This window comes from Rhipicephalus microplus, chromosome 5, assembly GCF_043290135.1.
Source record: "Rhipicephalus microplus isolate Deutch F79 chromosome 5, USDA_Rmic, whole genome shotgun sequence".
NCBI lineage: Eukaryota > Metazoa > Arthropoda > Arachnida > Ixodida > Ixodidae > Rhipicephalus > Rhipicephalus microplus.
Window position 1 is genome coordinate 54,623,899 of NC_134704.1, and position 144,179 is coordinate 54,768,077.

Consider the following 144,179-nt stretch of genomic DNA (forward strand, 5'->3'; position numbering starts at 1 on the left):
ACAATTGATGCTTGACATATTGTCGCACGAAGGCCACCAGTTATAGCCAATAGCAAAGTGCACGTACGAAATAGGTTTGCGAATTCAGCTCCAGAACCTCAACACCCGCTTTGTGTGAACGAAACATTTTCTTTCGCTATCATATATCCGTACTAGGAGCGCGCGAATATAGGAAAATTTCGAATAACGAATATATTTGATTCGCTACTTATATCAAATAGCACGTATTCAACCATACCGAATATTTTTTGAATACTTTCCGAAAATCTCCACCGATGAAAAAAATACCGATAGAAAAAGACGTTGGACATTCCCAGGATTTAAGGTCATTTGTACGTGGCGTCATCTTTTGGTGGCAGCAACGGCGTCCTGCCATAACTGAATAAGAAATAGTCTAAAAAAAAAACGTGTCCCACGAAAAAAGCTAGTTACAGAAAACGAGTTCCGGTTATATGCAGCAGACACCCACACGAACATTTTGGTAAAAATAACAGCGTCGCACTACAATGCGTGTGGCTTCCCAGTCATTTTAATGGCGGCAGTTACAAACAGGCACCTACACTAATCCCGTAATTATGAAATACATTCACCCCGACTTGTATATGACCAATTCGTGCAAGTATTGTAGTAATAGGGCCACACTAGCGCATATTCTCTGGGAGTGTCCAGCACTAATTGGCAAAACGAGAGACGCGGCCTCCAATGAGGACCTTCGGGAGCGTTGGCGACCGCGCTGCTCAGCTCAGGACTAGATTATCAACTCTGGGCGATCCAGCAGGCCAAAGAAGCTGCTGAGAGACATGGTCTCTCAACCAGCTCCTAGGTGGAAACCCAGCCCGGTAACCTGCAGGAAGTGAATAAAGTTGTTCACTCACTCACTCCCAGTAGACCTGAACACTATATACCCATTGGAAATACATGAGATCCCATTGTAAAATGTCAAGCACTGTGGGAAGCTACGTGGTTTGCCATGCGACATTGTAATTGTACCTGAATGATCCAGTGTGGCTGTGCTGGACATAATCTGGAGTCATTTTCGGTAAGTTGCTCTTTTCGCCAGATATATATTTTCGCTTATTTCCCACTCAGTTATGGCAGGCCACGGCTGTCGGCGTCGATAGATGGCGCCACGTTCACACGTCCCCTAATCCTGGTCCTGAAAACGAGAGACCATTTTCGTAGCTTTAATTAGTGAATTACCAAGATGCACGCAGGTCAAGCTTTTAAAGGGATATCGAATATCTGTATACTGATCTCCGTATGAAGGAATTTTTGCGTTAACTCCAGTGTCAGCGAATTCAGTATGTCCTCAACCCCCTATCATTATTATGAAATTCATGATTTTTCATAAAATGCTACACGATTATTGGGTCTTAGTGTTATTTAAAAGCTGGTGACAAATTACCACCTGGAGTACTGAAGCAATGGCTACATTCACCCTACACTTGAAAAAACACCCCGAAGGCTTTATTTAATGAGAACTAGCAGAGAGTTTTCATTAATATTGTGTTTAAAAAAACGAACCCCTAAATACACACGAGCTCGCCTCAGCTTACATAATTGTGGCATTTTGTTCATTAAATTTAGCAGTAATGTCCGATTGTATAGTGTGTGGATAGTTGTTTGAAAGAAAAAGTGATATAATTGTATACGCCTGTCTTGAAAATGGTTTTCGAATAGTATTAAACGCACATTCACATTAGAATCGCATACGATTCAAATTTTCGCTATTCGTGCACCCCTATTATGTAGAAAAGCGAAGACGCGGCACTTCGATATAAGATCGCTGGGAAGCTATGGGGCTGGTCTTCACTGGAATTCTCCGTCGATCATCATTTTTTCCCTTCGCACTTTATATAATATTGCCAAATTTAAATGAACCAGCTATACGGCTCGGCAACGAATCTGTGTTCAGGTAGTAATTTGGACGAAGTTGTAATACGAATTGATGATTTGGGCTTATTCTACGATACTATGTGATTATCAAGCACGACACATTTCGTCCCTTCTTTTTTATCGTTGTTGGATATGTTGTGCAGATTGTTGGGTATGTGTGTAATCAATAGCAACACTCCTCTAGCATATTGACGCACGCGTGGGGAAACGCACATGGTGACAGCGCTATATAATCACCGGCGTTTTATATTGAATCGAAGATGCGCGAGCCAACGGGGCGCGGAAGAAGAAGAAGAGTAGTGGAGCGGCGCCTGGACTGTGTGGTTGGGTGGAAGAGTTCTAGGCCTGTCTCAGAAGTACGCTGCTATTTCACAACGCCATTTCACCTCATCTGTAAATAAACACAGTCACTCGTAACAGTTTGGTGGAGGTGCTGGGTAACGCTGCGGTCGGAGCAAGGCGAGTCAGCACGTGCTGCGTGTTGCTGTTGCAAAGAGCCCTGAAGTGGTCGAGACTCGCCAGCAGGTACATAGGGCGTGTACACGTTGAATCGTGAAGCTCGCTGCTGGCGACGGTAGCAGTACCTAGCGATGTGTCCAGGTAGCCCGCAGTTGTAGCAAGTACGGGTGTCGCGTCTAGTCGTCCCCGGCTAAGTAAACCTCGTTGGTTGATAAAAGCCGGGCGATGGTGGTCGAGGAGTGAATCGCTGTGACGCAGCTTGCCTGCGTTCCTGGTTTTCGAGTGGTCGTTCACTCCTCCGTTCGAACCGATCGGTGTAATTCGGGCGAGGCTCAAAGTAGCTCTGTCGCATCCGAGGTACCAGTGGTCCGCGGGGCCGTTGGTCGAATGCACACTGATGGCAGACACCGGCGGTGTCCACAGCTTGCAGTTGAGCAAGTTCTTCCTTAACCACTCGTCTTATAAGAGAATAGATCTCGTCCTGCGATAGAAGGTTGGCACTTGCAATCGTGGGCACATTCTCAAGACGTCCAAATTTCGGTAGAACTCTCCTCCTTTTTAGCGCTTCAAACGCTCGGCAGTGTCTCTTTAGGTCGGAAGGTGTGTGTAAATCTTCCTTAGTGATAAGGAAATTGTACACGTCTTCCGCGATTCCCTTGAGGAGATGACCTACCTTATCTTCGTCACACATGGTCGCACTCACGATTCCGCAAAGCTTCAAGGCGGCCTCGATGTAGGCGGTGCATGTTTCGCCAGGTAACTGAGCTCTGCGTGAAAGCGTTTGCTCCGCCTGCTTGACCTTAGCTGTTGAGTCACCAAAACACCTCTTCAGCTCGTCCACGAAAATGCCCCATGTGGTCAATGCACTCTCATGGTTGTCGAACCAAAGAGACGCGGTGCCGACGAGAAAAAACAGCACGTTCTCGAGCTGCTTAGCAGTGCTATAGTATACAGCGGTTGCTGCGGCTAACTCTTTGGTAATGCATGCTTGAGCCAGTCGTCACTATCGTCGTCCAGCTGCCCCGAAAAGGTCCTCGGCTGACGTTTCGGCATGCCGCAGTGATCTTGTTCTGGCGGATGAGCGTGTTGCTCATCAGCAACGAGGTTGTTATGGCCTGCTCCCGCGTCCTCCATGTCTCGTAGCTGTGGTGGCAAGCCTGCCAAGCGTCTGCTCCGTCGCAAAATCGGTAGAGCTGGGTCGTCCAGATCGATGTACCCGGCACCTTCCACCAAACTGTTACGAGTGACTGTGTTTATTTACAGATGAGGTGAAATGGCGTTGTGAAATAGCAGCGTACTTCTGAGACAGGCCTAGAACGCTTCCACCCAACCACACAGTCCAGGCGCCGCTCCACTACTCTTCTTCTTATTCCGCGCCCCGTTGGCTCGCGCATCTTCGTTTCATTTCCCCCGGCGGCAGACGAAGCTCGCCGAGCGACTCAAATAGGCCTATGATGGTACTGTTTGAGGCGGGCTACGTGAACAATTTGCGTAGTGCGCAAACGCCGGTTATTGGCTGTGACTCGGGAGACAACGTAATTCATGTCACTGAGACGATTGGCTATCACGAATGGGCCGGAATAGTTTGCTAGAAACTTCCGGTACAATCCTTTTCTGCGAACAGGAGTCCACAGCCACACGTAGTCACAAGGAGAAAACTCTACGGGGATATGCTTGGCATCGTAGCGACTCTTGCTGTGTTCTTGCGAAGACAATGTTTGAAGGCGCGCTAGTTGACGTGCTTCTTTAGCGCGACACAACGTCTGAGCGATGGACAGATCTTCCTGATGCGAGAAAGGTAATAGAGTGTTCAGAAAACTCTGTGGAGTTCGTGCGTAACTGAGCAGAAAGAAGGGCGAATGTCCAGTCACTTCATGCTTGGCGGTGTTATACGCGTAAGTAACAAACGGTAAGACGGCGTCCCAGTTCCTGTGATCAGCATCAACGTACATCGATAGCATATTCGTGAGAGTTCAATTTGTTCTCTCAGTGAGACCGTTAGTTTGCGGATGGTAAGGGGTGGAGTGGCGATAAGAGGAATCTTCAACCACATCGGCCATAAATTGTCGTCCACGGTCACTGATGACAACCCGTGGAGCACCGTGACGCAGTATGACCCGTTGTAACAGAAAAGAAGAAACAGCGGCTGCTGTGGCCGATGTCAGTGCATCCGTTTCCGTATAACGCGTTAAATAATCCACGCACACTATAACATATCGGTGGCCCGATGGGGTCTTAGGAAGGGGTCCGAGCAAGTCGATGCCGACTTTTTCAAAAAGGGATGTCGGTGGAGGGATGGGCAATATAATCGTCTACGTAAACGGTACACGTGTAAATAAAAGCCGTAAGGCCATTGGAGACGTATGTGACACATTACTGAGTCCGTGCATCTTTCGACCGGAGTTCGTTACAGCGCTGAAGGAGTTACTCATTTCTTCCGTTTCTCCAAGGATGAGGTGGGGGACACGAAAGACCAGAGACGAGAGACCGTGTGGCCGAGGTTTCTTTTTTCGGTGCACCACAGATCATTTTCATAACTGGAAAACTGGCTTTCCTGCTATGCAGTTTTTCCTTCTAATGGCGGCTAGTCAATTACTGGAAACCGCTTGCCACGCAGTTTTTTCGCGTTTTACGTGAAAAACGAATGCTCAGCACTCTTGTTGCAAACACGCTTAACATACGAACCCCGATACCTCGTGTTCACTTGAAGGTCGAAAAGTGCCGCCACTGGTTGGGCAAATACGCCGTGCAGAGAAGCGCACTTGCGCATTAAGGAAAGGGGTCTATTGGGGATGGCGATATTAACAGCGTCGCTGAAATCACATACTACGAATGCCTCAACGCACATCCTAAAATTGAGGCCCACGTCATTATATTCCCCTGCCACTCAACCGCGTCACGGATCCTAACTTCAAAACGAAGGACCCCCGCTCTATAGCTGCCCCAGAAACAACAGCAGACGCTTCAAAACTTCGAATCACCCAGCTATATAGCTACAATACGGTTTTCACCACGACGTTGCTGCAGCAACTGCCGGCTCAATTTAACTAACCTCCCCTTAAGCCGGGGAAAACTAGGTGCGCTACGCATCTCCAGCGCTCCTCAGCAGTTTACCGCCACCTACGTACGCATATACATAAATGCGCCGCGTTTCTTCGCTCGCACTCGTGCTTACAATCGCCAGGAGCTCCGGAGAAAACAGCCCGTCTGAGAGAGCCGCGCGGAGGCTTTGTGCGCACGCCAACCTCAAGCGTCTCAACTCTCTCTCTCTCACGCTCTCCGCATGCAGAATCGTTGAGAAGGCCTAGAGGAAGATGCCGGAGGGAGTTTAGCTTCGAATCGCGGCTCAGGAATAGTATAAGAGAAGGGGGGGGGGGTATGAAACGGGGGGAGTGTTTTAGCCTCCCACGCCGTCGCTGGGGAGTACTCCTTATCTCTGCAGCCAGACGGCCGCCGACGCCACAAAGGAAGCGGTGCGGGCCCCCGCCGCCAGCGCGTGCCTCTGCTCGTCGCGTGCGCTCGCTTCGGTTTGCCCGCGCCGCTATGACTGCATTGTACGTCGCGAGTGTTTACCCCCTCCCCCCCCCCCGTGAGCTGAGAGAGAGAGAGATACATGATGCAGGCCGCTGTTTATACACTCGGTTCGGCCTCGAATGTAGGAAAAGTTCTCGCCACTGGCTTGTGTTTACTTGTTGTATTTGTCAGTGTCGTTCGGGTTTTAGCTCAGTACGGTTGAATCGGAACCAGCGGCGATGTTCGGTGCGACATATATGATATGTCGAAAGTAATTTACAACAACCTCGGAAAAGAGCAGCGCTTCGAGATAGGTAATAGTGCACTTCAAGTTGTAAAATACTATGTCTACTTAGGGCAGGTAATAAATGCGGAGCCGAACCACGAGGTTGAAGTAACTAGAAGAATAAAAATGGGGATGGAGCACATTTGGCAAGCACTCTCAAATTATGACAGGTAGATTGCCACTATCCCTCAAGAGGAAGGTATATAACAGCTGTATCTTGCCGGTACTTAGCTACGGAGCAGAAACCTGGAGACATACAGAGAGGGTTCAGCTTAAATTGAGGACGACGCAGCGAGCAATGGAAAGAAAAATGGTAGGTGTAACCTTAAGAGACAAGAAGAGAGCAGAGTGGATTAGGGGACAAACGGGGGTTAAGGATATTATAGTTGAAATAAAGAAGAGGAAATGGACATAGGCCGGGCATGTAGCGCGTGGACAGGATAACCGCTGGTCATTAAGGGTAACTAACTGGATTCCCTGAGAAGGCAAGCTGGTTAGGGGGAGACAGAAGGTTAGGTGGGCAGATGAGATTAAGAAGTTTGCGGGTATAAATTGGCAGCAGCAAGCACAGGACCGGGTTAACTGGCGGAACATGGGAGAGGCCTTTGTCCTGCAGTGGACGTAGTCAGGCTGATGATGATGATGATGATGATGATGATGATGATATTATATGTATGCGCGGAATGTTTTTATTCTTTCTTTTTGAGGGGGGGGGTGGGTGGGAGGGAGGTACCTGAGAAAACACGGGAGCTCGAAATGGTTGTATAGAAGCGGTGCGAGGTTGGTATTCATTCGTCGCGCTGAGGAAGCTGGTGTCTCTGGTGGGAAATGGCAATTTGCTCTTAAAGGACAGAGCACAAGGTGAGAAAGCAACGTGGGCTAGTAGCTATCTTAAGGCCGAACAGAATGTCTAACTTTCTTGAAATATTTGCGCAAGCACACGAATACACAGAAGAGATACAAACTGGCGCAATCTAACAACTGGTTTATTTTTTATTTTATTTTTTAGAACGAAGATTCCAGGAGTTTGTCCGGCTCATCTGTGTCCCCGCGAGCCTGCGCAAATAATTCAAGATGAATATGTTCCAACTTGGCCGAATCGCAGTATTGATTCAGAATATTTAAGTTGTGTAGACAACGATAAGTATATGCTCACATAACGTCTCACCTAAGTGGCAAAGTGTCCCACTGTTTCCGAGCTCGTGAAAAGGATGGTTTAGAGCAGGACTTTAGGTCTCAAACACGCAGACCTCTATAGCTAGTGGCCCACTTTGCACATGACTGTATTCGTCCCACATATATTTCTTTCTTTATTTCCTCAATAAATGTGTTGGCGAGTAACTCATTCGTGACTGTTCTCAGTCATTTTCTTTCTCGTGGCACCCCATGCTGTGAAAGTTTCGATTGATTCATATGTGGGGTTTAACATCCCAAAACCACCATATGATTATGAGAGACGCCGTAGTGGAGGGCTCCGGAAATTTCGACCACCTGGGGTTCTTTAACGTGCACCCAAATCTGAGCGCACGGGCCTACAACATTTCCGCCTCCATCGGAAATGCTGCCGCCGCAGCCGGGATTTGAACCCGTGACCTGCGGGTCAGCAGCCGAGTACCTTAGCCACTAGACCACCGCGGAGGGGTATGCTGTGACAGTGTTAAAACGTGACCTTGGAAGAAAACTTTATATTAGAATCGGCGTCCAGATTTCATTCATTCTAAATATTGGTATATAGATGTGTGTCTCGAAATGTAAAGTGAAATCCACATCAGGAACCTGCTTTATACGAAACATAGGAAATTCTTTCAAAGGGCAAAGTCAGATGAAATTTTGTTGAATCTCCATCTTAAACCTTCTTAATTGTCCTGGCCCATGCGCGGAACTAAGTTGGGTGACTGCGGCCCGCTAAAGGAGGCGAGTTGGAGACCATTAAATAATAGGGATAAGACTATGTGAACCCCTCAGCTTTTTTTTTATACTTTTCTTGGTGACATATTCAGTTCGAAGGGTTGTGTGTTCAGCATTCTTCGGCGTGGTAAAGAATGCTGCTCGAACGGATTTAAGCCTGTTCAGAACTTGTGGAACCTGTCACAACTTGTTGGGACCTACGGCAGTATGGGAGCCTGTCGGTGCATGCACACCAGTACACACCTATCGCAACACGCGTCGAAACCTGATAGTATTATCGGAATACGCTGTATGGAGCCTTCCTACCAGTACAGGTCTGTAATATGCTGTTGTTGGTGGGACCGAAGCTGCATTGATGGCGAATCGTGCGGCATTTGTATGTGTTCGTGCTAGTGCCCGATACGCAACTGGTCAGACCCATTGATGACCTGTTTATAGTTTATGTTTCTATTGTTATTTCCTGAATTTCCTTTTTGTCCACTACTTATTTATCTGCACATCCCTCACTCAATGCTTCTTCGGAAGCAGTGGTATATATTTGTCGTAAATAATTAAACGAATGACTTTTATGTCTTCCGCTTCGTCTCTGTTATCACGCAGCGAAGCATGCCGAATTACTGCCAGTGCTGTAGCAAAGCAGAAATTTTCGTCGAGCTCGAATGAACGACTGCTTTATTTACCGCCTGCTGCCGTTCGACAGAGACAGTTCACCCAATTAAGACGTGACCAAAACGACATGTCATCACCAGGCTGAATTTACTGTTTACATTAAAGTCAAGACTTAGTTGACGTTGTTCAGAGGCACCATCACCACATAGTTAATTGTGGTTGTATACGTTCTCTGCTGTCGTTTTGTAGTGGTGCATTACCTCGTCCACTATGCGGCCAGTCGCTGCATTCCATGCACGTGCTCGCTGCATCTTTAGCTCACGCCAGAGTTGTACACATTAACAAAGCAAATAACGAGTTGCGATAAAAATTACCTTCTTTGAAATGTAATTGATACAGAGATAAATTACATCTGCAAAAAAAAAAATGCTCGAGAAAAGATGGTCTAGCTCACACAGGATCCTGTATGCACACTCTTTACGTGGATCAAGGCACAGGTTGCATGGTGCTTCTTATGGCTTAACACAAAACAATGTCAATAATAATAGCAATGAAATGAAACATTGCTTTCTTATTGGTGGTGAAACCATTTCCCATTATCTAAGCGCTTGATAAGCGTGAATTTAAGTGATTCTTGCGACAAAAATACGTTCACGGCTACCCAGAGGCCTCTGAGAGTGTTCATGCCTTGGAAAATATTCTGTCTAGCACTAACCACACATGACGTCACACCGGACAACTTCGCGAACTCTCGTGATGCTAAGGGAGGGAGAGAGAGAGAAGAAAGAGAAAGACAGATCCCATATCGTTTCCCAATGGTGCCGGCGCGTGCCAATTAACATCGGAGTAAGATCGGGTCGTTCCCGCAATGTTATGTTTGTTTCGTTCCCGCGAATTCAAAACCGGCTCGACTAGTTAGGACCTTCGGTGCAACGATCGGGCCCTACAAAACACTATAGCTCTTGGCATGCACCGACTGTTCCATCGTCGAAGTCCATCGTTCCCTGCATTATGCACAGCCACACTGGGCGCGCGCCTCTGTCAACGCCTGTCGAACGGGGTTACACAGGCGCGACCGGCCGCTTCGAGGCGGAATTAACGATCCCTGCCCGAAGCAGTTCCCAATGGCCGACATTATAAATTCAACGCGTTTGAGGAAGCGAGACGACCCGCAAAAGCCGCCCGCCGCACATGCAACGCCCGCAGCGCCCCGCGCGGTCGTGACTAGCATCCATTGGCGGCTCGTTTGGACGCGATCGACGTATATAACGACTCGCGGGGCTTCGGCTGCGTCTGTGCGAAGAATCGTTTGTTGCTGCTGCTGATGCACGCCGCACTGCCATCGGCACTGGCGATCGGAGCGGCTCAGCGGTCCGCAATCCGGCCTGCGATCTCTCATAGGTTATGCGACGAGCGCGGTCGCTCTGCTAGTTGCCAGACTATAACCTCGCCGCTGCTCAACTGTGCCGGTGCTAGCGATCCAGCGCGCTGCTTTGTGTACATATAAAAACGGTTCGACGCCCCTTCCCCCCATCCTCCCCCCCCCTCCTTGGGGAATCGAAAGAGGAGCGCTCGAGCAAGTTGAAGTCGGTGAAGTCACCAAAGCAGGCATATATATGCGCTGGTGGTGTAACGAGCGTCGCGGCCTGCAACGGAGAGAAAACCGCGTGGCATTCCGATCGGGCGCTACGATCGTCTTCAAGGGGGCAGTTTGATTGTTTTACCTCTTTTTTTTTTTTTTGCAGCGCGCTGCGAACGGTGCCTCTTAAGTAATGGCTTCTTTCAGATCGCCATCAAAGAGCGCGGTTGGTTCTTGAAGCACTCGCGAATGGCCCTGTTTTGCATCAATGTCAACGGCCACTTTGAGACGCGCTAATTTCATCTTCTTCGTTTTCCCCATCTTGCGTTTGGTGGAAGGTACGTCCTGTCCTTCTGACAAGCGCCTTATAGTTAAGAGAAAGCATACGCATTTTGTAGTAGAGTGGAGTGGTGCCTAAGGCTGAACCATAAGTGCAATCTATTGTCTCTGTAATGCTTGATTACGCCCGAAGCGTGGTAGTTAACAGCGTAACTAAGTATTGGGTGACGTCAGCCGGGCGTCAGAAAGCAAATTCCGTCTTCCTATTGGTTGCGATTGTCATCCCAGTAAGAGTGTGAATAGTGAGTGTAGATGACCAGTGCAGAGTTAGCCAGTACTGGCCATCCACCCAGTACCAAGGTTAGCCATTACTGTACTGAGTTAGCCACTAGAGTGAGTCAGCCCGTACAAGCCATCATTCCTTTTTTTCACGAGGCAGCTAGGGACTGGAACGGTCTTCCCTTTAGTGTCACCCATCATTTCGCTGCAGATAAATTTAGAAATGTCATAGATTCATTGTCTTATTAACTGTATATCGTTTGTCCATACACTCATGTAACTACCTCTGTAGTGGGCCTTTAAGGTAAATAAATAAATAAATAAATAAATAAATAAATAAATAAATAAATAAATAATCCAAAGCCAAGTTGGCTTGTGCTGGCCAACCACCCCAGTACAGAGTATTGTACTGAGCTGGTCACAAGGGTGAGTGAGCCCGTACGACCAGTAATGAGTTGGCCAGTAGTGGTCAACCGCTCAGTACTGGGGTAGTCAGTGCTGAGGGCGGTTGGCAGCCTATACATGTATCGGGAAAAGAAAAGGAAATCATTACAAACATGGCCACCCCTGTGTATGAAAAAGGACGTTAATTTATAGGCTCTAGTCTAATCCAGCCCCAAACTATAGTTTGATCATTGTAAGTTAACCTAAAGATCGAACAAGATGAAGGCAGGTTGAGCGACGTGGACAATGAGAGCGAAATTTTCATTTCCTCCAAGTTCTCCGTTACGCCAGTTATAACGTGGTGACATATGACACGTATAAAGGAACGGCGTTAAACGCCTCTCATTTTGACGCAGATCGAGCGAGGCTTTCCGATCGGCGCAGGCATCAAGTGGAGAGACGAGCCTCAAAAGGCGGCCGCCGCTGTTACCACGACAACAGAATCGATTCCGCGCTCCTCAAGATGGCTTGCCGCGGCGCCGCCCATTCTGCTGCGTCGCGCTCTGTTCCTTGTCTTCGCCCGACATTTCGCCTTTTGTCCGCACAAGTACCTACATGCCTTATCTTTACCGTTCTTCTCCAAATCGGGTATCGACGCAGAATGTATAGTTTAATGTGGACCCAAATTGCGGGGCGGAGAATGTGACTTTCTAAGCTTACGATTTCGTTCCGAAATAAAAAACAAGCAACGGGTTGATTGATCAATTGATAAGTGGGGTTTAACGTCCCGAAACAACTATGTGAATATGAGAGACGCCTTAGTAGAGGGTTCTGCAAATTTTGACCGCCTGGAGTTCTTTAACGCGCACGCACCCAAATATGAACACACGGGCCTACAGCGTTTTCACCTCCATCGAAAATGCAGTCGAACGAGCAGCGGGCGATAGATACATGTTTTGTAATTATAAGTAAACGTGTGTGCACGCGTGCGTGCGTGTTTGCAGGTGTGCGTGCGTGTGCGCTTCGCAGTTCATTTCATTTATGGCTTTCTTCTCAGGGCCACGACACGGTTACCAAACAATTTGTGACGTTCAGTGAAAAATGGAAGTAGTCTACTATATATGCGTATGCATATATAAAAATGCATTGTACAAGATTATTTCAATTTAAAGTTAAGCCTTTAAAGTCACCAGCTATAAATTTACCCCACCCACCACTGGCGACCGCCATATTGCCATGGCATGCGTGACATTATGTGCCATACGTGAAGCGCAGCAGTTCTCTTCAAGTTACCAAAGTTTAAGCCACCGCGAATCGTTCAGTTTCTATGCCACGTTGAAGATAGCTGAAATCACTCGACTGCACGCTCAGCTAACCGGGGAACAGAATCGTTCCCTGGAATGCAAACGCTCTCACAGCGGACAGCTTGCCATGTGACGGCTTGCAAGTGCGTCAGTGCTGCCCGGCACTCAAGGCCCTCGCATATATACTCATAAAAGATATTCAGTTGTAGATTTGGTGCGCAACCAAATGTACGGAAATTTCCTCAGCTTGCTTAGCAACGCACAGGGATTTATTGGACTAGGCGGTACAGTTATTATTAGTTATGCGAATTCCGTACACACACGTGTGTACACATTTTAAGTGCTCATTTAATCAGTTGTATTGACCCGCACAATCAGTGTACTGCTTAAGAGAGGTAGAAATAGTCCGTGCATGGTCTATTTTTTCTTCTATATGGTTTGCATTTGTGCGACCCTTTTTTGGAGACTTGTTTTCGCGCAACTTTAGACAACGCCAACTATATATGCTAAATATATTAAAAAAAAGAGAGAGAAAGAGAGAGAGAACGCTGCAAGATACCCCTCATCGTCGGTTTTTCCTTTTTCGTCTTCTTTAAAGTACAAGTTTCGTTAACGCAGGCAGTGTTTTGTACCTCATAAACTGTTCATCGAGAAGCTGTTTATGCCATAACACACTGTTGACATTATAAATGCACACAAAAATAATAGAAAAAGAATAAAAGAAGCTTCGTGCCAACTATAAGCCTTGGAATGTGCTTCACAGAAATGACAGCTTTACAGTCATGAAAAAAAAGTAAACACAAAAGACGCCAGATATTTTAATTGGTGAGATTTTTCACACGCAAATACACTGCAGTGAAAGTACGAGTCATGAAATGTCATTTTCAATATGTTGCTCTGTAGGAGTGATGCTGTGTACACGTATATAGTTCGCAGATACCACTGTGATGCCTCACAAGAAACATTACTGATGGTAACAAAGCTTACATAAGTGTTTTTGTTTTTGAAAAACACTCAATTTCGTTAACCAGAGTTCTACTCTGAGTCAATTACTGGATGTTAAGAACAGATGAAAATTCTACTTATCAGTGAGCGGGTTATCAAAAAAGCGATATAATGCGCGACGACCGTTCGCAAGAGGCATGTAAAATAACGCGCACTGAAAAACTAAAAAAAAAACAGACCTGCTGATGGAAACATGCTAATTACGGTGCTTAGCATTATTAAACTTTCTGTGATGCCATGGTCCGCGATAATAAGTAAGTGACGCGAAGTAGGTGGTATTCCCTAAGAAGACACACAAAATAGTCAATCGTCTCGTATGGGGTTTCCGAAGTCACTTTTCCTTGCACTTTATATTTTCCCGGCCCCTAGGGTGGGGGGGGTAGCAAACCAATCTCGCTTTACTGATTGATATCGGTACCTGAGAAGAACAGGGCGTTAATCGAGTTCGTATTGAAGTGTGAATGGCTTATGTGCGAGAAACGGGAGCAGGAGCACGCGTTTCTTGCGCAAATGTAACGCTAACGTTCCAGTATGGATGCTCCCTCGGTAACGGGAAGGCTTTTTGCTCTCCCATAGTTGAGTACCAAGTACTCTAAATCGTTAAACACTTTTTCGAAACACACAAATATAATTCACAATATCTCTACTTTTAGTCTTCACGCTCACTCGCTCGCTCGATCACTCACTCACTCACTCACTCACTCACTCACTCACTCACTCACTCACTCACTCACTCACTCACTCACTCACTTTCAGTATTTTACTAAACGTCTGTACTTTCATAATTGCGACTGCTTTCAACTTTCTTGACGTAGCGCACGCTGTGGCACAGCTTCTCAGCGAAATACATTTGTCACTTTCTCGAAGTACCACGTGCCCTTTGCATTCCCATCATGTTGATATATCTTTTTTGTTTTTGTCAGCCTCGCTATTCACAGATCCACGAAACCGAGTGCGAGTTCGTCCCCATGGTAACAGCGACGCCGCCCTTTCGCCCTGCCAGGAAAACGGTGCTCCGTTGCTGACGCAACCACCGCCAGCCGCGGCCAATGGGGGGCCGCGATCGACCGCTCCGAGCCATGACGTCAGCAAAAACTCCACAGCCAATCGCGAGACTCACTGTCATTCTTCTTCGCTTTCCTTTCCTCAAAGATCCCCTCCTGCCTCGCTCTCTCCCACCCTCTTTTTCCTCTTTTTATCCCGTTTAGACGTTACCACCGGCTTTTCGAACTCGAAGAGCTTTTTGAGCCGACGACTATGTTGCCTACAGCGCTACTTTTTTCTTTTTTTGCCCACTTTTTCAGCGTCGCTCTCTTGGACGATTGATCGAGAGTCATGGCAGAATGAAAGAAAAAAGGAAAGGGGAGAGGGTGAGTTTGCGTTGGGATGGATACAAGAAAGTTAAATAACGGATGGAGAGAAACAGGCAGATTGACTCTCTCGTCTCTTTTTTATAGCAACGACCGTCTTCTGGAAGCGTAGACCCTAGCCCACGATGCGATGCGTCTGTGTTTCCTTCTCCCCGTCATCACTTGGGCCATCTTCTTCGAGACTCTTCTTTCTTCTTCACTTTTCTCGTAGTGTTGCAACTAGCGACGACGTTGGAAACCCGAACAGAGTTACACGTATATACGCACATACAGGGAAGACGAGCAACAGACGTCTTTGCCTCGAGTTCTCGAAGGAAACGACGAGCTTGCGCAAGGAATCACGTTTGAGAGAGAGGGAGAGTGGGAAGAGGCCTTCCCCAGAAGAAAAAGAAAAGGAAGAAGAGAGGAGACGAAAATTGCGCTAGAAGTTTGGAGAAATTGCCTTCTGAGAGGCGAGGGAAAAATAAAGATAAATGAATGACTGGGGACAAGCAAACCAAAGATTGCTTTAAGGAAGGGCGTAACAAAAAAAAAGGAAAGCATGGAGAAAAAGGAGAAGAGGAAAAAATGACGAGAAGCCTTTGGGGAGAAAACAAGGAAAATGGGGAAAAAGAACAACCTTGTTCCGAGAGAGGTTAGAGGTGTAAGAAGAATTCGAGGAAACCGAGGCAACGTCGTATAAAAGCCGCCCTCTAGCGTTGCTCGCACCCAATGGGAACAGCATACAAAGAGAGAGCTAATAATCATCTCAACTCGAGGCTTCTCGCCTCTTTTTCGAAAAAAGAAAAGTAAAAGAAGGGCGATGCGCTGGTAGCATTTGTTTGGGCTCATTTTTCTCATCTCCCTTCTCGTGCTTTCTCGCTTCTTTAACATCTCCCTATAATGTTCTAGAACGAAGAACTCGCTGATAAGAAGAGCGCTCGCGTTTCACACTCGCGCGTACGCACTTAAAGTATAGTAGCCTGCCCCCCGTGCATCGCAGTTTTTTTTTTATTTCAGCCTTTTACAGCGACTCCTTCGAACGCTACGCAGTGAACTGCTTCTCCGGCTAAACGCGCGTTACTGCGGGAATGCTGCCTTAACGTAAGTCTTTCTTTCGTAGCTTGTTCATTTTCTTTTCGAACGCCTGTTTCGCAAAAACCTCCACAGATGTTGAGTCAATGAAGTTGAAATGTTTTTATTTTCTCTCGAGATAAGTATATGTTTACGAGAAGGCCAAGCAAAGTATTCGTGATCTAGGGTAGCAACCGACGTTGCTGCTTTGATCGCTTTTGGAAACCCGAAGGGAAAGTCAAGCGAGCGTGAAGCAGAAAGATGCCACCCTGGCCTCCTTTGAACGTTGCTTCTACGCTTCGACCCCTCTCTCACCGTTATGCACCGTCTCAGTTCAGTGTTACATTTCTTCCCACCTCAAGATACTTAAGGCGTTCAGAGCTTCGACACTCTTTGCTCCAGCGTCATTATCCTTCCTGCTTATTTTTTCTGCGCACTGTTTACGCCCCACTTCTGAAATGTGAGAGACAATGAAGAAACTAAATAACCATACCCCCAAAAAAGAAAAAAAAGGAATATCTCTCGCCTCAGCCGTTAAGTGTTTGAAGAAGAAACTTCTCGCCAACGATGCCTTCACGCTCATTACCATGGCGATGAGAGAGTGAGTAAACAGTGCCCATATCTGGGCCCTGTTTACCCACCCTTTCGTCGCCATGGTAATGTGCATCAGTAAAAGAAACTTGAGTGAAGAGCAACCTTGCGCAATGGTTGTGTCTATGGTGTGATGGAACTTTTAATGGGAAACTAAGGAAGATGGCAATTTTTCGCATACAGATTCTCTGGAATTGGGGACACATGTACGTGACGCCATCTTTCGGCGGCAGGAACGGCAGCCTACCATAGCTTAATGGGAAATAGATTAGAAAAATTGTATCTCTCGGAAAAAGGATAGTTATCGAAAACGACTCCGGGTTATATGCAGCAGAGACCCACCATTACATATTGGCAAAACTGCAGCATCGCACTACAAGGCGTGTGGCTTCCCGTGGCAATCGAACGCCGTCCATAGAAACACCTGGGGGTATGTTGTTAAATATTAAACACCCTGGGAACCCACTCGGTCTTCAGTGTGACGTTGTAACTTTGCCAGACTATTCAAATAAGTCTCTGCTGTACAGAACCGGGGGTCGTTTTTAATAACTAGCTTTTTTCTTCATATATGTTTTTCCCCCGCCTTTTTCCTACTCAGCTGGGGCAGGCCACCGCTGTGACCGTCGAGAGACGGCGCTACGTGCAGATTTATCGCAAATCGTGGTAATGCAGTGAATGACTTTAACAGTTGCAAAATCACCTCGCTTGCAGTGATAAGACACTCGGTAAGCAGGAAAAGAAAAGGAAATGCGGGTGGTGACGTCACCTTGAAATTCCCGCGCCGAGTGCCACGGTGTCCATATTTTAATGGCATCCAATATGTTCCACGACGTTACGAACCATTAAAGGTGAAATACATCGTGATCTGGTGTGACTCCAGTTTTAACTTACCAAGTTTCAACAAGCTTAGTCGAGGCGATTTTGCCAAAAATGCGAAAAGCACCCCTTTGATATTTGACGTCAAGTGCGGCAATTTCGGCACAACATTTTAAGGATGAAACTGATTTTTTTGAGTTATTGGCAAATATGATGGCGAAAATAGCTATTTCAGAGTCCTTAGAGTGTAATTTATCAATCTAAATCGATTTATTATTTCACCTAAGTGTCTGTCCCATTAAAGAGACACTAATGAAAGAAAATGATTTAGAATTACAAATTGCACCCCGAGAACTCTAAAGCCACAAGTTTTACAATGTTAAGCTCATTATTCGTGGAGAAAATCAGGGTAACGTTTCATTCATTACTTTCGCGCCGAAATATCCGTGCGTGCCGCCAAAGTTTTCAAAATGTATTTTTCGTACTTTCGTGACATCGGCATGATAAAACTTTCTGAAACTTCCTATGCGGTCTGAGGCACCCACAGATGACAATGTATTTCGTTTTTATCTATTAGAAGCTACGTTGGACACAGTAGACGCCTTTAAAAAATATGACGTCATGGTGTTCGGTGCGGTAATCTCAATGTAGCGTTTTCACTGGCATGTTCTTATCACGTATTTCTCGCTTACAAAGTGTTGTGCCGGGGTAAGAGTGGCTTTTTCGGAATTGTCAAATTGTACTTTACTAATACGCGAAAACAATGTTTTGCTGTTTCGTTTCCCAATAAAAACAAGTTCTGTGCGCCTGTAAAGCTATACTTTTTGCAGAAACGTGAGGCCGTGTAACAAAGCAATGTTGACTGGAATAGACCGAGGTGATGGCGCATCATGTGGGGGTTTCTAAAAGTTGTGCTGGTAATTGAATGGAGTCCGATCAAAGTATGGTTTGCTGACCACTTCAAACAATCTAACAGAGAAATGGCTCTGGAAATTTTGACCACCTGGTGTTCTGAGCACACTGGCCTACCGCACTTTCGCCTCCATAGAAAACGAAACCGCTGCAGACAGTATTTGATCCCGTGACCTGCGGGTCAACGGCCAAATACCTTAGCCACTAGACCACCGAGGCGGGGCAGTCTTAACAGAGAAAGGCATATGAAAAAAAAAAAAACGGTCGCACGTTTTTGCTTCTCGTAATTTTTTTACGAGAAGCAAGAACGTGCGATCGTTTTTTTTTTCTCTACGCTTGAAGACACCAAATACACTCAATACAAAATTACTCACTAAACTCAGGTTCCCTTATGCATCAGCCCAATAAGACTCGAAGGCGAAAACCATGTTTTTCTGTAGCGTAAGCTACAGTGACCGAGAATGAGCAGTTTCGCGTGGCTTACGGTGAGCAGTACTGCGCAAGCGTGAGGAGCAGTGACGTCACACGGGGCCCAGCTGACGCACCGGAGAAGGCCTGGAGCTCATGGAGCGACCTGCCCCTAGTGGGCCGGCACTTGACTCGCGTGAGCTTGCTCGCTAATCTTCCCGTCCGTCCGTCCATCTGTCCGTCCGCAGCCAATGCTACGTATATCCTGGCATAGCCGAGCTAAGCCACCGCTAATTTAAGATGCGAAGCAGCTTATGGCGGAGTTCAGTCCGGTGTGCGGCGTGACTACTCCTACTGCGCATGCGCGTACCCCCCCCCCCCTCTTCTGCTATACTCCCTTTCCCGAGTCACCGGCGATGGCAATGAAACACCCCCCCCCCCCCCCCCCAGTGTGACGTCCACACCTCTACTGCACATCCCTCTTCCCCGCGCTCTCTCTCCTCTCCTACACTGGCCCCTCCTACGCTTCCTGAGGAAATGCGTTCCGCTTTTCCGTGCGACAGAGCGCCTCTGCTTTGTTCGTAGCCGTTTATCGTCGGTCTTGCGGCGTTCCACATTTTCGCGAGACAGAGCGCGTCTGCTTTGGTTAGCACGTGATCCCGTTCTATGTCTGGCGAGTGCGTTGAGGAACTGTCTGGTTAGCGGCACTGTAGTCATAGTGTACCAGCAGAGCTGGCCACCAACAGCGTTAGTCAAGCAGAGGTTCTGAATTGTGGGGAACCTGCTTAAAGCGACGTAAACGAGTTTCTGTGGGTGCTGGTCACCATTTCCTCGCTGCTTCGCATTCATACATGGTTCACTTTAGTGGGAGATGCTGTGTTTTTTTTTTCTCTTCTCAGTCAACGTTATTTTTCCCCGCCCCTCTTACGAAAGCTCTTTACACCCAAGGGGGTTTCGACTGTTTCGGGATCATAAAGGAGAAGGATAGAACTTCAAAAAAATCGAAGTAAGCGTGTTTGGGCCCCTAGACGTCCGGGAGCCTTCTGGCCGACATCTCTAGGCAGGGATCATAAAGAAGCAATCTTTATGCATTACACGTGGTTTTGTGCTGCCTTCATGATCGGCCCACCTTAGACCAAGCGACGATGCCATGTGTAGACGTTCTCACTGAGGTCACGTTAAATGACGTCTCTGTGATGTAACGATTGTTGCCGATTCACCGCGTTACGATCACTTGACATGTTAAAGTCATCACGTGATGAATATTGCATTTTTCGTGTTGACGGTTAATGTTAGACGAGGCGCTTTACGCGTTCACCTTAAAATGTGCAAAAAGAACACATGTGCCCCGTTTACAGGTCATGCTGCATGTAGCCTCGACGAGGTAGACGCGGACGACAGGTGCTACAGGGCCTTCTTTTAATGAAAATAAAATGAACAGAAAGAACCACCTCTGTATATATAAAGAATGTCAGTCTCAACGATCAATAGATTTACGTCTGTTTAAGGGAGAGAAAAAAAAGCGGGGACGTTAACAACACTCATACTCGGCTTGTTACCTTGCACTGAAGGTGTGGGTTTAAAAGATGGCACATAATAAGGTGTGTGTGAATTCATTTGTAAGGTTCGTGTTACCATACTTTCTGGTTAGATAGGCCTTCGGGACGGCTTTATGTTCTCCCATAGTAGAGTATCCAGTACTCTAAATCGTAGCCCACTTTTTGTAAACACACAGTGTAAATTAATTTTTCTAAACAACTTTCTTATTCAGGAGCAGCTGAGGGCTACTTTGGCTCGGGCTTAGTTCTGTTCAACGTGGCCTCATCAAGTGTACGGCCAAAAGGACGGCTTCCAGCTCTCCCATAGCAGAGTACCGACTACACTAAATCGTTAACCACTTTTTTCTTAACACAATCACTTTTCATGCTCTGTACATGGCGTAAATAAATTTCTTCTAAACAACTCTCTTATGTTCGTGATTCAGCTCTCGCATAGTTGAGTACGTAGTACTCTAAATCGTTTACCACTTTTTTACTAAACACGGCCTAAGCAGTAGGTATCCGCAATGTAATGTGTCTCTTGAGGCCCACGGGACGGCTTTATGCTCTGCCAAAGTAGAGTACCCAGTACTCTGAATCGTTAACCACGTTTTCTAAACACACGTCGGAGTAATCGGGACGGCTCACTGCTCTCCCATAGTTGAGTGCGAACTACTCGAAGTCGTGAAACACGTCTTTCTAAACATCCGCGTTAATTTTGATGGTCATTGGGCAAGGGGAGCTTACGCTCTTCATGTTGTTGGGACTCCGGGTCCTGCCGGTCTCGTTTTCGGTAGCTGGCCCCGTCGCAGGATCCATCGTCCAACAATTCAGCGAGAAAGAAGCGCCCGAACGAACGACAGAGATTTATTTACATGTGGAGAAGTGATCAACTGATCCAAAGAGAGAAGAGTGAGAGATACAAAACGTCTTCGGCATTTTATAGCGCCGCGTGGCCGACACTGGGCGCGTTGTCCGCATCGTCAGCCAATACGGTGTCCCCGGCACCTCGGCCACGAGGGAGGGGGAAACACACCTCACAACACATGGAGTGGCACAACCTAACACGATGTCCATATATGGTCACGGCGCCCTAAAAAATGCCCAAACATGGTCACGAACGCACAGCAGATTCCGGAATTCTCCCGGCGAGAGGAGGAGCCTGAATGGGGAGGTGGGGGTCGACGACACATTCGGTCAAGAACCGGTTCTCCCCGCAACTCCTCTTGCTTGGTTCCCTAGGGCCGGTCGTAACAGTCTCTCGCGCGGGGGGGTAAAGATCTCGATGGGCTGAGGTTTGCAGCCACTGTCCGGAGAGATCAGCGCCGGCAGTCGGTTTGGTGACGACCGTCTTTGATGAAGTAGAGTGCACCACCTGCTTCATTATGGGCTCAACAGACATCACATACGCACATGAAAACACAACTACTCAGCCGGTGAGCGCCGGACAATTCCGCCAAACTCCACCAGGCAATTTTCCCCTTTAACTGATATTAAAGGAAATACACAATTTATTCAAAATGTTACTCATACGTTAAGGTGACACAAAACAACAACACTGGAAGCACACCGAACCCGAAACCCTGGATAGCCGTGTCTTCAACGTTTTCAAACAAGTACACCTAAAAGAGTAAAAAAAAAAAACAATCACTAGCCCTTGTCTAGGTCAGGAAAAAAAATGCCAGAGTTCTCTAGACATCCTCTCGCGTCAGGGGCATCGACTTAAGCCATCAGCGTCGCCATGGAGTACACCCTTTTTGTAGCGTATTTCAAACGTATATTGTTGCAAAACGAGGCTCCAACGCAGCAGGCGGCCGTTCTTAGAGGACATGGCCTGTAGCCAGGTGAGAGGACAATGGTCCACTTCCACAATGTTATATTGCTTCCGGCAATATAACAAGCCAGTTTCTGGACTGCCCAAACCAAGCACGCACATTCCTTTTCGCTAGCGCTGTAAACCTGCTCGCGAAGGGTGAGTTTTCGGCTAATATAGAGGACGGGATGCTCTTCCTCCCCCTCATACCTTTGACTAAGAACTGCCCCCATGCCTCTATCACTAGCGTCGCATTGGACTATGAAAGGCCTCGAGTAGTTCGGTGAACTAAGCAAAGGTTGGCTCGACAAGGCCGCTTTCAAAACACGGAAAGCCTTTTCTTTCTCCTCATCCCAGTCGACCACTTGGGGCTCGGTCTTGCGCAACGCGTCAGTAAGAGTGCTGGCAATGTCGGAATATCTAGGGATGTGCTTACGATAGTAACCAGCTATTCCAAGAAAAGCCCGAATATCGGTTTTCGTTCGGGGCTGGGGAAAGTCTCGGATAGCTGCCACTTTCATTTCAGAGGGACGGCGATGCCCTCGACCGATAACATGCCCGAGATAGAGTACCTCTGCTTGTGCTAGCTGACACTTGGGCGCCTTTACCGTTAAACCTGCTTCGCGTAGGCGTGTCAGTACTGCTCTCAAATGCGCCAAGTGTTCTGGCCAGGACGAGGAAAACACGGCGACGTCGTCCAAGTAAGGCAATGCGTAGTCCTCTTGACCCCGCAAAACCTTATCCATTAAGTTTGAAAAACAGTAAGGCGAGTTCTTTAGGCCGAAACTCAACACTATAGGGCGGAATGTCCCCAATGGTGAAATAAATGCAGCATACCGGCTCGCCCTCTCGGTGAGTGGCACCTGCCAGTAACCTCTCACTAGGTCTAGCGTTGAGATAAATTCCGCGCTGCTTACGCTCTCGACGCGTTCCTCAATGTGGGGAATTGGGTATGTCTGATCCTTGGTGATGAGGTTTAACTTACGATAGTCTACGCAAAGACGCGGATCTTTGCCGGGTACCTCCACAAGAATTAACGGGGAAGTGTAATCACTTTCACACGGCTCAATCACGCCAAATTCCAGCATCCTGTTAACCTCTGCTTTTATTAGCTCAAGCCGGCGAGGTGACACCCGATACGTCTTAGATCTTACCGGTTACGACGAGGTAAGCTCTATGTCATGAGTGAGGACGGATGTCCGGCCTGGCTCGCTTACAAATCTGTCCTGAAACTCGGTCAAAAGACCACGCAATTCCTGCTTCTGCTTCATTGTCAGTTGTAACTTTGATACTAAATCCTCAACTGTTTTCTCGATCGCGATTTCGTCCGATTCGGGAGCTAATTCAGGAATTTCTGCCGGAACCTCTTCCGGAACATTTAAAGTCACGTTCACGATGGCTTCCCTCTCTTTATAGGGTTTGAGTAAGTTGCTATGATACACCTGGTGTACCTTACGACTTCCTGGTAATTTAACCACATAGTTGGTGTCAGACAATCTTCGAGTAATCTCGGCCGGGCCGACCCATTGCACTTCAAGCTTATTCTTTTGGGAGGGCCTCAACAACATGACCCTGTCTCCTACAGCAAAGTGTCGCGCTTTAGCTGTCCGATCGTAGTAAAGCTTAGCCTTCTGCTGTGCTTTGGTCATCGCACTCTCGGTCAGTTCTTGGGCTTTTGTTAGACGATCCAATAAGGTGAGGACATATTCCACTACTACAGGATCATCACCCTGACCTTCCCACGACTCTCTCAGCATACGAAGAGGAGACAGCAGTCTGGGGCCGTAAACAAGTTCCGCTGGCGTAAACCCTGTTGTCTCATGTGGTGCGGTTCTTAGTGCAAACATCGTTGCAGGTAAGCACATTTCCCAGTCAGTTTTTCGTTCAAAACATAAGGCTCTTAACACTCGCTTCATCACGGAGTGAAGCTTTTCTATCGAGTTCGACTGCGGATGGTAGACTGAACTATGCAATAATTTCACGCCACACCGCTCTAAAAAGGTTGTCGTTAAGGCACTCATGAAAATGGCGCCCTGGTCTGATTGTATCTCGGCAGGAAAGCCCACCCGGGCAAACACGGACAGAAGTGCGTTCACTACTTCCACGGAACTTAGCTCTTTTAGCGGGACAGCCTCTGGAAATTTAGTGCCTGGGCAGATTAAGGTCAGGATGTGACGGTAGCCTGAAGTTGTCTTGGGCAAAGGACCTACTGTGTCAATTACCAACCGACGAAAGGGCTCCGTGATTACGGGTACCACCTTCATTGGAAATTTCGCCTTATCTCCCGGCTTACCCACTCGCTGACACACATCGCAAGATTTTACAAACCTCTCTACATCTTTAAAACATCCAGGCCAGTAGTATTCCTGTAAAGACGATTTTTCGTCTTCTTTACGCCTAAGTGGCCTGACCATGATCCTCCATGCACCAAACTAAGTAAATCCTGACGATACGCCTGAGGTACGACTACCTGGTCAAACTCTACTCCTTGCCTATCTAGATATTTTCGATAGAGTATGCCGCTCCTCTCTTGGAATCTCACATTTAGTTTGGCGATTCCCTCTTTCGAACTGTCCTGGAATTGCTTAAGCGTCGGGTCCCCCTTTTGTTCGGTTATTAATGAAGCGGGGCTCACCTGCAGCAGCCGACTGAAATTATCCGAAGTTCGCATGACACACAACTCTTTTGTATTTCCTAGTACCTGGAATGTGTCACCCTCTGTGCTATCCTCTGTACTACCAGGAATCGGCTTGGGAGCAACGACATTTTCTATTTGCTTGGTCAACGAGGCGTAATGGACCCCTTCCAATTCGGGAGGAGGTTCATCGTCGCCTTTAGGAATGGTTGCCTCCGCGACTACGGCTTCTGCAGCCTGTTCTCACACAAGTCGATTTGTTACCGTGGTGTCCAACTCGCAACCAGGCCCGTTGTCGATTTGAGGCTTGTTTGCCTCAGTAAATGTTGCTCTCGCAGCCAGCGCACGTGCCTTTGATCTAGTCAGTGCCTGCACTATGCCTTCTCCCAACGTTAGACCTTTCTCCTTCAGCATTTGATCTGACTTATTTGAAAATAAGTAAGGATACTAAGGGGGTAGATATGGCGATACCGCGGCTTCCGTTTCCAACGTACCAAATGCGCCTTTAAGGACAACTTCAGCTACGGGAAGGCACTGACTGTTCGCTTCTACGGCTTGTCTAATCCAGGCACAGTCTCCTGAATACTGTCCGGACTGAACAAAGGACGGATGAACTACGTCCATAGTGGCTGCGGAGTCTCTAAGAACCCGACACTGCTTGCCGTTCACGGTAAGGTCGTACATATAGGGCTCTAACAACTTCATGTTCTCGTCGGCTTCATTTATAGATAAAAAGGCCACCTTTTCTTTCGGGCAATGTTTCGCGAAGTGCCCTGTTTCGTGGCAATTGAAACAAGCCGCCGGTTTTTTCGCCTCAAATTTCCTTTTGCTTGCCTCTGCCGACGCCCCATGGTTAGATGCCTTGTTTTCCTCAACCTTTTGTGCGAGACTTGTCGGTTGTTTTCTAAACGGCGCCTTATTCGGTAGTAGGAATTTTTCCCTTTTTGGCTCGCTGTTTGTCCCGAGGGCGCGGCGCGTAACGAATTCTTCAGCGAGCTCTGCGGCTTTCGTTACGGTGTTCACGTCCGGTCTATCCTGCACCCAGAACCTCACCTTTTCTTGTAACCTTTGATAGAGTTGTTCCAGACCGATAACTCGAGCACCTTGTAATGATTCCCATACCCCTTTGCCTCTTTGAGCCACTCCCCCATGTTGGCCATTAACTTGTAAGCAAACTCCGGGTATGAATCATTGTTCTCTTTTACGGCATTGCGAAATTTTTGTCTGAAACCTTCCGCTGACAACCTGTATTTCTTGAGAAGGCTCGACTTTACCTCACTGTACTCGTCCGCCTCCTGTTTCGTGAGGCGCGCGATTACTTCTGAGGCCTCCCCCGGAAGTAGGGACAACAAGCGTTGAGGCCATGTATCCTGGCTGAAACCTTGCCTTTCACAAGTTCTCTCAAAGTTGACGAGGAACAGCCCAATGTCCTCCCCTAGCTTGTACGATCTCATTAGGTCCGTCATTTTGAACCTGACCCGCTCTGCGGTACCGGATGCCTCGCTGCCTCTTGCTCTACTATTATGGCTAATCTCTAGCTCGAGGCGCTTCATTTCAAGCTCGTGCTTTCGCATCTTATCTGCCTCGGCTTCTGCCGCTTTCCTTTCGGCCTCCGCCGCCTTTCCTTCGGCCGCGGCCGCCTTTCTTTCGGCCTTTGCCGCTTGCCTCTCCTGAATCTCCTCGACACATTCTGACAGCTCGTCATCCTCCGCCCCCAATGCGAGAATCGCCTCTATCAGCTCTGACTTTCTTTGAGAGTCCGACACCTCCAGATTCAACTCCCTTGCAAGTAGCAACAACATGGACTTTCGCAGGGATTTCAGATTCATGGCTGCCTCCAGTACCGCTGTCTCTGTTCCACAAAGATTCCTGTCCTGCAACTAATTAACCTTGACGGCAACGACAGCTCTAGATACCTGCCTTGCCTCAAGTTTTCCGTTAACTTAGTCTACAAATAAAGCTTCAAAAGCTCTTACACGGAATCCTGCCCTGTCACTGTTAACCTTGACGCCACTGACAGAAAGAGCTTAACCAAGCTATCACACAATTTCTGCCTGATGCAAGTTACCTGTTAACCCAATGACCAAGACAGCCCCTCTCTACCAGCTTTTACTTAACACATAGAGTAAATGCCTGGTAAAATTTAACAGAGAAAGCCGGCACTCACCCAGTTCGCAGTCATGTCTCCAGCGTCGTGCCTCTCAGAAGAGCCGTTCGATTCCCTCTTGAAGTCGATGAGCTCGTGTCATCCTTCTCCTGTCGTCCCGTTGTTGGACTTCGGGCTCACTCCGTCCAGTGGTCGCTTTCGGGGTTATCGGCATCCCACCGCTGCCACCAGTTGTTGGGACTCCGGGTCCTGCCGGTCTCGTTTTCGGTAGCTGGCCCCGTCGCAGGATCCATCGTCCAACAATTCAGCGAGAAAGAAGCGCCCGAACGAACGACAGAGATTTATTTACATGTGGAGAAGTGATCAACTGATCCAAAGAGAGAAGAGTGAGAGATACAAAACGTCTTCGGCATTTTATAGCGCCGAGTGGCCGACACTGGGCGCGTTGTCCGCATCGTCAGCCAATACGGTGTCCCCGGCACCTCGGCCACGAGGGAGGGGGAAACACACCTCACAACACATGGAGTGGCACAACCTAACACGATGTCCATATATGGTCACGGCGCCCTAAAAAATGCCCAAACATGGTCACGAACGCACAGCAGATTCCGGAATTCTCCCGGCGAGAGGAGGAGCCTGAATGGGGAGGTGGGGGTCGACGACACATTCGGTCAAGAACCGGTTCTCCCCGCAACTCCTCTTGCTTGGTTCTCTAGGGCCGGTCGTAACAGTCATCCCACCGCTTGCACCAGTTGTTGGGACTCCGGGTCCGGCCGGTCTCGTTTTCAGCAGCTGGCCCCGTCGCAGGATCCATCGTCCAACAATTCAGCGAGAAAGAAGCGCCCGAACGAACGACAGAGATTCATTTACATGTGGAGAAGTGATCAACTGATCCAAAGAGAGAAGAGTGAGAGATACAAAACGTCTTCGGCATTTTATAGCGCCGCGTGGCCGACACTGGGCGCGTTGTCCGCATCGTCAGCCAATACGGTGTCCCCGGCACCTCGGCCACGAGGGAGGGGGAAACACACCTCACAACACATGGAGTGGCACAACCTAACACGATGTCCATATATGGTCACGGCGCCCTAAAAAATGCCCAAACATGGTCACGAACGCACAGCAGATTCCGGAATTCTCCTGGCGAGAGGAGGAGCCTGAATGGGGAGGTGGGGGTCGACGACACATTCGGTCAAGAACCGGTTCTCCCCGCAACTCCTCTTGCTTGGTTCTCTAGGGCCGGTCGTAACAATGTATACATGTTACTCTAAATTGCCAAACGCTTTGTCTAAACAACCCTGGACATCACAGGCTGGGCTTATTTTCTTCATCTTGCTTACAGATATATGGATGACTCACTGCTCTCCCATAGTATGAAGTGCTCAAAATCGTTATACACTTTTTCTAACCACACCTGGCCTGGCTCTTGTAGCCAGTTCATGATACAGTTGTCACACGTATATGATGTGTATGTATTTCCTTTTGTTGGTGAAGCACCATGAAACCCACAATGACCCTCCGTCCGCAACTATATATATAAGGCCCGTGGTCTAGGGCAGTGGTTCTCAGTTATGGATGCGTCGGGGACCCCTTGTGGACTGGTGGAAGTGATGGGGGACCCCTTGAAGCAGGGGGAGGGGAGATACGTAGGTAAATTAACAAAACTGGAGGGTGAAACAGGTGGCTTTTGTTGCTACCGAAAGCATCAAACAAACGTGCCCCTTCATTTCGGACAGTTCATCAATACGTGGCACAGTCGCAATTAAACAGAGTTGCATAGGTAAAAAAATTTAAACTGTAAAAAAAAAGCGGCTGAGGATTTCGCGGATCTTAGAAATGACTTCGCGGACCCCCCCCCCCCCCCCCATAGGGTGCGCGTACCCCCATTTGAGAACCATTGGTCTAGAGCATAAGTTCCTGTGAAGCTTCTGAGGCCGTAGTCTTGTCGGCGTCCATCTGTCCATCAATGCATCTGTCCCTATTTTAGTGAGCAACTTATGCGTAGACATTACGAACCTTATGATCTAGCTTCGCCCACTCGTCATCATTCACTTCGTGGACTGCGTGTTTTTTTTTATTTTTATGCGTATGTTTCCGTATCCATAAGATTACTTATATACAATCATTTCATTCCATTACTGTGCAATGATGCAAATATCTTGCGCCATAACATCTGATGTGGGAATCTAGCACTTGTATGTTCTTCCTTAAGTATTGCCCATAGGGTGTATACATCATCTTGTAAATTGCGTATATCGCTATAAATGTGTGTGTTAGTCCCAATAGTAGCACGTGTTACGCACATCGCGTGGACTTTGACGTTTTTGTAAATACCGTTTCTCGCATATTGTGCTTAGTCATCTTTATGTGCTCACTACTGTCGTTATTGTAGGGACACTATTGCCAATTGTTTGCTATACGTACTACGATGGATTAATTTTTTTTCTAAATATATACCTGCTAATGCTACCCCAAGCCAACCAATTCACTCACCCCTCCACCATCCCGCTCCTGCCTCATCTTGGTACTGCTTGACTCACTAGAATTGAGTCATGTCAAGTTTGACATTCTTACAGAACACTGAGAACCTTCCCATACGTTCGTGGGGTGCACTCATAGGGTCGGAGGGTTTACCATGAGAGAGGAGGGGAGAAAAAATGTTCTCGCAGTGTTTCCCCCCCCCTCCTTTTTTTTGTACCCGTTACACTGAAACCCTTTGCAGTAAGAACGCAGTGCAAAGGAGGAGGAGGAAAGTTTTAGCGGAAAGACAGGGAGGTTAGCCAGTTCTTAGACCAGCTGGCTACCCTGTGCTGGGGAAAGGGGTGAGGGGAATGAAAGATGTTAAAAAGAAATGTTGCGAAGAGAAAGAGAAATTACAAAAAAAAATTGCGACAGAGGAAAAGCAACATCAAAGAGTATAAGACACTAAAGTCTGTCTCTGAGGCCAGTTGTCCGCAAAAAGCGCAGCAAAGCTTTCAAAGCCTTCTGGGCTGAGAATGGGCAAAGACGTGGTATTAGGGGTTCGGGGAGTCCCTACCTCACGCCCTGCAACTGCCGTGTGCCCGCGGTTATAGGTTAGCATGCAATGGTCCCTTGCCACAACCAGTCCCAATCACGCACTCGAGTTTAAATGACATATGATCACGTGAAGCTGATGGTGCGCATCTAAAACCCACTAATCTTCTGGAATATTGCCCAGTCCCCAAGCTTTTACTAGAGAAAATCACATTTACTATCTTCGTACGAATTTGAGTTCACATTCCTACTTGACTGAATGGAATTACGTAAAAAGAACCCAGCCATGCCACCGGCACTTGAAGAATGCCGGTGCGTGTTTGGATATTGTACGGCATACCATTAATGGAAAGCGGCATCAGTTGGCAGTGAAAAATGCATTGGAGCAATACAGTTTTCACTGCTTTTGAAGGCAAATGGGAGCGAATATATTATTTTATCGCATAAAAGGGGCGAAGAAAAGGATGGTGTAACTTTTCTGTCTTTACATTTTTTATGCGGCAGCTTTAGATGCCTCATCAAACGCGAAAAGTGACTGGTGGCGTAAACACTGGAGATGTAAGTAATAATAATAATAATAATAATAATAATAATAATAATAATAATAATAATAATAATAATAATAATAATAATAATAATAATAATAATAATAATAATAATAATAATAATAATAATAATAATAATAATAATAATAACCGTGCGATGACGTTATCGCATAACGTCTTCGCGTAGCAGCGATTGCAGGGATTTAACGTGTCAGTACGCATCATGAATACACGCCGTAATGGTGAGACTCCAGATTAATTTCGACCAGCTGGGGTTCTTCAACGTGCACATAAATCTAAGCACACGTACATTACTTTCGATTTCGAACAACGTCGCTTGGAAAAAAGTGCCCTTCTCACGGGGGCCATGTGAAACCAGGTGACGTGCAGAAAGCCTGCAATGCCTCCGATCCAGGAGGTTGTGCAGGATCGAAAGATCAATACATTGACTGAGAAGACAAGAATATGGCCCTCGCCATCGAGTCGTCTTATAGGAGGTTACAGAAGGGCCCTGCGACTTCTTTTTTGTTTACTTCGAACAACCCTATATTTAGCCTAGCCCTGTATAGGTATTGTGAGTCAATGGAGCTAAGGTTTTGTATCTTACATTTGTATAACGGTCGGGGCACGCAAGGAGGCTTAGTCGCGCTAAATGTAAGCCATATTAGGGACGAGGCTCCTTTTAGCCTACCCTTGTCCTGCGTCAGGTGTAACCGGCAGTACCTCCCGAACAGTATAATAAATGGCGCTGTCTCATCAACATTTCTATTCTCCTTTCCTAGATGGCGTTCGTCCAATAGAAGTGTGTGCAATAGGATGGACGGATGCATGGACGGACGATCGAACGCACGAACGGATGGATGGACGCTTCATCCCACTCATCATTATTCGCTCCATGGGTATGCTGTGATATTTTTCTTCCGTCATGCATGCTTAATTATTCAGTGCGCATATTCGTTTTGTATAATATGTGAAGCACCCGGTATTAAGTGCGTCATGATGTGACCTCATGAATAAGGGGTGGTGAAAGAAAAATAGCGCTTGCTACATACACACTGTAATATACCCACTATAATTTGTCTTTGACGTCAAGCTCCTCCAACTAGTCTGATAGACGAAGAAGGCGTTTACACTGTGTCAGCGTTATAAAAGCGTAAGTGCGCGTAGAGTCCTTTATTCAGTCACGTACAATCTCAAAACCTCAGCTTCTTTTCCCAGAGAAGCTTACTCCTAGTAGTCAGTAGCCATCCCTCGATGCATGTAATGATTTGTCTAGAAAGAATGCGATGCTCTAAATTCCCGACACCACATTGAAAAAAAGTTTGAGTAACATTGAAAAAAAAAACGATAAAGAAACGCCGTTGCAGTAACTACTGCTGGGCGTGCTGGTACGTCAGAATGAAAAGGCACGAAAAAGTGAAAATGAATGAGAGAACGGTGACAACACGCCATCCTCTCAGTCTGTAAATGTGTGCGAGTGAAAGGGGGGGGGGGTGCAACCTGACAAGAAATCTGCTTCCCGGGAAGGGTCTCACGAACACCAGTTTACTTAACGGCATCACTCGAGCTTGGATATCCCACCGAGTGACGTCAACCTTAGCCGCACACCAAGCGACTCCCTAAACGCGTTCTTAGGCTCACGTAGCATAGCAGGAAAACCCAAATGAGGAAAAAAAGGGGGGAGAGGAATCGTGGGAAAGGGAGACAGTGCAAGGAATCATTGTAGAGGAGGAGAGAATTCTAGGGCGACGAAAGCGCAGGCAGGAGGGTGAGGAGGATTCGGGAAAAGAATAGGGGAGTAAAGGGAATGAATCGAAGACGAGCGAATCGCCGTGGCTGTCTGTCGGAACCCGATAAGCGGAGACGGCGGTGGGTTGCCGACTGCACCGGCACGTGCCGCCCTGGGACCGGTCGGGAGACGGCGGCAGGCGTTGTTCACGCTACGTGGCCGCGGCAGAGGACGCCTCCCTTCTAAATGGGCGCACGTGACCCGCTGACGCTGAGCGCGTGGCTATAGCTCCAAGCGGGCGCCACCCAACGCTGTGCGAGGCTTCGGGAAAGAGAAAAGCAACGACATATACGCCGTTTCCCCGAGGCGATCCACCGCTGTTTGAACTACCTAGCCAAGCCAAGCCAAAGGCCGAGCCTCAAAAACATACACGCGCAAAGGCGAGGAAGGCAACGTTACCCAAGAGCTGTCCCCTGTGCCTGCCGTGGCTTGGCGCCCGCGCAGTCAAACTTCGCAACGATATGGTCGCAAAACCGGGTGGAGGGGGGAGGGGGGTTGTACGCGTAGCAACTATTCTACCATGCAGAGTTTGGAGAAGGGGCGATGGAGGGGTAAGAGGGAGGCGATCGCTCGCGGTTCATTTCCACCGAGTCACAATGGAGACGCGGCGACCCACGGCCACAACGTCACCCCACCGTTTGAGCCGGCGTTCCCTGGGGGGAGCTAGGAAAGGGGGATCAGGGGGGGGGGGGACCAGAAAAGGCTGGGCTGTAACGAAGCGGGCGCCAAAGTGTCGATTTACGCGCCAACAGCGGCCAATTTCTGCTCGGGCGGGCGTGCGGGAATAACTCGACGTGTGCCTGAGTGACTGTGATTCCTGGTTGATGGTTTGCATTGTTCCCTTATTCTTCGTGTATTAGTTTTTGCTTTCCAGTAACTGCGTGTACTCTATAGAGCTCGTAGCAACGCCCCGCGATGCTTTTACAACCCCAAGTCTACACGTGAGGCAAGTTCACCGCTGTGTCCATCGTTAAGGGAACGGCGACGTCCTAATAGTTACATACGCGTGTTCTCTGTGAACGTTTTCGCAACGACCACTGCATAGCGCTAAACCATTTTTACAATCGTGCAAGATTCACCTATATTGAGTATGTGAAATAGTTACGAACTAGCTGAATGAGTACACTACTGTAACAAAAGCACAAAGATAGAAGCTTTTTTTTTTACTTTCCTAATTCTAGGCGCTCACACGAGAACAGGCCCGCCAACGTAACGTCACTGTTGGATTTCTCGGCCCATGTGATCAAGTTGGAAGGGAGTTTTGAAAGTGAGTTTTAATGTTTGTATGTACAGCAGCAGTAATAAAGCGATTGCTATAAATATTTGGAAAGTATTTTAAAAGTAGACGGAGATTGCGTGAGAAACTAGTTTTTAAATTGCATTTATTGTTATTTTTGTAATTCTTTTTTTTATACAGATGTAATTATTTTGATAAAATCTACTACTATCTGCGGAGCATTGTGATTTTGTAAGATGCCAGAAGGCACAAATGCTTTGAAGAAATGCAAGTGAAAATGTGACCCTAAAGGAAGAACTAGATTTGTTATGCCATTATACGTTTGTTAATTCCACAAATTGCCACTTATGAACGAATTTTCATACCAGAAATACAAATGCATCTAAGTTATTGGCTGTAGTGCCAGTTATCTAAATGACAATAATCAACACACGCGAAAAAGTTTGTTTGCTTACGCCCACTAGTTTCCGAGGAAAGTTTATACAAATTCAAAAAAATCTTGCCGTCAGAAAAACGCAGAAATAATGTAGGGGTATGCACGAACTTCGTGCCAACGTGTCAAAGAAAAAAGACCAATTTTTTTTTTTTTTTAGAAATCAAGACTGCCCAGGTGTGATATATTTTCTAAAATATAAAGAAATTCTCTATCAGGCCATTGCGAAATCCTAAAACTGTTTAGGACCAAAGTAAGCCTCACCGAACTTAAATTGGGCAATTCACTTCCTATGCCCTCCCCTCCCCCGCACTATAGTACTTCCTTGCGGAAAATGTCATTGTGTGCTTTTAAGCATCTTTTTTTTAGGGGTGCAGCTCCTTACGCAGTAGGTTGTACGTCCCGTGTTTGAAGTAGTAGCCACTTCTCGTTTACTCCTTGGAATGCCCGCTGGATGGCGGTACTTGTATATGATGAATATATGATCAAAAGATGCAAGATGGCGGTACTTGGAGCGTTCACTAGATGGACGAACGGACGGACTGGCGGACGGATGAACAGACATACAGAAAGACAGACTGACTGACTGACAGACAGACAGACAAACAAACAAACAAACAAACAAACAAACAAACAGACAGACAGACAGACAGACAGACAGACAGACAGACAGACAGACAGACAGACAGACAGACGCATGGACGCTTCACCCCACTCATCATCATTCACTCTGTGGATATGCTGTGATTTTTTTGTGGTCGTGCAAGAAGGTAACTGTCCGAAGTGAGGAAAGAAAAATAATTGTATGGGGTCCACCGCAGAGATCGATGCTGTAATGAAATAGTTAAATGGTCTGAAGAACGATGGAAATCCGCCAATCTTTGTTTACTTTTTAAGACTCGTCCTGCGTTATCGCAGGACGCAGGTCTTTCAGTTTCATTGCCAACCTCAAAGAAGCTAAAATATCGGTTTCACGCGCAGCTGACTGCGACACAACATCGTTAGCTGGATTGCAGACGTTTGCACAGAAAGCCGCTTGCTACGTCACGGATCGCGAGTGTGTCAGCGTTGCCCGACTCTCGGCGTGTTCACATGTTTTAAAGAGGTTCAATAATGCATCAAATGCTCGACCGAATGCGCTAAAAAATTGTCCAGCTTATCTGTGAAGGTGCAAAGACTATAGAACACACAACACCGATTATGACCGAAAATTGCATGATTAAAAATATTTGAACGTAGGGTCTCTCTGGAATCAACATTTTAACTATAGTACATTGCCCTGAGCGAGACAAAACTGCATGTGTTCGTCTTTTGTTTTTCTTTATTTGTGTAACGCCAAAATAAAGATGTCGCCCCGTGTTAAAAGGCATTCCATCTCTTCAAGCTTTCTTGATGATAATAAGTGTTGAGGTGTAAGGTCCCAGAACCACGATATGATTATGAGAAAGACCGCAGTAGAGGGCTCTGAAAATTTCGAGTACCTGTTTTTTTTTAACGTACATCTGCATTTAAGTAAACGGGTCTCAAGCTTTTCCGCCTCCACCGAAAATGTGGCCCCCGTCGCCGGGATTTGATCCCGTGACCTCTTGATTAGCAGCCGAGCGCCATAACCGCTATAGACGTCCGGCGGGCATGATCAAGCCAACATCTTCCCGTGTACTTCTGAAGCTGTTGTTAGCGCTAGGTTACACTCACAACTAGTATACTAATTACTTGCCCATGATTGGTGTGTTGGGTATAGTGTCTTCAGTATTTGCCTTCATCAAGCGGCAAAATGAAACATCACTTTAAATTTTTTTTAAATTTTATTAAATTCTTGTACAGAGACCACCACCCAGTTATATTCGCTGCACGTGCCTTAACGTTCCTTCCCCACAGAATAGACCACTTCACTACATCGCACATGTAACCGAGACAGCGTCCCAACAAATGTAGCCCTTCGTACATTTCACAACCGAACATCTCACGGGTTTACACGGTCCTATTAACATTAACCAGGCTGGCACACAAACTCTTGCCCAGCTTCGTAACGGCCTCGCAACGCGGGAGCACCACTGTATATAGTATACGTTATAAGCCCAAGGAGAAACTCGAAATTCACCCGACCTTTCATCGCACATCCCTTCTTCACACGCAAGTTTGCGAACGTATAGAATATTTTACATGTTTGATGCGAGAACACACGCTCGCACCACGCTCTCTGTATACAGAGTAAAGCGATTTTGATCCGGTACACGCGGCAGTGTTTGATTTTGGCACTCCACCGCGAGCCACTTCGCCGCTCTTCCTGTGCACTGGTCTGGTGCAGGAGTTAAGCTGCCCCCCCCCCCCCCCAGGTTTCTCTTAAAGCTGAAAAAGGGGGGGGGGGAGGGGTTTGAACACGTAGTGGTGACTGGTAAAATCAAGCGTGAGTGTGAGGCTGAACGTGGTGTGTGCGTGTGTGTTAGGGAAACGGGGAGGGAGAAGGAGGATGGAGTTCTGTACACCTAGACTGACGAGAATCGGGCGTTGTCCGAAGCCGAAAAAGGGGGAAGGGTAGCGAGGAGAGGGATAGTTGATGGAACGAACGAGAGCGCGTACATCAGCAGAGCCGGGGGTTCGCTAATCGGAATGCGCACCGCTTTTCGGCGCGTTTAACAACGAGCGGGATTAGGAGAAAGCCGGCCGGTCGTTGTGCCCTTAATCCGCGCCGCACGGCCTGTGTGAACGCCTCCACTCGAATGTCCCACAGCGGGGAGGCTTGCAACCCCGGTGGGGCACCCAGCGCGCGCAGCGGCGTATTCGAGTGATCATGTGGGGAGCATCCCTGTGTGTTGAGAGAACACCGTGCATAAGCCGGTGTCACCCTTCTTCTTCTTTTTTTTTTCTCTGAGGATGCTTCGGGAGTTGTCTTCTCCTGTGAAACTAAGTGCGCATGCTCCGAAAGAGCCGCATAGATGGTACGCGGTGAATATTTTTACGCGCAGCATCCTTGGGAACTCGCACCCGTTTTTGTCACACGATCAGAAACGTTTCAGAGGCACGACATATTTGCATGTCTGTGTCAAATGTATAAAGGTGCGAATACTCGTTTTTATTATATTTTCAGACTGCTACAAACGCCATAGTCGAGCTAGAAGGATGTCGTCCAACTTATCGCTGACACGTTCCGCTGCCTAACCAAACCGATGCGTGTGTATACCACCATTTTTTTTTTCGCTGGTGTAACTTACAATTCTGTTGCAAAGAAAAGTCTTAACATAAGGAAAGCACATAAAAGCATTGTACGCTGTCATCAGGCATGCATATGTCTGATCGCAAATTAATTTGATATTTTGCTGCAGTGAAAGTCTTGGGGTACATCTAAAAAATGCGCTACGTGACTTCTATACCAGCAGGCATAAAAGTCGCAACACTTTGAAAAGCTTAGAGTTTTGTTGGGAATATTCCCAACAGCATGGCGTCATTGTCATAAAATGCCAGTAACCATTGAGTTCGTGCATGTCATCATTACGCGGTTGTCATAGCAACCATGTCACTATGCCGATTATCAGAGTTGTTGATACCCTGTCGTTAACTTAGTTGTCGATACCTATTTTAACTTTTCATTTACCTCACTGAGACATGCGCTTAAGCGGCAGTGCGCAGAATTAATATGACAGGTGTGAGCTCACCCTTGAAAAGAGGCTTGGCGTATGGAAGATACAGGATATTGAGAATTTTCTAAAGGGACCCTTCATTACGATAGCTCGTTCACATGAAGTACAGGTCGAGCCTTTGAAGCGCAGGTTCACCAGCTCCTTGTACAAAAAAGACCTTTCGGAACAACATGATACAAACATAATGCACTCGCGCTCATATGGATATAAAACATTCTTTATTATACTTCCTACGATACAACTAAGAAAAACATCAGTTATTACGCGATTGCATGGCTTTTTATCACAGGTTTTTGATTGTTTGATACGTGGGGTGTAACGTCTCAAAATCACCATATGATTACGAGAGACGCCGTAGTGGAGGGCTCTGGAAATTTCGACCCCCTGGGGTTCTTTGACGTGCACCCAAGTCTGAGCACACGGGCCTACAACCTTTCCGCCTCCGTCGGAAATGCAGCCACCTCAGCCGGGATATGAACACGCGACCTGCGGGTCCACAGCCGAGTACCTTACCCACTAGACCACCGCTGCGGGGCCACTGGTTTTTGAGTCGAGGTAGATCGGTTCATGTCCACATATCTATTACAAAGGCGGGCACGATCGCCCCTAAACAAATATTTAGAAGCGAGCTTTGACCTGCCCATGTCATTCTGTGCCTCCGTGAATGAAGTTCACGACAGCATTATATGTGATTGGACTTGACGTGTAGCGTTATGGACCAGAATATGAGATGCCCTTATGATTGCAGTTTCAGTAAACCTATAGTGGTCTTTCGACTGGACTTCACTTTGCGTTATATTTAATGCCGGTGCGTGAGCGAACTTCGTCCTTATTTGATTTTTTTGATGGGTTAACTGATATATATTTCTAAAAAATCGATCTCACATTTGAACTATGTCCATGATCTTTACTAATCCTATATTCTACGATGACGAGTAGCTGGCGCTATACAAGCGCGCGGACTCCTCCAACACAACACGTAGTAATAAAAAGAATAAAACATTCACCAGCTCGGTTCGCAACCAAGGGAACCACAGCAGAAGACGCGTTACGATAGAGAACTTATCTGTAAATCTTGTTATATCGCGAAGGCATCTCGATCACAAGCTGATCAATTTCAGGCGCTCATGCAGGTTAGTATGGCCAGCTCACCACGCAAGTCCGTATATCCGCGTGTTTCTACCCCTAAGGAGCAAAAAAAAAAAAAAATCAAATAGGCTACTACGACCCTTTGAAATGTCCGCTTGTTTCAGAGTCAACCCTTCGGCTCAAACGAAACTTCGGGCCAACCAAAGCAAGCCGGCCGTCAGTGTTCACAAAACGAGAAGACACGCGCAGCGGGAGAATCGGAGACTCCGCGGCGACACTGCAGGAAGGGATTCGCATGGGCACAGAACAGGCGGATCGGATGACCGAGTCCCGTCAGGCTGCCCCAGCAGCCATCACATCAGCAGCGGTGCCGGAAGTCGGGTGGACCTCAAAAGGGCGGCACCCAAGCGACGCCGTCGTCTTCGAGGCGGGGCGACGAGACGCCGTGTCGCCACTGTCCCCCCCCCCCCCCCCCGCTCAACGATCTCGCACGCGCCACCATAGCCGACTCGAGTCTTGTGCCTCGGACACGACTGCCGATACCGAAGCTGATAAGAAGAGTGCTCGTAGACGGGCAAACGCACGTGCTGAGTGGGGAAAGGGGGGGTGTAGAGAGGGAGACGCCGCCTCCCTCCTTGCTTTGACCCCCAAGGGTTTCCCCGCTTACGTGAGATCCCCGTTTCCACGTACAAGGGATCGTATATACCGTACACTGCAGCGTCAGTGTTGTATCGTTCCCCGTCGTCTGCTTGCTCGCACATTTGTCTGCGCGGTACGTCTGTCTATACGACAGTTCTGCGTCCGTATGCTCGTCAGTCTGTCTGTCTGTCAGCGATACCTTATGGGAATCCGGGAGGCACCGTCTTTCTTCCCAACTCATTACTTGTGCTCTTTCTTTGTTTTCACTCCAGTGAATCGACAAACGCTCGTAAGTTTCGTCTGCGTTTACGTGCGTGTACTTGTTCTTCGAGGGGTACCACACTTCTCAGTATGGCGCGCTTGTGGAGTGGGGAAGTGAATGACTGAGACCGTGGTGGTGGTGTTCCCACAGCTAGGCCTAGACTGCCGCCGCCCCTCACCAAGGCAGGATGACCTGAGATCAAGACTGTACGGCGCCAAGAGGAAAGATTTGCGGGAGATATTTTCCAAGTGGCGCTGCAACCGTCGCAAAGCTGCCCTGGCAGACTAATTCGTCTCGCCAGCTTGCTGCTTCTGGTTCTGGGCAAAGCATACAAAAATGGAGGAGAAAGAAGACTCGCGGATGACTCTGCACTCGGTACATTCACGCTTTATCTGACCTCTTTATCACATTATGCGAGATGTGAGCGGATGTTTGTTCCTTGGAAGGAGAACGCGTCATACGTGTCGACCAGTTACGATAGGCATAGTATGACGCAGTAGCCTGACGAAACAGACGTCTCAGTCAACGCTGCATGTGAGATTCAACCTCCACCATTAAGCACATTTTTACGTAACTGTACTAATATTGAAAGCATTTGCTAACCGAGTAATCGCAAAAAAATAAAGAGATAATATTCGAGAAGTAACACGAGCCCTGTTCATGCTTGTTTCGTCTTGCTTGCTGACATTTTCTTTCTTTTTACGCTTGCACAGTTAACTGATTCTGTTAATGCAAGTCCATCATAGCACTTCGCTACAACCGTGCACGATTTTGTTTCGAGGTAACAGTTATACATGGAGCTGTGTCTACATCATAGTGTTGGTCAGCACCTTAAGAAAAACAATACGCTTAATATGGTTTAGAATATAGAGTGAAGAATAAAAAAAAAACGCGAATGAACCCGCCGAGGCCACATGGTTCGTATGAGCCAACCTGTACCTTAATTACTGCAGTTTTTATATACAGTCACACACACGAAAAAAAAAACGCAATGTATGGTGTTTCGTGTTTTACAAAGTTGTAAGTGCAGATACGCTTGTATATATTTTTTTTAGTTTCTGCTACATAAGGTAGGCCGATTGTTGAAGTTTAATTAGATATCGTGCATTATTTCCATAAGAATGGTACAGCGAAATAAGTCACCCAAATGACAGCAAGGAAATGTCATGCACATACTAATGCACTCCACATAACGTTACACACCAATAGCATGATACACGAGACCCGTTGAAACCTAAAGGTCTACAATAAAAAATGCCCTCACCTCCTCGAAGGGAATCGCTAGGAAACTCAAATGCATTGCGTAGCGTTCATAACGGTATTTCGCACGTGAGAACCCACCGTTAGAAGAATAATGTTTTCGTTTTTTTTTCTTACACTGTGCTGTCAATAGCACCGTTTGCAGCACCTGACGTTTTTCTGTCGCGGTAAACGCGGTATGTGTTTCCAGCTCTAGTAACTAGCGTACATGGTTAAAAATACTATGAAGTGAACAAAAGAGAGTTTTCGGCTCAGCGTTGGCGTTTCACTGCGGCGTATTGAGCATACATTTCCGCATGTTCTTGACAGGCGCCCAGCCAGAGAACCATCGAGAGTGAAGCGCGAGTGGACGGTAAGGTGGGGCGCAGGGAGGAGACAGAGCGATCGGTGGGATAAGGAGTAGTGACGCCTTGCACCTACCCTCTCCTACACTCTCTTGCACCACATGCTCTCGTTGCTAGGGGCGAGGATAAGCACACGTGCCTGCAGCTGTTGCTCTGGGAGAGGAAGTGAGAGTGGAGAGATAACACCTGCCGGCACACGGACCCCGTTGCGGACAACGCCGGATGCTTGACATAGGCCGATTTAAGATGCATTCGCATTTCAAAAAAGCCGAACTCGGTGTGTGTAAAGGCCGGTTCATTGCGTGACGGATTGTCCGGCTCGATGCCTCACTAATATAGGCCAACGTGAACGATAAAAGTGCACCGACAAAAACCATATACTAGAAAGTAATCGCACATTGTTCTGTCATAGTTTTGTTTAACATTCGTATTCTAACTGATCTTCTAGCTCACAATCATTGTATACTCACCACCAAATGTGCTCAAAGAAAATGCATAGATGAATAATAAAGGGGAAAAGAATAAAGAAAGTGATGAAGATGTCATGCCGATAATGCGAACTCTACAGATAGCAGCGTTGCCGTAAACTCGAGGCTCTCGTTCACACAAACGCACTCATTGACGCGCAAGCGTTGACATTTCGGGTGAACTCGAAGGGACCGCCCTGCATGTTTTGGGACACGGACGGGCAACCGCAGAGACAGACTGAGACCGATTGGCGAGCTGATAAAGACTCCCCCGCCATCTTCGCACACGGCTCCGAACGCTCCCCGGCTGTGGCTTGGCTTGGCGCCGTAAGAAGGGCATGCAGGATTCCACTGCCTGGTGAAAATAAGCGAAGAATGTTGCAGAGATGCACGGCATCGCAGACGTAGTACAGTATGTTGTCACACTTTAAGACAGTATCTGTGTAGTACGTGTGGTGTCAACTTGAACATAAGATAGCATGCGTTGTGAGCAGTGAAAGTAATAATGATTGTAGAGAAAAAGAAGTTGCATGGAACCATGTATGAACAAAAACTGAATAGCGGGTTGTTCTTTTTTTAGACGCAATGTTATTTATAACAAAGAAAAACGTAAGAACCCTTAAATTCCCCTTTCGTTCTTTCGTTGAAAGGATCTCATTCTTACAGACTTGATACCTTCAGGTAGTATGCGAGGGATTATTACTCAGCTACCAGCTTGTAGAGGTATTAAGGGCGGCACGACGCCAGCTGAAAAAAGAATAGAGTGTGATACTCTCGCCGTCATGGCTACGAGTGGCACTGACTAACACTTTCAGGTTTGAATGCACTGACGTAACCAATAATGTGGACGGTGGGACGACCACCACAGCACCTCAATTGGCATCTGACTCATTATTAGAAGCGGATTATCTCTTCCTCGCGGGTATGACATGCGTCCAGTGTCCGCATTCACACTGCGCATGCACAGCTCGGATGATGATTTAAATAGAATTTATGCGACAAGAAAGTTGGGTTCAGTAAGCTAGTGATTTTAAGATTAGATTTAGTACGCCCTTCGCCAATTTCCTCGTGCTCTGAGCGTGACATGCTAGCACTCGCACGATTAAAAACCTATGATTATCTACGATGTGAATCGTACCAAATGCCTCATGATGGGGCGAAGCAATGGGCATCTTATGATTTGTGGCATTTGAGAATGTTCTGGCTGACAACCTTTTATTTTGTTCTTGTTAACCTTTGGTTCTATAGCATATGCTTTGATTCGTGGGTAGTTAAATTGTCGGTGTTTTTTCCAATGTTGTGGCCTCTTATTTTGTTTGTTCCGCTTTATCTAGCGAGACACTTCGTGAGGCACGCATTATAATGGCAATTTTAAATGCCCCAGAAGTTAAAAGAAAGCCTCTTTCAGCTACTTTTGCTCAAATGCGCATTGGTTGAGTTTTACAGTATACAATTAACTTCCTTGCTCTTCGTGCAACTCAAACGCGTCCTGCCACACAGCTGGGGTAGAGGAATTGCCGCGGCACTTATTATGTCAATGCCGCGGAAATATCTGATCAAACGTTGCTGCTGGACAGACACACTGAGTAGCTTCGGTAAGACATAACGCGTTCACATTATTGTACGTGACTTGATAAGTCGTTAACACCAAGCGCTAATGGTTAGGATCCGATGGTCAAACAAAGCCGTGAGACGTGTCTGATTCGTCAAGGTCCCACTTTCCCACAGAACTGCCACTGCTTCCAACAATACATATATCGGCATCTACATCACGGAACTCCCACGTTGTGACTTTGACCGGAGATGGCGCATAACAATATTATAAATAATAAAAAAAAAGGCCTCGCAGTGCACGCACATACAACCATCATCGGCGTATATAGGCGCGTCTAATTTTGTGTACCTCTCGGATAGCGCTCATAAAAAGTTAGCCACTCGCGCCCCTTAGATGCAACTGGGAACGGGATAACCATACCTCCACGCTTTCGTTACACATCGTGGTGTATGCCTACGGATAATCGGGGCCGTTTCATACAGACCTTTTTACCGTATACAACCTATATAAGCAGAACGACCCGGAGAACGACCGTCACTCCGTTCCCACGCTTCCCTCCCGTATACGCGCGAGAACACCTAGCACCTCGAATAAAAGGCGGCGGGGAGAATGGACGAGTCCGCGTATACACTATGCATATAAGCGAAGCGAATATGCGGGGTGACCCGATGGCACATGCGCCTTATCCCATTCAGAAGACCCGAGCCGAGCGCTGGTCGCTGCTTGCCTCCCTGTCTCTCTTCCTTCGCTCAACTCTGCTGCAGCTCATTTTTTTTTTTTTTTTGTACTGTTGCCTCAGCCAACTCGGCGAGCCTCCGGAGACACGTGCGTAGAAACAATTCGGATGGATCTGTGTGTGTGTGTGTGCATTTGCGTTTTTGTAGGCACGCACGTTGCCGTAGTTATATATATGTGCAACACTGTACGCATCCCAGCCCCTTCCTTCCTCCTGTATACGCACGCCATTCCCGTTTTTTTTCCCGGTTGAATGAGGAGCGCGAAAGCGTACCCCTGGTTTCCGACCCGGACGGTGGTCTATAGGTGCCGTCACCGCGCCACGAGCAGCCCATAACCAAAGCCGCGTGGCTAATGCGGAGACGAAGAACGGCGCGCCGTTTTTCGGCAGTCGCGTGGCCCGGAACCTCACACCCCGAGCTTTTTTTCACTTTATTTGTGTAGCTATAGCACCGCGATATGGTACGGGTTACAATAATACAATAACGCGCACGCGCGTTGGCGACGTCGTTGTCGGAGGTGGTGCGATGGTGGACGACCGCCGGTGCGTGACACACATACACACAAAAAAAAGCGAAATAAAGAACAGATCAAGCGGGTGCAGGAGTCTGTGCCACGGGCTCGGACCCGAAATAGTGGCGGTCGGCAGTGGTGGTGGTCGCGCCTTGCCCGGCGTTTTGCGGGACGCTAGTCGTTGGCAGGAAGTTGCATGTCTGTCCCCTATACCAGACGAAAACGCCGCGGATGGCGGCTTTTTTGGAAAGACGCGCGTGTGGTTCAAGCCTCGGGCTGGATTATGGTGTGGCGTCGCGAACGTACACATTCACCATCGCCTCCTCTCCACATCCCCTCCCCCCCTTTCGGCAACCGCCCGTTCTCCCGTTCGCACCTATACCGCTGCTTCGTTCGGAAGAGAAAAGACGACTGCGCCCTTTTGTGATGCGGCGATAGCGGGATGATTTCTCGGTGCCCCACGTTGGCTGGGGAAGGCGACGATAGAGGGCGATATCGACGCGCCCGATGAAGTTCGCGTAGAAAGGAAGGGGAACGCTTCTCCGCAGCACGTGGCGACTGTGCGTGAAAGACGCACGCGCGCTTATTTTCCCGGCGATGCGAACGCGTGGTTTGACGTGGGTGCAACGATACGTGGATGCCTCGCTCCGGGGCTCGGCCGAGGGGTGCGATCTGCGATGGGGATCGAGGTTAATGGAGTCACGGTGCCGGTTGACTTTACTCGTTGCGCGACTGCGGTGCCTAACTTGCCCCCTCGGGAGGGTATTTCGGTGATTGTGCTGCCCTCATCTTTCGTTCAACCGAGCGTTCGCAAAAGTTAGCTTATGTAAGTACCCCCACCACGATTGGAGATTTTCGCGAAGATTGTCGTTTTTTAAGCGCCATTGCTGTCGTTGAGTGCAGGGTGCCTGACCATCGTTCCTGCTCTGTTAGATATGCATATAAGGGCTTGCAAATTTATCAGATTTATAGCAATTGAAACAAAAAAAAAATATTTAGAATGTCAGACACTAGGCTGGGGCCGAGTATCCAACACGTTTTTCTATATTATTATTTTCGGAAACGAAATAATTTACGACTAATACGGCTACTGCTGCAATATCGAATGACTGAAGTACACGTTCAATGGGCTGGTTGTGTTAAGTACGTGCGTCACATGGGATGTGTGCCTTAAGAAAAAACTTACACGTATATGTAAGTTCACAAGCGCACCTGCATTTCACCTACATTGACATGAGGCTCGTCATATTGGAATTGAACTCACGACCTTGACCTCAGGAGGGAAATCTAGATATATTGTATGCCGCACTTTTAAAATAGTTCATGCATTGCGATATAGTGGGTATATTAAGCAAACAGTGGAATGTATGTAAAGCGTTTTCTTAGCTCTCTAATACTTTTTCGTCTTCGCTTTCATTCCAGCTGCTCCTGTCGCATCCCTTCGTTCTAACAGTGCTAGGAACTTTGGAGTACCAGTTAGTTTCTGTTGAAAATAAATGTCCTATATTTATAAGCATGTTTTACATACGCTCTGACAACGTTTGAATAAAAGCGAGTGCGCATAAAACACTGCGAAAAGTAAAAAAAAAGGAGAATAGTTTTTTGTACCATGATATATAACCCGTAATAATTTAATGACTACCTGATAAGCTATCTTTTCGTACAAAATAACCAAGATACTCATACGTTATTCCACTCACAGACAAAACTATGAACAAATAGAGTCAGTTCATCGGCAGCCTTCTCGGTACACAGCTAAACGCAGCGAAAAGGGTTAGAGCCACGTTTTCTACGCTGGGAACGCTGGAGAGTGTACGGGCGATTAAGGACGAATTAAGAACTGCGCGCAGCGTGCAGGGCAAATGGAGCGGCTATTAAAAGCGGCCCGGCGCGGATTTCGCACACTCGTTCATGAAGTGTCCCCCCCCCCTCCTTCCCCCGTTTTCCGCCCACACACACGTACATCTCTTCCTCGTCTATCAAAAAGGCGAGGTGCGTCGACAAGCGCTTTCCCGACTTTTTCAATTGTCCTCTCCTATAAATGACCTTTTTTCCCCCCGCATCTCGCACCGTCCTTGATACGTTCACATTTGCGCGTGCGAGTCTGCGCAGGACCGAACGTATACTAGCCACGAGCACCGTGCTCTCTTCATTTGAGCTCGAGAAGCGAGACCCCGGATGTAGCGTGGAAACGAGTGGCCAGCGCCCTTTTATACGACAATGTAATGAGTTCATCTCGGCGTGAACATGCGGTGGTCCCAGGCCCAACCGCGACGTGGTTTCGCAGCTAAATAGACCATGCTGAATACTGCAGAGGCAAAGGGGAAGCGGATTTGGTCTAATGAGCTCCGGGCCGGAATCTCGGGTTCAAAACCAGCGGCCACCAGGCCAGCGAACGCCTCTTCGTGACCCCGGAACGACCGCTTCGCTCGGTTGGCGTGGGACCCGCTGATGGGACGAACGATGGGTGTAAGCAGCGCCCACGGCGCACCCCTCGGGAGCTGGTGCGTCGTGAAAGGGAACTGACGGGCCTGCGAAGTGACTTCAGACTCGAACTGGAGTATACCACGATGTTCAGGAGAAACGTTCGTTGAACGCGCGAATCTCACGCGAGCACAGCTTTGTGTGTCAGTATTAATGCGACACGAATGTTCCACAGAAGACCCGAGTAAGCTGATGTATTTGTGCGTTTATGATTAACTTTCTCCAAACGTTATGTAACGTTATGCCACTCGATACCGGAGCCTTGATCATTGCCTCTTTACAGAAGTGTATCGCTGCTCGATATGAGCAGGGACATCGAGCTCTGCTAACTTGCATGGACAAAACCAATTTGGCCTCGCGTTTATAGACTTCCTTCAACGTCACTGCTATATTTGTTCTTCTCCCTGATGTTTTGTTTACTCTTCTATCTTCATTATGTCACTTCTTCTATATGTTTATCACATTCAAAAGGAGAAAGCAGGTGGTGTGGCCTTTTGAACGGCAGTTATCAGTCTGCTCATATATCCTTTGTGTCCTTGTGAACCCCAGTAATATAATATTAGTGCATATAACTATGCATATAATACAAGATATTTTTAAAAGCATGCCCGCGCTTAGCTAAAAAAACAAATACATTTGTTCAATACAGCTAGCAAAGAGCACAGGCAGGGCAATTGCCCGCAAGTTTCGCAGGGCTAGATCCACCGGCTACTTACAGCATCCTAATCCCATAATACAAGAGATGGCGCGAACTGGGAGCAAGCATCGCTGGCCATAAAATTCAGCAGTATAAACGGTGCAGCGACCTTTCTCTCTCGGCAAACAAGGACAGCAGCAGCAAACAACAAACCGCGTCGGAATGAAATGGTCCCTCGCTACGTATAACGCTGTCCCTTTCGTTTTTCATTTGTTCGGTAAACGATAAGCAATCCTGAAAAAAACTGGCACACCCGGTAGCTCAGCTTTCAGGAAATATCTTTGGTCTTCTGCAACAAGAACGTGGAAACTATGTTCATCACGTTGCAATCTAATTTCGGGATATCAGAACCGCAAGCAATATATAGGCGGCGTCCACATTTTATAGAGCCACAGGGGTTAAAAGCAGATGGAAATTTTAATAGTGTTGGCTGGTCAGTGTTTCTTATATCACTATGAGACGTTGATGTGATTTGAAAAGTAAAATATGTAGGAAAAATTCATTGAACCGCTCTAATTACGGGAGCACGTAACTGTAAGTTATAAAAACACGTATAGAGGGTTACACGAAGAAAGAATGAGCCAGATTGCTAGCTACGCTAGATCAAACAACACCCGACTATAACAAACGTGTTACGTGACATCACTTCGCCACCTTACTACGAAAATGATGCTACGGAAGCCATCATTATTCAAGAAGAACAGAAGCGTTGTCTCGTGCAGCTTAATGGCAGTAATCTAATAGTTCCACCACCACCGACCGAATAAAGACGCGATCTCACGTCTAAGAAAAGCGAACCGTAAGGCCATTCATTTTACTTGTTTTTTCTCGCCAACACCATGTACACACAAACACTTTTACGCGCGCGCTTTTCTGTCGAGGTATGAGCAAAAAGCTGGCAACGACCTCTGAACCACGTGACTACAAAAGCCGCCAGCGCGTTTCCCGGCTGGTGAATTCAACGTCACCGCGTATATACCGACCGCCCGCCCCCCTTATAGCATCTCGAGCCAACATGAATGCCAACCGCCTCAGAAGAGCCAAGCTTTCTTTTCTTTTCTGGTGGCGCACAGCGATGCAATCGGCGGTGCGGTGATTCCTTCCTCCAAGTCGGGGACTGAATCAGTCATCTGGCCGCGGTCTTCCCGCTCTGAAGTCGCGCAGAGTGAGCATCTTGGCAGCGCGCCCACACCACTCAGAGAAACGCCTTTCTCTCTCTTGGTCGGGACAGCGAATGCGCGGGCTCCCCGTTTCACGAAGCAGGGCCCGATTTCGACGAGCAGGACGCCAGGGATTGCAGAAGCTCGCCGCACACATCTTCTGCAGTGTAGCCCCCGGGTAGACCTGCGTTCGCATCTGGTTCTGGGCGCGTTTGAGCGAAAAAGGACGCTTCGCAGGGCCCCGTGTGCGGGAACGACCTCAAAGACGTGAACGTAATCGTACCCCAGGGCCTGATTCTCACTGGGAACAGAAGCCCCGCCCGGAATTCCCGTTGCAGGCGTACAACCAGTAAGACAGCCAGCCAGCGAACCAGCCAGCCAACCCAGGAATCCAAGAACGCAACCCAGGAGCCCGGGAAGGCCAGCTGTGAATGCGTGTTACGTGTGTCGACGTCCACTCCATCAAGTGCTAAGTGCTGAGTGTGTACCCACGTGCCTGTGCCGTTGCATCTGAGACGAGCGCGACTTCTCGTCGTGTGTGGTTTCCAGGTGAAGGTCAATGGACTGGGTGCGTCAAGGATTCCTCTGTGCGCTTGACGGCTGACAAGTTAGACTGGGCGTCCAGAAAAAGGGTTACTTCGTGCGATTTCGTGTAATTCTATGCATCCGGAAGATTTAAATCACGCAAGCGTGTGGAACAAACAGAAGAGCATCGCACTTCCTGTGATGATGGTGAACTTTAGCTCCTGGGGAGCGCCGCGTTGAGAAAACAAAATGGCCGTGCCGTATTATATCGCATGCCAAATCTTAACCGATTGGCATAACCTGAGCGAAGGCGGAGGGGTTCAGATTTGATTAGTGAGTAACACGTTCACCGATATAAACCTATTAAACAGGCGGCCAAATCATAGTAATACTTAATTTAAAATCAGCTCCTCCTTGTCTACATGAAGGAATGTTGTTTACTTTATATTTCCTATCTGCTATCGTACGTGAAGCTTGTAGTCTAGAACTTCTATGAAAAAAGATCCCTTTGTTTACGTAATTTATTTGCAACACTAGCTCAAGTACTGAAATAGGTCCATAGGTCAGCCCATGGAGTTTAAACAACCGCGGACTTTCGAGAAACTCAAGAAGCATGGACGTGTAAAAATATTCAAGTAGATGACGTCTTGAAAGTACACGCATTGTGTCAAACGGCATAATTTCAACGGAATCAGTGCTACAGCTGCAGTTGTATTCGTCCGGAACCAAAAATGGAGTACTCACCCTCGCGTCGACTGGAGTGGAGTCCACGGCACGCCGACTGGAACGCCCAGTGGGCTCACCGATGGCAGCGCTCGTATGCACCGGTGGCTAGGCACTGCACTTTCTCGGTGAGTACATATGCACATATGTATAGATCCACTGGTTAAAGTGTTTGTACACTGCTAGCCTGAAAATATCTGGGCCACGACTTGTATCACACGTGTGTTTCTTTCATTGTTCAAGACTCTTCAGCACTGTACGAACGTGAGTTTTGAGGTACGCTGGTATCGATGAACGTTGAACGTTGGGCGATGAGGTAATTCTGGCATGAGCATAGTTTCGAGTGAACGGCAGCGGGAAAAAAACGAAGACGCTGGAAGAACGAGACAAACTATAGAACTTTTTTTTCTCTATTGCTGCTACCAAAATGTTTGTTTAGATATCACTGTGTGGTGTCGCACATGCTGCGAAGGCTGCTTTCGGGCCTATTTATCGGCTTCGTGATAACAAAAAAAAAAAGTTGTTAGTTCAGCACTCCTACCATCTCTCGTTCTTTCCACGTCCTCGTTTTCACGCGCTGCCGAGACGCATTGAAGGACGTTTCATGGCCGTTTCGATTGTTTTGCCTTCTGGTTTCTGCGTATGCGTGGTTCAAAAGGTGCATCCGAGTCGAGTGCAGTGTCGGCCTGCGTGTTTGGTTTTGTTTGAATAAGTCATCACTGAAGAAAAAAAATCAAGGTCACGTTTTTGCCCCTCCCTATTTTTTTCTTTCGGCATCAACGTGGACTGCATGCAAACAAAAAATCAGCACCCGCGCCATGAGTTCGTGCTCTCTTCCGCAGTTGTTTGTGTTGTTTATCACTGTAAGAGCCGTTTTAAACACAATATTATTTAGAACTAGCAGGCAAAAACGCCAAAGAGGGTATATACGGGGTGGTATTTGTGGGTATTATTATGTAAATTTGGAGAGAGTAAAGCGGACGAAAATATAACTCGCCACTGGCAGGGAACGAACCTGCCGGAATAACGTGTATTACTCTACGATAGGGCACCGGATGTGTTATTCCGAGGTAGCAGCTTCGGTCCCTGCCAGCGGTGAGTGATAATCTTTTCGTTTGCTTTACTCTTTTTAAATTTACATCGTAGTACCTGCACATTTCATTTCATTTCTTTTATTCCCTCAATCACACATAGAGGGGGGTGGGGTACATAAAATAAGTTATATGACCAGAAACAAAATAAAGTTGTTTTCATTCCGAAAATAAAGTTTTTTCATTCATTCATTCATTCATTCATTCATTCATTCATTCATTCATTCATTCATTCATTCATCAGAAACATGGGGCAAAGTACAAAAAGAATATACGTGCAATATACACTTCACGTCGGTAATTCTGCATGGTAGAATATTAACATCCCATATACTTTGCTTGGCTTTGTTACCTGCTAGTTGTGGTTAATGCTGCGTTTAACAAAGAAAAAAAAAACGAGCCCTTAAATATTCCTCTACTTTTTTTTATTGTGAGAGCTTTTAGAGTAGATGTCGTACACTTCATGAACAATCTCAGTTGGCATTGCGCCACTAACCCAGCACGAAATGCGGATACTATGTGGGGGTGTACCACGTCCCGCAGTATCGCCCAGCGCATTCATGCTTTAAATGTTAGCATCGTTTATAGGCTTGTCCGGTAGAAGTGGGATAAATTTGTGCACTCTACTAGACGCATACAGTGGACTCCACTGCAGAACAGTCGAATTTCCTTATTTCATGTCCAGCGTACGTGCTATGCAAACTCCGCCCACTATTCAACGCGATGCTGACGTGCACGCGTTTTGTGGTGATGTGGCCAGTAGTCGTTTTGTGATCACGTGGCCAGTAGTGTGCGTCACGACATTGGAGTTCTTGTGGTCACGCGGCCAACTCTGTCCACATTAAGAACCGCGCCGACTTTAGTTTTTTCGGTGCAAGCGATCATTCTCTGAACATGAAAGAGTGTCTCTGGTCTATACAAACGTCTAAAACAATTCCCCATCGTACGCAAAAGCAGGTGAGGATACATACGAGCGGTGAAAACTGTGGAATACACAGCTTAATGCAGCAAGAAAACGCCAAAATACGCGCAGGTTTGTGTAAATATTCGATTGAAAAAGACGTTCCTGGGGACTCAAGTGGATTCGCTGCGCAGTACGGAAGGTGAGGGTGAAAAAGAAGGTACCTTTGAATGAAACAAAATTGTATATTAACGCGTTGTCGCGGAGTTTTTGCACCCTCTCGTTACAAGCAATTTAATGATGATAACTTTATTCATTTCACGAACTTATGTGTAACTATATAAATTTCAGATGAAACGATTTGCTCATTCATCTTCTTTCGCGAACTTATGTGTAACTAATAAATTTCCGATGAAAAGATTCGGCTCATTTATCTAAGGATTGAATTTTCGACAGAGTAACAGTTTGAGTAAAACTGAAACTGCGTTGGGTCGCTGCTATCCACATCAGTTCTATACAACATACGAACGTATAGAACTAAACAGCCCTATTTGATTTATTTTACGCTCCTTTTACTTGTTTTTTTGAAAGTTATTGCGTTATGAAGCGACATCACGTCACTTGAAAAAAAAAAATGTGCGATATTTCTCGATACAACACGATGCACAGTTTTGCAGCGAAACGTGCAATGCGATGATGCGCACCTGCAAGCTTTTTCAGCGCCTGTCGCTCGACTCCTTTATAATTTACACGCGGAAGAATGAAAAGCACGTGTTTATACTACTAGATTTTGCGAGTCGTTTGGAGCGACTGTGCAAGTGAGACTTATTCGTGAAACGCTGTGTCACACACGAGACGGAGAACAATAAACTATATACTTTTAAGCCGTGCATAGTTACAACTGCTCTGTCTCGGATACTTTGGCATAACCTATACCATCATATACCTGTGAACGGTGGTGTAACATGCCCAGCATTTATTTATTTATTTATTTATTTATTTATTTATTTATTTATTTATTTATTTATTTATTTATTTATTTATTTATTTATTTATTTATTTATTTATTTATTTATTTAACGTCTTTTGAATACGGCAGCGGTATGAGTGCTAAACTGAAGTGGACGATTACAACTAAAACGACGCTTTATGGCCAACGTTGCGGACAGGGTGGGTCTCTGTGAGGGTATACGTTATAAGTGCGGCCTTATGAAGGCCAGACCTCGACCGTAACGTTGGCAATAAAACATAGGTTTTCGTTCATTTATCCGCAAGGCTAGCAATAGGGAAGGTGATGTGCATGGTGTCGGATTACGCAATCGCATTATACTTTTCATGGCGAAGCGTCCTCCAAGCTTTTAGTCTCTCTTTTAAGTTTCTCGCCCTTACGAACAAATCATGAACTTCCAACTAGCCAGAACGTGCACATTGCTGATTATTATTATTATTATTATTATTATTATTATTATTATTATTATTATTATTGTTGTTGTTGTTGTTGTTGTTGTTGTTGTTTTGTTGTTGTTGTTGTTGTTTTGTTGTTGTTGTTGTTGTTGTTGTTGTTGTTGTTGTTGTTGTTGTTCGAACACAGAAGAAATAAGGAGAGAGTAAGCAGACATATATCGACACCTGGAGGGGTACAACACCTGCCTACTCTTGTGGGAGGAGAGAAGAGACAGAGGAAAGGAAGATATGAGAAGACAAAGATATTAACGAAGTTGGGGAGACATGAGCCCTGCTCAAAGTCAACCGAGTTATTTCTGTACTGTCAATATCTCCCCTCAAAAAAAAAAAAAAAAACTTTATACTCTCATTAGGTGGGATCTTTACCTTACCGATAACGTTTAGATGTCTCCCTTATGACATGTCACTCCTGTACGATATATAACTTTAAAGAGAGGTTACATGTGATATTTACTGGCCGTTCAGCGTTGGAGCTTTCGCTTTATGCTCGGGTGATTGGCCAGATGTCAGCTGTTCGACGACGACGATTTCTAACCGTACTATAGGCCAAGCGAGTGATAGAATACCAAGCGTTTGCAAACTGAACAAAGATCGAGAGGGCACAAGATTCCGCGACGTATTTTAGAATCACCTAAATTCATGTTCAGAGTTCTCGAGCTAAACATTTTTTTGTTTACTCTGTCGGTCGCACAGGTGACTTGCTGACGTACCTCAGACGTGGCATTTTGCTTAAACGGCGTATATACATGGCTTTCTTAGCTAAGTTGCACGAAGTATTCCTTATTTTCCTTGATTCCGCGTACTTTAAAGAAATGCCAGAAAAAATTAATCAGGGCAGTTAGAGTAGCAGTAGTGATCTGACATCTGCGAACAAGCGCTACAACTATGTTGGACTAAAAATTAATCCCCGAAGCGACAATATTAGGGTTAATTAAGCCGGCTTTAATAATCACCCAACACGTTTCGTCTGTGCGACTCAATATCAAGTAATTCATCGTTTTTCAATTTATAATGTCCCTTTAATACTTGGTTAAAGTAGCCGAAACACCCGTACACGTACATACGCATGACGTCCACCGGACCATCTGGCCATGGAACCCACACAGTATTGGAGGGCTCAGCTGGAGAGCGGTCCGAGAAGTGTTGTTGCGGTATCGGGGCGACAGCATGAGTGATAGAACTTACGCAACCTGTATGTATACGCATGTCGCACAACGCGCTGCGCAGGAGACGACAGCGTCGTAAAACAGCGGGCGTCCATCCATTGTTGCATCACGTGTAGTACAGCGTGCCCCCCCCCCCCCTTTTTTTTTGAACGCAGCAGCGCAAGCTGAATGAAACCCCTTCTTTCAGAACTACGAGATAAATTAGTCCCTTGTTGGCGCGGCATGCAGCAGCTGGCCTGCTTATCAAGCTTCTACCTCTTTTGTTTTATAGTTTCACCACGAGTCGTATATTCTGTTGAACACTATTTCGCCTTGTTACGAGATTACCTAATCGACAATACCATCTACAAAGCACGTTGTTAACTGACAATCTTGAAGTCATTTAGCAATCCCAGCAGGTTTGCAAAATCTGTATGTATACTATAGAAGGCAGAAGCACGCAAAGGAATAGGTTCATATTTTCAAGCAAGTATACAGCCCTCGAAAATTGCTGAACGAGGGGTGGCGGCGTTTCGACAAGCGGTCTTGTCTTCTTCAGGACTCCGACTGTCTGCCAACTGCATAGAGATATTCCCGCGGGAAAATCACTGCTTTGGATTTTAAGAAAGCATGGTAACTGTGAAAACAAAAATAAATATGAAAAACATGGGAAAATTTAAATAAATATATGAATTGGACTTGGTTCTTGAAGCCCAGCCGCGGTGGTTTAGTAGCTAAAGTACTCGGCTACTGACCCCCAGGTCCCGGGATCGGATCCCGGCTGCAGCGGCTGCATTTCCGATGGAGGAGGAAATGCTGTTGGCCCGTTTGCTCAGATTTGGGTGCACGTTAAATAACCCCAGGTGGTCGAAATTTCCGGAGCCCTCCACTGCGGCGTCTCTCATAATCATATGGTGGTTCTGGGACATTAAACCCCACATATCATCATTTAAACCCGTAATAAAGCTACCTACCTACCTGTCCTGATATATCTATCTGCCTGTGCCGGTGGGCCACCCACCGAATAGGGGACAGGCAGGCTTCGGTGCGGTTACGCAGCGTCCCGTGGTGAAGCTTACTCTGTCTGGAGGACTCCCAATTCGTTACGCGGGACCCGGTGAGAACGCTGATGAACGCGCTAGATTTGCGCGGCATTCGCGACTCTTATCAGACTCCCCTGAGTTCAAAGAAGTTGATGCGCGTTCTAGATAAGCGAATATTCACTCCGATATCTCAAGTTTCCCATTGTTACTCTTAGTTGAAAGCCATACATGTTCTCGCTGGTCAAGAAATTTCGAGATATGGCGAGACTCGAAGAGACACCGCAAGATGGTCACGTCACACAAATGATGAGTCAGAAAACTAAGTAGTAGGAGTCGGTCAAAATTCGTGTGATACTCAAGGGAAGGGCTGACGGCGTATATCCAAAGCCTCATTACCTATTGATGTATAGCGTAACGCATCAAGGCATCCCTAAGGATCACCTCCTCTCTTTCCGCACTTGCCATATCCTCCTGCACTTTTGTGGTTCGGGGAGAGTGTACGAAACATACACACTGAAGTAGGCAGTTGCAGCGTAGAAGCGCACAAGATCTCTTGGCGAAGCATTGGCCCCAGAGAGACCTCCAGCTCATTCCTTCACACCTGCAGATTCCTATACCTGTATATATATATTTCTAGAAACAAAGAGTGAGTCTGTAGTTTCTAATATGTCTAACCACTTGTGGCTTACGTATATTCAAGACGTAGTCAGCAGGCACTTTTGCCCTACTCTACACAAAGCTCTGCGTTAGCTTTTCGCACCGCTGCGCATGCGTCATACGCTAACTTCTTGCGGGCTCCGATGAACACAGAGTTTTAGTATAGAGGAATGCAATGCTATGCGTTCACATTGCGCATGTGTCGTGCGCCAACCTCACGTGGGCTCCCGTTGAGTGGCGAATGCTAACGCTCCAACCACAAGGCCCACTAGCTTTGCAAGCCGCGGACGCGGGCTTCTGGCCATTCGCAATGACACGCGGTGCCCACAAAACTGCCGCGACAATACAACTAAATCTATTGACAGAAACAGCGGGTGACAAAAAAAGAACGCTAGCTTAGCGTATGTTGTTCTAAAACTCCCTAATTACCGCTTGCACATAGCGCTAATTTTGATAACTGCGTGGAGGTTCGCTTATGCTAACAGAGTGCATGTATATATATATATATATATATATATATATATATATATATATATATATATATATATATATATATATATATATATATATATATATATATATATATATATATATATATCACTAAAAATGGCGTACGTCTTACAAGCCTTAGCGCGACGCTGTAGTGTGTGCACACCATATGCACTGATGTGAGGTCTATACAAATTGTTTATTGATGTTCTGCTTACTTGGCAGGACAACAGGTTTCCGAATCAACAAACACGCCATGCGTGCTGTACCGTACCATTAAAAATCCCGAAGCTCGTTGAATGTGCGAGCACAGCACACGTAAAGTGCACGCTTACTGCTTCTGCCAACAGGGCGTAACAACACGCGTATAGGCTAGCGATTGCACGCAGGAATTGAAATCACGTGTACACGACACGCGGAGAGACGTGAGTCAGTCGGCCATGAATCGCAACAGAACTCGGATCGAGTTGTACACGTGTCGTAAGACTTGGACTCGACGTTAAAAGTTACACCGCAGGCGGTGCACTAAAGAACGCTTCACTGACATATGAAATGAACGGGCAGACAGAAAAGACACTCGGCCGACTTTCGTGGCTGACGGTTGTCACGCGTCCGCGATGTCCTCTCTTCGACAACCACTGGCCAATCGGGGCCGCGTCCGCGGACTTCTGGAACCGTCTCCCAGTGTTCCCTTTTCTCCTTATCTTTTTTAATAATCCCTCCTTATTCATTCTTTTGTGAACCGCTGGTGAGGTGTCGCACTTTGATGCAAACACTTGCGGGGTTCACTTTTTTCTTCATTTTCTCCTTTAAAAGTACTTTTACACGTTCCCCCTCTCTTCAGGGGCAGACAGAGAGACATTCTGTTGCCGCCGGCAGGTTTCTCTTGTCAAGCTACTCAGTCAAGGGGTTTATGATTTCAATTTCTGGGACGGGGACGGTTGTAAAGTGTGCGTTTGGTGGCTGGGGTGAAGGCAGAAATTTTTTAGGGGGGTCACATCTTTGATTTCGGGGGTGGCGGCGGCTCATAAAATGGACACCCTAATTTTACTTTCTGTATGCCATGGCAAAAAAAGAAAAAACAACAACAAGACAGTAGAGCATATTCACGGAGCGGACGATGATGAGTGGGGCATATCTTCGTAGGGTTTTATCGGTAAACCGTGAATCCTCTGTCTGTCTGTCCGTCCATCCAACGACTCAGCCACCCGACGAAAGTTTGTCCGTCTACTTTTGTTTCTTTGTCAATGTCAAGCTCCGATGAGAAATGTTCGGTGCCATTTAAAGGCGCCAGCGTCCCTTATAAGTCTTTTATCACTTTTTTCCCCAATCAGCTTCCACAACAGTCCCATTTATGGAGTGCTCTCAAAAACCCGCACCTATAGCTCACACGCAGGGAGCCGACTCCATAGGCTTCGGTGAATGTACAGGGCCACATAGAAACACACACCACTTAGCCTCCGGTCGATGGATGGACGGATTGAAGCCGGTACAACGCGTACAACCCCGCGAGGGTGGGTGGTCGGCGGCCGTCCACGACGCGTCGTCGCGGCAGGCGCCTCTGTGTCGGGCACAGCGGTGTCCAGAGGGTCTCAGCGGGTGTCCCGAGGGTGTCAGCGGGTGTCCCGGACACCCGCAGCCCCCTGGCGGACGCCTCGCGGGTGCAGAACCACGCCGGCTCACCTCAGCGTGTAGCCAGTGCTTCTTCCGTGGGTGGTATGTGGTTGGCGCCAGATGTGGCCCTCGAATTAAGAGGAACAGGGAGGTCGGCCTGCGGACGGTATAATATATGGGAACGCTGATGGGTCGACGTTAAATTACGTCGATCGGAAGCGACAAGGTCGCATACGCGGGCTTTCCGGTGACGGCGGGATGTGCACACGTAACCGCACCTCTCTCAATCAGTCGCCAAAGAACGACGTCGCGTGGATCGGGCATTGATGTGTATATCTATAGGAGCGACTCCGAAAGGGGCCGCGGCACAGCCGGACTCGGAATCGCATGCCGGGATCTTTGATTTCGTAATGCATGTGGTGGCGAATTCTTTTTTGCTTTCTTTCTCGTCACACCGAAATAATGAGACTGCAGAAGCAAGGAACTTGGTTGACTCTCCGGAGACCCCTGTTCAGCAGTTCTATACAATTTTGTCGCTTTCGCCACCGGTCGAACATCACCGCAGTACACGTAGCGTAACTGAGTGATCAGGAATAAACCAAAATGTCATTACAAGAGATCGGCTGAGTTCAAACCGGTTTCAGTTAAAACGTCGAGGTGCACTTAATTATGATGATATGTGCATTTGCGGTACTCAGCAGATACTTTACTGAAAATTAGTGCTTTTTAAGTACCCTTAAAAATGTTTGACGCAGCACTGGAGTTCGTGCTATAGGAGCCATGAATGCCACGAATATTCATGCAAAGGCAATACTATTTCAACGCTGTTTTAGAAAAGTCACGCTCTGACCTTGTTGCCAATTATAAAATGCTAGAGTAGTTCTTGGTTGTATCATAGATGATTCCAGTGACTGTTTATCTCTATATAAGCTACAATATCTGCGAAAAAATTAAAAGAAAAAAAAACACGAAACAATGTAGGTGCCTCATGTTTACGTTTATCTTCAACAACCCCACTGAAAAATAAAAAAAAAACTAGAGCACCAGGAAAAATGCTTTAAATTAATCAAACCATGTGGGTAAAAAAAAATTTACCGACACATCCATCAGTTAGTTATCAATTAATTAACGAACTAAAGTGTGCAGTGTGCTCAGGGAAAAACAGTGAAGTCACAAAGACAAGTAAGCCACGCGTTCTCTGCGTGATGACGCAACATTCTTCGCGTTACTGAAAGGACAGTCAAACAATCCAGCGAGGCGGAGAGAGAACAGAGAGCAATTCGAGAGATGATTAGATGTTGCGTTCATCCGTCCGTCGCATCCGCCCCCTCCCCGTCCACTCTTAGCTCCTTTTGGATGTTGAGACCAGCCCCAAATGGGATGATCAAGAAGCGGGGAAAAAAAAAAAAGGAAAATGAAAGGAAAGTCATCCACTACCACCCCTCAGTGCTTGCGAGCCCCCGGACTTTGCTACAGAAAAAGAACTCCCTCCCCCAAGACAAACACACACCCATTCGCCTCTTCGACTCAGATTTTCTCTTCCTAGCTTTCCTTGGCTATTACACAGATACATACATTTGCAGCGCTGACGACGCTGACGTAGGGCTTGCGCTGCAGGACGATCCCCGCTTTCTATCTTTCTCTTTCCTTCTTTCTCTCTTTCTGTTTTTCTTTTCTTTCTTTCTTTCTTTCTTTCTTCTGTGCAAATCCTTGCCCACTCCCATAGAAATAAAAATAAAAAGTAGAGTATGAAGAAGGAACGGACAACGCAGCAAAGCGACCGCGTTCCCGACCATCCCGGCCCATCGCCTCGACTAGGGGTCCAGGCCTGCTGCTCTCGCTCGCGAGCTCCGCAGCTATTCGCGGATGACATCGGGAATGGAACAAAACACATAACGACGATCCTTCGAGATCGCACGAAGGAGGAAAAGAAAAGGAAGACGGAACGTGCGATAAAATGAATTGGTGCGCGACACTGACAGAAACAGCGAAAGAGGGAGAGCGAGTGGGGTATAAACGAAGAAGCAGAGAGAGAGTACGATGAATAAATGAAATGAAAGACGCGAACGATGGGACGGAGAGACCGGGTTGCTTGGCAGTGGCTGAAGACTGCAGAGCGACCGGAGAGCCATCAGGGAGACGGCGGCAGAAGTTCTCCACTGTGCTCACGCAAGAATCAAACGCAAAGAGAGATGCGAAACGTAAATACACGATTCTGGCTGCGGCGATGAGCCGGGAATGCCGGCAGGGAGGCTTTTTTCGGGGGTGGCAGGCAGGAGGCAGTGCTCGCTTTTGTGCGCGCCCCGTCTAATCTGGGCAGCCATAACTCAGCCGAGCGCCGGTGGGAGGAGATGGGGTGGGGACGACGAAGAAGACCCCGGCGCGATCTCTTCTCGATGACAACGCGCGGAGTCATCCGTTCTCCGCGGATGCTGTCTCCATCCTCTCTCTTCCTCTCCCTCATTCATTCTACGTGAGAGGGAGAGGGAAGCGGCCGCGACGACGAGTCCTGGCAGCGTCGGTGTCCTTCTCCGGCGTCGACGGCGTTCTGCTGTTGCCGCTCTTCGCAGCCGCTCCTCCCGCTAGATTTGTGCAAGCCCCGAGCCTCGGCCCCCTCGGCGCTCGCTGGGGCTGGGACACCGTGCTCGAACCGCGGGATGCTTCTTCTCCCCCCTCTCTCTCTTTGCTCGTAGCGTGGCCCCTCGCTGTCTCTGCAGGCTTCATTTCTAGGGCGTAGTTGGGTGCAGTGCGCCTCCTGCAGCGGCCGGCTGCTGTTTGTGCGTAATGACTGCAGGGAGATTAAACGGCAGTTTTATCGATGCTGCCGCAAGAAGAACGCTGTCGTTTGAGATGAAGGACTCGCTATTTCTTGGCGCGTTATCGCCTTTCAGAGCAGGAAAGGCGATGAGGGTGGAGACAAAGCTTCCGTGGCTTAGTCGAAATTATGCGGGAATCGCTAAGCAGGCGACTCGAAAAAGATAATGCGTCTTGTTGACGGGTTTAAAAGGCATATTAGAAGCCGAAAGATATACGGTGGTTATACCGGGATCAAGGACTACAAGGTGATGAATTAGGTTAGAACTTGTGATTTCCGACTTGTGATGTGTGTAAAGCGTATGATTCCCGACTAAAACTTATGCAAATATTACTTTCTCTGAAAAAGCATGCCACATGGCTTCTCGCGGCTTTATTTTAACGCCCGAACATGGGCGTAGACAGCTTCGGCTGTCAAAAAAATGTGATTGATTGATATGTGGGGTTTAATGTCCCAAAACCACCATATGACAATGAGAGACGCCGTAGTGGAGGGCTCCGGAAATCGGAAATTTCGACCACCTGGGGTTCTTTAACGTGCGCCCAAATCTGAGTACACGGGCCTCCGCCTCCATCGGAAATGCAGGCGCCGCAGCCGGGATTCGAGCCCGCGACCTGCGGGTCAGCAGCCGTGTACCTTGGCCACAATAGACCACCGCAGCGGGGCCAAAAAAAAAAGTGTTCTTAATATTGTATGTCGTGCCGTGAAAATAACAAGAATACCAAACGTGAAATGCATTAACAAAACCATTTTTATGTGTAATCGCCTTACGTAACGCTGTTTGTTCAGTGGTTGAAGATATAAATCGGCAATGTTAACAGCCCAATATAGTCGCAATGAAACACGCCCGTACAAAAGTCTATGGTAGTCGAGAACTGCGGTTTTATTGCGCCTGCCTGTCGTTGACAGTACTCATATAATACTGCTATTTGTAGCATTTGTAGGGACGCTTGCTGTCGAGCTGTCAGACTGTGTGTAGCTCGTTGGTAAATAATTTGTAGTTGTGCAAGTCGTTTCGTTTTGGAGCGTTTGTTGTATGGAGGCTCGAATAACGCATCTCGAAAAGTTGATCATCGGTAGTCGGTTGTTGATCGTCACAGGGCATATACAGCATACACATCACGAAAGAGCCTTCGTGTGTCTATCTTAATGCTGCGTACATGAAGCGTGCACTGCATTTGTCTTGTTTTCGGTAGTATTCATTTGTTAACCCATCCATTACGTAATACCCCCTCTAGGGTTCTTGAAGAAAATTAAGTGATGTGACGTACAGAGCCGTACGAAGATATACCTGTGTTCCAGTGTGAATACTTCGCCCCCAAGGCTCCCCTTAATTATAACATTCGCTGCACGCAACAGACATATCTAAAGCTATACGAGACAGGCTGATTCCGAGAACGGGCGGCTATAAGAGGGGCGGGCGGTGAGGTTAGAGAAAGGGAAGAAGGGTTCAAGCTCCGAGAAGGAGGCAAGCCGTGCGACCGAGAAGGAGGCCCGAGTTCCCGCTTTTGCGATGCCGCCGCGGGAGGCAGAGGAGGAGGAGGGGGGTCACGTGACGAGCGAAGACGAGAGCGAGATAACGCACGTCACAGAGAGGAGAACGCACCATCTTCCACGCGCGCCCGGCGTGCGAGGAAGGCCGTGGCGGGAAAAAAAAAGGAGGGGCTTATAGTATAAACGTCACGGCAGCGCCATGCAACGCGCTTACTCTAGGCGCTCCTAGGGCACCCGCTATACAGGAAAGCCCGCGGAGCTCAGCAAGAGAGAGAGGGCGCGACGGAGGCTACTAAGGCTTGGGACGCGGCCCCTGGATGGGCTCCGGCCCGTTCTGCGGCGGCTGGTGCGATACTTCTGCGCTGTGACGCCTCGCTCCCTCGGCTGTTCGTCTCTTAATGCCGCGAGAGCGAAGCGCCGGTTCTCGCTTTGCGGCACTTGATTCCTCGAGATTCATTCGTGGGTACAGAGACGACGTCAAAGTGGTGAGGCTGGAGTGAAATGAGAAACGGAGCTTGACCGTCGGCTTTACCTTTGTTCCCTTACGGGAAGGAAGCGAGAGTGACGTTGTAACGAATGTACCTAGATTCCCTCAATTTATCTCTCTAGCTCTGCTCATTGGGCTCCCGAGTGAACAACGGTAATAGGGCCTCACCGAAGAAAGGGAACGAGAGAAAGCGTAGAAAATCAAAGCGCACTGGGATTGGCGGTACGAACGTAAAGTTGTCGAGGAGGATCCGGAGCCAAACAGGAGTGGAGAGAAGGAATCGGGGGAGAAGGCGCGGGTTGGTTGGAACACAGTTTTGCTCTCTAAGCCTCGCGGGATTGTTTTCGTCGCAAAAACTAGTGAGAGGGAGGGGGGGGGGGGAGGTGACACGCTATAGCTGGCGTGCGCTACGAGTTTCCCTGCAGATTTGTCTCAGCGCGACAGACTCATCTTGATGGATGGTGCGAGTTGAGCCGAGAGAACGAGCCTGTCCGCGTTACATTCCACGCGATGCAGTGCGGTGGTCGTGTTCAACGTTTGTGCCAACACGGTGCTCCCGACACGTCGCCAAGTCGGCTGCAACACCGACAGCTGCTTCTCGCTTCGTACACGTCGTAGCCAAGTTTAACTAGATAATTATTGCTGGTGCTTTACGTGCCGAAATCCCGATCATTAACTGGATGGTATTTTCGGTACAAAGCGAGAAAGTTACTGAAACTCAAAGCACTGACACATACAAAACTGACGGCCGAGGTCACGTCTGTTAGTTTTCTCACCGTATTTATCGTTTTGGCCCGTCTACTGAAACAGCGTTTGATTGGAGCTTGCTGTTTCAGCATATCATAAAGAAGCTTCAAGAAGGGACTGTTGGGACAGAAAGAATGCAAGACGACTCATTAAAAGCTGCGTCATTGGCATATGTACTTTTCCTTTATTTGCTGCTTTTTAACGGACTTTAGGCCTACAGAGACAGTACGAACTGTTTAACTCAACTGTAAACGTCGCTGGTTGATTTTAGACACGTCAAGCGTTATAAAGTGAATCAAGAGCATCTACAGAACTTTCTTATGGGGAAAGATGGGGGGGGGGGGGGGGCATCTATGCAGTATTTCTTTTCCCTGCCCACGACCGGCAAGATTCCATATCAACGTGTAACTTCCAAAGCTGGCTGCCAATCCTGAAAGCTCTTTCTCATGGATTTTCGCTAACGGACGGTGCTAATCAAGCTACGCAGCTCATTACTACTGCAGAGGACAATTTTATCCAAAATCCAAGGAGCGGAAGCTCTCCCACATCGCCTCCTTCCTGCCCCTCTTCCACCCTCCTCACTACTTGGTATTCCCACGCAGACACCGTTAGCGTTGTAACACCTTCGCAACGTATAGTAGTTTCTCAATGTGTAGCGTGACAAACTATCATATCGGCACTCAACGAGCGTTGGGGGCACCCACTGATCGTTGGTGGCATACTCGCACTGCTACTTCTAATTAGCATAACAGCGCCAGCAGGGCTGCTTCCATCTTCACTTGCCACAGTGTTCGTACACACGTCCCTGATTTAAAAAAAACAACAACACAGAAAACGGCAAAGTAAAGGTCACGGAAAGCTGACGGGGACCCAAGCCACGAAGGAAAGCTCGTAAATCAATTCCTCGCAGCTGTTCATTTCCTATTCCGACAGACTGAAAATCTTGCAGCCGCTCCATGATGACAGCGTTCCATCTCAGCATTCATTTCCGTGCCGGCGTCCGTCCGCTGCAGCGTTCTCACCGAGAGTTATATATGAGCCCCGACAGCGTGCATCCTAAGACATCCCATAGTTTGGAAAGACGCCCTCCCCTTTTCTCTCAACGCCTTATACCGAAAAAAACGAACAACTCCTGCATCAAGCGTTGTTTCGCAAATGCTTTTCCGAACGCCTCCGGCCGGTTCGGAATACCCGAGTCGCACAACGACCAGCGAACGAATGACTCACGGTGGCAGTGCGCTTCAAGTCTCGCATAAATCAGCGAACGTGCTCTGGCGTTTTTTGTTTTTTCCCCACATTTAGCGTATCCGCTCGCCAAGTGTGGCGTAAGCTGTGAACGAAAGAGCAGGTGATGCCGCAACTTGGCGAAGCGTTCGTTCGCTTCAGGTCTCATCGATGATGCGCGCGCGCAGATATGCACCAGCAGGCGGCAACAACGAGAACCTTGCAGGAGAGATTCATGCAGATGCGTTCAAAGACTATAGTACACGACCCTCCACCGTTAACGATCCTGCACCCCGCGGTTCCCCATCTTCTTTGTCTCTGCGTGTTTCGAACTGCGCCAAGAAAACTATAGAGTTTCGCTATATAGCCCGGTCGTAATAGACGCGTCGAAGTGTGGTACTGGCGTGCCCGTCGCTTATGCCCGATGCGTCCGGGGTTGGGACAGGTGTGTCCGAGAGATGGTGCTGATAGCGGTGTTGGGTGACCCAAGAAAAATTGCGAGGCCCTGCAAACCGAGGTTGTGGATATGAGGAAAGGAGAAGGTTTAAGGATGGGGCACGGGGGGGCGGGGCGGGGCGGCTATATGGCCCAGAGACCCTCACGGACGGCACGGTATAGTGGCCGTTTCGCGCAGCCGGAAAGATCATTAGGGCACCTATACTGGTGGCTGAATGCGACGCTTTCCTTTACAGCCCACCGAGTCGGCTAAAGATCCGAGGTGAAGATTGACAGCCCTCTGTCCTTCCGATGAGCGACGCACGCATCGGGAAACACGAAGAAGGACGTTTGTCTCTCGGCCTTTACTTAATGCGCTTTGCTGACTGGCTCGTAGCGCAGAAGTTTTGGTTACAGGCAAGCTGGTTCTTTCGGCAACAGAAACATATGTGCGCTCTCACAATGGCGTATAGACTTGACGCTGTGTTCCGTATCCTATGAGCAAGTGTGTACTAAGTACTTCGAATGCGTTTTAAGAATACAGGGAGTTTTCCGAATGGAGGTTTTTCCTATAGACAGATAGTGATCCACTTGTCTGTCTTATTAGTCTGACTTCGAGTGGCTAAGGATGGCAAACCCCCTTTGCCATCACATGATAGATAAGCACACTGTGTATTTGTTGTTTCATGCTATCTTCACAGTGGAAGAAGGTCAGGTTTATGAAAAAATATTTCTTACAGTGATGGAATATATTCATTGCTATAAGATAGAGAGAAAGTAATCTGGGCAGAAAGTAATCTTACACCGAAGACATGTATGCTACGCCACCACATACAAGACTACATGCGAAGTGGTGCACATGTACAGCAACTCTCTTGCACATCACGCGAGAGTTTACATATATCATCGCGAAATACACCGCACCACGGAATATAATAAAACAGTGGGAGGCACTGCTGTCAACCATGGCCTTTGAAGATCAAATTTGGCTGGAGCAACGAGCAGAGATGATGACAAGGGCCAGCGGTGACAGGGAACCCGACCATTGTTAACACCCGGCTAGGGGCAACGCAACTTAAGTCTGCACAATCAACGATTAGTCTCTCTCTAAAAAAAGCCACATTTCCCGCTAATTGCCGAAAGCCGCTTCTCTGTCCGTGAACCTTGAATCAACAGGGGTATTGTTAACGGAAGTGGTATCGCGGCTGTGTGCTAACTGAGCAGCATGCGGAAGTGAAGGTAATAGAGAGCGTGGCTGAGCGTTGAAAGTATGCGATGACACGTGTGACATGTGAGTTGGAGACTTGACCCTCCTTCCGGAATTCTTTTAACGCAGCTGTCTCGAAGTGGTCTCTTTGATACTACCATTCAGCGCAACAAAAAGACAAAAAGAAGGCAACAGGAGATTGCTAAGTGCAGTGGTGTGTCCTGTCGTCTTTCTTGTGCCGTTTAGCTGCGCTAAATGTTCCTATGGAAAAGCACAAACTAGCCTGTAAAAACGCATTGCGTTACATCATCTCTTTGAGCTCCCTGTTTAACTGTTGGACGACGACGCGTAACAAAGCATAAAAACCCCTCAAAAATGAAGGAAAAGGGTAAACGAGGCGGCACACGCGATCACTGCGTCCTGAACCAACAGCTAGACCTGAACTCGAAACTACCTGCATCCACTTAGATCGGTGCTAGTTCCCCTAGATGGCAGCACGATTATACGAACTCGCGTACGCGCGAGAACCTTTCCTCGTTCGTCGTCGGCCAAGCAGGCACGTCCCAAGGCACAATCTCCAAGGGGCGTGGTCGGTACACCCTTAATGACTCCGCGACGCACAGGCATGCATGAAGGGCCGCAGAGGCAAGAATCGCTGGAGCATGGCATGCGGCTTCTTTTGTTGCCGCTCCCGCCCGTATGGAGGCAGCTGCGGCTTTCCGCAACACACCGCGTAACATCCATCGAATGCATGCGCCGTATTCGTCCCAACACAGTGCCCTGTCTATATAGAAGCACAAGCCGTTTCGTGAGCGCAGTCGAGCAGCCTACCACAGACTGTGAGGTAGAGGAAAGAGAAAGAGAGAGAGAGAGAGATAGAGAGAGAGAGAGTCTTTGATGAAATGAAGCCATTGTGTTTCACCCAAGGCATTCGAATGGGCTTTCCATGAATACCCCATTCTGGCGAGAGTGAGCGGTGGTAGCACATAGCACTGCCGCGCAGTTAACGGAAGGACAGAAAGACCATGAGCTACAGCGTGGGCCCGCAGGATAGCATGCAGTAGCCAACCAGAAGCAGTAGCAACAGCAGCAGCGAATCGGAAGAGGAACGCAAACGAGGCTGCCGCCCTGCATGCCGCAACCTACATTGAACGCGCGCTGGGGCTCGACCGAGCCTGCATCCAACGGCATGTGTATAGTCGGCCCACAAAGACTCTGCCAAGGACGTCGGTGGAGCGCGCCCGATGAGTTGCGCGAGCTCTCGCAAACAAGCATGCATCTCCGGCCCGAATCGACGCGTTGCGCGCTGTGACGACATCGACGCCCTGGTCGCGCGAGCGTGTACGAGACCGCCGCACGTGTCTTCGTCGAATGGCGCGTGTCGTGCGTCCGTTTGTATAGCGTATACATATGTAGACGACAGCACATGTTCCCCAAGGCTCGGCCGCGTCGTCATGATATTCGCCAGAGATACGGCGGCAGATATATCGCATCCGCGTGGAGCATCTGCGCTTCGAGCGGCGGCATTGCGGATGATCCTCTTAATAAGCCGTCCGCTGTTTACCTTGGCATCCATTGGTAGAAATAAATATTCGATACACCTGGAAGTACACAGGCTTTCGGGCAAACTGTTTAGAAAAAAAAACATGTCCGATGAATCTGAGTACGGGAGAGCATTAAGCTGTCCCGGCGAAAAAACTCACATCCAAAGCGGCAGTGGTATTGCGTTTATAGAAAAAGTATTTAACAATTTATAGTACGTGATAGTCGACTGTAAGGGGAGGGGGGGGGGGGGGGGGAAGAAAGCTAGTCCCAGATTAAGGAAAATTTCACGACGTCAATGGAAACTTGATAGGAATTGTCCCGAAGGGATGTTTCTTACCATAGGAAAAGAGAAGGTGGCCACAGCACCCTCAGTTACGTCTATTCAGAGAGTCATGAGAAATATCACAAGTAGAAGAACCGGAAGGCCGTTCGCTTCAGTTTTCATAGGTTCGTTTTGTCGATCAATATCGGGTTGATATCGAAATCGCTCACGGTATATTGGTAGCCTTTAAAGAAACGTGTCACGCATGTATATATAATCTCGTTCACTAATCCAGTAGATGACGTAATTTGATAATGCTCTGTATTGCTGTTTTCTCCTGGCCATGGAGCGTTGAAATAGTCATCTCATAAGTGTCAACTCAACTAGGCGCTGAAGTAACTCATCGTCATAATTATCATCAACACCGAACTCGAATTGATGGTGCAAAATATTAGACCGGGGCGAAGAAGACACGCAAGACACGGAAAAGCACACACTCGCCATTAAGTTTTACTCTTCCGAAAGCTTCGCCTAATAATGAAATTATTTTGCTAGTGCGCGCTTTTCCACGTCATACGTGTCTTTCTGGCTCCTGTCTAAAATTTGCGCCATCAATTCAAGTTCAGCCGTGCGCTAACTAACTAGACAGCAAATGTTATTATTAATAATATTTATCATCATGATCATCATAATCATCACCATTATCATCATCGTTATCGGCAGCGGCCTGACTATACGCCCACTGTAACGCAAAGTCCTCCCCATGTTCCGCACTTATCTGTTGCGCAGTATCTATCGGTTACGAAAGATTATTCATGCGCTAGCAATATTGATGAAATGTCAAGCACTTTATTATGCAGGCCGGACTATGGCGGCCGAATGGACGCACCACACGACTCATGGGCAACGCAGCTGAACTCGAGAGAGAGAGAGAGAGATTATAAGAGAGGTAGGGAGGTTAACTTCATAGACTACATCCAGTTTGCTACCCTACACTCGGGAAGAGGGGAATAAAGGAGCATACGAGAAAGGAGGAGATGGACATATTGCAAACCTCACACACACCGCACACACAGTGCAAGGTTTCACAGGCAGTCTCTCAGTGATGTTGCCCTCAAGAACTGTAGAAGGGATCATGTGGATTTCCGGGCTGATGTACTTGTAGACCACGCACTCAAGATCTTCTCCCGAGTAAAGCGACGAGTATCCAGTCTTTTCAAGGTACACTGGAGAGTCTGACGACGTTGTTCAAAGTCGGGACAGTGGCACAGGACATGGTCGAGAGGTTTTACACAATTGCAGTTACCGCAGTTGGGGGAATCAGCCATACCAATGCGATAACTGAAATAATTGGTAAAGGTATGCCAACCCCCAACCGACACAGCATCGTATAGCGTCGCGTCGCGAAGTGTTTTATGGTGGTTGGAGTAATGAACCGAGGTTCTGTGGGTGTCGAGTTGAACTTGAACTTTCTAATGAAGCTTACACCTCTACTGACAGTGGTGGCACCATCTCAATACCCGTTTAGACAGCGCACATAAGACTTGTTCACTGTGAAATTCTATTGAATGACATTGGACAAACTCACAGAGTCCCCTATGCATTCGCCTAAGATGACTAAGAGGTGAAAGCCACCTTAGTTTTTTTCTCAGATGATGTGTGTTATTGTGCCCTTTATGTATATATATATATATATATATATATATATATATATATATATATATATATATATATATAAAATTGAAAAAAATTGGGAGTTGCTGTAGGCCTTCTTAGTACGAGAAAGGGCACAATAACCAAAAGTGGCCCTAAACGTCAATGCGAAAGCAAATTCTGTTGAGGTGGTCAGGAAGGAGGAAGGACCGAGAGGTTACGTTGAGGTGGTTATCTTAATAAAAAAGCTATCGCTGCCAGGCTTGGTATGATAAAAAAAATGACATGGAAACTTGAGGCACGTGCACATTTAGCTTCATGAATCAAAGTTGAACAACTCGAATTTTCTGGATGACCCAACTGTAAGCCACGACTTCATTTCACTGACCAGTGAACAAGCCTCCCATGTCGCAAACTTTCACGCATGAGCGTGCTGCTGATCGTCATTACAGCTCATTGCTTGTGGCAGAACAGAGCAATGGACGGAATAGCGAACGCAAATGACACAACACATAGGACCTAATGGAGATGCTTGTACACAATCACGTTCTACGCACTGCTTTGCACAGTGTTGGTGAACCAACTAGCCCACCTTAGAACGTTTAGTCATTGGTTGCTTTGCGGCTGCTGTTTGAGCCTAGTGTAAATTAACGTCACATCTCTTATCAAAACGCTCTATACCTTCCATAGATAGTGGTTCATAGTATAGTATTTAAGGGCAATTATTCAAAGATGCAGCGCAGTCGAGGGTTTCATTATTCGACAGTTCTCGTCAGAGCAGGCCTTTCGTGCCCCTGCATCAAATCGATGCACCCCTCTCAGGTATCGATAAAGATAAAATAAAACAAAATTGGCCGCGCATCTTCATGTAATCTGCAAATGTCTTCGAAAGATGATAGTCTTGCGTGTGGAGAGAGTGAACAATTAATTTGAAGTTCTGCGCAAGAAAATTGGTTAACGGTATCTTGGAGGCACTGTGTTAGAGTGCCTCGAGCGTGCAGCGGAGGTGAACGAGCGCATCAAGTCACCTCTTACGTGAGACATGAGCGCCACCTGGCAGTCTTCTTCAAAACGAAGCGCGTGGCTCTGAGACGAGTGTGCGCGCCCGTACGTCTCAGAGGTGATAAGGTGAGGAACGCAAGGCGACGGCTAGGTGCCACCACTATCACGTCTTAGCAAAGCGTTGGAAACACTCAACGTTTCGTGCAAGTGTTGCATGGTCAGCGCAGCGTGATAAGTGCTACGGCCCTTAAGATTACTTGTCTATGCATTTTCTAGTAAAAGATGCACATGCAGAACGTATACGTGTCTTTATAGTGCCCCAGACTTGCGCGATAATTGCTTAATAATTGACAATTGCACAAATATGAACGCTAAATCTTGAGCAACATTGGTGGGCGCTGCGGATGGGGTCGGCCGTTTCAAGTGCCCGGTGCTGTTAAGAGTAGAAAAAAAGAAAAATGTACAGACAGACAGACAGACAGACAGACAGACCAACATTTTTGCGTCGAAGGTCCCCAAGAAAGACTACCGTCTTTAACAGTCCCTCAACGCGACACGCCCAATGAAAGGCCTTCACGGGGGGCGGCACGTTTCAGTCGACAGGCGTCTGACAGGCGTGCACACACGGGCATTCACGTGCGAAGCAGGGCCTCTCTTCGTCGTCGGCTGCGGCGCTAATCTAAAACGATCCTGCTCAACTAGGACTTCGCACGTACGGAGTCTGCGAGGGTCGGTTATCAGTCTACGCGGTGGTTCGCATGTATATAAACGCGGACCTCGAAGTGTGGCGACGACTAGAAACGCGACAGTGACGACGCCATGCATCGCCTTGAGCGGGGAGGGTACGGGACGTTGTCGCGTCAGAGAGATGTCACGAACTGATGAGAGAAGACCGGGACCACGGCTTATCTAGGACACGACGCCGGGCGCACGCACCGGCTCCACAGAACTGATAAAGGTGGAGGTGGTAGCATTGGCGAGTGTCTTATACATACGCAAGACAGGCAAGAGTGTCTGTTGGCCGGCGCCGGAAATACCTGGCCTGAGATTAGCGATGGAACGGAACGACGAGTCACTCTGCCTGTACTTCGCGTTGTTCGCAGCGTGAGTTTTCTGTAAGTTGCTCATTGGGAGAAAAAAAAAGAAATGTTGCTGTGAGTGGATGTACAACTGAGTGCCCGAAAAGAGAGATAACACAAAGTCGCTACTGCCTAGACCGTATCTTCAACAGTCAAAATACTCGCAAAGAGCGGGGACATCTGTAGGAGCTGTGTTCAAATGAAATGAAGTGACGAATGTGTTGTTGTTGCTGTGGCGGCCGCTGTTTCGACTACTGCGTGGAGTGGCTTCCGGGAAACCTTGAGAGAGAGACAATTACTTGCTTTTCTCTCTCTCTCTCTTTGTGCTGGACAGCTTCGTTCATTGTGTGGTCTACAAGAGTTAAGACCAGTGAACTTGCGAATTTGGCAGTTTAAGAATTTTAGCTACTTTTTTCTCTCGAAAGTCTGACGCCTTTATAATTCATGGTTCGCTCCTTGAGAAACGAGTCCTTCAACGTCGGCCAACATTAGTGGAAAGCTTTCAACTAATCTGGTCTTATATCTAAGACGCGTTCAAAGGTCATATCAGCTTGGTATGTGTAAAACCGATACACGTTGGAGCATAGCAATCCCCCTACGCCTGATGTTCACATTCACGCAAGGTAGCAAATCGTTTACTAGTACCAGATTAACCTCCCTGCCTTTCATATTCATCTCTCACTTTCTTCGTGCATGAATGAAGGCACAATAAAAGCCCCTTCTGATCCAAAACAAATGTATTTTTTATTAATTACACATCGTAACCAACATAATAACGCAATAATTATGCGGATCATCATTACTATATGCCTGTCCATTGTAAGTCAAAGATCCTTTCAAATGATTTCTTACTCATCCTGTTCTAAGCGACTGATAAGTGGTATTATGTAAACTTTGCTAAGTGACTATTTTGAACAGTTCGAAGACGTTCTTACTTTTTCGCCCACTTTCTAGAAATTGCGTTAAAGTTTTGGATACGAAATAGTAAGACCTCACAAAAGATAAGTTTTGTAGAAGCAATGATTCCCTAGAATGTTTTTACATATTGCATTGTGCAGTGCAGTGTATCGAAGCTTAAAACACAGGTAGGCTTACACACTTGTTTATAGTGTTCCTTTATTATTAAGGACTCCAGCACTCAGACGAAAACAAATGTGTGTGTGAACGAAGCAACGACACCATGATAATTTATTTTGTACCTTCTAAAACTAACGACCATGGTCTCACTTGCTATTTATCTGCCCAACTTAAACTTCGTTTCTCAAAAATAAAAGAAAAAAAAGAAAACAAGACGAAAGGCAAGAAAATCTCGGTGCGCTGCTTACAATGCCGGAGCCGTTTTTCGCTCTTTTCAGAGTTCCCACAAAACACTGAGCAATCTGAGGAGGATTTCTCCACACACGCACGTCGCGTTGGTTTCGGCGCTTTTAAATCACGCACACTTGGCACGGCCAATTACTGTCAAGAGTAGGGGAGAGCGACGGTGAAGACCCGCCGTCTCTGAGGAAAGGAGAAAAAAATGAAAGAAAAGCCGGGGTCTGTCCGCGCGCTATCTCGGCCGATCAAACGCCTTTGGTCATCATTAGTCTCCGCCGCGAAAGCGGACTGCAGCTATCAGATTCCACCGTTTGCGGACGTGCCATCCAAAAACGGAAAGAAAGAAAGAAAGAAAGAAAGAAGGAAAGAAGGAAAAAAAAGAAAGAAAGAAAGAAAGAAAGAGAGAAAGAAAGAAAGAGAAAGAAAGAAAGAAAGAAAGAAAGAAAGAAAGAAAGAAAGAAAGAAAGAAAGAAAGAAAGATGCAAGAAGGGGCGCCTCTGTCAGAAAACAACGGCGCGCAGTCCCCATCCTCCGATTCCTTTCTCTTCTCGCTTCTCGTTTTCATGCGCCGCAGCGAGTCTGCGGCTTTCGACATTGCCTTCGAGCATGTGCTTCTCAAACGGACGCGCATGCGCCGAGCTGACGTCACGCTGTCCACACGAATCGCGTCGCGGCGCGCCAGAAGACGATCGCGAGGCGGTGGCGCTGCCGAACATCGCGGGAGAGGAAACGCGGATTCGTTCGTTCGTTGGTTCGTTCGTCCGTTCGTTCGTTCGTTCGTTCGTTCGTTCGTTCGTTGCGGCATACCAGCGTTAGCAGCAGCCTCGTCCGCCTCATTGGAGCCGCCGAGGGTCGTTACTGTTCGGCCGTGATGGAGTGCGTACTCCCGAGCATTCGTCCGCGCCGTCGGTTCGCAAGTCTCGTATGCTTACCACCCCACCTGACCTCTTGTGCTTGACGCCCCCCCCCCCCCCCCCCCTCTCCTGCATCTCGTCGTCTTCGTCAAGGAATGGTTCCTTCAGTTTGAGTCATTCTCTTTTTTTAGTTTGCCTTCACAATGCGCCTTCAGCTATCTCCATTTCTCTTATGCTACGTTTTTTTTTTTTTTCGCAAGAGCCACAGCCAGGAGGTCCTCGAAAAGAGATACGTGGTCATGACTGCAATCAGTGATCAACAGAGTGTCACCACGGCTTACGAAGTTTCCGCGTCTCAACTTCCCGCCCCTTTGTTTTCCTTCGTCTCTCCACCCCTATATGATCATATTTAGTTACCAACACCACACTGAAGCTACTTTTGGTTCTGTAGCAAGCATGCAGCAACACGCGCGAATGGCCGACACAAGCAGTTCACTACATTTCCAAGGGGCGCTCGTTGATGTAGTTCCGAGTTAACGTTGATAACACTTGTTAACGCTGATGTCCATGTGCACACTTTCAACGAGAAATGTTTGACAGAAGAAAAGAATAGGACCGCGTGAACTCTAGAGTTGGATACAGCCTTACTAAGGAAACTTCGAGTCGTATGTCAACGGATTTCCTTGAATGAAATTTCGTAGAAAGAACCCCGAGATAGCTCGGCCGCGGTGGTCTGGTGGCTAAGGTGCTTCTACTGCTGACCCGCAGGTAGCGGGATTGAATCCCGGCTGCGGCGGCTGCATTTTCGATGGAGGCGGAAATGTTGTAGGCCCGTGTGCTCAGATTTGGGTGCACGTTAAAGAACCCCAGGTGGTCGAAGTTTCCGGAGCCGGCGCCTCTCATAATCACATGGTGGTTTTAGGATGATAAACCCCGCGTATCAATCAATCAGAACCCGGAGATAATGAGAAGATGTCTGCTACCTTTGTCGGGTAATATCATTGAACTCCTGCGTCCTTTCTCCGACGATTCCAGTCTGTTTGAGTTCTTAAAACAGCTGACTTTCCAATAACGAAGACTCATACCAGTCTTCAAAGTTTTGAATACACTTCATGCGTGGTCGTGTATACAGCTGACGCAACCGCCATCATATATCAGTCGTACACTTTTAGTTCCGAAACCTACATACATTCGTGAAGGGCCACTCGAAAGAATTAGCGGGTAGCACGTATGTATGTCTGAAATTGTGGCACTTTCAGGAACATAAGGCTAGAGACAAAGGGATGAATTCAGAGGAAACGTTCTGTTTTACACGGGTCATATAACTATCTTGACGCCTAAACGGAAGGTTGCGGGGTCGAATCCCGGTCGTGGTGGCCGCATTTCGATGGCGGCGAAATGGTGGAGGATCGAGTACTTAGATTTTGGTGCGCGTTGATTCCAAGGTGGTCGATATTTCCGGAACTTTCCGCTATGTAAACTCGCATAGTGGTTTCGGGACGTAAAACCCCAAGAACTATTATTATTATTATATTTAGCACATCAACACAATACAGCGTCATAAGTACAAACAAAATAAGTAAAGTCAGCAAACGATAAAGAAGTGATGGGAAAGACAACAAGATGCTTACACGTGATCCCATTCAAATAACCGAAATATCATTCGTGTATGTCTTGATGATAATAATAAGAAGAAAGTTAGGGGACCCTAAAGTATCACCTTTAGGAATCGAAAGTAATTGCGATATCCAGTTCCTATATAGTGCGTGAGTCAAGCAGTTAGTGTATGAAACCTTTTATAACTTTTGGCACTCACTACGTGGCCTTAAGAGAATTGATGCAGTAGCGTGTGGGTCTTTTGTATTGGGAGACCGGCTTTATACCACAAAGCCGTTATGACAATCTCTCGTTGTATCGCCCGCTGGAAATGGACGCTTGTACTACGCATTGTTACTGCGTTATTTCATGTTGCATTGTGAAACCTGTGTACAATACGCGTGTGCTTGTAAAACATGAACACTACATTGACTGAATTTCTAAGCAGATTAACTTTTTTCACTGTATACACAAGCAGACGCGCGAACGTGTGGCAGACCTTCCGCTTGCCACGCAAACGATCCGGGTTAGATCCCAACTCGAACCCAAACGACCCTGGTTCGGTCCTTACACTGACCCAAGAATCCTTTTACTCATACATTTTATTTGCATCGTTCTCGATTTCTCGGTCGCGCAACAGCTGATTTTTCTCTCAACCAACGACGCCGACGGCGGAATTTCTGCGAAACGAGCTCTTTCACGTTATCGTGTTGAAATGATAGGAAGCAGTAAGGGCGGGTGCCCTGAAAGGGGGGTAAAGGCGGTAGTGATGTTATAGTGTGACACGAGGGGAGGTGGGGGGGGGGGGGAAGGGGTTCGTAAACAGGTCTTGCTGGAGTATACCTGCATGTGCCGCACAGAGGTATGGGGCAGACATACACGCGCCCATACCTAGTGGACCAACTCAAGATCGTCCAAGCCCTCCAAACCCAAGCGGGCGAACGGCTGCCACTGGCATGTGCGGCGCGTCCGTCTGGTCCACAACCGCGAAAAAGAAGCGCCCCGAAGCGGCAGCGACGAGAGACGCTTATCTGTACGCAGTCGCGGACAGCCGTCAGGGCAGTTGACAACCGCCCCGGACCGAACGCGCCGGAGTCCGTGCGACCCGCTCTTGCGCGAGTATCCCTCCAGGGGTCACTGCGGTGCTCGGCGTAGTGAGAACTGGGGGGGGGGGGGGGGGGGGGGGCGTTGCAGCGGCAGAATGCAGCGGCAGCCGCCGCCGCATTCTTTACGACTGCGTCGCAGACGACGCCGTTGCCGATAAGAGCTTTTCTTTCGGGGCCGGCCCAAGGCGAAGAGGACGACCAGATCGCGACGTTGTTTGCCCTGTCCTCCATGCGGTGAAAACCGTCGTCTTCTTTGGCTCCACATTGGGAGGAGGGGGATGGGCAGGGGTTCGCGTGGCGCCACATCGCCAACCCGCCTTTCTTGAATTTTCGTTTTGTTCTTTAAAAAAAAAGTTTACCTGTGTCTTTCTACTCTGGCTTCGTTCAGAACTCAGTGTTTGGGCTGCTCGATTGGTGCGAGGAACACATTCCTAAAGGGAAAAAGTGCATTCCCATTGTTGTTCGAGTGCACCTTCGCGACGAAACGTCGTGCCTCATTTCGCGACGCGTCGTTGCCAGGCTCTTTCCTTTTTGCTGAAACCCGAGCTGCTCGAATGGATGCTAATAGTTTTTTTTCTCTTTCTTTCGAGACAGCGTCCATATTCGAGATAGAAACGAACTCAAGGTTACTTGAGGCATGAGCACTATGACAACCAGCGCATCTTCCCTAATCTGTGGTCAGTGGAGCGCGCTTTAGTTATCTCTTCGGGTGATAAGCGCATTCCTGAGGCAGTAATAACGCACTTGTTATCTCGCATGTGCTGCGTTACTATTTGGAACGAGTTTGGTTAGAGCTGTTTTCACACGCTCACGGAGTAATTCGTTTCTCCCCCCCGTCTTCAAATTACGCGTTATTCTTCATAGGGATTAACTTCTTTCCTCCTAATCTGCCATTACCCTATCTCTGTGCCCGGCGCAGGGTAAGCAATCGGGCTCAGCCAGGTCATCCTCCCTGCGTTTTCTTCATGACTTTGCTCTATCTCTCGTTGAGTAGAAATGAGTTCACATTCGTGAACACATGTTGTGAGCATAGAGCACTCGGTCCCCCATTCGGGTACTAAATCTGTAGTGTGTGTGAAGATTTTATGTTTTTTTTCTATGATTCTCAGCATGCCATCTCACTTATATTGTGTTCAACTTCCGAGGCGGTTCAGTGTTTGATTACTTTACGTACAGGGATCAATATACAGTCCTCTCCACCGTGTAAGGGAATAGCCTAGGCAAAGCACCCCTAATACAGCTTGTGGAAACAACTGTCAAACAATATCCAAACATACATATGGAAAGCACGAAGAAATAAACAAATCGGTATATAATACACAAGTAATATTTAAACATGCAAATGATTTACAAATGTTACAAAAAGTATACACATAAAGTAGAAGTTCATCACAGACAGTTTGCTACTGAATGATTGGAAAGGTAATAAGGCAGTACTGGTGTACAGGTCTAGAAGCCGCTCGGATCCTTCCAACTATGATGCATTCTTTTCCTGACCATGCGAATTGCTTAAATATAGCGTTCTTTCTTAAGGCCATTTTAAGGGGGTGAAGCTCCTTATTAGAGACCTGTTCGTTGGTGCTGTGCGGTGTAGCCGCCGCTGACGATGCTTCGGATGGCGATGAAGAACAAGCACGTTCCAGATTACACATTCTCTTTCTGCCTTCATGGCACAGCACATGCAAGGCCCCTACTATGCGTCATAACGGTGATGATCGCGGACGACGACTGGCTTGTGCAGTATGTGATGTCTCGATAAACGATGTATTTCGCATGACTGTAAACCACCGACAACCACCAGGGGAACTTGCACAGACCCCGTCTTTGCCAACATCAGGCTAGATGGGATACCACAAAGCAGCAATAATGAAGGCAAAACGAAATTCACGAACTAACACAGCATACCGTTTATGACCAAAAAACAGTGCATATCAATGTGCACCGGTTTTTCACTCATTTGCATCCGTGAGGGGTCAATGTCACGGGTGATTTACGGCAACAACAAACGATAGCACTGCTTCGCCCACTCATCATCCTTCACTTCGTGAATATTTCGGGATATATTTTTTTGTTATGTCATATACACTGCACTTGATTATTCGAAATAAAAACAACCAAGTTGTCGGACACATAATTCAACACATGTTTGTAGTGTCGTCAAACACGCACAAGCATTGCGAATCATGACATTTGTTGCAGTAAGCTTCATCGAATACTCAATGAAGACTGCGATGGGGAAAATACAGGGGCTAGTCGAATTCCGTCGTTGACTGATTTGATTACTCGTGTAATCAGAGTATATCGAAGTTTATATTGTATGTTAAAATCTCATATTTACGAAGAAATGCACTCGTCAACATAAGATCAGCTTTCGAAAATACCACAGCCCCACTTCAACCTAGCAAGAGAAATATGGGTGTCTTTGTACGCTACAACAATCTGCCTGCTGCATGGCTAACAATGAATAAGCAACAACGTAAAGGATATCATTGTCACTTACAAACGCAAGCCTAATAAAACAAGCACAGACATTTCGAGTTGTACGAACGAGTTACTCGTTCAAACTGATAACAACAGTTGTGAAGCCAGCAGCGACGTGACATTGATATTTCCACCATTATAGAACACCACACTCGTAGCAGATCTGATACGTGTGTACACAGTTCCGATTAAAGTGAACGTAAATACATTATTATTGCGCGAAATGACGCGGGTTTCACTTGCCTGCTCTGGCAGACCTAACGTGCTTCCTGTGATCCTTATGTGATCGCTCGTTCCCGACGCACTGCCTTGATAAGTGCATTCATAACCTCAAATACTAGAACACACACACACACACACACACACACACACACACACACACACACACACACACACACACACACACACACACACACACACACACACACACACACACACACACAGATGCACCACATGTGAAACAGAAGAACGACCCGTGACACATACAAGTGGAGTACACATACAAAGCAGACATGGAATTTTATTCTTTACGCTCGCCTCTCTTTGAGACGAGCACCGCAGCCTAGATAGATGAGCGTGCGTCCCATAATCAAATCAACAACCTCAGCGCGCGGTGGCGTGAGAGGTGGGATCGCAAGATGTCGTCGTCAGGGGAGGAGAAGCCTTAAACGGCGAAATTTCGCCCCGGGAATCGGTGAAAGTGCAATAATTTACGACGCCGCGTATCGAGAGACCGATCGAGACGTTCGAGCGCGTCATGGCACAGCATATCGCCACTTCCCCCCTCCTCCCTGCCTCTTTTTCTCCCCACTGCCCACCCTCTGCATCCATTTTATTACGCGGCCACGCAGCGAGCACACGATTCCTGCTGGGGATATGCACGTGCTTCGAGGACCGAGGAGGCTGCTGGGAAGGGAGGAATAAGGGCGTCGTCGCCTGGAGGGGTCACGTTCTACCCCTCTCCCCTCTTTTCTTCTATTCGTTCTGTTTAAAACTTTCTTTACGACCGTTGTTTCGACGACTGCGCCTCCGAGTGGCTGGCGGTAGGAAGGAAGCCGACGAGGATGGAGATAAGCTTTCCCGCCTCCTCTATGACTCTCTCATCTTTCGAGTTTAGCCATCTCTTTCATTCCACAACGTCCGTGGCCGATCCGTTGCGCCAGGATCGGCTCGGTTTGGCCCGAGGCCATGAAGGGGATCGTCCCCTTGCAGCATCGCATGCGTGCGAACTCTTCGAAAGTTTTCGATTATATACACTGAAGTTTATGTCGCTCTCTGTTTTGCTTCTTTTCCCCCCGCACACTTTCTTTTATTATTTTGGTTGATAGTCGCCTAAATGAACACCTTTGATGTGTAGAAAAAAAAAAACAAGGTTTTTATCCGACTTTACAACCAGGTCGAACACAAAGACTTCAAATAACGGCGCAGAAATCGTTTAGGGAAGCAAATTATATCGATAAGCTTATAACGATAACAACAAATGGCTGATGTAATGGTTTAGCTTAATGAGGATAGGACTGGGGGCTTTCGACGGTGTTTTCAAAATTGAAGAGACTCTCCTCGCAACAAACTGGTGATTATTATATATAAAAAAAGAAAGGCAGGACGTGTAGCCCCGGATATCATTTAGTAGTAATCTGATCACATTATTATCTGTGTATGTGCGCATCTATGTTTGTACGTGGACGTGCATAGATATGCACACAAGCGGTAAAAGGTTCTGGGTGGGGTGACGTCGTATAGCTACCTCTCTGGCTTAGCCGCATTGATATATGCTACTGGCAGCGTATATATAGAACTTATGCGCTGCTACCAGCATATTGTAATAGCATATTTTAACAGCTGTTTTATACCGGCACACTAAATGCATACTGCAATAGCAGGTTAATGAGGTAATAACACGAATTTCTTCCTGCAGCTACCGATGGAAGAAAACGCGATACGCCAATTTAAAACTTTCCAGAACATACATTTACACCGGAAGTGCATGCTCGTCTCCAGATATCACTGGGAGACGCCTTGATTTTGCACTGTACATAATGGGTGATCACGATGAGGAGGATGACTATGATGGTTCATTCAGTCGCTCACACGGGTCGTCACTTCTATATGTGTGTCCCCAATTACTCATTAACTTACATGCAGTGGACGAATGTCCTAACGACAGTTGCACATTCACTCATTCGAGCACTCATCGTTTTCGTTATTTCTTTCCCTGCACACGTATATAGGTAGTTCACAAAAAGCTATATACACATATGCACAAACAACCACAGCTCTTTCCCTACAACGTTGATTTCCTGCGATAAGCGTACGGAAAGTTCCCTGCAGACATGCGTTCAAAAGTGCGTCATAATATTTACTTCGTCCTCGGGCTCGTTAACTATAGACTGCATTGGAAAGAGGCCACTCTGTTTTGCCTTTAAAGGGACACTAAAACGAAACAATGACTTGGTTTAGACTCACAAACTGTGCTCTGAAAATTCTAATGTCACATGTTGCACAATTATAAGTTCATTAATAACGGAAAAAATTAAGGTTGAAGTTTAATTCTTAAATTTCGCGCCGAAATTTTCGCACATGACGTCAACAATTTTAAAATGTATTTTTCCGTACTTTAGCGACATTGGCTTTATGAAATTATCCGAAAATTGGTAGGCTAAATCTATGGCTTCTTCCACGGCTTTCTTTATGGCTTTACGGTGTTTACAAATGAAACACCATAAATATGGTGTTTCATTTTCATTGATTAGCGTCTATACGCGTGACCCAATGAATGCTTTCAAAACCTATGACGTGATGGTGTTTTAGTGCGGGAATCTGAAGCTAGCGTTCCCTCAACATTTAGTTTTTTTTTTGTACTTCACAATACTTCACAAGTTGTACTTCACAATCCCGAAAAATCATTTTGCTCTTCAGTGTCCCTTTAATAGAGACTAAAGTGTAAGAAAATCATTTTTCATACACCATGATAGAGACATTTAGCACGTTACTGAATGGCACTCAAATACGGTGCAATATTATGGCTCTTCTCCTCTTTTCTTACTCGTGTTCTTCCGCTCCTAATTCTGCTCCTACCACAAAACCTTTCTGTGAAAATCACTTCGGGATTGTCCCGCTTTACAGCTGCCTCGTACAGAGGACGCACTTTAACTGCAAATAGGAGCGGCCTAAACACAACGAGTGGGAAAGAAAAAGGAGAGTAACAGTAACATGGTATCATATATATTCAGGTTTGAAAGGCGGCGTTCGACGTGTTTGTAACACACCCTCGATCCCGGGAGACGACGACATGACTTGCAGTCAAACTTTGTTTCATTTACTGGAGGAGTTACAATAATAGGATTACATATACTTTCTCTTCAATTACAAATTTTGGTTACATAGTTCGGTTACCTGGTCCTAGCCGTAAAAGGCAGTGGTGTGCGACCGCAACAAGTTCACTGCGCTCCACTTAACTGAATTACGGTATTTTAGTTCTCAACTGAATATGTTTTAGGGGCGAAGCTCCTTAGGGCGTGGGCTGTGCGTCCCCTGTATGTAGCCACCTCTAGTTTAGTTCTTGCAGTGTTCACTAGATGGCGGTACCGTCCCCTGTATGTAGCTACCTCTAGTTTAGTTCTTGCAGTGTTCACTAGATGGCGGTATCGTCTCCTGTATGTAGCCACCTCTCGTTTAGTTCTTGTAGTGTTTACTAGATGGTGGTACTTGTAGCTGATGATGAAAAGATGCAAGATGCTATAAACTAGAAAGCGGTACTTGTAGTTGATGAAAGACGCGAGATCTTATAAAATAGGAATGATGTCACATATGGCGCGTGTCATTGGCTGAAGGCAATCGTTCGATTTAGTGCGGCCACGTACGCTAGGGGGAGCGATGTAATAAAGTCGAGTGGGCAAAATGTACAGAGGATTCATGGTTTACCAGGTTTACCTCCGAAGCTTCGCCCACTCATCATCATTCACTTCGTGGATATGGCGGCACTTTTTTTGCCACACCCTGGTGACGTAGCTGTCCATTGTTCCGAAACGATGGTCCGTATTGAGCCAGATGACGGTGAAAGGCACAGCTTTATTTTGCAACCCAAGGCAGCGCATGAACAGCACAGTATTTATGTACCGTATTTTCGTAACTTGCTAAAAGCCTATCATAGCTAAGACCACGGCTTTCGCGAACTTATTTCACTTTCGCATCGGAATGGCTGACAACCATTTTTTGTGACGACCGTGGTGCAGAGGAGACAGCGCGTCATCTGTTACTGTCCCCGCTACAATTTGCAAAGACAATCACTCGTGGTCGCATAGACCACTGATCGATGACGGCAGTGACTATCTTAGAATGTCTTTCTGAAAGGTCATCGCAGATAAAGGTGACGTAGGCAGCGCTCAAATTCTCGAAGACATCGGGCTTGCACTGGTGGTTACAGACAAATGGTGTCCTTTTAATTCAAGATGAGGGGCTTTGCGTGTCAGTGCCCCCTTCCCCCCCCCCCCATCTCATCCCCTTCTCTCTGTCTCTAACTTTCAAGCTCCCCCCTCTCTTTGCCCAGCGTAGGGTAGCATACCAGCTTTTCTATGCTTGTTAACATCACTGCCTTTTCCTCTCCCTCTCCATCTCCTGCGTATGTCTCGTTTAAAGAGGGAATCTTACATTGTGGGAAAGTTGCGAACTCCCAAAGAACGTGAATTGATAATTAAAGCACTCCGTGGACATGCGTTGTGTGGGAAAGGCTTCCTGATAAGCTCAACAAGACAGACTTGAGAGCCTGATGCAGCACGGTATTATATCTCGAGGTTGATAACGCAAAGAAAACGGCCACTTCGGGCCTTCCGTCGTGCTGCGTCGTTTCCTCGTTCTAAATCACAAGCCTTTCCCGATAAGTTATTCACAAATACATTCTACACGTCTTGTACTGTACTACGATTTCGACTATTATATCGAACGCGTGCGTACCAATACTACATACGAATATCGGCGGCTGCAACAGCTGGTGCCGCGCGTATCGTATTCATTCATGTATAGCGCGATGTAAAGTCGCGACAAGCTCGCATAGATGCCGCTGGTGGCGGCTTCCGCGCGGGGTCGGAGGCGGCACACTTAAAAGCTCGTGTTCTCGCGGCCACGGCTCGCTTGAGGCCTCGTTGTCGGCACCAGCCGTGCGTGGCTGCGAACGAAGGCTTACGGAGCTGTGCCGATCGACCCACGGCTCGCGTCCGACGAGCCGTTTCCTGCTGCTAACGAAGGGCCCTTGCCAACAGCTCGTCGCGCGCGTTCACTCTGCTGTGCAGCGCACAGAGGCCGTGACGAGTGCTTATCGGAAAAAATCGCGACCGCAGGGATCGTTGTTCACCCTATGTGCACCCTATGTTCACCCTATGTTCACCCTATGTGCACCCTATGTGCACCCTATGTTCACCCTATGTGCACGCTATGTCGTTGTTCACCCTATGTGTTTGAAAGAGGAGAGACGGTCTGGGGGAGGAGAGACGCGGGGTAACTCTCTCTAGCTTGCACTTTGAAAAGCATATTCTGGTACACACACAAGAGCTCCTCACCTTGTACAGACTGATCGATATGATTGATTTATATGTGGGGTTTAACGTTCCAAAACAACCATATGATTATGAAAGACGCCGTAGTGGAGGGCTCCGGAAATTTCGACCACCTGGGATTATTTAGTGTGCACCCAAATCTGAGCACACGGGCATACAACATTTCCACCTCCATCGGAAATGCAGCCGCCGCAGCCGGGATTAGATCCCGCGACCTGCGGGTCAGCAGCCGAGTACCTTAGCCACTAGACCACCGCGGCGGGGTACCTTGTACAGACTGTCAATGTCTTGTTGTTCGTGCGTCCGCTTGCGTGATTGAGGTGTTAATTGCGGGGAGTCTAAACGGAATTCATCGCAAAGAAGGGTTGTGAGTGAAGCTCTGCAATCAGCCTCATGCGAAAGCGTGAACTTATACGCGTGCCAGCCGCAAATGAGCCAGTTTTTTTTTCTTAATGCGCTCTGGCAGACGCTCTTATCTCCCAGTAAAGAATTCATTTAAGCTCAAGTGTACGTTTCATTTCCCCTAAACGATTGCGACAGTGAAAGTGACAAACTTGTTTACGATAAAGCTTGAAATCTGCTCATTGGTATCAGGGTTATATAAACAGCTCGCGTGGAGAGCCTTTGTTGGCAATAGTTTGAAAAGGGGTGAAGGATGTAATGAGTGCACCATCAGTTGCGTAGAATCGAATGAGATAATCCCGAACGGTTTGGTCCTCAATGAAAACAAGCAGGCAGAAGAATAAACTGGAGCTGTGCGTGTATTCAGTCGATAGACAGGATGATTACGCCATGACATCGGAAAGGGAGAGGAAGTCGAGCGGCGCATGTGTGTGTCGAGGCTCTGTATAGATGCGATAATTCGATAAATATGGTGACCTACGAACGAACGAACACGCGAACAAACAAACAAAGAAACAAACGAGCAAATCCATTAACTGACTAATTACCAACAGAAAGCACAGAGAGAGAACGCTCAGATAGGCAGTAACAAATGGAATGTACTCTTTGTTGTATACACTGCGAAGAGGCGGGTAGGTAGGTAGGTAGGTATAAACTTTATTTTTCCTTTGTAAAGGAAAGGTGCAATGGAAGAGAGATGAGGAGAGATTGCTACGCTCGATAGTCCTCCGCAACCCTCTCTGCCCAACCCAGGATGGCCTCCTGGACGTCGGGTTTCAAGCTGCGCATGGCAGCCTCCCACTGCTCCTCATTACTAATTAGTTTTCGAAGGGACGGTGGAGGGGGGTGCTTAGGGCACCCCCACATGATATGATTAAGATTTGCTTTCTGTGCGGGGCAATATTTACAGGAGGAGGACGGGTAAAGAGAAGGGTACATGAGGTGAAGAATGTAAGGAGAAGGAAAGGTGTGAGTCTGCAGCTGTCGCCACAGTACTTCGCGCCTTCGTATGGATTTCGACGTTAGCGGCGGTAAGGATAAACGACCAAGGCGGTAGTGACTACAGATGTCGTGAAATGTTAAAAGGCGATCCCGCGCAGCAAACGGTGCCGTTGTCGAAACGGGGCCTGGCTCTTCCAGCGCCTGCGCCCGGAACGTAAATCCTCGGGCGCTGGCGTGAGCCGCCTCGTTACCGGCAAGGCCCGCGTGCGCGGGAGTCCATATTAAAGCCGTGTCTTGTTGCGGGGGATGGGCCAAAAGGAGGGAGAGGGCTGTTTTGGACACCCTACCCGCTCCAAAATTGTAGATGGCAGTTTTTGAATCACTAATAATAAGTGAATAATTTGGAACTGTAAGGGCCAGAGCTATGGCTGCTTCTTCCGCCTCCTCAGAAGAGGAAGCAGAAATAGAAGCAGCAGCAGATATCTGACCTAGCGAATTCACAACTGAGAGGGCGAAAAAAGGACGAGTACTGTATTCGGCAGCGTCAACGTAGAGCACTTCTTTAGAAGTAGAAAATCGTTTTTCGAGAGGCGGGAAGTTTGGGCCGATAAAAATAGGGGAGAAGAACAAGAGGGGTGGGGGGGGGGAGTGAGCAGTTATAGATTGGCATAGAACAGCAGTAACAGGAGGCTTGATAAGAATATCTCATCAAAGCTAACAGACCTTCAAAAACTAGCTTACGTAAAAAAGAAAAGAGAGACGGATGCACAGCTCTGTATTCATAACACTTGACACGTGTAACGCAAGGCGTGAATTACACCCTTGCGTACAGTCTATTCTATGACCGAAAACAGTCATTTCTGACCAGTCAAGCACTTCAATGACTCCATATGGTTATATCCATATACTGTGGTTAAACTTTTTGCCTGAAAGGGAAAGTATGCTCTGTATAATGGGTTGGGCGTTTCTGTATCGGCCCGACTGCACGAACTCCCAAGATAAACCAATAGCAAACGAGGAATCACCAAGTGCCCTTTTCTTCATTGTGTATGAATCAATAACAAAAAAAAATGAAACCCAGAAAAGTACGTTGCCTTTATACAGTACGCCATTCTAGTTTCAAATTCGAGGACCACCATACCATCCCATTCACAGACATATCTCCCAGTTGTTCAAAAGTTCTTGTCATTGTGGAATGCAATGAAATTGCAGAGCTCGCAAACATCACAATGCTCGTTGACAGACTATATCCGGAGTTCTTATATTGTATCCCTATTAAGAAGTGAGCAGCTGTTACATGTCCGGATTATGTGAGACGATAAAGAAGTCCTTCTATTAAGTATACAAGTAGCAGCATACACAACGGTGTGTCCTTGGGATCCACCACACTGTGCGCGTCGAAGACTCCCAGTGAAATATAGCTTCCCATGAGAAACAAACCCTTTACGGCCAAAACCTCAAGTTTCACTATACATGTACATACGGCGCCAATTTAAGTAGGGGATTGCGCTGGGATAATCGCTTATTTATAGTGGCTTGCCACCTGCGTCGAGTCGGATGCACACCGCATAACGCTTCATGCGTAGCCGGGAGGACATCGCAATTGCATTAATTGGCGGGAGGCTAGGCGGTTTCTTTTTGTATGGCTAGTAGCCAAAATGCTTTCTTTGGAATCTGTCCAGCTATAGAAACTATGCTGGAACTGATTCGCGTGTCTGAAGAGGCCGTGATTTTCAGTTTTATTTATCGATGTGTCGTTGTTTTCGTTGGTGCTTGTTACTAGGGTCAATACAGTGCACGCCGGCGCAAAATTAGAAACTCTTCTGAATGCCGTATGCAGGCGCGAGTGCTATATCTATAGGGGCGTCGTCAGGGGGTGGGAGGGCTGCACCCACTATCCGCGAAAGCTTGATGAAACTATTTTAACAAAAATAAATAACGAAAATGGGTGTTTTTGTCAAATATTCATGGCCTTCAGCCCCCTCCCTCCCCCCTCCTAAAAGAAAATCTCTGACCATGGTTTTGGCTGCAGGCCTCGCCGTCTGGTCAGCAGGGGAGTGCAGTAAAGGCACTAGCCACCCCCCCCCCCCCTTCTCCCGGGCCACAACTGCACTTAGTCCACTCTAAAGTCACTCCAGTGTTTTTACCCTTTCCCAGCACCGATGTAACACGGACTGAGCATACCCAAAGACGAAATACCGCAGACGCCCATATGGCTACAGTGGTTGTATAGGAACAGTATTGAAAGAACGACTCGGATAGGCTGGCCACGTTTCGGAAGGTGAACCTAAAAACAACTCTTCGCACGAAAAAAATTTCACACATTTACAGGTGCAAAAAAAGAAGCTTGGTTGTCCCGTGGCTGGACAGATTTCAGAAAATGATTCTTACAACACGTGAGCCTATTCTGCATCTGTCGGCCGCACAGACCACTCAACTGTGTCGGAGCCGAGAACACCATGCATTTGACATTCTTGATATTGTGCGATAACTTATGTACGTATGACATAACCACACAAAATTGCATTTGCCACTCGGACATGCAAGCTCACTCCAGCTGAAAACCCGGCTGCCGGGTCAGCTGGGTTTCTAACTAAAATGTCACTTAACGTTGACACTGAAAAGAACGCCTTTTCATATCTCATATATGGGTGATTTCTGAAGGGGATATGGCGTCTGGTTTTGAAGAAAAAAAATAGTGATAATAATTTCTACATTCACCAAAATCCATACGACGATTCTGAAATATAGATTTCGTGTGTACATGAAGTTTCAATTGATAGTGACATCATATAGGGTGCCTCAAGAAAAAAAAAAAAAAGAGGCTCGAGACTGGTCCCGTTCCCGTAGTTTAATTACCCTAAACGAGGTAGACGAGAAAATAAGTTCGACTACTACCGTGTTTACTCGTTCGTAAAACGAGGGGTGACTGTTCATTGGCGGCATATACTATTGGAATAGTTGGCTATCTATACATGCACACAAAAAGAATAAGCGCACACCAGCACGCGAAAAGAGAGCAGCCACAGGACTGGTGGTTCGAAAAACAGTTTATTATTACCATGCAACCACGGCATTTATACGCACGTCTCGTATAAGCCCTACAGTACAACAAGGTGCAAGTTACAGCTGCGCATGTAAAAAAAAGTCCTACAAAAATTACAACTCAGACGCGAGCAAGGATATAAAGGACTATAGTTATAGCACGAGAACAGAATGACGGCAACAAGACAAGAAGCGTGAACTTCCAACTCTTCCTTCTTGTCTCTTTGTCGTCGTTCTGTTCTCACGCTATCGTCATGCAAGTCATACCAACTAGCCCAAACTGCCACACTTCTAAGATATAAAGGAGGTGGCAAACAGGCGTGAAGTCATCATCATCATCAGCCTGACTACGTCCACTGCAGGACAAAGGCCTCTCCCATGTTCCGCCAGTTAACCCGGTCCTGTGCTTGCTGCTGCCAATTTATACCCACAAACTTCTTAATCTCATCTGCCCACCTAATCTTCTGTCTCCCCCTAACCCGCTTCCCTTCTCTGGGAATCCAGTCAGTTACCCTTAATGACCAGCGGTTATCCTGTCTACGCGCTACATGCCCTGCCCATGTCCATTTATTCTTCTTGATTTCAGCTATGATATCCTTAACCCCCGTTTGTTCCCTAATCCATTCTGCTCTCTTCTTGTCTCTTAAGGTTACACCTACCATTTTTCTTTCCATTGCTCGCTGCGTCGTCCTCAATTTAAGCTGAACCCTCTTTGTAAGGCGTGAAGTGCCTCTGTCTTTTTCCGGTGATTATTGGGCGTTTACAAAACCTGTAGCCGCGGGGCCTCAGCAGCGCGTGCACGTAACGAACGATTATCCAAGTACTCTGCGGTGGATACGAAGTCTTCGAAGTCTTCGAAGTGCCTAGCGATATCGAGCTTATCGTCACACGAACACCGTGCAGGTCAGGGACGGCTGAGCAGAGTTCCCGCTTGTGACAATGAAAGAAACATTTCGAGCCCGCGAGACGAAATGAGCATACCACATTTGTAGCTCCGGGTTCGATATGCTTACAGTAACGTCCAACTGAGTGGAACAGTGCACGTGCACGGCTGCTGACCGGAAGGTCATGTGTTCGATCCCAGCCGGCCGCATTTTGATGGTGGCGGAATGGTAGAGGCCTGTGGGCTGTGCAAACACCCGACGGTCAAAAATTTCCGGAGTCCTCCATCCAATACGGCGTCTCTCATAATCATATGGTGGCTGTGGAACGCGAAACCCCAGATATATTATTTAATACTGCTTACAGTAACAACTTGCTTGTGCGTATTAAAAACACTTTTTTTGTGTTTTGCTTGCATGCGATGCACGAGCAGTGTATGCACGAGCACTCCCGTATCGAAACAGGACACTCAGAGCGTGTCGCCACTGTTATAGATGTGCCACCGCTCGTTGGTGCTCGTGGAACCATGTGTAGGATTGTGGTAGTGAGGCGAAGAACACCTGCTGAGTAGGGTTATTCCTTCCGGTCACCAAAGCGTCGGGACTCGCTCGCTGGATTTCGTGCCGACCGGTTGTGCCCTCGCGATATAGCGCAGCTCTGGCCGACTGGGCTCGCCTACACCATCTCCAGACGCCAATCTCCGACGACAGTGCAGATCTGGCCGACTGGACTCGCCCTATATACGCCATCTCCTGACGCCGACAAGAGCTCTCGCTGAGTGGTGCCCCGTCCTCGGACTCCTGCGACCATGTCCATCTTTCCTATCTTCTCTTTAATTCCCTCGCTCGCTAGCTGTCCCTGCGCCTCGCTCTCTCCTTCCTCTCTCTATACGTATATGCACCTTTTAACCCTATCCTTTGAATCCCTCCTTACCCCCACCCTTGTGAGCTACTGTTGAGGTGTCACACCTGATGCAGACAGGTATACGGAACTCACTTTTCTCTTCTGTTCCCTTCAAGAATCACATAAGAAAGAAAGCGTCGGCATTTATTTAACAAAGTGTACAGTGCCAGCGTGGTATGCTTTAATTGACTCGCGCACTTTCGCATACAATCGAATAGGCTCGGTGGAGCGCGCCATGGGGCACGAGCATGCAGGTGCCCCATGGTGCGCTTATACCATAAGCGTGGTATGTTGTCATGTTCTTACATAACACGCGTGTCAGGATTATCGTGTTTGCACCAGTCATATATTTCATCATCCATTGATATCAGGTAACACCAAATTTGATATATGTGGAGCTAGCAAAACAGCCGCGAGCGCATCGTGAAGGGCTCACTATACTACAATGTAGCATTGACGCGCGCGCACGCTGGACACAGTAACGCTACGTTAGCAGAACGCGAGCACTCTATAGTCGGCGCCAGGCGCGACCAGCGTCCGTCGGCGCGGCCCCACGGCAACCGGCGCGAAATTGGACATACTACATGTGGCGCCGATGCGTTACCCAGACAACACTGCGTCTCCCTTTTTTCGTGACAGAGAGACGCTGGACGCACTGAAATGCACATGCGTCATAGCAACACAGCTCGGCACACGCCTGCGAGTATATGGCAGGGCCGGCGCCTGGCGTGGCAACGCCGGCGTGACGCGACGAAATGAACGCCAGCGAGCACGCATACAGCCTCAAGTTGAAATGTATTGGCGCTTTCACTGTGGCATGTAGTCATGTTCTCACATGACACACATCTCACGATTATCATGTTTGCACCAGTCACATACCTTCGTCAATCATCGGCGTCACGTAATACCAAATTTCGCATATGTAAGGCTAGCGAAACGGCCGCGAGCGCATTATCAGTGTGGCATGTAGTCATGTTCTTACAAGACCCGCATGTCGTGATTATCGTGTTTGAATGTGTCATTTACCTATTTCGTCCGTTCGCGTCACGTTATACAGAGTTAAGTACATGTGAAGCTAACGAAACGTCCACGAGCGCATTATGAGCGTAGCAACGAACGTATACTATAGCAAACACGCATCTCATGTTTATCATGTTTGCACCAGTGTCACACCTTGATCATCCATTCACGTCCCGTAATTCCAAATAAGTGAGACTGGTGAAACGGCCGCCAGTGCATCATGAGTGTGGCATGTAGTCATGTTGTTACATGACAGACATCTCATGATTATAATGTTTGCACCACTCACATTCCTTCGTCATCTATTCACGTATTGTAATACCAAATTTGGTATATGTGACGCTAGCGAAACGGCCGCGAGTGCGTTATGAGCATGGCATGTAGCCATGTTGTTACATGACATGCACGTCATGCTGGGGTATGTCGCTTGTGTTCGCCATGCAATCATGCCATACCATCACAGTTTTTCAACATGCCATGTGAACAAAACTACAGCAAGAGCTGCAGAACCATGAAACGTAAATCATGACGTTAATGAAATACATGTCATGATTTTCATGTTAAGGCTAGACTAATATGTTCTTCATACAGTCATGTTATGCCGTGCCAAGTTTGGTATCGATATCATTATTGAAACGGCCAGAAGAGCTAAATGTCGTAGGCGGCTAGATAGATAGATAGATAGATAGATAGATAGATAGATAGATAGATAGATAGATAGATAGATAGATAGATAGATAGATAGATAGATAGATAGATTAGATAGATAGATAGATAGATAGATAGATAGATAGATAGATAGATAGATAGATAGATAGATAGATAGATAGATAGATAGATAGATAGATAGAGAGATAGATACGCTCAAAGCCACCGTAGTTCGCTAAGAAATGCGTCACATTTAAAAACTATTTAACGATTTAGAGCACTATGCGAGAGTACAAAGCCATCTCTGTTCCGCTATCTAGCACCAAGTACGGATATAGGAGCCCGTGTGTTCAAAAAAAAAAAAAAAAAGGCAGATCCCACGTACAGTGGGAATCTATGATATGCGAAACACGAATGAGGAAGGTTGATATGCCACTTTCAAATCATGAGAACGCTATGAGGTCGAGGTAAATTATGCCATACACTACTTCCGTGTCAGGATTATCATTTATGAATGTATCGTTTGCCTTCGCCATCTATTGACGTCACGTGATGCCACATTTAGTATATGTGGAGTTAGCGAAGTGGCCGCGAGCACGCTATGAGCGTGGTATGTTGTCATGTTCTTACATGACACGCTTGTAATGATTATCATGTTTGCACCAGTCATATATTCGTCATCCATTGACGTCTCGTAACACCAAATTTGGTATATGCGGAGCTAGCGAAGCGGCGTCGAATGCGTCATGAAGGGCCCAATGTACTCCAACGTAACGTTGACAGCGACGCTACGTTAGCAAAACACGAGCACTCTATAGTTTGACGCCAAGCGCGACCGGCGCGACCAGCGTCCGTCGGCGTGACGCGATGGCAACCGGCGCGAAAGGCGACATGCTGCATTTCCCGCCAATGCGTTACCCAGACAGCACTGCGTCTGCCTCTTTTCGAAACGGAGGGACGCCGGACGCTCTAAAACGCGCATGCGTGAAAGCAACGCATCGCGCTCCTAGCTGCGAGTATATGGCAGGAGCGGCGCCTGGCGTGGCAACGCCGGCGTGACGCGACGAAACGAACGCCGGCGCCACGTCGAATTGTATTGCTGCCTTGACTGTGGCGTGTAGTCATGTTTTCACATGACACGCATCTCATGATTATCATGTTTGCACCAGCCACATACATTCGTCATCCATTGAAGCCGTGTAATACCAAATTTGGCATATGTGAAGCCAGCGAAACGGCCGCGAGCGCATCATGAGTGTGGCGTATAGTCATGTTGTTACATAACACGCATGTCGTGATTATCGTGTTTGGATGCGTCATTTACCTATGTAGTCCGATCGCGTCCCGTACGTAATACCAAATTTGGTATATGTGAAGCTATAGCGAAACGGCCGCGAGCGCATCATGAGTGTGGCGTATAGTCATGTTGTTACATAACACGCATGTCGTGATTATCGTGTTTGGATGCGTCATTTACCTATGTAGTCCGATCGCGTCCCGTACGTAATACCAAATTTGGTATATGTGAAGCTATAGCGAAACGGCCGCGAGCGCATCATGAGTGTGGCGTATAGTCATGTTGTTACATAACACGCATGTCGTGATTATCGTGTTTGGATGCGTCATTTACCTATGTAGTCCGATCGCGTCCCGTACGTAATACCAAATTTGGTATATGTGAAGCTATAGCGAAACGGCCGCGAGCGCATCATGAGTGTGGCGTATAGTCATGTTGTTACATAACACGCATGTCGTGATTATCGTGTTTGGATGCGTCATTTACCTATGTAGTCCGATCGCGTCCCGTACGTAATACCAAATTTGGTATATGTGAAGCTATAGCGAAACGGCCGCGAGCGCATCATGAGTGTGGCGTATAGTCATGTTGTTACATAACACGCATGTCGTGATTATCGTGTTTGGATGCGTCATTTACCTATGTAGTCCGATCGCGTCCCGTACGTAATACCAAATTTGGTATATGTGAAGCTATAGCGAAACGGCCGCGAACGCATCATGAGCATAGCATGTAGTCATGTTGTTACATGACACTCATCTCATGTCTATCATGTTTGCACCTGAGTCTTATGCCTTCGTCATCCATTCCCGTCCCGTAATGCCAAATTTTGTATAAGTGAAGCTAGCGGAACGGCCACCAGCGCATGATAAGCGTGGCATGTAGTCACGTTGTTTCATGACACGCATGTCAATATTTTGATGTTAGGGTCTGTCGCTTGTGTTCGCCATGCAATCATGTCATACCATAACAGTTTTGCGACATGTCATGTGAACGACACCACCGCAAGCGCAGCAAGAAGATTAAATGTAAATCATGACATTCATAACATACATGCCATGATTTTCATGTTATGACTAGTCAAATATGCTCATCATATAGTCATGTTATGCCATACCAAGTTTGGTATTGATACGATTATCGAAACGGCCAGGAGAGCTAAAAGTCTTAGGCAGCTAGATAGATAGATGCGCTCAAAGTCGCCGAGGTTCGCTAAGGAATGCTTCGCATTTAAAAGTGGGTAACAATTTAGAGTAATAATTACTTTGCTATTGGAGAGCACGAAGCCGTCCCTTGAACCTCACTAAGGGAAGGCCACAAAAAGTAGGTCAAGCCACTCTAGGAAGTGACGCAGAAGACAGGAGGATGACCTTCTATAATGACTAACTGTGTGTTTAGAAGAATTGGTTAGCGATTTACAGTACTTGGTACTGTACTGTGGGAGAGCTTAAAGCTGTCCCCGAAAATTCACAGTAACGTTTAGAAAAAAAATGTTTAACGATTTCGAGTACTTCTTACTTAACTATGAGAGAGCACTGAGCCGTCCCGTAGACAACAGCCTCCTTAGACGAACAGAGTAGCCTTTCCCAGTAAGAAATTTTAAACGACAATGCCACGAATAACAGAACTTACTACACGAACGAGGGGCTGCCTGCATGCTATTCGTCAAAACCGCAACTCTTTCACAACGTTTCTGCAGATGTTCTCACATATCCTGTGTTCTGGCAATAAGGAATCAATTTGACTTGGTTATTCCGCGAAGTATTGTGTTTTTGGCATGTGCCTTTTAGCCTAGCTTTAAATAATTCAAGCACGCTGAACATTTGATACTAACAAAGCACATGCAGCCTCTGCGTTGAGAGGAATGCGTTTATTCATGTAGTTCCCGGCAGAATGAGTGTATGACGTCTCACGTACGCTCATGTTCGAGCAGACAAGATAAAAAAAAAGGATTTATTTTTGAAACCCAAGTCCAGGCCTGAGCTCTAAGGTGAGGCTTTACTGACCTCTTCTAACACAGTTAGGAAATGGTTCAGGAGGATTGCCCCCGTGGAGTTTCTTTCGCGCAGATTCGCACTTAATGTAAGTATGTTAGAGCGGAGTCATTGGCGTTGTGGCGCAATGGCTGTGGTGCAGTGCCAGTAGGCGTGGAATAGAATATGGAACTGTGTTGCGCTGCTCGGTCAAGGATGCGGGTTCAATTCCCAGCCACGCCGATCGCTACTTGATAGATGCAGTATGCGAGAACGACCCATGCATGCACTTGGATATCGGTGCGCATGAGAAACTCAGGGTGATCAAAAACGAATCTCGCGTGCCTCATTATTATGGCGTCCCTCATAATTGTATCTTGGCTAACAAACTCTTTAATAAAAAGCAGAAAATTCTGACAGCGCACATAAGTAAGACGCCTATACATGTTACTCTGGATAGAAAAAGGATTGAAGACCAATAGGCCTTAGGAGAAGAAGGGCAGGCAAAGAGAAGGAAAAGAAAAACGAAGAGAAAACACTATCGCAATATCCGCTTGTCTCCACCATAAAATTTCCTAAAGTTAACTAGAGGGCACTCTGGCGCTGCGATCGTTCAGCGACCATGCATGATGAGTAGCACACACATTTGCCTACTCTTCGTATACCTGCGGGCGGCGAATCGTACACAGTAAAAAATTTTACACCCAAAAGGGTGTAAAAAGGGTGCTTTTACGAGAAAGCACCCTTTGCAACACCCTTTAACACCCATAAATGGTCGATTGAAAAAAAAGCACCCATTTGTTTGGGTGCTTGCCTCGATAGCACCCTAAAATAGGCTCTAAGGGTGCTTTTGTGCCTGAGAAGGGTGTAGGTGACGATTCATCAGATGGAATATGCAGCATACGAACACATAATTATAATATTTGGTATTTTACGTCTCAAAAACGTCGATGCGATTAAGAGGGTCGTCGTAGTGGAAAGCTCTAGAGATTTTGACCATTTGGTGTTCTTTAATGGGCGCTGATATCGCGCAGTGCACAGGCTTCTACTTTTTCGCCTGCATCTGAATTCGACTGCCACGGCCGGCATCGAACCCGCGACCTTCGGATTGGCGGCCGAGCAGCGTAGCTACTGCACGAGTATGTGGACCTTGCGTTAAATGACGGCCTAATTGACTTACAATGTGTGAAGGTGCTCTCCGAATACAGCAGAATGCCAGCAGAAGCAAATCGCGTTTCATCTCTAATGGCAATTAACTGCAATCCACGTTACGAAAGCTCACCTTAGCGTTGGTTATAAGCTACATGTTTGCTGTGGATTATATACAGGAACATAATGTTCGCCCGAGTATGGGTGTGTGTGCGTGAGCCTGCGCATGTGTTCGCGTGTAAGCGCGATTGTGCGTACACCCGTGCATGTGTGCGTGCCGCGTGTATGTGCGAGTCCGTGCTTGTGTTAAGCGTGCCTGTGCACATGTGTATGCCCATGTATGCGTGCGTTTACGGTCGCGTGTGTGTGTTGCCGTATGTGTGTATACGTGTATGTGTGTGCGCCTGTGAATAAGTATGCGTGTGCATCAGCCCGTGTGCCCTCAAATTTCGTGTGTGTGTGCGGGGGGGGGGGCACTGCTTCTTAGTGTTTAAGGTCCCACACCTGTTCAGACTGGGAGTCTGTCTATATGGGAGGTGGCTTAAGAAATGGCGGTGGTCAAAGCACTGTACACTAACTATTCAGTACATGGAAAACAGCTGCACATTTTCGTACCTCATCATTGCTTACGAACTTGCTGTGGTAACTGATTAGCTCCGTTGAGGCGCTTCTACGCTCGAAAACGTGGGTTATGACCAATTTACACGGAAAGCTGTCACTGCACTTATGCACAACCATCGTTTATATTAACAACGTTTAACAAGAACGTGCACTGCCTTTGCTACAGGTGCTTAGCTAGCTCATTGGGCAACCATATGGAATTATGTGCTGATCATGTGGTCAGCAAAAAGTTTGTTATAACAACCTCAGAACGTTTCGTGGTGCATGACAAGCCTTCTAAGCATCCGCTACTGTGGATTAATTTGTTCCAGCTTCGACTACGCATTCAGTGTTTGCGGCACCATACGCGGAATCGCCTGACACAGACAATGCAAAAAGAAATTTCTCTGGAAAAAGGTGTAGCGATGCTCTCCCGCTAATGCCACCAAGGACGAAATAATTATTGTTTCTGGCCATTCCATGGTGCGCTTTGTTTTGCGCAAGTTTTGCTTCACTATTTTTTGCCCACTGCAATCGCATTCCGTCAAAATACTCAAAGAACCCGAGGCTGGTAAATAACCTGCGTCGCTGTGCGACTGGCTGGAAGGAGAGTGGCCGTTTACAAGGAGTCATTCCGCGTTGAACGGCCGTCCGCCGTATGCGCCATAGCCTTTGCCTTTCGGCGCCGTCTTGGCGGGTTTGCCGCTCCTCCCCCCCCCCCCCCCCCGCTCCACCCGGCCAGCGTGTCGCCCACAACGGCGGCGTAGATAAGCGAAGAGTTGCGTCACCGCACACCTGCGTCGACAGCTGCGGCGCCGCCACGCCGCCGCCAGTGCCTCCTCCTTCTCTCTCTCAGTGTTGCCCTCTCTGTCTCATCAGTCTTTCAAATGCGTTGCGTTGGTCGGGGGTCTTGGTCGCTGTGTGTGTTCTAGCGAACAGGCGCATATTCAACGGTGGTCACGCATGACACCGTGTTCGAAGTGACGCTCGGATTAAGGAATATCCATGGAGTGGCGGGCACGGACAACGTGGGCATGTTAACGGTGAGTGTACTGTTTTCGTAAATAGTAATCATACAGCGCTAGCTGGGCGCCTGCAACAGCTCTGCCGAAGTAGGCTGCCAGCCATTTACAACAGCATGCGTTCGCGGGCCTGTTGCAGATGCCCGATTAAACGTGGGACTTAACGAGTTCACACTGCTATGCGCGATGTTGTGTAAGTGCCTGCATCACTCATACAGTGAGTGATGTGATCACTTAACAAGGGCGGGATTAGTTGCTGATCGCACATTGTCTCTACACTGCACAAAGTGATTGATATTGTTTTAAGATGTGCTTTGGGCTACATCGTAATAACATTTCTATTGATACTCATATGTGCAACGTGCTTCTGTAGGTGTAAGCGCAAAAAAAAAGAAAAAGCAAAAATTATGTACAAAGGCGCACTGTGCGAAATGGCTTTTTTTTTTTTGCTTAAAGACGGTATAGTTGGAGGTGCTGATATGCCGCGATGCTCCCAGCACGTGTGCCTCGGTCTTTTAAGCTATTTAGGACAAGTGCCACCAGCAACAGGGAAAGATCTAGCAGACTTCCAAAGGCGCGTTGTTGTGGCCATCGCCGTGCGTTGTTTTCCCTCGTTTCTGTTTGCTGTTTTCGTGCTTCGCTTTCATCTGCGATAATGTTCGGCGTTGTAACAGAATCGAGAAAGTATACGTGACTGTTGGAGCTATGTGCGGTTTCTCTAGCATAAGTCATGGCTGCTGCAACGTAGTCGGCGTCCGCGCGCGTTGGTGTCGTTCGAGCGCTCTTACTTGCGTGATTGTGTTTAACTGAGTATTTAGGCACGGGTTACGTTTGTAAATCTCGTAGTCAATAATCGCTAATAGCGTGCCCCTGATTGCCATCAGAGGATGGGCTTGGTTGTCGAAATATGCCAGACGCTTTTTCTGAAAGCAAGCTTTGAATTTTTTTTTAAAGAAGTACTTTCATACGTGCAAGGCAGTGCCTATTGCAGGCCCGCAACTCTTTAAAAACTGGACGAGCTATCACATCTTTTATCAAAAACAATGAATTAAGATGATTGAATTATAGATGACGAATTTCTGTGCTAGATTAGGTGCACAAAACACATGTTCGCAGCCCTACGTCTAGAAAGCAGGCAAATAGGAAGCACAGCGTCAAATTTGGATTAGATTCCATTGACGGAGCGTCTTGTGAGAGTAGAAAGAACGAGAAAATTGTTCATTTTTGATGCCCTTATAGAGGCAGTCAGAATTGCACTGATTGGTGACTTGTAACAATTCCTCAGATTGTTAGAGGCGTGATTTAAGTAAGTAAATCTTTTACTTTTTTTTTGCAGACCTCTTCGCTAGTGCCACGCCCAAGATCATTTGTTCTCATGTAAAAGAGAAAGCAGAGATGTCTTCACTGTTTGTACATGAAGAGGTAAGTTTCTTGTGCGTTTTGAGTAATGCTACATGTTCTAAACGTTGTACTTTAAGAATTGTTTTTCACACTGGCTCACTACCCTAGAAGGAATTTGATTCTTAAGTGAGTTCAGGCTTTCGTAAGTGCCATTTTTGAGCTGCAGTCTTACACTTCACCTCATTTCGGGAATTCGCTGTATGCTGGAAAACTCTTATCTTTATCATACGAAATTATTGGAATGTATGGGTTGTATGCTTCGAGTTCAGTGTAATGTCAATTACACGCCATTTCGAAGGATACACACTACACATTCTTTATATATGGTGCTGCCAGAACAGCACGAAAATTTTTTATGAGAAGTCATATTTGCTCTTATTACAGGATGAGAGGGTGCCGCTGATGTCCTGCGTAGTCTACCCTGGACCCAGCCTAGAGCAAGCCTACTTCCTGAACCTCCACATGGATAACCGAAAAATGTTCCGTGTCAGTAATGACGAAGAAGGAAGGAGTTACAGCACTGATGAGTTGATTTTTATTTTCAACATTGTCTACGGCCGCAAGGCCTTTAACAACCACCGTGATTGAGCGGCTTTTTCTCGGCGTGAGTTTGGAGTTTATCAAAGAAGTTGTTCAGGCAGTACGACGCTGAAAATTTTAGTGTCACAATGCCTGAACAACTTTTTCTAATGTGTTCATGGTAGATGAACAAATATTGTTATTTGTGTAAATTATTTTGCTTAAATATAGCTGGACCATTCCATGCCAAACGTCCCAGCCACTTTGGCGATCATCTGATTTGTATTTGAAAAAAAAAATGTGCTGACTTACTTCGTTGAAAACAGTGAACTGCTAGAATACTTCAGCGAGAAAAAAAGTTTTGTTCATGTGGCTGGCTTATAACTTGCTGGCATAATGCCGTCTGTGTGCTGTTTGTGGAAAATTTTGTTTTAAAACTACCGCTTATTTTTTCTAAAGCAGATTCGGTCTACCTGTTAAGTAAATGTGCATCTGTAACGTATTTGAAGCTCAATAATAATAGTGCAATTTTTTTGCCACATTCGCTTCCAAGAATAAAGCCAAAATTGTTATGTTTGCATTTTTTATTGCAATATTGCACTTTGTATGAATATCTGAGCAGTGAATACTTACTCCACAGAAGGTATATTCTCAGGAAAAAATATCTTTATACCTCTCAAGCTGCTGAAATATAGGAAAAAATATCACGAATTTCACAAAATCGTGATTTTTGTCCGTATTGAGATGCAATTTACTCCATGTTGTGATACAATGAAAACTCATCATTATACCTAAACTGTAAGAAAATGAAATTCTTTTCTGTAATAAAAATCTTATCGCAAAAAGGACAGGAAAGAGCGCTGTCAACTGAATTTTATTGAAGGTGCTACGAGCGTTTTTATACTGAGCACAAGACCAGGGCTCATCTGCAACAACACATGTGTGACCATGACAAAATAATTTTAACCGAGAAAAGAATACTCTTTTTTGGAAAAGATAAGTGAAGGTGTACTGATGCATTGATCCTTGGCCTTCCTGATAAAGAGTTCTAAAATCTCTCATTTTTCTACTTGCTTTTTTTTCTAAAACCGTGTTTTATGAAACCTAGGACTACACTTACATTCTTTACGGTGTCCGGCCATGAGACTACTATAGCCCTTCTTAACATTTGAAGCATGCTGTCTTGCTTGATCATTGAAGCATTGCCCAGTTTGTCCTATGTTTACTTTTCCATGTGTTAGCAGTATCTCATACACATTAGATTGGCATTCAGTAAACCTATTCTAGTGACGAATGGTGCAAGATTGACTATTCCTGTTGCTGTAAGTACATGCACTTTTGAAAGCTTGCAAGGGGTGGAAAACAACAATGTCATATCTGCTGGCTCTTTTCCTAATATTGTGAGACACCTTATGTACGTAGTACCATGTGACATGCAAAGGTGAATGGTCATTCTCTTTTTCTTTTGGTCCTGTTTCCTTTAACTTTACTTTCTGCAGGAGGGTTTCGCAAACAAGTGTGATGATGCTGTTGGGGTATTGGCTGGTGCTATCAGCCCAGGAGTGCTAAGAATGTTCTGCCTTTTGATAGTGGGCATTCAAAATTAATAGAAAGAGGAATTGATACCACATGTATTCAGGCCACCCTTCAGAAGTCATGTTAGCACAAGGGTGAGGTCAGGCTTAAAAACCAGATTAAAAGACTAAAAGATGCTGGGTATCCCAACAGAATCTTCACACCCGTTTGCAAAACCCTCCTGCAGAAAGTAAAGTTAAAGAAGACAGGACCAACAAAAAACAATGACCAAAGCCTTTGCATGTTATACCACATCACGTGTCTCACAACTAGAAAAATAGCCAGCAGATATGATATTAGCGTGTTCTTTTCCACCCCTTGCAAGCTTTCAAAAGTGTGTGTACTAAACAGCAACAGGAATAGTCAATCTTGCCCCATTCGTCACTAGAATAGGTTTACTTAATGCCAATTTAACGTTTGTAGAAATATTTTTTATCAGGTAAACCAATGATCAGTGCATCACTACACGTTCACTTATCCTTTCCGAGAGGGAGTATTTTCACAGTTAAAGTTATTTTGTAGTGCTCACACGTGTCGTCGCGCATGAACACGGTTCTTGTACTCTGTATAAAAGCGCTCGTAGCACATTCATTAAATTCAGTTGACAGTCTGTGCTCTTTCCTGTCCTTTCTGTCTCTTCCTAAAGCTGTCGCGCTGTGACTAGCACACAACCACGATGAACCAACTCTCCCAAATTAAGCTCTTGTTACGTAACACGTAGACGGAGTTTCGTATGGAAAGAAGGAGCGGTGCTTTTAAAATAAAATTTTTCACATACAACACCTAGACGGCATTCCAGAAAGTTCAGAAGGCAGCCACGTGACCAAATATTTTTCCTCTCCTAAATATTCCAGAAGTTCACTATTTTCAATGCAGCACGGGTTTTTCGAATACATTTGAGATGGTTGCCAAAATGGCTGGGACATTTGGCATAAAGTGACCCAGCTGTGTCATTAGCCATAATTATGCATTACCTCTTTTGTTTTTTGTGTGTCCTGACTCAGTTTTGTGTTCGTTTTTAGCATATTGTGTTTCTGATCATTGTATTGGTTTCTTAAGTATTCGCTAAAGTTATATGTGCGGAAACCCGTATATGATTGCATGTACATCATTTCTCATGACCAATTGTTATACATCCAGGAATACAAAGCTTAAACCACTGTGATTGTATACATTTGAAAACACTATCCATATATATTTTTGTGTGCATCACTTCTTGGGAACGATTGTGTACATGAAGGCGTATATAGTGAAATCATGGTGATTGTATATATTTGAAAGAATCATAAGTATATATTTGCCTGTATTTCATTCCTATTAACCGATTGTGTACACGAAGGAGTATTAAACTGGAAACCACTGGGATTGTAGATACCTGAAAGAATTATAGGGATATATTAGCGTGTATTTCATTTGTAGTCTCTATGTACTTGAAGCAGTATACTAAACTGAAACCAGTGTAATTGTATGTTGCAAAGAATTGTCAATAAAGTGAAACTGAAAAAAATATAATAAACATTTGAGGTGTTGCATGTGTAGTGTACGTATACATGAACGTATATCTGGTGAAAAAGTTGTGTGGCAGAAGAAAAGTTTATGTTTTATTTGCCTATTAAATAAACGCAATATGCAAGGGCAGCAAGGCTTCATTTTCTGTAACGCACATTATGCATATACACTGAAGTATATATAGATCCAGCACAAGTTCATACACGATTGTACGCGTTTATATTTTTGCCCACACGCAATGAATGGAGCTCGACAGGTGGTGCACCATCGATAAACAGGATTACTTTCTTCAAGTAGTGTTTAATCAGTGCATGCTGATATCTATTGGTGGCAGTAGTCGCCACCGCTGCCATGGGCGCTCAACACCCTTGTGCACCCTTCTCGCACCCTCCTCAGAGGGTGCTAAAAAGTGATGGACATCGAAGGCACCCTTTCTTAAGGGTGTTTTTTTAACACCCTACAGTTTTTTTACATGTACACCCTATTCTAAGGGTGCATGGTAAAGCACCCTTTTTGGAAGGTGCTGAATTAACACCCTTAGGGTGTCGTCCACGGGACAAGCTCATTTACACCCTTCTGGGTGTAAAAATTTTTACTGTGTACTTGCGGCTTCGTTTATTGTTGTGTTTCGGTTTTGTTTTGAAAGAAAGATTGAACCCTTTTGAACTTCGTGGGCCGATTCGGAAAGTAAGTCTAAAAAAATAAAACGGTGAAGTGCAACCGCTGAACATTTGCTAATACTTGTTTCGTAGGAAAACAGCTCCGAGCTACACGAACACACACGGAGCCAAAAGCAGGCCAGAAGTACGAATATTAGACAAATGTGTGTACTACCACTCCTTCCTATGCTCGCTGAAGCGCCGTGCGTTGCAGCTCCCATAGACACTATATAGCGCCAGAGTTCCCTCTAGTGTATATTAGGAAACTCTATTGTCTCCACATGATGTCCATGATGCAAGTTGCGACACATTTTATCTATTATTTGGCGCCCTCTAGTAGTCTGATCCAAAATTTTAAAATGGTCGTTAATTGCTGAGTCAGAGAAGCAGGTCCAAATATATTTTTCGAGATCTATAGCAGTTTGTGCAAAGTTGGACGTATACACCCTGTTTCAGAACCAAGATCTTTGTTCTCTGTATGCCTGGTAGTCTAACAAAATATGTTCGACGCAATCTAACCACAGTTGTCACAGTGTGTAGTAGAGATAATAGACGCGCCCCGCTGAGACAGTGGCTAAGGTATATGCTGACCCGCAGGCCGCGGGATCGGATCCCGGCTGCGGCGCCTGCATTTCCGATGGAGGCGTAGGCCCGTATGCTCAGATTTGGGTGCACGTTAAAGAACCCCAGGTGGTCGAAATTTCTGGAGCCCTCCACTATGGCGTCTCTCATAATCATATGGTGGTTTTGGGACGTTAAACCCCACATGTCATCAGATGATAGACGTATATATACGTGTGGACAAGGCAAACAAAATTTCGAGCACTGAATGGCTTTCGCAGTAAAGTCGAGGCTATACTTCAAACGACCACCACGTGGTTTGCCATAAGCGACCCCTAAACCACTGCGAGTTCCAGGACGAAAGAGTGGCTTCTTCCTCGCCTTCATTGCCCTTCGTGCAGGCGCTACCGGCCCCTCGCCACTTACTTCTTCATCAATCAAGACACGTGAACTACATTATGCCTAATTACGAAGCCTATGAGGATATGTCGTTTTTTTTTTGGTTGCATGCCGTTATATATATATATATATATATATATATATATATATATATATATATATATATATATATATATATATATATATATAAGGGAAAGAAGTGTATACCTAAGGGCTCGTATTTCCGTGTTTTAACACAATATGATGAGATAAAACAGACAGTAATGCCAAGGAATGTACAGGGGAAGTTATTAGAACCAATGGAATGTAAATAAGAAGAAAGAAGAAAGAAAAGTGGATGAAAAAATTACCAGCTGTGAGCAGGAATCGAACCTACGACCTTCGAATAAGAGCATCGAACGCGTTATTCGAAGGTCGTAGGTTCGATTCCTGCTCACAGCTGGTAATTTTCTCATCCACTTTTCTTTCTTCTTATTTACATTCCATTAATGTTAATAACTTCCCCTGTACATTCCTTGGCATTACTGTCTGTTATATATATATATATATATATATATATATATATATATATATATATATATATATATATATATATATATATATATATATATATATATATATATATATATATATATATATATAACAGACAGTAATGCCAAGGAATGTACAGGGGAAGTTATTAACATTAATGGAATGTAAATAAGAAGAAAGAAAAGTGGATGAAAAAATTACCAACTGTAAGCAGGAATCGAACCTGTCGAAGGTCGTAGGTTCGATTCCTGCTTACAGTTGGTAATTTTTTCATCCACTTTTCTTTCTTCTTATTTACATTCCATTAATGTTAATAACTTCCCCTGTACATTCCTTGGCATTACTGTCTGTTATATCTCATTATTATTTGTGTTAAAAACACGGAAAAACGAGCCCTTAGGTATACACTTCTTTCCCTTATATATATATATATATATATATATATATATATATATATATATATATATATATATATATATATATATATATATATATATAAATATATATATATATATATATATATATATATATATATATATATATATATATATATATATATATATATATATATATATATATATATATATATATATATATATATCTTTGCTTTCACATTCAAAAACGCGCAAACGGAAATGAAATCAACTGATCACACAGGACTCTCACGCGAGACATGGCAGCACTTTCGTGTGACTGCAAGATATATTATGAGAAAGATAGCTTGCAACGGATATTTCTGGTATATGGACCAATCAAGAGCTTATTTCCACGTGGCGCAACGTGAACAGAGCGTAAGGCATTAAGCCGAAAGTGCGGGAAGTGCTAGAAAGAATAACGCACTCGTGTTTTTTTGTATTTTTAAAGCTTGTTTAGGGATCCTTACGCCGGCTTTGAAAGAAAGCAAGCAGTCCTTATAACTCACGCGTATTTAGAAGGTGTACTTGCAGTGCAATCCTTTTTTTGAGAAAATGGTCAGCGTATACAATATATGTGTGTGCAATCAATAGCCTGCCACACTCGTTCAGGATATTAACGTTTGAAAAATTTCGTCGATATATCTGTCCATCTTCATAATGATCTATACCGGCCGCTTTTCAGGAACAACAGATCGATAAGAGGAAACGCACACTTGCCTATGGCGTTGATGCTTGGTTCAGTTACTAACGTATGGACGACACATGCATGGACAAGCATGCATGGTGCAGTTTAGAGACGGGGGCCGTGTGCCCCGGATGTACCATCCCCAAGTTTCATTGAGTGACCGTGCATGCCTGTCGTTTTTCGATTACTTCATATGCATTCAACTCTGCCATATCATCGCCGAAAACTAACAATACCTTCTCGCGACCCACGACTGTGTAAAGCCGTCGATACGTGGCGATTGTGTAATGCCACAAAATGTTTATAAAACGTTTCCCTGTACGAGTTCCAATAGCCGTCGATGGAGAAAGATGGAAATGTCCGATAGCCGGCCTCCATTAAGGGACCACGATTTTTTTTTTTTTTCGAAGGAAACTTTCAAACACAGGAACTGGCTAGGGCATGGCTTCACGGGCCAGATCCCTGAGGTTGAACTCAAATACGGCCAGCTCTCGCCACACCGGATACCGTATTCATACACGCATTGCGTAGGTATATACAGATGCAACACGGACGGCAACATTATGCCGTAGTATATGCGTTCCCGCTATGCATACAGCCGTCTTTGAGTACTTGTGGGGGGGGACAGACCCCGGCCCTCGATCGTAGAGCACTCACAGAGTCGTACGCATATGGAGATCTCATTTTTCTCCCGGTCTCGTACATTCATACTTTTTCGTGTCCTTTCTTATTGTGCGTATACACACGCAGGCTGCCCTTTTTCTTGTTTTCAATTACGCGACGCTAACGACGTCGAAACACGCGACGCTTGGTCGGAACGTCCATTGTGTAAATGTGGTGCGACGCAATTGGTCAAACGAGAAGTGTATACGGAACGCGTGGGCGTCCGCCCATTGGCCGGCCGTTTCGCTCACGGAAAGCGACTTTTGGAGGCTCAGTCGAGTGTTCTGATTGGATCCTTCTCATCCCCCCTCACCCTCTTTTCCTTTGTACAGTCGTCATCGGCGGCAGCGTTGCGCGAAGAGTGCGGTGAAAACGCCGTGTGTTTCGCCCAGACAACTGCGGGAGGCACGCAAGCGTGTCTCTTATAGTAGGAGCGGGCAGTCTCATTTGGAAACTACGTTGGGAGGCCCCGCGGAACGGAACGGAATGTCATTGTACACGCCCGTTTCGTTTCAGAATGGTGCGACGCTGTTATATTCCTCTGTCCATAAGGTCTTTGTATCTTATTATTTCAACTTCGTGTCTCAGTCTCATCTCTTTCTCGTCTTTTCTGAGGCAAGAAAACCCGGATAATAAGGGTTAGGATGCGTGCAAACCTACTCCGGCGTGGCTAATGGTTAGTAAATGTGTAGGAAGGAAAGAAGAAAATCACGGGGACGATTCGCCGAGGCTTTCCTTGCGGCGGGAAAGCATCCGTGTCCGTGGGCTCACGTTATCTCTCCTGTATACGTCAATACCGTCGCCGCGTTCCTTGAACAGAAAAACAAATGTGACTCTTCTCAGGGTTTCCCTTGTTCACTATACTTTGCAACAGATTAGCTACTTATCGACCCGTTTGGCGTCGAAAAATTTCACTAAGCATGCACCACGACTTTTTACTGGCTATACTTTCGAATTTCTGCTTTTACTTATTCAAAATGGTTTTACTCATTCATCAATACTAAAGCCTGTTGAGGATATATCATGGACGCCTGTTCTATTTGGCCACAAATCTGACGATAATATTAAATGACATGACAACTTTGGCTACATTTGGTTCCAGCTCTGACGTCTTTTCAGTTCCACTCAACGGAAATCCTACCTCTTGTATATATAACTTCGCAAAAGACCACATCGCCCGACAACTCCTCTGCACGTCCGCCCGCCTGTCCTCGCGTGAGGTACGAAGAAAATAAATCTGCTGGTTGTGCGGACGCGCAATATTACGTTTGAAACCCCCTAAAACTGCAGCCGTGAGATCATTTTTAGAAAGTGTTCAGGAGATCGCGAAAGCTAACGACTGAAGAACTTGTGTTTTGTTTGCATCGGAGCGCATTACTACAATTCCAAACTTGTAATCGTGAAAGAAGAAGCGTTGCAATCCTTACAGTCAGATAATTTATTACATATGTCATCTGATTGCATCCATTAGTGACATGGCTTCAATGAAACGTTTAGATGCATACGTTATGCGGTACATACTTTCCATTTTCCGGCCATCCTCAAAGATATAAGTATATTGCCAACGCACTGCGGTGACTGCAGGTGATAGGCCTCTTTCTGTGCCGGTGCTATTACAGCACCGTCCACATCTCTCGACAGCCCAGAAGGCAGTGAAAGCCCTCTTGTGCTTTTTAAGGGCGACGGGTTTCCGTGAACGCCTCTGACTTAGGGGGGGGGGGGGGGTGATTCTCAAAAGGGAGAAACGAAGAACAAAGTGAGCCCCGTAACTGTCTGCATCATATATAGTGCGATACCTCAACAGTAGCTCACGAGGGACGGTGGTGAGGAGGGATTAAGAGGATAGGGAGGAATCAAAGGTACAGAGATATAGGGAGGCGCAGGGACAGAGATGACACGGAAATAAGGAGAAGATAGGAAAAATGAACACGATCGCAGGAGTCTGAGGATGGGGCGCCACTCAGCGAGATCTCTTGTCGGCGTAAGGAAATGAAGTAGGGTGAGCCAGTCGGCCAAAGCTATACGCTGTCGTCGGAAATCGCGGAGGCACAACCGGTCGGCACGAAATCCAGCGAGCGAGTCCGCCTCTGACTTGCGGTCCGGGAGTTCTATACACGCTGCAGTGAATTTACTGACTCTCCCTATTTCTCTTTTCTTTATTTTCCCTCCCCTATTTTTCTGTCACCTAACCTGATCCCCCAGGGTAGCCAACCGGATGTCTTTCTGGTTAAGCGCCCTGCCTTCTTTCTTTGTCTTCTTCCCTTCCCATTTTCCATGAAACTGCTGGGAAGTTTTGGTCCCCCTAAAGTGACCTGCAAAATCCTGACGCCCCGTGACTTCATTGTTCGGGGTGGGCTAAAGAAGGAAGTTTATCGCTCAACATCCATTGTCGGTGAATCTCGCAATCTTTCGCAAAATGCAAAAGATGCATATCTGTGGTATCACATCGCAAACATCTTGAACATCATTTCCACTGGTATAGTGCACACGACAAGGGCACACACAAAGGAGAGATGCACACACACACAGCGCAATGTGTGTGTGTGTGCATCTCTCCTTTGTGTGTGTCTTTGTCGTGGTGCGCTATACCAGTGGAAATGATGAATCTCAACCAACTAGTCCGGCAACGTGCCTTAGCAAAGTTCATCTTGAACAGTTTTCGAATTTTTGTGAATGTTGTTGGTGCTTGCGCGTAACTTCATTTCAACAATTATCCGTATGCGAGAGAAAAAAAAAGTGATTTTTACGTCATAAAAAGTGGCTGAGTGTTAAAAAAAACAATATGTTGACAATCCGTAATAGAGAGCTATAAATTTCCACTCGCGCTTTACACAACCTGAATGGTATTCAAAAAATCCCATACGGAGTTTAATTGCGCGACACTTATGAAAGTCCGAAAGTGCACTCGGTGCTTTCCACGCCGAGAACAGTCGCGACACAACAGGCCGTGGTGATCCTTAAATTGTGTAATCTGTCCAAAGCGAATAAATCGAGTGCGGGGCTTTTGTTTTCAGCCTTGCACGCTACTGCGAAAATAACACCCGCCACAGCGGTCGCCATGCCAACGCTGCAGCGGAACTGTCCAGCACCTCTCTTTCCGACACGTGTACGGGGCAATATTTCATTTCATTTTTCTTTCATTTCACCCCTTTATTTCAGATAACCGTGATGCGAAGAAAAAAAAAGCAGATGCTCTGCCTAACGTGACCCCAACGCCCGAATGCACGCACTCAGAGGATGTATCAATTAAGGGAAACAGCACGGTACTGTATTAATACGTACCCAACGCAGTTTCATACAAAGTGAACAAGGTACATAGTTTTACAACAACAACAACAACAACAACAACAACAACAACAACAACAACAACAACAACAACAACAACAACAACAACAACAACAACAATAATAATAATAATAATAATAATAATAATAATAATAATAATAATAACAATAATAACAATACTAATAATAATAACAGTGAAATTACAAATCACTAAGCCACAGGAACAGATCATTTCTTACGCAACCTATTGATCCTTAGGACATGATAGGAGCTAAGCTTTATCATTCTTTTTGCAAGTTCAGCGATACACATTTCTGAAGGATTTATATGACCTGTGCATGTCCGCTGAGAAGGCTATAGAAGTTATGTAAGCACTTGGGTTCCGTAGTTGGCTGGCGCACGCAAAATACTCTGATTGACCTGCCTTAATCTATAAGGCACATTGCTATCACGCTACCGTGACTGCCAGGATTAAGCTCAATTTCATATCGCGACGCGCCTTCAAGTGTTTCAGACGTCCTGCGGCGATCCATGTTGGAGCTTTTCGAGCAATCAATCAGGTGTCAAGCCTCGAAATATCGATAAACGAGGTGGAATACTGACGACGTCGAAAGTCAAGGACGTGTGTTCGTGTTCTTGTCTTGTTTTTAAACTATACACAGGTGAGATCACGATAAGCGATCAGCTACGTATCTGCATTACTGCTCAAACTCACCAATTGAAGTGATGAAAGGCTCGCATCAGCGCCAAGCCCAGCTCGTGAATGCTGACGTCTGACGCCCTTTGCATCAGCTTCCATAAACTGTCGACGTGCACCAGAGACGGTACGAGCACTCAGAAGCAAGCCTTCACTTACAACCGACCGTGGAACAGACGGACCGACACACAACTCACATTTTTTTTTCTCTCTCGGCGGCTAGCCACCACCGTTTCTCGCCTCCTTCGTTCCTCAAAGAGCAAGCACCCTGCGAAGGTTAAACAACTCGGCGGCTAAAATATTTAGTCGAGAATTCACGCGTCCAGTTCATGCATGCACGCGCCTCGTGCTGGATGGATGGATGCATCCGGCTGTGCCCTTTAGATCGGGTGGTGGCTCACGCCACCTAGCCACAAAGTTATGTGCTATCACTGTGTGTTGAAGGATTGAATATCACTCGCGCCTCGATGGTGGCCACCCATAAGTTAGCCTCCTCCTGGTTATTTCTACCCGTTTAAAGTCCATTTTGCCTCGACGTTCGGACAAAGCGCCGCCTAGTGGCTGCCCTAAGCAACAATACGTATACTGTAGTGTATACGCTCTATTCTCTCTTGCACGCATATGTGATCTATGCACGCAACTATACAGATGAAAGAACGAAAGAGTGGGAGGTACGTAAGCCAGTTAAACAACAGTGGTCAGTCACATATATCTCGCGTATATATAAACTAAAAGAGATGGATATAGAGAGACAAACGAAGGCAGCCAAATGACGGGCAAACGTATCAGAGAAGTGCCGCTCTTTTTTTCTCTCTCTCAGCGGCGCAGAAAGAAGAAGGCGTTTCCGCGTGCGTGCTCGCTCGAATGAGAGAGGGGGGCAGAAGCCAGCCCGAGGAGAGCCTTATCAGGCGAGCCATGCCTCGGGGCGAGGTGATAAATGATCGCCTTATCGGCTCTCGCGCCCGCCCGTTCGCCCCGCGGACGCTGCCCGCCGCCGAGCGTCGCTGCAGTCTATATACATACGCGGCCAGACCCACGCGCCCGCGCTGCCCTTGTGCGCGCTTTTGGCCGGGCGCCGCGTTTTTATATTGGTATATGCGCTGCTTTCCTATAGGGGGCTTGCCCGCGCCTAGAACGGACAGCTTCGAGCAGCTTTTCAAGTGCGTGCGTTCGCGTATGCATGGCGCGTGCATGCAGGGATGGACATATATATAACGTATAGCTTTCAAGTTCGAGAGAAATGCACGAGTGAAAAGAGTCAGTATGCAGGCACCGCGTTGCATGTGCAAGCACATGTGTGTGTGTGTGTGTGTGTAAACAACGATGAATTATTGTCATTGACCGACTACGTCAGCGATTTCTGTGGCTTAACTTCATGCAAGGTGCAGAGTTGACACCGTGTTGACTCGTCGTGATGATGACCGTTGCAGTACATGGCTGGCTTGCAGATACTGAGTGGCGAAAACTTCAAAACTCGAGTGATAAATTGGCAGTGTACCTGCGGGCTTCCCTGCAAAGGGCGTCGAAAAGCTGTCGGGAGGTGCTGTGCGAGATATGGCGCAATCTGGTAGTAATGTCAAGAAACGAAAGGTTTTAGCATGACCTCCGAGATGGCGGATGCGCGGCGTACCCACCGGAGGCCATGTTTTTAGCACCGTGTAGAAGCGAAGCTCCCGCTTTTGTCCACGCACAGTAATATAAACACTGTGGTCTTTAGAATTACGTATCACTGCATTTTCGAAACAAAAAGACAGGCTGCATGCCTAACACCTAAGTATTGATGTTGTGCCTCAAATATGTTTAATATTTGCTTTTTGATTGATGAAGGCAGCCGACAGACACTGACGGTTGGGCGTTGGGCAAGGGCTCTCGATGGTGGCTGCATTGTTGGACACACGGATTCACGAACATATGGACACGGACCAAAATTACTACGATGAAGTATCTCTAATACGACTATCGTCTTGACAGATGTTCATAAATGTTATTGAAGGGGGGGAGGGGGGAGATAAACAACAAGAGGGAAGGCAGAGAGGTTAACCAGGTACATGCCCGGTTTGCTACCCTACGCTGGGGGAATAGGAAGGGGGCATAAAGATGAGAGAGAGAGGAAAGAGAAGAGAAAGAGGGAGAGAGAGAGAGAGAAAAAAAGGAGGATTGTCAGTCAATCGGCTGGCGCGTATGCAGCGGTGGCACTACACAAAAGTTGAAGGTGGTCACATAGGCCTGTAGTCCTCAAAAAGCACAAGACAGCTTTGACTGCTTTTTGAGCCGACAAAAGGCTATAGGACGGTGTTCCAGTAGCATCTGCACAGAGAGTGGCCGATCGTCCAATTGTCGCAATGCGTCCGAAAGCTTCTGTCTTTCAGAGGCAAATCGAGGGCAATGGCATATCAGATGGTCGATGTCTTCTTTGGTGCAGCAGACGTCGCATTCCGCATTGTCGGTCAATCCGATGAGAGTTGTATATGCTTTTGTGAAGGCAACCCTCAACCAAAGGCGACAAAGAAGTGAAGCTTCACGTCGACGAAGCCCGGATGGAGGTCGAAGTTCCAGTCGAGGGTTTATTTGGTATATTCTCGTATGTCTTATACTTGGGGTGTTCCACTCCTGCAGACTCAGACTACGTGCCAGGTGACGAAGTTGCTTTGCAGCGTCAGTCCTTGACAAAAGAATCGGAAGGGTGTGTTCTTCTTGGTGCGATGTGCGAGCCGCGTTGTCTGCGGAATCATTGCCACTGATCCCACAATGGCCAGGAAGCCACTGAAACTTGACCTCGTGGCCTGTTTCTGTGACGTGGTGAACAAGCTTGACAACTTCGTAAGTTAATTGTTCATGGCAGTATTCCTACAATGACTATCGTCATTAAATATTCTTACGCGTTTTGCCTTACATTAACGTCAACCTTTCGCTTATACGTTTGGATTAAACTCCCGCCATTCCAAGCATCTTCACTGTCCCGGCGTTAGCGGGAGACAATTTCCCGACTGCACCCCCATATAGCTGAGGTGAGTTTGCAACCATAAACCACAACATTGGTGTTGCTACAAAAATAAAGAAAGTTCGTCTAGGAATAATACTATTTTCACGGTATAATTTTGCTCGTTCTTAGATAATCTACCCGTTGTTCCTTGGTCATGGAAGTGGGGTGCATATTGTGTCTCAGATACAAGGACGGCCTTTAAAATCGAGGGAAGCTATAGTTGCGAGAGACAGAAACTGAGTGTTTGGCGTAATTTTGGTCAACAGGGCCCCATCAAGTGTAAGGCCCACGGTACGGCTTCATAGTAGAGTACCTAGTACTCTAAATTGTTACCCTCTTTTTCTAAATACACAAACACTTTTTCTAAGCACAGATGTGATCAAGAATTTTTCGACGGCTCACAGCAGCTATTCATGCATGAATAGCTGATGGTCCAGTACGAAGTACTCCAAATCGTTGAATACTTTTTCTAAACACCTAATTTTTCAGTTCATCTAACTTATTCAAGGCAAAATCGTTACACTTTGCCTGACTATAGGTCGTGCCACTCTGGCAGCAAAATCACAGACACAGAAACAAGCATTCGTCGTACAGAATACACTGGTACATGCATCCAGAATGATTACAGGAATAAAGAAAATTAGAAGCGCACAAAGATATAAACACAGCTGTCTTAAAGTGATATCGATACAACGAACGTGAACTCATATTGAGCCACAAACAAAAGAAAGAAAATAAAAATGGTCTCTCGCGGCTATTGCGAGAGAAATGCACAAAAATATAGTCAACATCCACTAGAGAAAAAAAAAAAAAAACCTATATGACTGGGCACGCCTATGTATACAGAAGAAGAAACCTACGAGCGTACCGATCAGAAATTTTTAAAAGAAAAAGGTTATCTATAACTCAAGCGTGTCAATACAAAATTTAATAAACAATCACAGGTCATTAGAACAAAGGAGTACATGAATACAAGACATATAAAGTCACAAAATTTTAAGGATTAATTGAGTCATTTTTGTCTGTTAGGAGTTCTTTCGTTATTTTTAATGAACTAACTGATGTTACATTCTGCAATAAATGTAGTATGATTGGGTATTGATTCAGGATGTCTGGTATACGTGAGCTTAACCGTTGGTCACCGTAGTTTGAGCATGATCTAGGTTTGCCTATTAAGCTGTTATGTAGTGAGTTATATGCATTTGTCATTATGTTGATCCGAGTTCCGCTGTTCGCTCCACGTGAAAATGTTAGTCTTTGTTTGATTGATTGATTGCTATGTAGGATTTAACGTCCCCAAACCACCATATGACTATGAGAGGCGCCGTATAGTGGAGGGCTCCGGAAATTCGGACCACCTCAGGTTCTTTAACGTGCACCCAAATCTCAGCCCAAGAGCGTATACAGCATTTTCGCCTCCATCGAAAATGCACCCGCCGCAGCAGAGATTCGTTCCCACGACCTGCGTGTTGTTGGTTTTTGTGATGTGCAGTGAGACGCTGGATGAATTTCTGAATACTGATTTGTCAAGCATAATTTATGCTTTGATAACAGTGCAGATAAATTTTTCCTAAATTAATTATTCGCAGCTTTGATGCAGCTCATTGAGTGCTGGGACAGCTTAATGCTCTCCCATAGTATAGAGAACATATACAGTAAATCGTCGGACATTTGTTCTGTACACAGTCGTCAAACGTTTTTTTTTTTTTTCAAAGTACGCTTCTTCTTTTTTTTTTGTACGATATTAGTCTGGCTATGTGCTTTCGGATAAAACAGACAGACAGACAGACAGACAGACAGACAGACAGACAGACAGACAGACAGACAGACAGACAGACAGACAGACAGACCGGACAGACAGACATCAGACAGACAGACAGACATCAGACAGACAGACAGACAGACAGACAGACAGACAGACAGACAGACAGACAGACAGACAGACAGACAGACAGACAGACATCGGACCAGACAGACAGACAGACAGACAGACAGACAGACAGACAGACAGACAGACAGACAGACAGACAGACAGACAGACAGACAGACAGACAGACAACAGACAGACAGCAGGCAACAGACAGACACACAAACACACACACACACACACACACACACACACACACACACACATATATATATATATATATATATAAAGAGAGAGAGAGAGAGAGAGAGAGAGAGAGAGAGAGAGAGAGAGAGAGAAAGAGAGAGAGAGAGGAGAGAAAGTGAACTGAATACATGAGGACACACACTGTTTTCGATTCGAAAAAGCGGGACAACTGTGTTGCTGGTTTATATTAATGAATATTTCTTGTATGCCTCTATTGGCAAATAAAATGAACGCAACACGGAAATAAAAATAAAAGACTCTTGCGTGTACACGCTTATTAAACAGCGACACCACCACATTTATATCGACGTCTATCTGGTCAACTCTCCCGATCTTTCCGCTACGTGAACAAAAAAGAGCGCGCACACGGTCAGCCAAGCATTTCGGGCATCTCCATACTGTCGAACCCAACCACAACACAAGCCCATCAAAATGCGCGCACAAGTTTGTTAAACACGGACCAAAGCATATATGCGAATGGGTTGCGAGGAAAACATCGTCGCATTCGTCCACGGATGCCCCGTGAAGTTACAAACAAATAAACAATGCCATACGACGCACTTTGTTGCTAAGAGGAACGTCGAGGAATAAACATTCACAGAACGGGGAAATCGTTGCCTGCGTGAAAAAAAAAAAAAAAGTCTATACAGTGCAAGACGTGCATCATCTGGAACGCGCTCCACGGAACGAACGCAACACTCGACTTACTCGTCTCCTCTGTAGTCGAACTCCGCCCAAACAAAAGGCCATGTTAAGAGAGCGAGATATCTAAAAATGGCGTTTATTTTTAGTGCACGGTTCGTTGATACACCTTTTTTTTTTTTTTTTTTTGGTACTTGTGTCGTCAGTCGGAGGCATGCTTTGCCCTTCTCAATTTGCCTCCGGGGTGCTTGTTTCTTCTCCTCGAACCCCTCACCGCCACCCCTATTCTTCTTCGGAAGCATCTTTTTTTTTTTCTTTTCCGTCCGACTTCCCAACGTTAGTTTTTTTGCTTCTTCGTTTTCGTTCCCTTTCCTCACGAGTCGAGTCTAAGTTTTTTGCGGCTTTATTTTTTTTTATCCGCCCCGACGATAATGAGAGAATGCCCACCGAGCGCGAATAAATTGCCACACCACCCGACCGCCCACCAACCGAGCGGCGGCCTCAAAACGACCAGAGACTTATATAAACGCAACGACCGGCAAGGCAGCCGACGTCGAAAGTCTTCTCTACTTCTTATAACACAAACGCCGCTTCGATGTGCTTCTCTTTCCGTTCCCGTTTTGCCCGGGCATACATGCGCAAACACACACAACGCACATGCAGGGACGGCTGCATTCGCACACAACAAAAAATAAGGAAACGAAAGGAGACGTCAAAAAAAAAAAAAAAAACCGGCCCGAAAAGTAGCCGCCTCGTTGCCGCTCAGAAGTTTCGACGGAGAGTCGGGCGTTGCGTTTATGTTTGTCTCGGGCGTAACAGAAGAAAGAGAAGGAGAAGAAGCAAAAAAAGAGCCACGCCTACTGGGCGTGACGTTGAAGCGGGGGCGGTACTAAACGCGCCAATGGCGAAGGGGGTTAGGAAGGTAGCGCCACGTAGTGGCGACCGCGCGAAGCGCTGCTAGAAACGCAACTGCGCTCTCCCGCAGCGACCGCCCGTGCGCCGCTGCGCTTTCCCGCTGTGCCGTGCGTCTGCCACTCCTCACCGCAGCTACTGCAGCCCCAAAGACACAAGGCAAGCCTGTAGCCAAGCGGCGGGGGAGCGCCGCTGACAAGAATCAGCGTGGCGCTATCGGAGTTTGCTGCGCGGAACTACCTCGGTCGTGACCTGTGTTCTCTCGCCAGTGCTGCCGATTAGACACAGACCCGATAAATACGATACCCGACCCACCCACTTCTGTGTTCTAAAGAAAACAAAAAAAAAGTTATAATCCATAAGAAAACGTTCGGAAGGGAGACAAGAGACACGAATAGCAAAGGTAATTCGGAGCTGCTGAGTTTTGCCTGCACTTGTGGTGTTAATGACCGTAGCAGGCTGAGTCGACCGCTGTTCCCACGGCTACTCTAGCGAGCGCCTTGGATCTCTCCGCCTGGGTCAAGGTCAGTAGAGACACAATCCCTCTGCCTGCGTGCATGGATACGGATGGCGGGTTACGCATCTTTGCGAAAAAGGTCTCGCTTTATCTAAAGCATTTCGGCTTCGCTGTCAGGTAGTGGGAGTTGTGTCATGGTTATGAAGTTACTTTCGCCTCTATGTAAGCGCATCCGCGAACCGATGAACATCACTCAGTTGATAACTGAGTCGCTTATATATAGAGTTGTTATTTATTTATTTATTTATTTATTTATTTATTTATTTATTTATTTGCCTAGTTCCTGCAATGCCGTATTGGCATTACTGCAGGGCTGTACACTACATACGAAGTCCATTATGGTTGCTAACATTTTTGCGATAGTACACCTTAAACATGCTGGAAAATAAAACAACATATAAAATTACAGCACGTAATCAAAAATATCTTAGTACAATATGACACGTGGCAGGCAGGTATACTGAAAGTGAATAAGCATGTCACACTGTCACAACGATGAAAAAAAAAAAAGAGCGCTGTTGTTACTTAAGTTTACGATATCTTCGGGAAGTTCATTCCATTCTCTACTTGTTTTCAAAAGAAAGTGTTGGCAAAAGTTGTCGTTTTGAATGCATATTCTCGTATTGTATGTGTGTGTTGGCATCTTGTGAAGCGATATGCTGGTGCTAGTAGAGGTATCCTGATTTATATATTCTCCTTAGGATACAGTTTATACTATGCAGAAGTTTTCGGCGAAGTTTTCTGTCTTCTAGATAGTTTCCCAGCCTAATGTGACCTTTATTTCTGATATACTAGCAAATGGGTCGTAATTTTTTCTAACGAATTGGGCTGCCTGGTTTTGAATTTTTTCTATTGTTTCTGGGAGATATATTTGAGCCGGGTCCCAGATAACACAAGCATATTCAAGTATAAACCTCACATGCAAAAACCAGTTTCCTTCCCCTCTTTTGTTGCACAACGAAAGTTTCTGCGAATAAAAACAACAAAAGTTTCTGTGAAAGTTCTTGCGACGTATTTCAATGAAAAAAAAAAGCTAGACGCGAAAGTGCCCACATTTTTTAAGCACATAAGAAATTTTGCTAACGCAGTTTACTTATAGCCGCTGCACAATACATATGTCATCGCCTTGTTTGCAATGCGCTGCACCTATTTCTTCGAATGTCTTGTGAAAATACAATCGTTTGATTTTTTATATTATCGACGTTCGACCCCTGAAACGAATATACAACTGTTCCATATTCTGACGCTGATGACAGCACTATATCTTTAAGTTTCTCAATGCACAACGTGACATGAACGTGGTCTTTGCGTGAAACGCTCAGATTTTCTTTGCATAATTTTTGTTCCACGAAGAATTGAAAGTTAAGGGATGTACGTGGAGCAAGATATTTTTTGTACAATGACAGAACTTAACCAAGCAGTTGTTCACTGGGTGAATTATGTTGCCCGGTTGGCAAACGCCGTCACAATTTCGTCATTGCCTCGTGCGGACATAGTTTGAAACGTTTCTAATATTATTTTCATATAGTGACCAGCTCCTGTTTCTGGAAACATACAAAAAGTAAAACGGTGTAAATTATCGAATGAATTAACGCCTTGAGTGCATTGATCCTGCTTGCGTTACGTGGTGTCACTTTCTTACATCTGGCACAGAAATATTATTCGCGGTTCATGGCTGATATTCATAGCTGATCACGTAGATACATCCCGTATAGCAACAAATTAAGTGACGTAAAATTTTCGAGCATGTTATATATTCCTGCATTATATATCTTGAAAGATAACCTGCAATTCAATGCTACAACATGTATAGAAATTTATACGATTGTAGTTACCCCAACAGATTCGAAATAGCAATTCAAGTGAGCACGCATGGAAACGCACATTTCGTAAACTTTCGGTGACAAATGTACAGAACGACTAAGCACATTATATATTATTAAAAGTTCTGCTTTACTAGAAACACCGCGAGGTATGGAATCTGAAGAATACACGTGAGCAGACTTACAACCAAAGCCAGCAAAATCAAAACATTCTTCGTGCTTGATTCCGTTCATTTCATATATGTATACTGCTAAGCATATCACGACTGGCCGAACTCGGTGATAGCGCGTGCTCGAAGAAATGCAGGCCCTGTTAACGAAGGTCGAAATGAAACAAAATGTTATGCAGCTGTTATATTAAACGTGTACGTCGGCTGCGTTTTCTATTAACGAGGCTCAAATATAGCCGAACAGCACACACTGCCTCACTTCGCATATACATGACCTTACGTCCAAGTGTGAGTATGTTCGTTTTACTTGAGGGGGAGGAAGAGCTAATAATGTCAGGCCTCACTCAAAATCGTTCAATCCAAATTGGGCGCATTCAGACAGTGTTGGTGGGATGACGGCGGATAACCATGCATTTGAGCAGTCTGAGCCAGCAGTAGAAGAAATTAGCCAACATTGGACCATCTATACATAAAATGCGCTAGTGGTGACACGTAAACGCGATAGACAAAGTCACGTGACCATAGTGTAAGACACTTATGGGTTTGATCCAGGCTTCGGTGATCGCATTTCGATCAAGACCAAATGCAAGTTAAAGAGCACCATGCATGGCAGCTGGTCGCCGGAAACTTTCGAAGCACTCCACTGCGGCATGGTTCATAATGGTATCGAAGTTTTAACACGTGAAGTGCCAAAGCTCTTACTGTGTCACAGAATCGGCCCATGTTTTTTTGTCGAAAATTGGATATATATTTATTTAGGAAAAGAAATGTATACTTAAGGGCTCGTTTTTTTTCCGTGTTTTGACACATAATAATGAGATCTAACAGACAATCATGCCAAGGAAAGTATAGGGGAAGATATTAGACCGAATTGTAATGTAACTATGAAGAAAAGTGGGTGAAAACATAACTTGCGGTGGGCGGGATTCCAACCTGCGACCTTCAAATGACGCGTTCGACGCTCGAATGACGCTTTCGTCGAACGCGTTATTCGAAGGTTGTAGGTTCGATTCCTGCTCACGGCAAGTTACTTCTTCAATCACTTTTCTTTCTTCTTATTTACATTACAATGGTTCTAATAACTTCTCCTATACATTTCTTTGCATTATTGTCAGTAAGATCTCATTAATATTGTGTCAAAACACGGAAAAACGAGACCTTAGGTATACAATGCTTTCCGTTATATATATATATATATATATATATATATATATATATATATATATATATATATATATATATATATATATATATATATATATATATATTATAACATATATAACAATATATATAACATCGGTGGCGCCGTCATGTCATGGGTTATCTGCCTATAACCGATGTTGCTAAGCTCCGTTTCGTAAAACCACGCTTAGTGACATAACCGCGGTTTCGTGTGCCGTGTAACATCAGCGAACCACGGTTAACGTAAACGCCGAGGTTAGCGTATACCGCGGTTCAGACTGCCTGTGTAACAAAGGGTATCACAAATGCTCCGCCTTTAATATGCGGGGTGAAGTTGTTTGTGAATACGGGCTTATACTGTGCGGTCACGATCGATATTTGGAGCGGCCGTTACTGTGCACTTATGTGTATACACCACTAAAGCGCGCTAAGCCACCGAGTTAAAGCTGGACTGCAGTGCTTGTTTAAAAATGTTGAACGACTTGGAGTACTTGGAGCCATCCATGTGTTGACCATGGCAACAGATGTCGATAGCCGATTGTGTGTGTTTAATAGACTGGTTGACGATTTAGAGTACTAGGTACTCTATTATGGGAGAGCATAAAGCCGTCCCGAGTACGATCGCCCTCAATGACTCCGGAAGCTCCATAGAGTGATTTACTCAATTCCTTGTAATAAGAGAAGTGAGCGTACGGCATGATGTATATCGACCGCCAATACGGTGCAACGCAGCGTGTGTGTTTTTGATTTGATTAAGAGGTTAATTCGCGCACAACGTCTGAATGCGTAACATCTGCTCATTGGCGTTGTTAAAGAACGTCGATATTTTAACCGAAAGATTGTGATATACGGAAACCACGATGCGCAGAGAAGTTCCAGTTTCGTGAAAAGCCCCGTGTCCATTGCGACCTGCAGCATGATGCGTCAGTTGGTAAGCGAAATGGCTATTCCAGGCGCTTGGTGGATTTCTGTTATGCCTACGGACGCAATATAAAGGAAGTGACAGGGAAAAGAAAGCCCTCGTGAGAGGCTCGTAGATCTCTGACTTTTCTCGGTCTGTTCAGTCAAATATGTCACATAAATATTTCCATCAGTTTTCTTCCAAGTTATACATAAGATTATGAGAGGTTTTCTCGAATTTTCCGCGCCCTAATGCGAAGCACTTCTTAGCGAACTTCGGCGACTTTGAGCGTATCTATCTATCTATCTATCTATCTATCTATCTATCTATCTATCTATCTATCTATCTATCTATCTATCTATCTATCTATCTATCTATCTATCTATCTATCTATCTATCTATCTATCTATCTATCTATCTATCTATCTATCTATCTATCTATCTATCTATCTATCTATCTATCTATCTATCTATCTATCTATCTATCTATCTATCTATCTATCTATCTATCTATCTATCTATCTATCTATCTATCTATCTATCTATCTATCTATCTATCTATCTATCTATCTATCTATCTATCTATCTATCTATCTATCTATCTATCTAGGCGCCTACGTCTTTTAGCTCTCCTGGCCGTTTCAATAATGGTATCGATACCAAACTTGGTATGGCATAACATGACTGCATGAAGAACATATTTGTCTAGTCATAACATGACAATCATGACATGTATGTCATGAATGTCAAGAATTGCATTTCATGGTCCTGCAGATCTTGCGGTGGTTTCGTTCACAAGGCCTGTTGCAAAACTGGTATGGTATGACATGATTGCATGGCGAACACAAGCAAGAGACCGTAACATGAAAATCATGAGATGCATGTCATGTAACTACATGACTACATGCCACGCTCATGATGCGCTCGCGGCGGTTTCGCTTGCTTCACATGTACCGAACTCGGTATTAGGCGACGCAAACGGTCGACATACCTAAATGACACATTCAAACATGATAATCACGACGTCCGTGTCATGTAACAACATGACTACAAGCCACACTGATTACGCGCTCGCGGCCGTTTCACTAGCTTCACATATACCGAATTTGGTATAACAGTACGTGAATGGATGACGAAAGTATGTGACTGGTGCAAACATGCTAATCATGAGGTGCGTGCCATGTAACAACCTGACGACATGCCACGCTCATGAAGCGCTAGTGGCCGTTTCGCTAGCTTCACATGTACCGAACTCGGTATTAGGCGACGCAAACGGTCGACATGCGTAAATGACACATTGAAACATGATAATCACGACATCCGTGTCATGTAACAACATGACTACAAGCCACACTGATTACGCGCTCGCGTAATCAGTGTGGCGGACTTTTTATTAAGTCTAACTTGAAGTATATAGCCAGGAAACTGCACATTATTCGTCTGTTTTCCTGGATAACGCCAGCATTCAACCATGACTTGATGAAGACGAGCCGATATACGTGTATCCATCGCAGGTGATTCACAGGATATATCAAACGAGAAACAGCGAGAACAGACCTTACAAATCGTAACTAGAAAGCGTTAACGCTTTCTAGTTGGCAAGCTGGTGTCGCAGAAAATCTGAGGTCGACATTGACGGCGTTGTAGAGGAGCTAAAAATCCTGACGGAAGGAAGGAATGAAAATCTCAGTTCGAATAATAATCGAACCCGCAGGCCTTGTGCATGCCAGTCAGACAGTCTACCACAGAGCCATTGCAGTGTTTCAAATTTCTTAGGAAGAAGGCCCTACGCAATTGGGTCATGCCGAATAAAACCAGTTGTAGTCGCATGCGTTTATATATAAATATATATATATATATATATATATATATATATATATATATATATATATATATATATATATATATATATATATATATATATATATATATATATATATATATATATATATATATATATATATATATATATATATATATATATATATAAACGATCATGGGCACATCATCGGGCAGTATATCGTGCACTTCTTTGTGTGAAAACTAACATGCCTACTATGACGTATAAGTGCCAACGTTATACGACCGACTCTTACAGTGTAGTCGACGTGCAAGCCAACCATATGTGCGCAACTGAATAAACCCCGAAAGCGAGAAATCCGGCATATATATATAGACCGATCCGGCATAAGCTATTCGCTGACTGCTTCGTCTGAAATTTATTATCACGATGAATGCTATCTACCAAAACTTTTGCAAGATTCACCCCCCCTTAAGCACCAAGATGCAACAGCGCCATTGGGAGTATACAGTCTGTGATTGTAGTCAAGAGTCCGACGGAATCCCGTCTGGTCGGGGACAAACACAGTGCAAAATAACAAAAACGCCGACCAAGGTGAAATACACAAAAGGTAAAAAGACGTTCCGGCTCCCCACACGGGAGCCATGTGAACAAGGCTCCCGTGTGGGGAGGCGAAACGTCTTTTTAACTTTTGTGTATTTCACCTTGGTCGGCGTTTTTGTTATTTTGCAAAGTCTGTGATTGTGTGTCGTTGTCATTTAGTACAATGCAAAATGTATAAATACGCTCGTCATTCATCTTTTAATGTGTTTTTTGTATAAATAGGTGCATAACTGATATATTTCAACGCTGAGAAACAGATTACAGTAATTTCACGAAATTCGACAAATATTCGTGCGAGTGTATGATAATGAAATCCCGGGTTTTACGTCCCGAAAATCACGATACGATTACGAAAGACGCCGCAGTGTATACGGCTCTGGAAATTTTGACCACCTGCTGTGCTTGACCACCTGCGCTGACATGTCACATCACACGGTCCTCCGGCATTTTCACGTCCACCAAAATGCAACCGCCACGGCAGGAATCGAACCCGCGACCATCAGGTCAGCAGCCGAACAACTTGACCACTAAACCGTGCACAGCGATGCACTGTGCATGTGTACGCTGACAACTAAAACGAAATTCATATTCGGGCCTGACATAGAGTTTCATACAATAATAGCGGGGAATCTGGCGCTACGCGGGCTACTTCAGAAGCGCTTGTACCTTCATGGGAATGATGGGAAGTACAGGCTTCGGATCTGCTTCGGATGGATCACGTACTTGAGATTCGCGACGCTTGTTTGCTGAGCGTAAAACAAAGTGATATGACGTTATGTCTAATTGAAACATGCTTCACTTTTTTTGTATGTAAACTTTATTGCAAACGGTTTTTGTGACTATAGGCGGAAGAAATGAAACCTGGACAAATTTAACTACCAGGGTTTGCATTGCTCTGCTATTGCGTTTCAAGTTTGGCATCAAGATGTAATGAGTTATTTTTTTACAACATTTCAAAACAAACATTCTTGTAATGCTTGTTTTGTCCTTGAAAGTACGCAATATCTATTTATGAAATTAGCAGCACAGCATTGAGTGAGGAACACTTGAAGTTTTGTTTGCTGCGATGCCAGGTGCGCCTGTTAAAGTGGTCTGCCCCCAACGCACTTCTCGTTTTGTTGTGAATTCGAGTCAGAAGAAAGTGGCGGTGCGTCTACTTCGCGTCGCCGTCGTTTTACAGTTGATTTCAACGAGTTTTGGTAAGGCGCACCAACAACAAACGTGAACTCGATGTAATATCCTGCACTGGCATGGGACGCTATACATCTATGCGTAGCGGTAAGTGAACGACGCTTCGCTTAAACTGTCGAACACGACTTAAACAGCTCCAGCGTTCCAGTAAAGTGAGAGGCCTAGCAGCTTTAAGCTTCTTTGACCAACAAAGGCGCCGCTTTAACCCTTTGCACTCACCCCCCTACCCACGCTGCGCGAAGAACGAGACTGAAACTGTAGAAAAAGATCCGTGGACAGTTCACTGAGGCAAACGCGATCCAATCCGAAGCCTGTACTTCCCATAATTCCCGCAATTCCCATGAGGGTACACGATCGCAGCGCCAGATTCCTCTCTAGGTAAGGAAGGAAGGAAGGAAAACAGAGGGAAAAGAAAGGCAAGGAGGTTAACCAGCCTATAGGCAGCCGGTTTGCTACCCTGCGCATGGGAGAGGGATGGGGGAGATGAAAGAGAGCGGAGAGGGAAGATAGAAACAGTACATTCGGCAGCACACGCGTGCTCTATGGGGCCTGATATAAGTATACGTCACGGCTTGCGAGAAGACATTGTATAGGTCATTGATAACTGAACGTAGCGTCTATAATAACAATGCTTAGGCAGAACATTCGTATTTACATAATCTTGGCAAACTTCTTTATGGAACGTGTTAATTCTTTGGTAACCACTGTTACGTTTGATTAAGAAAAGCAAAATATGAAATCTTGCGGAAACACGGTGTTCTGTTTGCCGAGAACTTGCGTGCCGGAATCGACATTCACAATTTCTTTCGCAGCTATGTTTGCCTTTCGTTCGCTCCTATAGGGGTTGTCATTATTCTCCCTGGAATTTCAAACGACTATTTGTTTTGTATCTTTTCTCACGGACCACTGTGTAGGACACCTGCAATGCTATTTATATGCACCAAAGCCGGCAACGGTTGAGATTGGCTTGTTATATACAGAAGCAAACCTGAATTTCAGACTCGCGTTCTTAAAACAAATCATGAATACACAGACGTCATTAATCATAACTGCAATGTACAACAGTTTATCCTATTTGTCTCAAAGCTCCTGTTTAAAGCCCTTTGTGCACCATGTCTGCTTCCGAGATGCGCAATCAAAAAGGTGCGGCGTGCCAGTTTCTCGGAGGCAGAGTCATTCACCGAGCGCGTGCGATATAGGCCCCGAGAGGCTTGGTATCAATTCCACGCATGCCGGTGCAAGTGCGTAAACTATGGCAGCTTACACGTTGAAATGTGTACAACAGTCACATTATACAACAAATCAGCGGCAATGAGGACCAATAAGGGATGAAAAAACTCTCAATATTTCCTTCGACGATAGGTCGCTCTTTGATTGGCACACGTTGTATCATGGAATAAAAAAATGGACGCAATACACTGCGCTCTCAGACAGGCACAAGCAATGGGCCTAAAGACACCTATTCGCGGCCAACAAAAGACTTCACGAGAATGCTTGATTCCTCGTTCGCGCGATCCCCCATTCTATACGCACACTTGAAGTTAATTTTATCGTCGTCGCGTACACCGGAGACGATCGAGCGTTCAATTAGGCCAGTCTTGTCTGCATACTGCTTCATGTTCAACCGTCCAAGGTTCACCCACACTTCGATAAACCAAAGAAAGGAAAGGAAAAAGAGAGGCACGAACGCAGCGCCCTGGCACTAATGAGGACCATACCTATATAGTATCAGGAAAAGCCGGTCTTCCCGTATTCCTATATAAACCCGACTCAGTACTTTCTTTTCGAAATGGACGTTCCCAAATGACACCATGGACGACATCGATTACACGATGAGTCTCTCTTCCTACCGCCTCGGTAATGAAGGAAGCGAGACTTATAGACGACAAAAGGAAGCTGTGACCGATTCTGTGCAAGGAGGTGTTCATTTGCGCTGATGACACTTACGCTAAACGAACGCTCGTTCGCGCGCCTGTTGAAGATAACAAAAGGGAAAAGAAACGACGCATGCTCGACGACGAGAAGGTACCCTTACGGAAACGCCATACATGGCCCATATATAAGTTATATCTGGCCATATATAAGCATATATGGCAGCATATGTGGCCACATATAAGCATATATGGCAGCATATGTGGCCAGATATAAGCATATATGGATGTATATCTGGCGGAGTCGGTTCATGTATGGGGTTATATACGGCCATATATGACGCGGTTGGCCCATATAAGGAGTCAAATCCGGCCAAATAAGGCACGGCCACACCATATATAACATATCAAGTGGGTCCTTATATGTGGAAGTGCTCTCTTATTTGGGATGAACCACGTATATATTTAGCACCGTGATCACACTTTTATGCGAATTGTAATATATAACAATTTGTACACAAAGCTGACCTGCTTATTTTTCATAACAATAAGAGTATTAAATATATATGTTGTTTCTGCCATGCAAAAAAAACCGAAATTTTAGGTCAGCTTTGTGTACGTGATAGTTGCAACTCAGTTGAATGCATATATGCATGCATTCGTGTAATTTAACTCGTACATTTTTCATGGCATTTAGGTTTGAAACAATAAGTTGCAATTATTACGACGTAAATAATGTATACAAGAGCAGACATGTTTTACGAGGAAGGAATCGTGTCAAGTCACAAAACGTATTGAAGCTTCCGAACCTCGCTATTATTATAGAGCAATCCTATATAGTATTATGTAAAGACAAAATGCATGCAAGTTATATTGTTCACATTAATGCATTGTTTAAAGTGGCAGCAAGAAATTGTAATTTCAATGCACTTTTAGCTTCCACATCAGTGGACAAAATTTCTGATTATTTGAAAGTTTTGATGGCTATATGCTCCCTTCATATAACAAGATTTCTATTAATCCTGTTGACCCCTCATCTGCGATTGCTTTCAGCAGCCATTTACTAAAATTGCATGCGCAGTGCAATGTTTAAGGGAGTATTTTCAAAAACAAAAAGAACTTACGTGAATGAAACTTGCAGGCACTATTATGATTACATTCAAGATGGAAGTTGTACTAATTTATTGCAAAAATACATCTTGCGTTTCCTTTGGCTACGTATAATGTTCCTGGCTGTGCACATAGTAAATTTATCAAAAATTTTATGATTGCACAAGTGAACAATTAATTTATTGTAATGTTTGCAAGCGTCAAATAAATCTCACGTCATAGACATGTACGTTAAGAAAGGTGCAACTGACTCACACGTGATACATATTTAATGGACCATGTAATGAAATGCTGAAGCTTTATAGCAACATTTAACGTAGGCTGCCGAATTCACAAAACTTCTATTTTGTGTCGGTGTGTCATTACTTGGTCGAGGTCACTAAAGCGCACGTGCCATCATCAGGATTAGCCTAAACATTGCCTTGTGAATACAATTAGTATGACACATTTTTTGCGGGCTGGCGTGATACCTAAGCCAAACTCTACATTATGTAAACAGCCCCTTGCTGTGCAGGCGCGTAACGATTCAAACTGCTTGCGAACATATCCTTTCAACACCAACACGGTAGTGCACTTACTTATAAGATATGTATGCCGGTACATACTCACCAAACTGCGCAAGTGCACACTCGCGTATAGAGATTCATGGGCACCAGGACACTGGCATTTCATTCAATGTGGCTAGATATTTTCGGCCATGTCAGAATGATATGAGTGTATTATTATTATTATTATTATTATTATTATTATTATTATTATTATTATTATTATTATTATTATTATTATTATTATTAATGTTGTTGTTGTTGTTGTTGTTGTTGTTGTGTTTCGCAAAACGTCCAACAGCAAATCCATATGCTGTCATACTGTGTCGTTATGTAAGTTTTATGAGATCAGTTATCTTGGTGTTCTTTTTGATAGCATGCTGAATTTTTTCTACTTGCATTAAATGTGCTGCCATGCGAGGCCTCCATTCTCTTCCTGTTGGCTTAACATCTCGCGAGAATCTGGTTCTCCTACAGCCTTCTACAAAGGTACACCGTGATATGTTGCGCTCAACTTGAGTACATATGCATATCTGATTTGGAATGACCTTGCTAAATCCAGCAGCAGCGCCACTGAGTGAGTCCAGAAAAATTTCATAAGCATTTACCCCCATCGTTTCACTAGAATCCTTTCAACACTGCTGGAATATTATATTGGCCATCAGTTAATGGCCGGCAAAATCGCGCTGAGCTGTTATTTATTTACAAGCTATTTCAGGGTGAGATATTCTGCCCTTCTCGGTTGTAATAATTTTCAAACTTTGCGTAAGTTATCGAGAGAGAATCGACCGTTGCATGTACCTACCAGCTTCTTTCAACACTCTATCTTTTACAGAATACCGAGTCTCTCTAACGTCAACTTTCTTGATTCGTTATGTTTTTCATAGTCTACAGTCATTTTGTTTTGTCAGTGAGGGCTGCCCTGTCCTAACGTAGATTTGCATATGCACAGATTCTTTCCTTTTCCGTATTTCAGGAAGCCTTCGGCACAGTCCTGTATATTCCACATTATTTTTCAGTCCCATTCCATGAATATCTACTCTTTTGTTTGTTGTTCCCATTGTGCATTGATTTTTTTCGACAGCTCGTTTTTGCTCTTTTCATTGATTTGCTTTTCTGTGGAGTCTGTAATGTATTGTTGATTTTTGTTTTATTTTCGCGCGCGCCAGCGTGAAAAACCCTGTGGTTGTTCTTGGATACGTTAAAAATGATTGATTGATTATTGGTTGATTGAATAATATTATTATCATTATAAGTCCTTGCGAAATAAGATGAAAACTTGGCTGCAACGCGTCTTCGTAGCCAGCGTACACGAAGCAGTGATTTCAGCTCCACGGAATGCCTGTCTCAAAGGTCCTCCACGTGCAGCTTTTTCGGCTCGCGGGAGTAAGTTGAAATCCATTGTCCGAAAAGCTCGCCTGACTGCATTGGTTGCAAGGGGTGCGCACAGTAAAAAAAAATACAAAAAAGGGCGCCCATCGGATGGGTGGACAATTCGGAGAACGTAGTTCGAAGAAGCGCACGTAGGCGCCCTGCAGCCCTGCCGTGGCTTACACCAGTCTGTCGACACAGCAAGAAAGAGAGTGCCGCGGCCCATTTCAAGTAACGACGAAGAAAATAGTTTGCACAAACATTCAGTCGTATGGTAATAACATTGCGTCAATAATTGTTAAAAAATGAAACGTCGTTCGCTAATAAGCTCAGGAAAATTTAGTTCTAGTGAAAAGTGCGTAAACCATTGATCTCAAGGAGTAATGTAATGTTCATTGTGATGTGCATGGCATGCACTGTATCCATCCGCGCCATTGTTGCTTTTTTGCTCGCCGGAGTTATGGGTGCCGTGCTGATCGAGTTTGTTAATTTTCATTCCTTTTGCTCTTATTTCGTGTTCAACTACTGCTCCAATTCACACAAGATAATCGCGCAGCTCTCAGGAATCTACTTCGCTGTACGTGGCGAAATTGTGGACAGACGTGGAAGTGTTTTTGTGTGCGTGTGCGTCTGTACGCTGCTGGATTGGCGATCGTCAACTTTTCGTGCGAGAAAAAAATGGATACCCATGTTTCCGGGCAAGCGTTCCTTCAAAACTTCTTCCTAAAGCAGTACGAATGGACGTGGTGGCTTTAAGGTGTGAATAGGTTATCAGGATTAACAGGCTCCTTGAAAGAGAAGTCTCGGTTAAATGGAAAGGTAAGTTCATCATTTTCATTACCTTCGCACGTTGTTCATAAATATTATAACTCGAAAACATACCACATTGCATGCTTGCTGAGTAAATAACTTTATGCTAATCGTGGTTACGTCATTAGGCTGTTTTGTTTAAGCGATACGACAACACTTTCTCTTTTTTTGACTTGATCCAGACAGTGCTCTATTTAATCAAAAAATCTACGCCAGGAAATTGTTGGTTTCGTGCCATTGTACTTTTCATAAATATATTGATGTAAATATACTTGTGTTGTATTTTTCTCATTTTAACGCTTGAGGAAAAACCAAGGATAAATTACAACTTGCGCAATTACAAATAAAAAAGAGTTGCATATCTCCAACTCCAAGGGTGTCATGAGATTTATGAGCCCACGTTTGAATTTGTCTTGCGTTTGAATTTATCTTTCTTCGTCTACTCCACTTGTTTTTATATTTACGTGTGTTTTGATAAGGACACGCAGTTAAAATTTTGTTGCTAGTTTGATTTTTCAAAACAGGGTGCTATGTCACGGATCCAAATGGAAAAACCTAAGAATAGCCCGTAATTTCGTTTCCGCCATCTACAATCAGGGTGATATAAGCGTAAATTTGACTGGAATGCGTACATCACAGGCGACATTATCGTTACTGATGTCGCAACATCGCGTGGTTATCTTGAGGAACTGCGCATACCCGCATACATAGTTACACAAAATAATGCGATGTCACGTTTTAATCCGTGAGCACTGTAGATAGTTTTACGCAAGCCGACAAATAAACTGGTGTGATGCATTAGGGCTTGCTACTGTGTGAAAAAATTGGGGGACCGTTAAGCTCCGTTTATCACAGTTGAACGTGATAGCAGTATCGATCCTGTTTCTTGTGCGTAATTCAATCACTTAGTGTGTACTCTTTATTGCATGATGCTACTTGAACAAATTTAATTGTAGAATAGTACTGTGTAATTGAGAAGGTTGAAAGTGTCTCAATGAAGGTTTCGCACATGGCTGCATTTTGTGTAAAAAAGGGGTAACATAGTTTAAAGAACAAGAAATATTATGTAATTACCGAGTTGCGCGAAAAAATTGAAATACAAAGGGAAGACACCTAGACGCAGCACACACTGACAACTGAAACATTGTTGGAGAAAACAGACATACGTATATATGCGGTTACGAGAACACGTGCGGTGAAAGAAAAGGATTAGATGAGCAGACAGATTGTATAAATGATGCGCTTCCAGGAAAGCTACCTCAGTAGCAAGCAACATAAGTGAGAGTTACGTGACACATGAATCCCCAGCTTTGTTTATGAAATACGCCTCTCCGATTTCCTGCGCTATACCGTGTCACTGAATCTAGCTTTAACTACCGTATTCCAAACAAGGGCGCGCAGCCACACTCTCTACAATATGATGATTGGTTAGAGAATGGTTGTTAATTCCTTTAGAGAAGCTTTGTGATCTACAATTATATAAATAAATTCTAAATAATACTTCCCACACGACAGCGCAGTGCCGTCCACCACACGATGTCCACACTGTGAAAGAAAATGATCAGATGTCTGCTCATATAGTCATTTTTTTCCACCTCACGTGTTGTCGTAACCGCATACATATGTCTGTTTTCTCCAATGAAGTTTCAGTTGTTAGTGTGCGCTGTGTCCAGGTGTCTTCCTTTCGCACTTCAAATTTTTTCGCGCAACTAAGTTAAGATGAAGTACCAACTCGCCCAGCAGAACGTGCTTCTCAATATAATGTGTGTAAAATGTTTTAGAACTTTATGCATCCACTACGCAGTCGTGAGGGAATATGTGCAGTAACCAGTGTGCCTTTTGTAATGGTTGGCTGTCTTTAGACCGCAAAGTCACGTTGGTAATAACGTGTTGTGATGCTTGATGACAATGCACGCTTGTATCATGCAATATAGCTGCGATAATAAATGTTGTGTTGTGAAACCTGTATGCAGGATACATGTATTTGTTAAGCATGACAGTTATTTTCCTTGCATTTACAACAAGAGGAAGTTATTCATGCTTTATTTCCAAGCAGATGCATAGCTGTGCGGTAGAGCACTTGCATGCCATGCAAATTGCCTGCATGATTTCGATCATCACTCAAACCCGAAAATTTACAATATTTGTTTTATTTGCATTCTCTCAATTTTTGATCATTGACAAGACGATTTTTCACGGAGAGCCACCGATGCCTACGCCGGAATTTCTGCAGAATGAGCTCTTTACCACTGTTAAGTTAATGATGCACTATTGGCAAAATGGAAAGCGTATTACGTTTACAAAGTACATTTTTAGTGTCCCGTTGGCAAGAAATATTGTTAAATGCCTCCGTTCCCACGCGCACAGAGACCTATAGACACCAGTTTTAGCAGTCGTTCTATAGGTCATTAGTCACAATACTTGTACATAACAAGCTTGCATACCAATCACTTTCGACCGAACTCCTTAAAAGTTCATTATCAACTCATTTAAGTTATTCAATGCACACGCAGTTCATACGGTCAATAGCAAGTCAATATTTCGTTTTGACTGACTATGGACGCTCCATTGACACGCGAGAAAAGTTTTAAACATAACACACTGTGAAAAATATCTTTACGAAACTAAAATTGGGTTCTTTTATGCTATTTATTTTTGTCAAGTCGGAATCGATAAAGCGGAATATTTACTTGCACTGTACTATTTCTCAGACCGTGTTGACCATAGGTTCAAGATAAGAATAATCGCATGCAAGACTGACGTGTTTCAAAATGATTTTTACAAAAAAAATTACAAGATGGAACCAGCTGCCTTCTAGCATTGCCTCTACACTCCCAAATATTTGTTTTATTTCATGTTAGAATTGTTCCGATTTATATGTTAGAACATGTTCCGATTTATATATGAATTTCTCTTGCAGATTGTGATTCAGGTGACTTTGATTATTTGTTTGGCTGACTATGTATTTTTTGTATTCTACTTTTCGTAAATGCTCCCCCAATGTAATGCCAATTGGTGCTGTGGGTAATGAAATAAATAGATAAATAAAGAAAGTGTCGATAAGTAAGCAATAAATTTAAGCACAAAGAATGTATCTCTTCAGGAAAAGGGGACTAACAGTGACATGTGCCCACCACAAACTTTAAATATGATGCCAAGTTACATTCTAGCAAATAGTTGTTGAGAATAACTTGAGATATAATGAGCATAACTTAATTGAACAAGAATGTTCTGGGGGTATGTACTGCCTTTATTTTGGAGATGATAGTGACTGCATGCAGACCTTTCAACAAACAGGTATATTTCTAGCTGAAGAATGATTGGAGCAGCTATATTGTTTGCCGGTGACACAGGCTGAACTAATATAGATGAATCATTTGAATGGCTTTATATAAAAGTATCCATATAAGGCCATATATGAAAGCATCCATATAAGACCTTATATGGATGCTTCTATATATAGCCATATATGGCCATATACAGCAACACCCATATATGGGGATATAAGGCCCATATATGGCTATATCAGGATTTGGACATATCAGTTTATATACGGCCCATATATGGGGATTCCATATATGGGCCAGATATGCCCAATTCCTGATGTAGCCATATATGGGGATTTTTATATAAGTCCATATATAGGATTTTTGTAAGGGTATATGGTATACGCCGTTCGGATGTGATAGCACGGCGAAAAGATTCAATTTGGACGGCGATCGAATTCGTTACACCGGCTTCTCCTTGGTCTATATCAAGGAGCGTGTACGGAGAGTTGTTTAAGTAAGAATGAAGGCGCTTCACACGCTATTTAGGCTCGTCATTTTTATTCCGAGTGCCGCTCATATATAGCTGGGACGACTAATCAAGGCTTTTTCGGAGGACCTTTTCTGAGTTGTGCATGCATTTATTAGATGAGTCTATATATGTAAGTTTAGTGGGGTAGCGCCAACTCCTCTTGTCTTGAGTCAATTTAAAACAAGCTCATCACGTTGAAATAAATAAATAAATAAATAAATAAATAAATAAATAAATAAATAAATAAATAAATAAATAAATAAATAAATAAAGAATGAAATAAAGAAAGAGCCAGCGCATTTGATACTCCGTTTTGAGGAACTCACAGTGCTACAAAGACAACAAAAATCTTATTTTTCGTCGCCAGCTCAACATTAAGAGAGAGGTTTTGATTACGATTTGCCCCGTTACATATAACGGAAGCCTAACTTAACCAACCTAAAAAGACAACAAAAATCTTATTTTTCGTCGCCAGCTCAACATTAAGAGAGAGGTTTTGATGACGATTTGCCCCGTTACATATAACGGAAGCCTAACTTAACCAACCTAAAAAGACAACAAAAATCTTATTTTTCGTCGCCAGCTCAACATTGAGAGAGAGGTTTTGATGACGATTTGCCCCGTTACATATAACGGAGGCCTAACTTAACCAACCTATGTTTCCAAGGAGCGATATGAATAATTACGTATCAAAATTTTGTGGCGTATTTGCGTAGTAATTAGTATATATAGTGGAGTTCATCATCGGGAGTGTGACAAGTTCGTTGCATGAACGAAAGGAGATTAAGGATCCCATTTTTTTTCTTAGCCGTAACGTTAATGAGAACTCGCCGACAATCAAGCGAAGGAAAGTACAAAGGATGTTTCTATTAATGCAATATAGGTGCGAAGAAGACATGAACGTAGCAAGTGGACTTTTGGTACACTTTCATAAACGGAAATGAGAGGCCTGAAATAGCGACCACCCTGCAAAATATTCCTTGCGCAGTGATGGGAGGTCATAATGATAATTATGATGACAATGACGATGTGGCAGATGGTATTTGTAGCCTATAATACATCGCGGAAGATGTGAACGTCCTGAATGGCTATCTTCATATGCATTCTCCTATAGTTTTGCCTGAGTATCATTTGCGGATCTGCGCGAAAAGCAGCCACCATTTCACACATACATTGAATGCTGTAGCTCCATATCTGATGAGACGACAGGGAAGTAGAGAGGGCTTACAAAAGGAAGGCAAATATATAGGCGCGCGATCTTTAACAATTAAAACCTTATTAGGGTAAATGGCTTTGTGTCCTGCAAAGGGGATGAAGAATTTGACAGCGCTGAATGGCAACACCGTAGATCTCAGTCAGACGCCCTTTCTAATAAAGCTGGAAGGAACAGAATTACAACCTAGTTGTATTGATAACGAAGGGTAATTTGTTAATGATTACCCCCGAGACGTTAGCTTGGTTCTTGGCCATTGGTTGCTTCTTCAGGTGTCGGTTCTTGCATTTGATACATAAAACCATCAAGTATTGAGAGAGAAAGCGAGAGAGAGCATTATTGTGATATAAACACAGGGTATTAATTTTCCGACCTGCTATACTCATCGTTAGAAAAGGGTGCATACTGAAAAGAAGATATGATCGCGCATCATAAGCACGTAATTGATTGATTTGTGGGGTTTAACGTCCCAAAACCACCATTTGATTATGAGAGACGCCGTAGTGGAGGGCTCCGAAAATTTTGACCACCTGGGGTTCTTTGACGTGCACCCAAATCTGAGTACACGGGCCTACAACATTTCCGCCTCCATCGGAAATGCAGCCGCCGCAGCCGGGAATCGAACCCGCGACCTGCGGGTCAGCAGCCGAGTACCTTCGCCACTAGACCACCGCGGCGGGGCAGCACGTAAATATGATCACATACTAGTACACACGTAGGTATATATATACAGCCTTGCCTAGCATTTATATTCGCTCCAGGCGGTTCTCAGTGGCAACTGTATATATGGCCCCTCTTATCACGTGGCACGCGTACAATGCTGCATGATGCGAACGCTCTGCGGGCGATCAGAAGCAGAGCGAACGCGACCTCGGAAGTTCGGCTTCCGGTTTCCTTGGCACGCCGCTTGCGGAAGCGCTTCCGGCCGTTTTCATGCCAAGTACAGGGCCTCCTCCTTCGCCGTCGCGAGACGTCGCGCGACTGTCGGCGTTTGCACAGGATACCGCGCCGCCACGCGCAAGTTGAAAACGTATACACGACCCCAGAGAGAAAAACGTCTTATGTACTTGCGCGTGTCAAATCGCCATGTTGTTGCAGCTGTTTTTTTTAACCATGCCGCAAGAAGACGAAGCATGCATAATGCGCATGCTAGCTCTTTGCTCATTCCAGGCATTCGTTTTAAATTTTTATTTTGAGTCATGTCGCTCACGTACTACTTCATGTTTAGTGTCTTCGAGTTAAATCGAAACCTGACGGTCATTTTCAAAGGCCTTCAATATAGGGACCAGTCGCTCCTTCCAACTCTCCTACAAAACAGCGTTTCATGACTTCCAGCTTTCCTTTCCTGGTGCTTTTTGGTCAACGGGAAAAAAAGTTTTATTGTTACCACCATCCTCTTCATCGGCGGGACAAGGAAGGTAAAATAAAAAAGAAGGCGGGGAGGTAAATCTGACGTATTTCCGGTTGGCTACCCTATACTGGGGGTACAGTAAAAGGGGTAAAAAAGTAACAAAAATACGAGGGATTGGAAGTAGATTATGACCAATAAATGTGTTGACACGGACACATGCACTGCCCCAGTTACACGCCTCCAGCTTGCGAAGCGACATTTTTGAACATATTTATGGCGCCTGAAGGAGTGTCAGAGTGCTTGTGTTCTTTTCATACCTGAATGAGGTTTTTAGTTCGGTGTGGCGTCACCTTTTTGAAGATGCGAGAAAAATAATTTTAAGCCTCTTGAATGTTCTGCTAAGAGCAATATAAGGGCATCTTACTTTAGATACACGAGCTGGAATATTAAAAAAAGTTATGGAATAAAATTAGGACTAAACGGCGGCCACCTGTACTTCGAAATGCGTATTCCTGTTTCTCAACTATCATAACTGTCTTTCTCTTTCTCCCTTTTTTTGCCCAATATATTGCCCTTCCCTTATAATCTAGTGGATGGCCCTAGTGAAGGTTCTTGTAAAGTTATATAAATGCAGGGACGCTGTTGTTGTTACACTAAGTTGGGGAACGCATTAGTAACAACAGACTGCTTTTGATAAGACTTAAGGCATAAGGCCTGCTTCGAACAATTCAGCTTTCGAGGGGTCAGTGATTCTAAATCAAGATGAACGCATCAGAGATAAAGCGAGATCTTGCGATAAATTTTCACACGCAAGATACCATCTATATTTCAACCAAAGTTGCCTTCGCCTCAATAACACACTTACAACGGAGAAGCCAACTTCGACGACAATATTTTTGGGAATTAGGCATGCGTGCGCACAGTTATTTATTTATTTATTTATTTAATTAATTTTTGCCACACCATCAACGGCCAACAGGATTCAAAAGAAGGATGGGTTTATGGCAGAGAAGTTAGGAATCATTAAAAAAAAAACAAATGAACATTGGCAAGGATATAAGTATCTTTACACTTAAGCGTTAGGTAATCATACGGAGGTACGGACGAGCTGTAGGAGCGTCAACAAAAGATCGAAATTCTACTTATCTTAAAAGAAGATAGCTTAGAACAGTTCTAAATGATGATGCCTCGGCTAAGAGAGAGAAAGATGGAGAAATAGATGAAAAGGAAAGGCAGGAAGATTAACCTGGTACGAGTAATCGGCTGGCTACTCTGCAAAATGATTGGCTACACCCCCTCGCCCCGCCCCCACACACACATGTGCACACACGCACAAGACGTTCCAATCAGAGCCGTTCTGAGAGACCGGTCGAGCGTAGAAAGCGCAGCAGCGCTTGCACAGTCTTCTTCTGTGATGTCAGGCCTGGTCGACGGCACAAGACTCTTTCTCGCAAAGGAGTTCCAAAAGAAAAAAAAAAACATATGAGATGGGAGTGAATGTTTATAGTGTACAATTTTCCGAGCATGTTGCAAAGTGACTGTATCTTAAAACAGTGCTGTGGGCATTCGCGAAATTTATGTTGAATCGTTTCATCCCTGCCACAGTGATTAGTGGCTGTGGAGTCGGCCAAGTTGTTATTGAAGATGAAAGCTGAGATTCCTGAGCACAGGGTTTTGCCAAGAAAATGAACGCCCGCGCCCGATTTGCATTGACTAGAAGCGTAGTGGACAGCTTTTCTTGAAGAGAAGTCGCTACTATACAGTCTTTGTCGAAAAATTTGACACTAGCACATGTCTTCCTCACTGAAGAGATTGTCCGGGCAAATGACACTGCACGGAGAAAGAGTTTAGAAAAGAGAAGTCGGAACAAAGTCCCGGAACGAACTCCAAGCTAACTTCTAAAAGTAGGTGTTAAGCGCAATAGTTGCACGGAAAACTATCAGAGAAATTTCTGGGTTCAGAGATGAATACACGGCTGCCATGATGGTTATTTGTTCCTTCGTTTGAGTACCTTCGGTACTTTTGTGCAAACTCGCGTGTGAACAAACCTATGTGTTGTAGTAAGACGGTAAGTTGGGCCACTTGGTTAGGATCCATCGTAACAGCGCCGTCTTTTCTTTCTCTTTTGCTCCTTCCCTATCCTGTGTCTTTCTGGTGTTGCGCTGTAAATAAGTTCACTATGTGTTGTGCGGGATTAAGAAATACCAAAGATTGAACTCTGACAATCTTACCTTCATTTCCGACGTGCTAAAGTTGATCAGTTTGTCTGTACGCTGTACAGCCCCAAAGCGACTCGGACCGTAAAATAAGCATTAGTGGGGGGATAATTTTGACCGGCTGCGATTGTTTAATGCACATCATGGATGCACACCTCAAACACATAGACGTAAATAACAAACTTCTCCGGATGAACGCTGTCCTGCACTCGTCGTGTGCACTCTGTTAATTTTTCTGTTTTCTTTATTTCTTCGTGTTTTAGCGTTGCATTATTATTGCAAGTATTCCCACTCACCCAAATTTACAATCTGCTGTTCTTCAATGTGCACAGCAATCGTAAATCACATGAATCCTAGCATTTCGCCGCCATAAAAACGCGACCAACACCCCCGTAACCACAAGGGAATCACGTGGTAACCACTAACTGCAGTAACAACTAGACCACCATGGTGGCTAGATGTGCTAAGAATATGGCAGCAACGACCTGTTACGACAAAACTGTCAAGAATCCCATCTGAGCAGTGACCTCAACGCAAGCGTAAGTGAAAACATTCCCGAAAGTTACGAATGAAATATTAACGACATCCTCTAACGAAATGATCTTACGTGGGACTGAGCTGTGACGAGGTTGCGCACGCTCACCGATAGCTTTCACCTTATAAAGGCACGGAAGGCACGTGGCAATTTCGGCGACGCTCTTGAACGCTGTGATCATCCCATCTCGGTTAACTAAATGCGTCGCAACATTCCCGCACTCAAGTGTGGATGGGCTTCCTAGCAATATAAGTATATTTGCGGCGAAGCCGACGTCGGTGACATCAGGAGCGATATGTGGATTCTGAGAAGATATTCGCCTGGCTGCTTGCCGTGAAAGTCTGCAATTGCGAAGTATGGTTTCAAGAAAGAAAGAAAGAAATAGAAAAAATAAGAAGTAGTGCTTTATTTGTTAGTATCTTCTTTAAAACAAACAGATCAGTTCCCGGCGGCGGGGGTAACCAAACCCAGCACTTCCTACATTTAGAAGCGGATGCTACACAGCATGGCCACCGCTGAAGCTTTCACAACGATGGACGCAGACGTTCAGAAAGTCTTGAAAAACTCAAAATAGCTTGACTGTTTCTATTCTGCTCAGAACGAGAAAACAAAGCAAATACATTTTCTTTCTGTTTCGTTTCTGAGAGAGACTGAGAGATAAACATAATGGGGAAATGCAGGATGTTAACTAGCAGAACAGTGGTTAGCGTACGTACTTAGCATTGGTGTTAGAATAATCAATCACGAAACCGCGATGAGTCATTGCACTGGCAATAAACACACAGCCTTGAACACGAATAGCCGCGGAAGCAGGCGCTAAAAAAGCCCCACCACCATTCTCGGTCCCCGCGTAGCTATAGCACATACACACATAAACAAAAGGGGAACATCGTTAGCGCTCGGCGATGACGAGTTCGTTAACCGTGACTCGGGCGCTGGAAGCCCCGCCCCCTTCGACGCTGCCGCTTCCACCAAGGGGCGCGATAAGCGAAGGGCATCGGCGGCGAGAAGCTTGCGCAGCGTGCGCCGGGCGTCGCCACCCACATGCACGCGCATACGCGCCGCGTTTATGCAGCGAGAAACGTGAGAGATAGTGATCGCGCCCGGCTGCTTGAACACGTGACCCTCGTCGATGGTCCGGCGGCGGGTTCCGCTGCGCTAGTCCAGAAACACCCCACGCACGCGCGGAGGCTCGCCCACCCCCCTTCGTCGTTTGTTTTTCCTTTATGATTTATACGTTTCGTGTAATATTATTGTATATTGATTGTTTCCAGTGCATATGCGGTGGAGGACCCCCGGGGGAAAAGGCAGCGGGTTAATTTAACCGCGCGTGCTTCTCTTCGTGTAGTAGTGATACTATAGGCGTATAAGACTACACAATTTCTCGAAGCACAAAGTTTTGACGACGGGACACAAACACTTTACGACGTTATTTGCTGCCTCTTCAGGGTGCTCGCAAAGAAAGAAAGAAAGAAAAAAAGACCGAAAGAGAGAAAGAAAGAAAGAAAGAATAAAGAAATAGATAAATAAATAAATAAGGAAAGAAAATCAAAACTCGAAGTACCTGCACAGTCAGCACCGCTACTGTACACATTCATCTAGTGAAACTACTTCGAGCACGTTTTCTTCTTGCACCCCCATCATTGTCTCAGAAGAAAAACCTTATTGTGAATGTAACATTATTATCTTCTTGAACTGCTCGCTACGCAGGATACGACCTCGCTCAAAATCGGCGCACCTGTCGAAATAAAGGCGAAAGTAGGCGCACATTACGAATTTTAAGGTTTCACAATTTCTTTAGAATTGAATAAGACGAAGAGATGGCGAAGAAAACGCCAAGTGAACACCAATCTTTTTGATCGCCTACAGATGGCGTCACGTGCCTCGCCGTCTCGGAATAAAAAAAAGCCGCCTCGTTTAAACCGAGGCGAGTCAGCGAGGAGCGGCGCGGCCGTACGCCGATACGAGTGCGGGTGAAAACTCTAGGAGTTGTGCACCTTGTCAACAATGGCTCTTTGGACGCCGCCATTATCCTGCCTTAGCTGTTGTTGATAAGTATAACCCCCCCCCCCCCCACGCTCTCGAACCCCGAAATTGCACTGCCGATGCGGTCACGTTGCCTTTTGTGCTCCCGTGCAACACCCCAGAGGGGACGCCCCTCTCCGTTAAAAAGGTCCCTTTGCTTCTAACGAATTGCGGTGAGGTCTGGTTAGGACGCATAGTCAGGCGCCGCTGAACAGAAAGCCGTTCACAAATACGGCCCACGTGCGCATTTAACAAACCTGCGCAAGCCAGACTATATAACTTAAACGGTCAATACATATGTGACACTTCTCTAGTTAGTGATCACCTATATAACTCGCATCGACACTGTAATTTTTAATTGTGGGAAGAGCCCGCAACAGCAAATAACGCAATACAGAAAAAGGGGGAAGTACTGTCACTATATGTCGAACAAGCTGCAACTGAGCGAACAAGCTGTAAGGATGAATAAATACCGGATAGCCCGTCATTTCTGTTATCTGTGAGCCCTTATTCAAGCGTTCACTTTTCTTAATACCGTCGCTGAACTATATATAGGGCGTCCAAATTATCACGTGGTACGATTTAAAAAAATGAATAAG

The 144,179-nt window shown here is 45.8% G+C and overlaps 1 protein-coding gene and 1 long non-coding RNA gene across 2 annotated transcripts in view; one reads left to right on the forward strand and one right to left on the reverse strand.

The window, feature by feature from the left end:
* Window positions 1-541: 541 nt before the first annotated feature.
* On the reverse strand, window positions 542-112,239 carry LOC142817257 (uncharacterized). The gene is made up of 3 exons (XR_012895135.1): window positions 111,916-112,239; window positions 991-1,156; window positions 542-844 (listed from the first exon to the last, which is right to left on the reverse strand). It is a non-coding gene; the product is annotated as an uncharacterized LOC142817257 (long non-coding RNA).
* Window positions 112,240-118,626: 6,387 nt separating this feature from the next.
* LOC119174527 (endothelial transcription factor GATA-2) overlaps window positions 118,627-144,179 on the forward strand; it is a 306,263-nt gene continuing 280,710 nt past the window's right edge. The window contains exon 1 of the mRNA XM_037425472.2: window positions 118,627-119,071. The gene's annotated coding sequence lies outside the window, so the exon portion shown is untranslated. The remainder of the gene's footprint in view (window positions 119,072-144,179) is intronic.